The 119665-nt window shown below is 41.2% G+C and overlaps 1 protein-coding gene across 1 annotated transcript; it reads right to left on the bottom strand.

Moving 5' to 3' along the window:
* Positions 1 to 23321: 23321 nt before the first annotated feature.
* On the bottom strand, positions 23322 to 119465 carry LOC126267056 (trypsin-2-like). The gene is made up of 7 exons (XM_049971895.1): positions 119423 to 119465; positions 103848 to 103921; positions 99075 to 99163; positions 64343 to 64484; positions 45830 to 45943; positions 34396 to 34542; positions 23322 to 23617 (listed from the first exon to the last, which is right to left on the bottom strand). The coding sequence occupies exons 2-7, from the start codon at positions 103887 to 103889 to the stop codon at positions 23471 to 23473; spliced, it is 681 nt and encodes a 226-aa protein (XP_049827852.1). The 5' UTR covers positions 103890 to 103921; positions 119423 to 119465; the 3' UTR covers positions 23322 to 23470.
* Positions 119466 to 119665: the final 200 nt, after the last annotated feature.

Genomic DNA, 119665 nt, shown 5'->3' with positions numbered 1-119665 from the left:
TGCAACACTAAGCGCTGTTCACATCCAACTGCCCAACAGAACAATTGCAAATATGTCAACAATGCAAATCAGCCACAGACTGCACACAGCACAGTCAGTGATTGTCATACAGAGCGCTACGTGGTGTTACCAACATAAAAACCTAAACAGCCTACTTACAAGCTATTGGACATAGACGTTATAACATTTTTCGGGGATATGTCTGATAATAAAATCTGATCGTACTGGGTCTATTATTTGTGAACCACAGTAGCAGTCTCCTAGATACTTTTCTACATATATTCTGAGTCTCTCAGCCATGATCTTTCCTGATAGTACATACACTATACTGAACTGTGCAATTCCTCTACAATTCGCACACTCGGCTCTGATGTTTCTTATGCATAGAAAAGAGTATTGCTGTATTCCACTGCTCCGGTATATTTTCTTGCCGCCATTTTTGGACTATAATCTCATGCAAAACCCTAATTGTTTTTTTTCACCATATTTTATCATTTATGCTGTGTTCTCCCGGATCTTTATTGTTTTTAATAGTCTTTATACTAGATTTAATTTCTTCCCATTTCTGATATTCTGTCCGTGTCGAAGAACCAGAGAGAATGACAGCCAGTTGAGTTTCAGTTAACCCTCTTTGGATTCCTGGCACTCTATTTCTGGGATTACGTCCTGCTCCACCTTTTTCTACCGTAGCAGCATCAACCTGATCTTAGTTTTCCGATTCTGTATTCAGTAGTCCACTAAAGTACTCCACACATCTGCCTAAAATGTGAATTTTTCTTCGAACCTGATTTCTCTCCTTAACTTCACAGAAAACTGCTCAGGGTTGGAATCCTTTCTTTATATTTTTAAGCCTCATATAGAATTTCCTTGCTTCCTGGACAGTCTTTCTCTCTTTCAGTTCATCTGTCCACCGTTTTTCAAATTCTCTCTTTTTCGGGCCACATGTCTTATCTACCTCCTTTCTCTTCTGCTGGTATTCTTCTACAGTAATTATTGTTATCCTTTGCAGCATTCCTTTTCTTGTCTCTTTCCTTTATTCTATCTTCCTCCTACAACCTTCATCAAAGCAGGCCCGGGTGCTGAATTGAAAATTTCTACCCAGTACAGTTTCAGCTGTCTCCTATATGACGCATTTGACCATTTACAATATTTTTTTCAATATCCTGTCCTGCCCGATCTTCGACTTGATTAAGTCCATTTGTCAAAATAGTTTTACACTCTTGTACTGTGTTTTGTTTTTCATTTCTTAACTTGGCATCATCAAACCTTGGCACAACAGTGTTCTTGGTTTGTCTATGATTGGCTATCCTCTGTAGCATTTGATTCTTACCAAGTAGCGATCACTGTCTCCATCTGTGACACGACAACTGTGCAATTCTAATATATCAGAAAAATACCCTCCGTCGATGAGTACATGATCAATCTGATTTTTTGTGAGACCATCTGGGGAGCAACAAGTAATTGCCCTTATATCCTTGCTTTGCATCAATGTGCTTTTAAAATCATGCTATTGCCCATGGCAAAATCAGTCTCACACAATTATTATTAGATGCTTCATGCACACTCTCCTTACCAACTGCATTCCCGTATGCAGTTTTTCTTCCTACTTGAGCATTGAAGTCCCCCGTAATCACCTTATTATCATGCTTTGCCACCCTTGTTATTTCCTGATCCAGTTTCTCATAGAATATATCTCTTGCTACCGGTTCTGCATCTACCATTTTAGCATACGTACGTATGAAGGATATATTAAAGAAGCGGGCTCTGATTCGTAATACACAGATTCTTTCGGCAACAAGCTTAAATTTGAATATGGCAGCCTTATGAGCATTATCAACCAGAAAATATGTGCCTCCATATCCCCTACCTCCACAGCTGTAAAAGAATGTGTGTGTCCCAGATGTTAACATTCTAATTCCTTTCCATTTCACCTTTTGTATTGCCGCCATCATGACATTATATTTCGGCATTTCCTTTTTCAGATTCCGTAGTACTCCAGTCTTGTTCAGTGTTCTCACATTCCATATCGCTAAATACAGATTCATGTGCCGTTTCTGTTGCCAAATGTTTATCCGTTACATCCGCCCGGCTTCCATTGTCCTTTAGTTGTGTATCGAACTGTTTTTTCCAGGGTTGGGTTGTTAGCCTCACGCCTTGCCCTCCTCCTTTATCTAGGCGTGGGAATGGCAGTGGGAATTCCATGGTATCTCCCACGAGTGAAGTTTCACAACTATTAATGTATGCACTTTAAAGCCCACCTTTATTGCATTTTTTGCCTTGTTTTAGTCCATTTCATTTTTAACACACTGTATTCTTCTCTTCAGTTATGACCAATTTATTTATTCTTTGTCATGGTTTTATGTATCATATGTGTACAGTAGCGAGAGTAAACAAATGTGACAAAATTTTCATACAAAATAGATGACAGGGGAAGTTAGTATTGCACAGTGTACTAGAAGGAAAGGTCTAGCGGATATTGTAACTGTGGATATAATCGGATGCAGAAATGAGAGGTGAGTAACAAGTAAGAGAGGTCATGATTTTTTGTGCTTAGGAAGCAACTAAGAGCTGTTGAACATTTTCGTTATCACTGCATAGTTATGATGCATAAACGAATGTGTCACGGTAGTATACTGTATATTCTTGGTTATCATACGAACGCAGAAAATGTAAATCCACTTCCAACTATTTCCAACTGGGAGCCCCTCTGTCTCCCTCTCAGTTTACTGCTATATTTGGCTGCGACATCCCGCACAACTTTCAGGAGCAGGGAATAAACTATGTTCCAAAAAATTCTGACCTGCCGATAAGTTTTTGCGTGCCAGTGCCCTCGCATTAAGCGAGAATAAAGTTTCAAATGCCTGTCGAATCAAGTTAAGGTATCAGGTTTTACGTAAATGAAGAATCCTCAATTCTACGGCAAAGCAATAGGTTTATTGCGATTTTCATGAAGGTGTATAGTTTTCTTTTGTAGCCAATTGTAAAGGGTGATCGTGCTATTACATAGATATCATAGTAGTGTTGGTATAGTTTTCCGTAGTGATTTGTAGCCAAATTTCACTAACATTCACTAGCAAAATCTTCACCCGAACATTTATAAATACGTTTGATCAGTTTATGTGCGAATTTTGTACACCCATAGGTTGTTTAGGACTTGTTGGATGCTATTGTTGATGGATTAGAAGATTGCTATCATCTCTCCTATCCTATGTAAGTCATTTGTCTATAGTAGATGCAGACACACCTGCAAGTTATGTATTGTGATCTGATGTAAGAGGGCTGACACAATTGGAAGATCTGATCTACAGTATTACCTGTTCCCTGCTTATCTCACTGTATAATACACTCTCTGAATATTTTACTAATTTGTTTGAGGATTTTTCTTCGTACGTTGTTGGTAATAATTTCGCAACCCTAGTGCCCTATTGATACACCGAGTGGTGATCTAGAGAACACGCTTTGTCCAGATATTCGACACTGCCAGGGAAATATTTGTCTCGCTTAATTCACAAATGTCCGCAGGATCGCATCCATATGCTTCAGTTAGGGTAGTAATGTTCCACAGCAGAAACAATTTTGTTAAATTTCTACCAGGCAAGCTCGGAACGGAGTAGGGTAGCACTTGGCTGGAGTGCCAGTCTTTATATTAACAAGGCATACCGCTAATGGAACAGATCTCGGAACGAGGCAGACAGAAATACAAGCACTGTTGTGCCAATTAACAAGGCATTGCGAGGTAACACCGCGTAACTTCGTCTCCCGAGCGCCACCGCAAAATCAAACGTAGACAGGAAGTACCGAGTTCAGCGACTCGAAATCTTTACTGAAATGGCCACAGCGAATCAAGGAGCGGTGGCATGATAAATGAGGAGAAATTCGTTCATACATCCGAAGCCACTACGTCATACGCGCTGGCTTGACCCATTATATAGAGCGTCTTTCGGATCTCATACACACGTTCTGTCGTGCTGCCGTTCTGCACGTGTCGAAGAACCAGGGAGAATGACAGTGAATCCACGACACGCTGACCGATGATCGCCGGCCTGGTACTTGCTGACTTCGACACCATGAGCCAGCCAATCTGATGCATATCAAAGCTGTGCTCTGTTGCCTACTGCGTCATCGCATATGGAAAGACTGGTGAGCCGACAGCCCTCTTCCACTACTGGGTCACTACGGATGATCTGAAAGCTACCATCTTCGCACCGTCCAGTCAGGGTACGTCCGCACATCCTCCTGGATCATTCATGACTTTCTGCTGTAGTCTGTTCTATCAGTGGTTGGTGACCACGTCTTAGTCTTCACAACAACTGGCATCCTTGAACGCAGTCGACAGTCTGCACTTGAGTGCATGATGAGCTATCTGCGAAAGCAGTGAAGTGGCAGCAGTATTGGGTTATCGCAAAATGTCTGGGCCGACAGCGCCTTCCTCGTCTCACCATCGACGCCAGCGCCGCACACAACTGTGGCACTGACCTTTGGCGTTATGACTCAGTGGCGAGTGCGCTTGTGTCCAGCCACCGACTGTAGCTCTGAAAACAATTACATATTTGTAAACTCTGCTCGAACAATAAATGTTATGACAGATATCGTTGAATATCCGAAGTCTCTGAACGTGCACTGGATCACTCATCCATAATATACGCTAGACCTCCTGATTACAACGTGAGCTCAGCACTCTGATGCCACAACACTGGTGCCAGGTAGTGGCTGTGTCGTGACAGTATGTGTGCTTTAAGACAATATAACGTTTGTAATCTATCAAGAATCTTAAATGCTATTTTGATTGATTGCACATTCTCCTTCAAGCTGAGCTCTAACTTGTAAGCGTGGTCCAGCGAGAGGACCACGTCCAAATGATATTTGTTACCCACTGTATGCAAATGTGACTCCAATGTTAATAAAAACAGATTTATTCAGATTAATGCTGACTTCACTGCATACTTGTCTTTCGTTATGGGAGTTGCGCTAACCTAATCCCTTAAAATGAAATTTGAAGTCCTCTTCCTAAATGTTTGCTATGATCTTCATTCCATAAGTGCAGCAATGGCTCATTACTGTATGTAGTCTCTGGAGTGATAGTTCTGCTGTGTGTGTGTGTGTGTGTGTGTGTGTGTGTGTGTGTGTGTGTGTGTGTGTGTGTGTGGGTGGGTGGGTGGGTGGGTGTTCGTTTATATACATAGGTGACAGACAGCTCTGATTGAAAGCCATCTTTAAATGCTCTGAAGGATTTTGGTTAATCTTGTGTGAAGTGGCTGGCAAGCGCGAACCACTGCTGCCGTTAACTTTGTTGATTGCATCAAGCAGTTGATGCAGCATTTGGCCATCACGCCTAGACCCAGGACACCAGTTTGACCACCTGGCCGGACTCACACATTCGCGATGCATTTTCACCATTGAAACAGAGGAACAGACGATTTCCGTGGAATCTGCATGTCAAAAAACCTGGCTGTGGCGGGAATAAATACACCATGTGTTCAAAAGTATCCGGACATATACGCTTTTCATATTAGGTGCGTTGTGCTGCCACATACTGCCAGGTACTCCATATCAGCGACCTCAGTAGTCATTGGACATCGTGAGAGAGCAGAATGGGGGGGCTCCGCAGAACTCGTGGACTTCGAACGTGGTCTGGTGATTGGGTGTCACTTGTGTCATATATCTGTACGCGAGATTCTCACACTTCTAAACATCCCAAGGTGCACTGTTTCCGATGTGATAGTGAAGTGGAAACGCGAAGGGACACGTACAGCACAAAAGCGCACCTTCTTGCTTCCCACTGTTGAAGAGCAATTCGGGGATGGCGATTGCATCTTTCAACACGACCTAGCACCTGTTCATAATGCATGGTGTGTCGCATCTACATCTACGTCCACATCATATTCCGCAAGCCATCTAATGGCGTGTGGCGGAGGGTACTTTCGGTATCACTATCTGATCCCCCCCATCCCTGTTACACTCGCGAATAGTGAGTGGGATGTCGGTTAGCCTCTGTTTTGGTTCTAATTTATTGTATTTTCTCTTTGTGGTCAATTCGAAAGATGTATGTGGGCGGGGGGAAGGGGGGGGGAGGAAGTAATGTGTTGTCTGACTCCTCCTGGAAAGTGCTGTCCCGAAATTTCAATAGTAAATTTCTCCGTGGTGCACAACGTCTCTCTTGTAACGTCTGCCAGTGGAGTTGGTTTAGCATCTCCGTAGCGCTCTCTTGACAGCTAAACGATCCAATCTAGTGCTTACTCGGCAATAACATCCCTGTAACGGACTGGCCTGAACAGAGTGGTGACCTGAATCCTACCGAACACCTTAGGATTGTTTTGGAGCGCTTACATCGTGCCAGGCCTCACTGACCGATATCGATATCTATCATCAGTGCAGCACTCCGTGAAGAATGGGCTGTCATGCCCCAAGAAACCTTTCAGTATCTGATTGAATGTGTGTCTGCGAGAGTGGAAGCTGTCATCAAGGCTAAGGGTGTGCCAACACCATACTGAATTCCAGAATTAGCGATGGAGGCGTCACGAACTTGTAAGTCATTTTCAGCCAGGTGTCCGGATACTTTTGATAACATAGTGTACATTATCAAACGAATTTGGACACCTACTAGTGGACATTAATATGAGGCGTGTTTACCCTTTGCCTTTATGACTGCTTCAACTCTTCTGAGGACACCTTCAAGGAGGTGTCCGTATGTTTGTGGAGGAATGACAACCCATTCTTCTTCAAGGCCTGAAATCAGACGTGATATAGGACAATGGGATCTGGAGAGAAGTCGACATTTTAACTTATCCAAGGGGGTTACGCTGGGACATGTCAGTAATTTGAGAAGGCCGGTCCATTTCAGAAACGTTATTTTCTACAAACGGTTCCCTTATAGATACTACTTTATGACAGGGTGCATTGTCATCCTGAAGTAAGATATCATCCTATCCGAAATGTTTCTCTAGTATGTGCAGAACAATATGCAGTAAAATGTGTTCATATCCTTCCATACCACACCCTAGCCAAAAAAGTCACTCCACAATGTATCATCATCTTATCTGTATTTCACTGTTTGCACTACCCATGATGGCAAGTAACGTTCTCCATACTTTCGCCAGACCCAAGCCCTGTCATCGGATTGCAACGGGATATAATGTGGTTCACCACTCCAAATGACTTGTTTCGAGTCATCCTCTGTCCTTTGGTGTCATCTTCACAGTGTCTGAAACATCATTTAGAACTAAAATGTTTGGCTTATGTGACTGCTCGACTTTTGTACTCTGTTCCTTTTAATTCTTACGTATACTCATTGTACTAAGTTAACTGATGCTGGTAGAACTTTACATCACACGATGGATTTCTTCCGCTGAATTCATGTTATTTTTACAACCACTCTCCGTAATACTCGACGATTCCTGTCCGTCAGTGTACTGCCTGGTCTTGGTTTATCTATATTTCTTCCCTCATGTTTCCACTTCGCAATCTCATTGCAAACAGTCAAGTTGAGCAGCTTTAAACATGTTGAAATGTCCCTACTGGGTTTTTTTCTAACGTGACATTCAATCGCTCGTCCACGCTCGAAGTCACTGACCTCTCTTGACTGATTCAGTCTGCTGTTCCTGCTTCTCTACTGTCAAATACAATATTCCTCCCGTCATTTTATTCTCGCGGGTCCGATTCTCGTGAAATATCGTCGTCAGTTCCGAATACGTTTGATGAGCTAATGTTAATATTGGTAACCAATTCGGGGTGATGCAATGAGACTGTGTGCGACTGCTGTGGATTGTGCTGGCTGGCACCCTGTGGCCCCAAGAAGCATTGTCACTCTGACGCTGTCCTCCAGTTTAGTCACGAATGTCAGTCAAACTACGGGACCACCCAGATTACGGTTCAGAATCAACTCCGATGGACTGAGGGTCGAACTAGGTAGGAATCGCTTAGCTTCTACTGTTACCACACATCACCAGCCAGATGTCATTGGGGCGGAGTTTGGAAACTGGATGACATCGCCTTCGTCGCTTAGGCCACTTTTGGGTTGGCCAGCAACATCACCCTTTGCATTTCGGCAGTGAGGGAGATCTGTTTGCCCAGAAGTGACTCTCTAGCGGCGTCGGGTACCTGCCTAGCTGCCGCGCCATTCTGCAAGCCACGCTACAGTGGTTAAAGTTGAGGCTTAGAGCCTGAGAGCGCACCGTCGTCGAGGACCATAGGCTCGAAAACCACTCCTCACCTGCTGACCGTGGGCATTCAATCACTGTTGTACGCTGTACAAGAGAAATGAATCAACCAGCTATACCCGAGAGAAGATGCACTTACTCTTGCTTTCCCCGTGCCTGGGTGAAGGGGCGGTCACTGAAGCTCTAACTGGGTCGACGTTCCCCAGAACTGTCAACGCCGTTACTCTTGATTTTGTAGCACACAGTGAGTGAATACACACTGATGACATCGAGAAATTTCCTGTATAAACCCATATTACCCATGACTCTATCAAGGTAATCTAATCCGACAATATCATACGTCTTTTAGAAATCGACAAATGAAGCATACTGAGCTACAGACCAATCCCAAACGAGAAAGACAGGGTGTCACTGGTGTGCGTCCTAGAGAATGACTTCTTGATTTCGTCGTAAGACTCCTAGAATTTCAATTTTTGTTCGGATGTTCATCACCCGCCCGGGAAAGCTGGCACTTAATATTATCGGACGGAGTGTATCCGGTTTTCTTTGTGATTAGAACCGTTAGAGAATTCGCGAATTTTGCTAGTGATCGCATGCCACGCAGTATTTCATAGGAGATTTCCCCTAGCTTGGCCCGAGTAAAGGTCGGAAATTTAGAGAACGCCACATGTACGCTTTAGAGACGGACTCATTCCAGCATTGCAGTCATCCATAGTTATTGAAACCAGTAGATTTCTCTTCTGCTACTCAGTAATCTGAGATAATGCTTGAACATAATGTAGTCTTCAGTAATGTCAGCCACTACACCTTCTGCAGAATAAAAGTGGGCAAAACTTACCATTAACCCGTTTAATGCACTACTGGATGTTACAGACACTTCCATCAAATGCTAAAGCACCAATGTTTTTATAAGGTGGTGATTTGTGATTCATAATCGTTAAAATATTTCACTTTCATCCCTTTCTCTAATGTCATAACCTGACTTAAAAATCTTTTTCGAGCTAATAACTTTGCTAATTATTTGCTCGTTCCGGCCCCATACAGGTTTCGAAATCTCAGGAAGTAATATTCTTGCCTCATTTTTTGTTAGGCCTGCAATGTACTCTTTCAATCTATCCCCTTTCTCATCTGCATTTAACAGTGAAATTCCCTTTGCACTCTTAATGTCAGCATCCTTGCTTGTAATTTCAGCGAATGTTGTTTTGACTTTCCTATATACTGAATCAGTCCTCCCGACAATCACTTCTTCTTTGATTTCTTCACATTTTTAATGCAGCCCTTTCGTCTTAGCTCCCCTGCGCTTCGTATTTATTTCATTCCTCAGAAACTTGTATTTCTTGGTTTCTTCGCAGTTATCTTCTTTGTACCTATGTTTTTTTCTCCAACTTCTGTGATTGCCCTTTTTGGGAATATCCATTCCTCTTCACCTGTACTGCCTACTGAGATTTTCCTTATTGCTGTATCGATATCATTAGAGAACTTCAAGCATATCTCGTCACTTTTTAGTACTTCTGTGTCCCACTTAATTGTGTGTTAGTTATTCATGACTAATCTTTTAAATTTCAGCCTACTCTTTATCAGAACTACATTGTGATCGGAGTCTATATCTGGTTCTGAGTATGCCTTGCGATCCAATGTCTGATTTCGGAATCTCTGTCTGACCATGATGTAATCTAATTGAAATCTCCTCATATCAACCGGCTTTTCCAAGTGTATCTCCTCCTCTTGTGATTATCGAACAGAGTATTCCTTATTACTAGCTGAAATCGGCCCTCAGCGTTTTACTGAATGCACTTTTCAGCATAGTTTATTAATCTAGGCTAGCTTTCCCTATAAATCATTGGATCTGAGACAGGAGCTACTATATCATTCTTGCCATTCTATTCCAAGTCTGTGTTAGTTTTTAGAATAATCCTGGATCATGGCGTTAACTACAACTAAATATTCTCCTCCTGAACATTGATAGAAGCGTGTTGTGTGTGAGCGGTACAAACGTGGTAGTGCGGAATGATATGAAAAGGTCCTATATAATTTATTAATCAGTTGCTGCGATACATAAGTGCGGTCTATACGACTTGTGGCGTCAGCTTCGACACACTAGTAAGCTGCCCTGTTCATGTATTTTCTGTTACAGATGTCGGGTAAACGAATTCCATTAAATTAAACTCCTTAATTCAATTGCAAAATTAATCTAAGGTGTTTGACTGATATGACTGAGTACACAATTAAAATCTTCCAGTTCGATCATTGGTGCGCGTATGATATTTATACTTGATGGAACTATATCGAATTCGTAGTTGTTTGGGTTTATGAGTTTCGAGGTTTACGGTACTGATAATATCATAAATAAAAGGTTGCCCGTGTTCTTGCTTTTGTTGTGTAATGTGATATTATCTTCCAACAGGTTTTATTCTGTACCTGTTTTGTGACTATGTTTATATTTCTGCAAAGCTATCACTTCCAAAGTCGTCGAAAATCTTTCTTGCATATTCTGATCCTCAAGTATCAATGCAGTTTTCCTACTATTGCTCTTAGTACAACTTAGAGTTCATTACTCTTACAAATTCCTACAATTAGCAATGTCTCACCGTACTGTTACTACGACAATTTTGTGTATCAATTAGAAAATAATCTCTTTCTTACCGTAGCACTGAGTAAGTGAAAGCAGGGATAACAATATCACAAGCAAAGAAAACATTGTGAATGTCTGAAAAGGTTCTTTACATGCAGAACTTTTATAAATAGAGGTAAATGCTAATACATTTTCATGCGATAAAATATTTATCTTATCCAGTATGAAGTTATCTCAGTTAGTTATACCCTCGATCGCATCATTAAACACATAATGCCTCCATTAACCTTGACTGAACAAATATGCTTGAAGAGGTACTTGAGTCTTTGTATGGCACATGATGAATAATACTCAACTGAACAATAAGAGGTTTGATTACCTACAAATGAGTGTTAAAGATATTCTGTTACATCTTGATTACACAGTAATGGCACAATTTTTCAAGATTGTCCATTCAATTAAATACATATGAACAACAATTACAAACAACTGAAACAACGGAAATCGGAGTCAACACACAGAAAATATTGTGGGGAAGACGAACGTCAAACTGCGTATTAGTTGAGGAATACCTAGAAGGTGCAACAAATCTACTAAGCTAACACCATGCCGTCCGTCCTCTTCTGCAGTGTTGTTACGCGAGATGGGCAAGTCGTTTTGTATTTTCACGAAAAAGGGGAGGGAGTGTTACCGATATGACGAGCAATTTGGGGTGGCGATCATTGAAACAAAGGGGTCGTATTGTTTTATGGAGAAGTTAGTTTCATACACTCCTGGAAATGGAAAAAAGAACACATTGATACCGGTGTGTCAGACCCACCATACTTGCTCCGGACACTGCGAGAGGGCTATACAAGCAATGATCACACGCACGGCACAGCGGACACACCAGGAACCGCGGTGTTGGCCGTCGAATGGCGCTAGCTGCGCAGCGTTTGTGCACCGCCGCCGTCAGTGTCAGCCAGTTTGCCGTGGCATACAGAGCTCCATCGCAGTCTTTAACACTGGTAGCATGCCGCGACAGCGTGGACGTGAACCGTATGTGCAGTTGACGGACTTTGAGCGAGGGCGTATAGTGGGCATGTGGGAGGCTGGGTGGACGTACTGCCGAATTGCTCAACACGTGGGGCGTGAGGTCTCCACAGTACATCGATGTTGTCGCCAGTGGTCGGCGGAAAGTGCACGTGCCCGTCGACCTGGGACCGGACCGCAGCGACGTACGGATGCACGCCAAGACCGTAGGATCCTACGCAGTGACGTAGGGGACCGCACCGCCACTTCCGAGCAAATTAGGGACACTGCTGCTCCTGGGGTATCGGCGAGGACCATTCGCAACCGTCTCCATGAAGCTGGGCTACGGTCCCGCACACCGTTAGGCCGTCTTCCGCTCAAGCCCCAACATCGTGCAGCCCGCCTCCAGCGGTGTCGCGACAGGCGTGAATGGAGGGACGAATGGAGACGTGTCGTCTTCAGCGATGAGGGTCGCTTCTGCCTTGGTGTCAATGATGGACGTATGCGTGTTTGGCGCCGTGCAGGTGAGCGCCACAATCAGGACTGCATACAACCGAGGCACACAGGGCCAACACCCGGCATCATGGTGTGGGGAGCGATCTCCTACACTGACCGTACACCTCTGGTGATCGTCGAGGGGACACTGAATAGTGCACGGTACATCCAAACCGTCATCGAACCCATCGTTCTACCATTCCTAGACCGGTAAGGGAACTTGCTGTTCCAACAGGACAATGCACGTCCGCATGTATCCCGTGCCACCCAACGTGCTCTAGAAGGTGTAAGTCAACTACCCTGGCCAGCAACATCTCCGGATCTGTCCCCCATTGAGCATGTTTGGGACTGGATGAAGCGTCGTCTCACGCGGTTTGTACGTCCAGCACGAATGCTGGTCCAACTGAGGCGCCAGGTGGAAATGGCATGGCAAGCCGTTAGACAGGACTACGTCCAGCATCTCTACGATCGTCTCCATGGGAGAATAGCAGCCTGCATTGCTGCGAAAGATGGATATACACTGTACTAGTGCCGACATTGTGCATGCTCTGTTGCCTGTGTCTATGTGCCTGTGGTTCTGTCAGTGTGATCATGTGATGAATCTCACCCCAGGAATGTGTCAATAAAGTTTCCCCTTCCAGGGACAATGAATTCACGGTGTTCTTATTTCAATTTCCAGGATTGTATAAGGGGTAAATCAGTGTAGTACTACCCCAAAAATTGAAATTGCAGTAGAGCGAGTTCCCATTTTAACAAGCACAACTAAATACATCATATACCTGGATCTTATTCCAATCAACTCCCGTTACGTAAATCTAAAGTTAGTTTAACTTCCTATTTTAATTGGCCGGCCGCAGTGGCCGTGCGGTTCTGGCGCTGCAGTCCGGAGCCGCAGGGCTGCTACGGTCGCAGTTTCGAATCCTGCCTCGGGCATGGGTGTGTGTGATGTCCTTAGGTTAGTTATGTTTAAGTAGTTCTAAGTTCTAGGGGACTTATGACCTAAGATGTGGAGTCCCATAGTGCTTAGAGCCATTTGAACGATTTTTCCTATTTAGGCGCTCAGTTTCTGAGACTGCGATAAGGAACCGGAAATAAGGGCTTTCGGCCATGATTCATTTTAGCACCACGAAAGTCAAGACGTCATGAACACACACAGCAACAGTAACAACACCAATAACAATAACACCACCACCCACGCAACAACAACATTAACAACAACAACACTTCATGTGATGCCACGATATACCAGATCGAGGCGTGACTTTGTCGACTTGCTATAAACTAATTTATTTGTAATTATTTTACTGCCTCCTGTAACTGAGTAATCAGTATTAGATTATAGCCACTGAAATAATTCATTCCAATAGCATAAGCGACGAATAAAGTCTACACAAAACAAAACGTAGATCAAAAAATGATTCAGTAGTAGGTCTACGGAAACAACCAGAATATTACGAACATAAGGCATTTAAATTTTTCGATCCAGTACTAACGGAATGATGTAAAATATTTTACATTCAGTAAGATCGGCATTACAATGTCATATTTCTATGACAAAGAAAGATTATGAAATATTCTAGAAATATCTTTGACGTGGCGTCAAACAGGGTATTGCGTTGTCATGATATTTGTCACCAAATTTCAAGATAGCCGACAGCGACAACTTGTTATTAAGCGTTGCAGTTGCTAGAAGCACAATTGCGTTGTGTGTGCATTTGAAACAGAAGTGTCGGAAAAAAGGGAACATACTCAGGTGAAGCAGTGGGTTTTACGCCTAGATAATATAGCAAAATTTGATACGAGAGCTGTAAGTGGAGGACGTCACGTCTTATATAAGTAACCTACGAATGGATAAGAGTGGATTTCAGTGTTTCCTCAGTAAAGTGGCTATTAAAAAGCAGAATAGTCATCTGAGGAAACTGATATGTGCAGAAGACAGGTCACCATAAAATTGCGATTTCTTACTGCAAGAGAGTGTTTCTCTGGCTAACAATACAGCAATCGAATACAACAGTGTACGTTAACTAAATGATTTCCATAAACGTGTGAAGCGTTTTGTGAAGTACTGGAGGACAAATAAATGAAGATAAATAAACGTTTAGTACACTATATGCGTATTAAGAACTATTGCAGCGAAAAGGAGACGAACGACGTTTGTGATCAAATCCACAATGAACCCATAGATTTAATCATATTTCTTTGACAAGAGGTAGGATTTGACAAAATTCCCCATTATAGTATCAAATTCCTTTGACATACCAACTTTGATAAACAAAAATGACAGTGTAATACAGGCCTAAGAGAGTAAGCCCTGAATTTTTATCTCTTTGATTATTTCCCAGTTAGCTCACTAGCCAATTTACGTAATGTAGGTAAAATAGTCCCCCATTCGGATCTCCGGGCGGGGACTACTCAAGAGGATGTCGTTATCAGGAGAAAGAAAACTGGCGTTCTACGGATCGGAGCGTGCAAGGTCAGATCCCGTAATCGGGCAGGTAGGTTAGAAAATGTTAAAAGGGAAATGGATAGGTTAAAGTCAGATGTAGTGGGAATTAGTGAAGTTCGGTGGCAGGAGGAACAAGACTTCTGGTCAGGTGACTACAGGGCTATAAACACAAAATCAAATAGGTGTAATGCAGGAGTAGGTTTAATAATGAATAGGAAAATAGGAATGCGGCTACGCTACTACAAACAGCATAGTGAACGCATTATTGTGGCCAAGATAGATACGAAGCCCACACCTACTACAGTAGTACAAGTTTATATGCCAACTAGCTCTGCAGATGACGAAGAAATTGAAGAAATGTATGATGAAATAAAAGAAATTATTCAGATAGTGAAGGAAGACGAAAATTCGATAGTCATGGGTGACTGGAATTCGAGTGTAGGAAAAAGGAGAGAAGGAAACGTAGTAGGTGAGTCTGGATTGGGACTAGGAAATGAAAGAGGAAGCCGCCTGGTAGAATTTTGCACAGAGCACAACTTAATCATAGTTAACACTTGGTTTAAGAATCATGAAAGAAGGTTGTATACATGAAAGAACCCTGGAGATACTAAAAGGTATCAGATAGATTATATAACGGTAAGACAGAGATTTAGGAAACACGTTTTAAATTGTAAGACATTTCCAGAGGCAGATGTGGACTTTGACCACAATCTATTGGTTATGATCTGTAGATTAAAACTGAAGAAACTGCAAAAAGGTGGCAATTTATGGAGATGGGACCTGGATAAACTGAAAGAACCAGAGGTTGTACAGAGTTTCAGGGAGAGAATAAGGAAAAAATTGACAGGAATTGGGGAAAGAAATACAGTAGAAGAAGAATGGATAGCTTTGAGGGATGAAGTAGTGAAGGTAGCAGAGGATCAAGTAGGTAAAAAGACGAGGACTAGTAGAAATCCTTGGGTAACAGAAGAAATATTGAATTTAATTGATGAATAGAGAAAATTTAAAAAGGCAGTAAATGAAGCAGGCAAAAAGGAATACAAACGTCTGAAAAATGAGATCGACAGGAAATGCAAAATGGCTAAGCAGGGGTGGCTAGAGGACAAATGTAAGGATGTTGAGGTATGATAGATACTGCCTACAGGAAAATTAAAGAGACCTTTGGAGAAAAGAGAACCACTTGTATGAACATCAAGAGCTCGGATGGAAACCCAGTTCTAAGCAAAGAAGGGAAAGCACAAAGGTGGAAGGAGTATATAGAGGGTCTATACAAGGGCGATGTACTTGAGGACAATATTATGGAAATTGAAGAGCATGTAGATGAAGATGAAATGGGAGATACGATACTGCGTGAAGAATTTGACAGAGCACTGAAAGGCCTGAGTCGAAACAAGACCACCGGAGTAGCCAACATTCCATTGGAACTACTGACGGCCTTGGGAGAGCCAGTCCTGGCAAGACTCTACCATCTGGTAAGCAAGATGTATAAAACAGGCGAAATACCCTCAGACTTCAAGAAGAATAGAATAATTCCAATTCCAAAGAAAGCCGGTGTTGACAGATGTGAAAATTATCGAACAATCAGTTTAATAAGCCACAGCTGCAAAATACTAACACGAATTCCTTACAGACGAAAGGAAAAACTAGTAGAAGCCGACTTCGGGGAAGATCAGTTTGCATTCCGTAGAAATACTGGAACACGTGAGGCAATATTGACCTTACGACTTATCTTAGAAGAAAGATGAAGGTAAGGTAAGCCTACGTTTCTAGCATTTGTAGACTTAGAGAAAGCTTTTGACAATTTTGACTGGAATACTCTCTTTCAAATTCTAAAGGTGGCAGGGGTAAAATACAGGGAGCGAAAGGCTATTTACAATTCTACAGAAACCAGATGGCAGTTATAAGAGTCGAGGGGCATGAAAGGGAGGCAGTGGTTGGGAAGGGAGTGAGACAGGGTTGTAGCCTGTCCCCGATGTTATTCAATCTGTATATTTAGCAAGCAGTAAAGGAAAGAAAAGAAAATTTCGGAGTAGGTATTAAAGTCCATGGAGAAGAAATAAAAACTTTGAGGTTCGCCGATGACATTGTAATTCTGTCAGAGGCAGCAAAGGATTTGGAAGAGCAGTTGAATGGAATGGACAGTATCTTGAAAGGAGGATATAAGATGAACATTAACAAAAGCAAAACGAGGATAATGGAATGTAGTCGAATTACGTCGGATGATGCTGAGGGAATTAGATTAGAAAATGAGATACTTAAAGTTGTAAAGGAGTTTGACTATTTGGGGAGCAAAATAACTGATGACGGTCGAAGTAGAGAGGTTATAAAATGTAGACTGCCAATGGCAAGGAAAGCGTTTCTGAAGAAGAGAAATTTGTTAACATTGTGTATAGATTTAAGTGTGAGGAAGTCATTTCTGAAAGTATTTGTATGGAGTGTAGCCATGTATGGGAGTGAAACATGGCCGATGAATAGTTTGGACAAGAAGACAATAGAAGCTACAGAAGAATGCTGAAGATTAGATGGGTAGATCACATAACTAATGAGGAGGTACTGAATAGGATTGGGGAGAAGAGAAGTTTGTAGCACAACTTGATGAGAAGAAGGGATCGGTTGGTAGGACATGTCCTGAGGCATCAAGGGATCACCAATTTAGTATTGGAGGGCAGCGTGGAGGGTAAAAATCGTAGAGGGAGACCAAGAGATGAATACACTAAACAGATTCAGAAGGATGTAGGTTGCAGTAGGTACTGGGAGATGAAGAAGGTTGCACAGGATAGAGTAGCATGGAGAGCTGCATCAAACCAGTCTCAGGACTGAAGACCATAACAACAACAACAGTTTATGTTACTCCATAGCCTACAGGTGTGTGTATCTAGGGCCTCCTGCCGGATAGACCGTTCACCTGGTGATTGTCATTTTAGCTGACGCCACTCTGGCGACTTGCCTGTCAATGAGGATGAAATGATGAAGACATCACAACACCCAGTGTGGTACCCCTCTTTCAGAATTAGTTGCAGTATCGGCTATTCTTTCTATAGAATAACGCAACGTTCTAATCTATGAAACAAATAGCGAAAGATTTTGTCCCCTTCGCAGTTGAGATTTCCATCTTCATCTGTCTTGTGGTAGGCGCACGCTGTAATTAGGAGGCGCGGTATTTCTTTTGCTTTTACATTTTGTGACAATATATACGTTAAAATATTTACTAAAATATTTACATTTACCTTGTCTTAATCCATTTCTACTTATTTCAAAATTTGTAAGACGGGACGACATGCAAGTGTTGATACGGTGGTGCGATTGATCTGCCGCCATTATAGACGCTTATATGAAAATTTTTATGACAATTCATAGAACCTCTCTATATTATCTTTTCATGATTGACGAAGTACGATTACGATTTCTTGGATGCATCTTTTGCACGCCAGTATTGGCGATTCAGTCGCTTATTACTGTTATAGTTCTAGCATCACCCTGTTAATGACTGTCCGTGAAAGCCAGCTACTCCGATAACTTCATTTATTATTCCAAAGTATAGTTGTTATAATAGTTCCTCAAAAATGGTTCAAATGGCTGTGAGCACTATGGGACTTACCATCTCTGGTCATCAGTCCCCTAGAACTTAGAACTACTTAAACCTACCTAACCTACGGTTAGCATCCATGTTCGAGGCAGGATTAGAACCCGCGACCGTAGCGGTCGCGCGGTTCCGGACTGAAGTGCCTAGAACCGCTCGGCCACATCGGCCGGCAATAGTTCTTCTTTCCCTGAGACAAACTTGAAAAAACCTTTATTATAAACCAGAGAAAGGTTATTATAAATGGTCATATTAACACAAGACTTGTAATATTGTAATTATTTTCTTTTACGTTTCATGAATTTCGCCTCATTTGTGTGGCACGAAATCACTGTTATTTTGAAACTGAAGGTATAGATATTTTCCGAACTAAATTGGACGCAGATGCATAAAGGAACGTAAAATGAGGAATCCATTGCTGAAGAAGACGTGACAACATCGCAATTTCAGGTACAGACATTAAATATAGCAAGTTCTGTGCTCCAGTGCGTGCAAATCGTTGATGAGCTGTGTCGCAATATGGTAGCTCTTTGCTTAACTTTCAGATAACAGCGAATGTCCAGTTCCATAGTTTGCGCTCTGAAGTAAATTGCTTACGTTACACACTGTTTAGTCTCAGCCTAACTCTGTAGATACGTTTCAAATGTTAGCCTTATAATTTTTTTTCCATTGTGCCCAATCTATTACTGAACAGACTGTCACATTTATGTTTACTAAAGAAAAACACAGTTCGGTTTTGGTCTCACAGCTGTCAAACTAAGTTTTTCCTATTAAAGGTACACTTGTGGATACCCATACCCTCTGTCACCCTGACATGAAAGTAGACTTTTGTACGGCCAGTGAGGCATCCTTTACAGGAATCTGAGTTTTTCTGTTTGAGATGCCAAAGAGAAATGGTAAAGTGGAGATCGACGTGATCAATTCTGCAAGTAGGACATTGTTTGTATGTGTACGTGGATATTCACCGAACTTCATTAATGGTAAACATATCGATATGTACTGCGATCACCAAGCAATCAGGTTTCTATTAACAAGTAAATTATGGCACCCTTGAACTGCAAGAAGGACAGAATTTCTTGAGAAGTATTACTTTGAAAGAATGCATATACAAGGCAAGGATAATGTCATCACTGATGCTTTACCGCATCTGTCACAAAGAGTAAATTAACATCCTGATCTCACTGAACAAATCATAGACTACAGAGTACTTTGGACAAGAGACACCCCCGGCATTCAATACCATTTAGACATGTGCAATAGCATAGCAAATTGCGGTATTCCGATCCTAGGGGACATAGGTAAGAACACGTCTATCAGCCAATCTGTCTCATAGAATTCTGCAACATTACCTGATTCAAATGACATACTGTTCTAACGACGTAATGTCAATAGTAATAACTTGTGTGTTTGTATCTTTAGTATATATGGAGAATCTTTAGCTTGGCATACTCACTATGTTTTAGGTCACTACGGTGCTACTAAATGCTTGAGGAGATTGAATTTATACTGATACTTTCTAAACAAGCACAAATACACTGAACAGCCTTTAAACACCTGGCTGATGTGCTAGAAGGCTGAGCCAAGTGCTGTAATAGTGAACTATACCCAATACTACCAACACAACCAGTGCATTTAATATCTTCCGATGCTCATGGGCCTGCGACGAGGTGACGTCAAATAATTACTAGCTTTCTATGATCTTTTCTCCGAGTATGTTAAGCTATATGCCTTAAAGTCAACAGCAGCATTTGCTATAGTAAGAAGGATTTATATACAGTACGTACTCACAGTTGGCAATCCTGCTTAATTAACAGACAATGCATCGAACTTTATATGTAGAAAATGGAAATATTTTCTGGAAGACACGACATCAAACATGTTTCGACATCCCGCTTTAACCCGTCAAGTAGCGCCGTTGAACGTAGTTTTAGGGAATTTAACCAATTTGTGAGAACATATGCAACACACATGCTTTGTCGAGCTCGTAGAACCTTTCGACGAATAGTAAGTAACTTTCCCGTTTACACCACTTCCTACACAGCGGCTGAATTACTGAGCGACAACAAAGAAGCAAACGAAGGGATAAATTTCTTGGCACATCAGCAAAAAGAAGAAATCGCTTTACAAGAAAAGGTAAGAGACACACTAATCGTTGTGACAAAACACGCCAGATATCGAAAGAAAACACAGACTAAAAACAAAGTTTGGACGAATTCAAAAATATATTCTTGGAGAAACAGTTCTGCTACAATCACTTCCGAATTCTTATGCTCTTCATAAACGCAATAGCAAATTTCTATTACCTTATACGAGCCCATATCAAGTCATTAGCGTACCTAATCCTGCAGTTATCATTTGGCTTTTCCGAAATCAGAGAAAATTAAAGATTTATATCTCCACCAGGATCTGAAGAGATATTTACATAGTTAGTCATCAAATTCTGAAGCTGAGAATCACCATAAGGTTCGTCTAAACTGTATCTGGTGAGTATTTGGTCTTTTTTTTTTTTTGTCTATGGTGTGAGATGCTGCGACTCTTCGCTGCAGCATCAACTTGCATTTCTCACTCGAGAACATGTTACGCACTCCGCAGCTACATTCATCCCACTGCTTCGCCGTGTATGCACATCAGGCGACAATCCTAGCTGCATACCATACCACAGACTTCAGTTGTCGAACTGACTGGAGCGCAACTAACGTCATTGCAGAATTACAAATACCGCAAAGTGTCAATTAATTTAAAGAGAATGAGTGACATGAACGCTAGATCATAGTGCGTGTTATGAACATTTATAATGAAGTAAGACGATAGAGACTGCGTTGTGTTGTACAGTAAGCGCAAAACTTGCGTGGTTGAACTGCAATGAAAGTAGTAAACAAAATAAAGCAAATAAACTTTAAGAAAGGTCAGGTCCCTTGGCAAGAATCTTAACAGTTATCGTAAATAGTGCTGTATCCCTAAACTAGATGTCGGGGAGGGCCAATTCTATATTTTTCTGTCTAATGTTTTTCTTTCAGCACAAACATCATGCATTGTCCTGAGGAATCATTTATTCTACTGTGTGATTATTCCATGACTGACTGAACCGGTTGAGCACCTAAAGCCTACCTAAATGACGGCCTGGTCATTCTTCAGCATCATGAGCCAATCTTGATAGACAAATACTTGCTTGGTTCTTACTTCCTGCGCTGGTACTACACGTCATCCTGTGTCGTCATTCGCCACACATGTGCTCTATGCTCACTACGGTTCTACGTCTAGGCACATAATACACTATAATACAGAATCAATAAAAGGTTTAAAACTGCAACCTTTGTTTTGTATATAAACATTTCTTTTGATAATAATGAAATAACTATGTGCTGACAACGCTAAAATCGAGCTGAATGGAGACCGATTATTCACAAACACCCCAGTCGGCTCGCTGCAAGGATACTAAGAAGACGATGATGATGATGAGCTTCCTTTCTCTTGGTGTAGTCCATTGTTTTAGACTATCTGATTACATTCTTCAGTACTTTACAGTATTGTCTGTGGTGAATTTCTGTAATTTGCCTGTGACTGTTCTTCATATTATGATTTAGGTGGTATTCCTTCCTTCACGATATTGTAATGATAATATTTATGCAAACTATAGACGATTATTTACTACATAATTGATAAGCATGCGTATATGGTCTGTGACACTGAAGATGCTGTATTCTGCTCCATAAGCATCCGTCTACCAAATGATGAGAGGTGGGCACAGTGTGTACTCTGTGTGCTATTCAGGTTCTTAAAGATGGCTTAAACAGAATAATATTCCTCTGGAACCTCTCAAATAGAAACTAATAGGTTACGTTGATTCATCAGTTTCTCTCTCTTCGAGACGTGCTGTTATATGACAGACGAAACGTCTTTATAAGGATTTTTTCGTCGGGTTTAAATCTTCATAAAATCTTTACCCTAAGCATCTAAGCATCTGAGAGATCCTGTCTGGTCTATTTACTAGCTCCTTTTGCTTTAAATGTTTAAATAACTTTGTATTCTCTTACGTTCGGAACGGAATACCTTACCTTTTATCGGATGAGGTGGGACCATTTGGGAGAAAAAGGAAATAATTCTTCTAAGCATATTAATTACAATGGCTTTCGCTATCTTACTTTCTTCTGCTCTACTAGTCAGTGAAGACGAGCTTAACTATTCCTTCGCTCAGTCGACATACCTGCTAGAAATCTGTAATCAAATCATTGATATGAGAGTCTTCTAACAACTGGTTCAGCTAAATATTTGCTTACATGTAATACAAAGTCGCTGTAACAGAGAAGGAGACCCTCGAGATGCTGAAGAGGCTTGCATAACTGGCACGACTATGATCTCGGGCTAGACCTGAGAATCGAAATCGAGAAAGGAGGAATCGTGGTGAGGTTTTGAAATAATACTTGGAACATCTACCAGGAAATTTTTATTCAGAACCAACACATTACATCCATTAATAAGTACTATGTATACAAAATACTACGTCAGTGTAAATGAGATGGAAGATAGTTTTATCACCGTTTGTAATCACATGTACCGCATTTGCTCTCAACTGTGCTAGAGGAATGGGACACGTCTAGACGTTGACAATGTAGTGAAAAAGTTAATCTCAGGTAATTGTCACTTGGATTCTTGGCTACTACATTAATTTTGTCTCGTGATTGTCCCTTATGGAAATGAGAGATGGCATAAGCTTCGTTGTTCTAGAAAATGTGAAAGGCATTTTCACAGCGTTGTCTTGCAGTTATACAGCCTTCTATTTGGAGTTTACATCATTGTGTAACGGATTAGTGTTTTACTGGGTATCTGAAAGTAAATAATTTTTATACGTTCGAGGCGCTGACTGAAGTAAACGTGCCACTGGATGACGAATGAGATTTTATTTTTGGTGAGTGAAGTAGTGTGGTAACGCTTGTTTACAGCATGGAAAAAAATCAGGTACATCTGTCCTCGTCACAATGCGTTCTGATTGATCCAGTCGACGAAGTAGGAAACTTCAGTATAGACTCCCGGTGAGTCTGCAGTGGCAGTGTTTTACTGGGTATCTGAAAGTAAATAATTTTTATACGTTCGAGGCGCTGACTGAAGTAAACGTGCCACTGGATGACGAATGAGATTTTATTTTTGGTGAGTGAAGTAGTGTGGTAACGCTTGTTTACAGCATGGAAAAAAATCAGGTACATCTGTCCTCGTCACAATGCGTTCTGATTGATCCAGTCGACGAAGTAGGAAACTTCAGTATAGACTCCCGGTGAGTCTGCAGTGGCACACTCGTAACCATCCCAGGAGGCGATTCCCACCAGCTGCCCGTTCACCAATAGAGGATCTCCCGAATCCAGCTGGAAAATAAAGAAATATTCGTAGCATTATCCAGATATTACAATGAGGTGACAAACGCCACGAAATAGCGATGTGCACCTGTACAGATGGCGGTAGTATCGTCTACACAAGGTATAAAACGACAGTACTTTGGTGGAGCAATCATTTGTACTCAGGTGATTCGGCTGAGAAGTTTTCCGATGTGATTATGGCCGCACGACGAGTACTGACATACTTTCAAAGCGAAATAGTAGTTTCTGCTAGAAGCTTGGCACATTTCATATCCAAAATAGTTTGGGAAAAAATTATTCCGAGATTCACATTGTCAAAAGTGTTTCGACAACACCAAATTTCACGCATTACCTTTCATGGCGGACTACGCAGTGGTCTAAGGTCTTTACTTAACGACCGAGTGCAGCAACATTTACTTAGAGCTGTCAGACAAGCAACACTGCTTGAAATATCTGCAGAAATCAATGTGGGACGTACGATGAAAATATCCGTTAGGACAGGACGGCGAAATTTAGCATTAATGCGCCATAGCAACAGACGTCCGATGCGACTGCCTTTGCTAACAGCATGACGTCACCCGCAGCGCCTCTCTCGGGGTCAGGACCATATCGGTTCGATCTTAGACGACTAGAAAACTGTGTCATCGCCAGATGAGGCCCGGTTTCAGTTCGTACGAGCTGTTGGTATGTTTCGAGTGTGGCGCCGACCCCACGAAACCATGGACCCAAGTAATTACCAAGGTATTGTGTGAGCTGCGCGAAGGTGTGGGCTGTGTTTACATGGAATGGACTGGGTACGCTGCTCTAACTGAAAATGGTTATGTCTGGCTACTTGGAGACTATTTACAACCACTCATTGACTTCATGTTCCGAAACAATGATTGAATTTTTATAGACGACAGTGAGCCACGTCACTTGGTCACAATTGTTTGCGACTGGTTTGAAAAGCATTCTAGACAGTTCCAGCGAATTATTCGGCGAACCAGATCGCCTGATGTGAAACACATAATCGGCAGGTCAGCTCGTCCACAAAATCCTGCACCGGAAACATTTTCACAATTATGGGTGGCTATAGAAACAGCATGTCTCAATGTTTCTTCAGGGAACTTCCAACGACTCGTTGAGCCCACGTCATGTAAAATTGCCGCACGACGCCGTGAGAAGGGCGATCGACACAATATTACGAGATATCCCATGACTTTTGTTATCTCAGAGTATATAATACTCGAATTCGTCTGAACCGATATAAATGAACCTAGTACTAACTTTTGAAGGCTTCACGCCAGCAACTGATCCAAAGGAACAAATAAGCCTATATAAAATTGCTGATAAATTAGTGTCAATTGTCGTAGCCTTTATCTTCTTTAACAGTTTATTAGTTTGGCTTGTTTCAAACCGCAAATACTATTTCATCTCAATCGCAACCTGTAACTGTACAAAAAATAACAATGTCTCATACGTATTCTACATCGTTTGTGTTAGCTTTAGGGATGAAGTACTGCACATGGAACAGAAAGCTCAATTTCTGGCAACAGTTAGAAAAACCTGAAGCGTACCCGAGAAACATTTGCCTCAATGATGATAAATAGGCCCATTACTATCGTCCAAAAACATTTATGAAGTTTGCATACATGTCACATATTTGGCATGAGTGAGGCCAAATTCCTCGTTGGCCATCCACGGTTAGAATTTCCGTAGTTTCCGTAAACCACGTTGGGTGAGTGGTAGAACAGTCCCTTTCAGCAGATTGCTTCAGTATTCCTTTCTCACTCCAGTCCACACGAGCTTAAGGTTCGTCACTGACGATCATTCTCCCAAAATAACTCTAAATTATCCTCCTCCTTTTCTTATACTTCTTCTTATAGTTCCACTTTACTGCATTCCTGTGTCCTTTACCCACACGTTATACTTCTTCTTATAGTTACACTTTACTGCATTCCTGTGTCCTTTACCCACACGATGTCACATTTTAGATTACCTTTCATAGTATTTCGCAAAACACATATAGTCCACTCAATCATTCCTTATTCCTGCAAATGGAGAGACGTGTGATTTGCAGTTGTCAAGTAATTAGTATGAATATTTGTATTGAATGGTATGTTATTGTTTTACTTATGTTGTAGTTAGAGGGCCTGTTACAACCAAAACACAAGGTGGGCTGCCGACCTCTTTGCAGGAGCGCAGGCAGGAACATCACCAGGGGATATAAACAATAGCAGGCTTTCCAAATAAATATGGCACTCCTCGTACTTCGCCAGACAACATGTGACAGTGTTCCACCAATCGGAACTCATACAGCTCATATAGCAATCCGCCGACCCCTCATTATAAGCACGCTCGGACAGTCAGACCAGTAGTGGTTACCTACCGCTAGGAACAGCTTCGTCCAGTACCTACGCCGGCTCTAGCATTGTGTACACTCACTGTAGCATTCTAGTAGCACTTTGTATTTTGTAATTAGTAGAGTAGATTTTGTTCAGTGTTTTCTTCTATTATCTTGTTTCCTTATCTGGTTTGCCACCACAAGAGTTGTGGGGTTTGCTTGTTGTTCTTACGTTTAAAACTTAGTGTCTGCTAAGAAGTCGTTTTCATTTAATTATAACGAAGTGTCTTGAAATTGACTGCTAGTTCTTTCCTGCTGACCGCTGGACACTACATGCTTTCTTTATTTTAGCCTGAATATCATAAATTACGGTAGTTACCTGTAGTGTAACTGTATTTCGTGACTTCTCTGGGAGACGTTTGGAGACCTAGGGCGATTCTTAATGTACTTACAAGAAGTTCCCAGTTACACTCCTGGAAATGGAAAAAAGAACACATTGACACCGGTGTGTCAGACCCACCATACTTGCTCCGGACACTGCGAGAGGGCTGTACAAGCAATGATCACACGCACGGCACAGTGGACACACCAGGAACCGCGGTGTTGGCCGTCGAATGGCGCTAGCTGCGCAGCATTTGTGCACCGCCGCCGTCAGTGTCAGCCAGTTTGCCGTGGCATACGGAGCTCCATCGCAGTCTTTAACACTGGAAGCATGCCGCGACAGCGTGGACGTGAACCGTATGTGCAGTTGACGGACTTTGAGCGAGGGCGTATAGTGGGCGTGCGGGAGGCCGGATGGACGTACCGCCGAATTGCTCAACACGTGGGGCGTGAGGTCTCCACAGTACATCAATGTTGTCGCCAGTGGTCGGCGGAAGGTGCACGTGCCCGTCGACCTGGGACCGGACAACAGCGACGCACGGATGCACGCCAAGACCGTAGGATCCTACGCAGTGCCGTAGGGGACCGCACCGCCATTTCCCAGCAAATTAGGGACACTGTTGCTCCTGGGGTATCGGCGAGGACCATTCGCAACCGTCTCCATGAAGCTGGGCTACGGTCCCGCACACCGTTAGGCCGTCTTCCGCTCACGCCCCAACACCGTGCAGCCCGCCTCCAGTGGTGTCGCGACAGGCGTGAATGGAGGGACGAATGGAGACGTGTCGTCTTCAGCGATGAGAGTCGCTTCTGCCTTGGTGCCAATGATGATCGTATGCGTGTTTGGCGCCGTGCAGGTGAGCGCCACAATCAGGACTGCATACGACCGAGGCACACAGGGCCAACACCCGGCATCATGGTGTGGGGAGCCATCTCCTACACTGGCCGTACACCTCTGGTGATCGTCGAGGGGACACTGAATAGTGCACGGTACATCGAAACCGTCATCGAACCCATCGTTCTACCATTCCAAGACCGGCAAGGGAACTTGCTGTTCCAACAGGACAATGCACGTCCGCATGTATCCCGTGCCACCCAACGTGCTCTAGAAGGTGTAAGTCAACTACCCTGGCCAGCAAGCTCTCCGGATCTGTCCCCCATTGAGCATGTTTGGGACTGGATGAAGCGTCGTCTCACGAGGTCTGCACGTCCAGCACGAACGCTGGTCCAACTGAGGCGCCAGGTGGAAATGGCATGGCAAGCCGTTCCACAGGACTACATCCAGCATCTCTACGATCGTCTCCATGGGAGAATAGCAGCCTGCATTGCTGCGAAAGGTGGATATACACTGTACTAGTGCCGACATTGTGCATGCTCTGTTGCCTGTGTGTATGTGCCTGTGGTTCTGTCAGTGTGATCATGTGATGTATCTGACCCCAGGAATGTGTTAATAAGGTTTCCCCTTCCTGGGACAATGAATTTACGGTGTTCTTATTTCAATTTCCTGGAGTGTATTTGTAGACATTGCACAAACATGTACCTTTGAGAGGGTATCAGTTCACAACATAATCAGAAAAGAACTTCTACAGTGTGCCATATTGTATTTGGTTTGAGAACACACCACTTCTTAAATACTAAATTAAAGATCTGCGTGATAAATTATATCCGTTTTAATTTTTAACTGTCAGGAAATTCTTGTTAAAAGTAATTATTATGTAATAAATTTGTAGGAATTTCTAAAAAGAATCCTGCAGATAAGGAGAAGTCTTTATGTGGACTTATCAGACATGCATTCACGTCTTTCATATTAAGTATATGACTTTACAAAGAAATCAAAAATATGAAGTTACCTTGCAAAGGCATTTTGTCCCTACAGTAGCGTACTGACCACATACAGGCATATTATTGTGAGTTTGAGTGGTGTATTGCAGTAGTAGTGACAGCAGGTGAGCGGGGGATGTTGCCACTGTAATAACTGAAAAAGGCCTACACAAGCTTTCTATGCAAGTTAGCTTGTTGAAACAGCAAGCTCAACTGTACTGCACTCTCGTTATGCAGTCGTGATGCAGTCGGCAAGGCAGATTTCCATTCTGACCGTGGCAGTGATGTTTTAGCATATGTGGCTGGTAGTGGCGCACATGCACAACAAGCGTGTCGCTGCAGACTATAAAAAAATGGACATTTTGAAACTCAGTTATGCTTTCTGTCGCAGCACTACCAGGCTGACGGTGCTCTGTTGTATGGAGTCAAGACATGGACCTGCCAGCGGAAGTCACTGCTTCACGGCCATGGCAGGGGACTAGTTCTATGCGCTAAATCCTTCCTGAGGTCAGATCAACGGTGCAGCAGCCAGGCCAGTTAACTCCAAAAGCACAGCCAACTTCTGTCCAGTGGCAATGGGCTGTCCCCTATGCACACTATCCAACTTCCGCCAATGCAGACGGGCATCTCCTCGTGGTGGTCATCCACCATCAAGATGAAGCCAGCATCCACCAAAGGCAGTAGGAGATACATCATCATCGAGTACATGCTGCAGGCTGGTAATGGTAAACAATACGTAACATGTTGACAGCGCTTGGTGAGGAGACTGTATGAGCATTGCGGGCGGCCAGCCCTGCAGAATTCAGGAGCCAGTCGGTCACTGATGCTGTGTTCTGTAGAATTTGTCACAATTGAAGCTACCTTTGTCTGTAGACTCTTGGTCTCTCACCTCAACTCCACCACCCATTGTCACCATCCCTTCCTGCGCTGGAGAGCGCTACAGTTTATTGTCAGAATGTGTGGCGTCGTCTTTACTCAGCGTGGGGCCTGGACCACGACGTATGGTGTCAACACAGTCTGGTAAGTGATGAACCATTCGTTAACGTTTTGGAAGGTGTAATAGATACGGAAGTGAAGAGTAACTGACATGGTAACTTGAGGGTAACCTTGTTTAGGCCAGCTGAGTTAACTGACTTATTTGAGCTTAAGGGTAGTTGTAGAGAGCAGAATTGGATATCTATAATCGTAACTCTTTCGGGTCTACTGCCCCTTCCCAAAAGTCAGAGACCCTGAACTCCTGTACATGACGTCTATATCGTCATATTGGAAGGCAGTGCACAGAATCCAGGTGGCTCATAATATAATGTTAAGTCTAACTTCGTGACGAATTTTTGGTGTTGTGGTTTCTTGTGTTATTACGTGTTATGGATGGTAAGAGCGACGCAGTGGCAGAGCCAGAGACGAAAGGTATGTTGGTTGTGGAAGCAGTATCAGTATGAGTTAAAAAAAGTAATGCAGTTGACAGCGGATAATACGCAGTCAACTGCATTACTTTTTTTAACTCATACTGATACTGCTTCCACAACCAACATACCTTTCGTCTCTGGCTCTGCCATTGCGTCGCTCTTACTATCCATAACACGTAATAACACAGCATGGGCTGTTGCTAGATGGGGACTAACAGTTAGCATAGCTTCAGGTACCACAGCATGAAGTGGAATTATTTGCTTCCTTTTCTCAGGATGTAAGGTAGTTCTCAGAGAACGTCGGCGGAGGTGGGTGACTGGACTGTCAGTTGTTATGTGTAGCAAAACTGCGACTAGTAGGAAAAGCGAATATTTATGGCAGGAGTATGGAGGAATTAAACAATGCAACAAGCTTTGAACAGTTGGATAGCGGATTTTGGTAAATGAACAAAAAAATACACAATAGTGCAAGGTATTTTTGAGAGCAGTCGAGTACTATTTTGAAGAGGCAAGGGGAAACTGTGGAAGATTTCGCTGACTGGATGAAATGAACACATGTACGAGTCGGGGCAGAGTGAGTCAGCAAACACAGTTTTGATGTAATAAGCTGGGCAGAGGGCGCTCTATACTGTTATGAAGGGATCTGTCGACGCACATGTCAAGAAGGATGTGTACAAATGCATCAAGGTTTCTGTATTCTTCTATTAGGTTAGCGATGGAAAGCGAAGAAACTGACATATCAACACAGGGCTGAGAGAGACGTGGGTATTCTCTGCGAACATTCAGTGTTGCAGGTATGGACAAAAAGGTATATAGAGACGTAGTTTCGCCAGCCACAGGGAAATACAGAAAATGGAAGGTGCCTGTAGCAGAATTTTGGTAATGGAGTAGGGGTGGCTGAGTAGGTGGCAAGGAGGCATTAAGCACAGCGAGAACCCGAAGTCTTCCTAAAGTCGATCCTGTTAAAATTAGATGCAATAGAGTTACATGCAGACATGGAATGTGCATTAGTCAGTGTTCGGAGAGGTAGTGAGTACAAGTTTCTCTTGGACACAGGGGCACGTGTATATGTTGCCACTAGAGACTCAGTATGTCGAAGGCAATAGAATGCGCCATGCTATAGGTGTAAGTAGGCTATTTAGATTTTTATGTTGGTAACGCCACTTAGCGCTCTGTATGAAAATCGCTGACTGCGCTGTTTGCAGTCTATGGATGGTTGGACCCATTGTTGGAATATTTTCTAGTGTAGTGCTGGGCAGTTGGATGTGAACAGACAATAGCGTTGGGCAGTTGGAGGTGAGCCGCCAGCAGTCATGGATGCGGGGAGAGAGACGCCAGAGCTATGAGAGGTTACTATGAGCGGACGATCTGTACGTGTGTCCGTCATAAAAACGAAATTTGTTTAATCGGATGTCACTATATATATAATGACTTTTGAATGCTATTAAGGTAAATACATTGTTTGTTCTCTATCAAAATCTTTCATTTGCTAACTATACGCATCAGTAGTTAGTGCCTTCAGTAGTTAGAAACTTTTATTTAGCTGGCAGTAGTGGCGCTCGCTGTATTGCAGTAGTTCGAGTCATGAATATTTTTGTGGGGTAAGTGATTCATGAAAGGTAAAGGTTATTGTTAGTCAGCGCAATTCTTTTGTAGGGATTATTGAAAGTCAGATCGCATTGCGCTGCAAATATTGTGTGTCAGTTTAGTAATGACCAGAATAAGTAAGAGAAAACTGAGTAGGTTGAATTTTGCTCAGCTGTTTGAAAATCAGATAACGTACGAATTTTTCCAGCACTGTCATTCTTTACATACAAACGGGACATTTCAGAGGTTACGTGGGGTTTAGTGGAGTCATTAGGGTCGGCGGACACAGATTTTCGTTTGGGGGCTGCACGATTTATGCAGTGTGAAGAGGTAGCAAAGCATGTACGCGAAGGCTGCAGCATCATCCTGGAGTTAGAAATTTGTATCAAAATTGTGCTGTCCGCCCCCGGTAGCTGAGTGGTCAGCGCGACGGACTGTCAATCATAAGGGACCGGGTTCGATTCCCGGCTGGGTCGGAGGTTTTCTCCGTTGAGGGACTGCGTGTTGTGTTGTCCTATTCATAATCATTTCATCCCCATCGACGCGCACGTCGCCGCAGTGGCGTCAAATCGAAAGACTTGCACCAGGCGAACGGTCTCCCCGACGGGAGGCCCTAGCCACACGACATTTCATCAAAATTGCGGTAAAACTGGCCTTTGGCAAGGTTCAATAGCACTCAGTGTAATGACATTCGGTCGAGGGAAAACTGTTGCCAGCGCAGAACAGTCCCAGGGGGCGTCCAGAACTGCTTGAACGATGTACATTCAGACTCTCAAAAGATGTGGAGCAGCGTAAACAAAATCAGAGAGCCATATTACATTAAAAGGTAAGGTATTTAGGTCACATAGTAAAGATAGCATAAGGACAGACCTGAGGGTGGTGCAAGTTGTATGAGAGTTTTCAGTTGAAAAACGCCTATTGGGAGTTTGTGATTTGCATTTCTGGAATTTATACAAACTCTGGATGTCTCAAATGCTAAGAAACAATTCTGTATGTCTTGTTACTAGCGTTCAGTCTTTGGTTACTGTAACTATGTTGTCATCGCTGCTTTGAGGAGCGCGAGTTCTGTCGGGAAACAGTGATAAGATAAGCGGGGAGTAGAGGACTCGTGGCAGTGTAGACGTATAGTGCGTATGTGTTAAGTAAAACAGTTTGTGTTTGAACATTGCGAAACAGAAGGGAAAGATTCGAGTAGTGATTAAAATGAAATGAGAGGTAAAGAGATTACAAGAGCATACGAAGAGGAACAAAGGTAATATTTTGTGTTTAGTTGCATTGCAGTCGCGCATAGTTTGCAACCATTGTTAAATGAGACATCCATAGCAGGGAATGTTAAATTTTTTTGATTAAAGATTGTAGAAGTTTCACTGTAAGGTAATCTTTATATTTATCAATTATTTTACTAACATTTATGACAGTAATAGTTTGATATCAATGTTGCGCTTTGTCACTGTTAATAAGAGTTTTAACATGAATTTCATACAGTTAATAATATATCAGCTAATATAAAAACAGTTTTTTAAAGATATACTTCGCCTAAGTTCAAAATAAAAGACAACATATTTTAAAGGAATTTGAAATCTATTAAGGCATAAGAATGTCAGGGTGCGGTTGAAGAATTTGACAGAGTTTAGCCGTGCAGCTCAGTTGTAGCATTTACATACCTTCAGAAGGAGTTTACCTTTCATGTGCCAAATCTAATAGTGCTTTGGGAGGAGCTTTATCCCAACTAGCCATGAAAGTTAAAATAGCCAGAAGGACAAGTAATCAAGTCACAATAAGTAGCATAATGAGCAAGATGGAATGCAATCTCTAAACCATGAGACCAAGCCGCCAGTTGATTTATTTGAATATGAAACTGATTTTCAGGTAGACCTGAAGGACCGGGTCTTGTTTATAGAGGGGTGGGGGGGGGATGTCGTGTTTATGTATGGGCGTAATAGTATGAGCGTGCCCCTGGCCCTAGTATATGCGCCATCGTAGAGTACATGTGGATGCAGAAACTGCATGACCACAGTATATAACGGGGCGACTAGTGTTCGATGGAGACAACTCATCTTCATCCTCGTGGTTTACTCAGTCATACAGCCCAGAAGAGTTCAGTGGCCAGCGTGACACTGAGCCAGTGTAGTAATCTGTACAGATGCATCAATAAGGAACGTGATACATTTGCAGCAAACTATTTTTGGAACCTTGTAGGCTACCATCCTGACCCATAGCCACCACTCCCTGCACTGGAGGCGCCATAATACGCAACTTAAAGCGTAAGTGTAATCAACCAGATAAATAGAAATAAGCATGATCATTTGATTGCAAGTCACTTAAATTCAGCATTGAGTTCCTGAAATTCGCGAACTTTGTTATTTTCCTTATGTGCAACTACTCGTGTATTTACTTTCAGTTAAATATTATAAACAGTGACTAATCCATTTTTATCCATTAATATTTAATTAAATGAATTTAATAGCATATTATTATATTTTAGAGTTTATTAGGGGTGGCTGAAGGTAAAAATGACTGGAAATGGTGGATTGAGATGACGAAAGGGGGGGGGGGATTCTCGCAGGAGAGCTTCTGTGAAGTTTGGAAGGTAGGAGACGAGGTACTGTCAGAAGTAAAGCTGTGAGGACGGGGCAGGACTCGTGCTTGGATACCTCAGCTGGTAGAGCACTTGCCCGCGAAAGGCAAAGGTCCCAAATTCGAGTCTCGGTCCGGCACACAGTTTTAATCTGTCACGGAGTTCATTTCTATTCGTGTTTGACACTACTAGGAGAATGACATCATACTATCCCAGCAGACTTTTATCATGACTTTGTCAGCAGGCGGAGCTGTTGTCGTAGCCTGTCAGACTCGTGTTTATAATATTCGAATCACTCTTATGTTGCATGCTCTCTGTAAAACTTCGCAGAGAACTTATGGTGCTATTTAGCAGATGTTTAGTGCCACATGATATGGATTTGTGCGACAAAAAGTATTAATAAAAACGCCAAGTCATGTTGTATCGCAGTGCTTCTATTTTCAATTGAAATAACTGATATTACAAGTCTTCTTGCTGAGGCTCCCTTTGAAAGTTGTTCTACGTGTTTTGGAGGCAAGAGGATCTTACAGACTACTGTACTAAAACACGTACTAGCCGTCCTAGCCGGCAATGTTAAATTTAATTTAATACACAGTAAACGATTGCAGCTGATTGAGTTTTATGACTAGAAATGGTGCTTCGTTCAAGTGAAATGCGACTGGAAGGCAAAGGTAAAGGGAATGCTACGACTCACCCCACACTTTCCTTTGCCCTCTTCTCCAGCACAGATGTTGTTCTCCCTCACAAGGTAGACATAGTAGTCGTAGGTCGCCTGGCAATCCTCGTCTGACCACACGGGGACGTCAACTTTATGCAGGTCACTGACGACGACCGAGGTATACTGAAACAAGGAGTATGTATGCATCACTGTCGTGTGCCAGCACTGGGTATCATCCTCTTCCTTCACCACTATCGTCATCATAACTACCAACACCATCAACTACACAAATACGACACCGTACATGCACCCCTCATAGGTGTCTGCCCAGAGTCAGTTACACTTCCTGCATCTAACTGGAAGACCTACTGCCTGTCAACTAGAAACCTTCATCAAGACAAAAGATACAAAGGTGACTAAAAACAGATTTCTGTTCATAAGCATTGACTAACACAAAAAAACAACGCTACGAGCTTCCGGCATGCTGGAATAGCTATGGGCCAGCAACTTCTGTTAATCAGTACAAGGAAAAACAAGCTCAAAGTTGCCACTTTTACTTCGTTATTCATTCGATGAGTAGTTTCGGGCCGAGACCCGTTTTCAAATCATCCTACAGGTAGAAACCACATTGGCACTCGTGTGCAACACAGGTGTTACCAACTCCTTTTTTAAGCACATGCCAGAAATACAAAACATATCATTTCAAGACTTACGTAACATAGTCGAAAATGGTATTTCCAAAGACGTGAAAAACATGTAAAAAGGTGCATCGAACAGTTGCAGCGCATACTGGTAATTGGAAGTCTACTCGTTCCGCTGCCGTAAGGAAACCTTAAAAATGGGGCGTCTTATCAGGATATAGGAAGCCATTTGTATTGATTAAATGTTCTCCAACCGTCAAGAATACAACAACTAATACAATAGCCTTAAAAGTCAACAACAAAATTAATACGTTTAAAACCCTTAACAAGAACAGTCAAAATTTTAAAATCACTTAACAGTAACACACAACAGTGCCACATACGGTGTGTATTACAAATTTGTATACCATTTTGGAACGAAAAATCGTTAAACGTGAACAACATTACTATTAAATGTAATCAAAATTATAGAATATTACTAAATCTTCGTCACTTCCGACTCTTTACAACCATAAAAATTTTACCCTAACAAACTTTACAAATTACGTGCAGATAAAACAACGTTCACTAACATGTCCCAAGTAAAAATAGACATTGAACCACAAAGTTGTCTTTTACAAATCATCGAAAATGTACTTGCCGTTCTGAGGGAAAACCTGGCATAACAACACTCATAGAGGTGTAGTGTGGCAGTGTGGTTGTAGGGTGCAGGGGAGGGGAGAGGTGAGGGAGGATGGAAAGCTGGGAAACGGGGAGGGGGTGGGTATGGAGCAAAAAAAGGGGGAATGGCCAGGTGAACAACATTACAAGAATGTATATACATTATCAGTAGTAATAGAAGAAAATTACTGAAATTTGACGGGAAAACACTGTCCATAATCGTTTATAATCAAATACATAAGAACTATATGCTAACAAAAAGAAACCCAAGTAATTTTTGAAAATAATTCAGTGGCGAAGACCACATTATCAAGAAGTAAAGGCGGCTGTAGTGGCCAAGCGGCTCTAGGTGCTTCAGTCTGGAACCGCGCGACCACTACGGTCGCAGGTTCGAATCCTGCCTCGGGCATGGATGTGTGTGATGTCCTTAGGTTAGTTAGGTTAAGTAGTTCTAAGATCTAGGAGACTGATGACCTCAGATGTTAAGTCCCATAGTGCTCAGCCATTTGAACCATTTGAAGCCAACCAGTAAGCCGAGATTAATAATCTGTCACACACTTCGTACCAAATATGTAGCGTAAGGCACAGCAAACACAGGAACCTTGTCATCCAAGCAGGAGCAACCTATAGGCACCACAAACAATAGTGAATTACTTGAATTGTACTTTCTTTTGTAAAAAAGGAGGGCGGAGTAGATGAAGGTGATGGAAAAAATAAAGGTGGCGATGGTCAGGTGGCCAACATGGCAAGAATGTAGATACATTATCAGAATATTACTGGAATTGGACGAGAGAAGACTGTTCATCATTGTTTATGATAAAAAAATAAGGAGTACCATGCTCAACAGAGGAACCAAAATTTACCCAGGAGTAACAGTACAGATAATCTAAGGTAACAAAAAGGAACCCAAGGAAATGTTTAAAATAATTTAGTGGTGAAGACTGTTACAGCGTGAAGTCAGAGCCAGCACACCAGTCGGGAACGACAGAGAAGAGATGGCTATGAGAAGTGGTCAGCCAATCGCAAGCTGACCGACCTTCCTACAGAACGACAATGCGACAGCAGCGGCCCTTAGGTGAAGAGGTGCGGCTGGTAGTGGCGGCGGTTCGAGTCCTCCCTCGGGCATGGGTTTGTGTGTTTGTCCTTAGGACAATTTAGGTTAAGTAGTGTGTAAGCTTAGGGACTGATGACCTTAGCAGTTAAGTCCCATAAGATTTCACACACATTTGAACATTTTTTTAGGTGAAGAGCACATAATCGCCACGCCCGTCTGGTGGCAGCGCACTTCGATAGCAGCTTCAACGTTAGTCACTTCGTGAGCGACACATCGTAGCCTCTATAATTAACAATCACAACTCGTCCGGTGTGGCCGAGCGGTTCTAGGCGCTTCAGTCTGGAAACGCGCGACCGCTACGGTCGCAGGTTCGAGTCCTGCCTCGGGTGTGGATGTGTGTGATGTCCTTAGGTTAGTTAGGTTTAAGTAGTTATAAGTTCTAGGGGACTGATGACCTCAGATGTTAAGTGTCGTAGTGCTCAGAGCCAGCCAACAATCACAACCTAGCATAGACTCGTGTTTGTCTATTCCGTAGAAGACTGATTATTTTGTATTTCGCCCTTTGCTTGCAGCACGTCCATCAAAGTCAAGTATCTGTATTCACTTGTTGTGATAGAACTCATTAATAGAATTGTTTGGTTGTTTGTCTAGCGAACCAAGTTTGCAGGATTCCTAGACACAACAACGTGACGACGAAGATGTCCAAATAACATGGTGTCGATGATGAGGAGCAATAACGTAGCGACAGCCCGGAGCCACCACGTACCACAGATTGTCTCTGTTTTGTTCTGTCGTGGGCTTTTGTGCTTTTGCTGGTGCCTTAAATTAGCCTTATCTTTTCTGTGCTGGGGAGTGGTTACATGTTTTAAAAGTGTCTCTTATAATGTCTTTTGTGTTTCGTGTTTACAGGTGGAGGCTGCAGAAATTTTCTTTGATTGTGTGCTTGGTTTTATTGTTTGCATTGTCTATTTGTCGCATTTGCCTATTCCTAAATGAGAAACCCATCTCCCATACCCTGCTGAGGTACCTTAGCTGAAACCGATAGATGCAATTCAGCCAACACAGATGTTTAAGTTTCAGAAGCAGCAGACTGCAACTATTCTAAGGTGCCTTAGCTGAAAGCGATAGATGCAATTCAGCTAACACAGATGTTTAAGGTTCAGAAGCAGCAGACTGCAACAATTCTAAACACAGTACAACAGTTACTCGCCAATCAAGCGACAAATGCAGCGCGCCCAACCGACCACCGCGCACCTGTAGCTCCGAGTGGCATACCGCCTATAGCTAGATTAACGAACAAGAACAGGAATGGCGGTATGAAAGTCACATCATTGCTCACGAAGTATCAGGTACTGTTAAACTACATTACTTTTTGCCAACGGTAGGAAGGGCAGTCTTTCGCCTCGTTCTGAAATTGTTCCCTAACGCCACTCCTAGTGGACTTTCCTATAATTATGACCATGAAATGAATGTGGTGGCAGCTAAGTACCAATTCTGTCATTGCAAGGAAAGGTCAGAACAAACTTATCGCGAGTGGGTAACAGATTTGCAGGGTATGACGAGGAAATGCAAATTCAAATGTGCTTATGGAACTTTATAGTCAGATGTTATGTTGCATGATGCGATGGTGTACGATGTAACTGATGACAAACTTAGAGAGCAGATTTTATAGCAGTCAGATCCATCATTTCATCACGTAGTGCAAATTCTACATCAGTGTGGCTCAGGTGCCATAGCGGCTGATACGTTTGAGCAGCCATCAAGTTGTCGGGTTGAGTTGTATCTTGCTCACGACCGGCCGAGTAGACAGCAGCAGCATGAGCACGTCAAGCCATGTAAACAGTTCTGTGAACAGGCGGCTACTGCAGTGAGAAGAGTTAAGTCACGCCCGCGGTGTTACTCACGGTGGAAACGCCGAGACTGCCCGTCATGACAAGCACAGTGTTAACCTTGTGGCCACAAAGGTTACGTACAATTCGTATGTTTGCGACGTATCAAACATAAGGATTCCGCCCACTCACAAAAAGCTAGTCACAAGGCCCATATAATCAATGCAATGTGGTCAAACCCTGCTACAGGATTAGAAAAACAAGCAAACAAAGAGCTTTTTCAGTGCTACGCCAGTCCAACAAACTTTTTGTTCATTTGTATCTTAGTGGAAAAGTGTGAAATGTCAGTTGGACACGGGTTCATATGTTACATAGCTCAGTCGTAACGCATATGAACTGTTAGGCTCCCAACATCTGTCTAAGACTAGCGCTCACCTGACGGCTTATAATGGACAAGACATTCCCGTTCTGCCACGTGTCGCTCGCATACGCGAAATGTGACTTTCAGTGTGCTACAATCACGCTTTTGGGAGAACGTATTTGGCCTTCATTCGTTTGATTCGCTTACCTGTCAAATTCAGGACAACGTGTAGAGTGCCTGCATTCACTACCAACAACAATGCATCTCGCTACCTAAAAGAACGTACTGATATCAAGGCAAGGCTAACAATTTTGTTGCACATATTACTCTGAAAGACATTGCTCAGCGGAAATTTTGCCAAACCAGAACTGTTCCCATTACCTTACGGGACAAAGTCGTGGCTGAAATTAAAAAAAAAAAAATGCAAGATAGCGGAGTTATTGCGCCCATACAAGCTAGTCAGTGTGCAAGTCCACTGGTCTTGATCCCAAAACCTCAGTTCGCATTCGCCTCTGTGTTGACTTTAAATCTACAGTCAACCCACAAACTGTAAACGATACTTATTCATTGCCAGTCCCAGAGGACCTCATGGACAGATTAGGCGCTGGTCGCTACATTTCAAAAATTGATTTGCGTGACGCATATCTTCAAATACTACTAGATGAAGTATCTCAAACCGTGTGTGTTGTGAACACTCATTTGGGCTTGTGTAAATATTAGCGTTTGTCTTTTGTCAGCGCTTCCACAGCCACTATTTGCCAACGGCATTTGAAACAGCTGATTCCTCAAGTACCAAACTGTTCAAACTATTTCGACGATATTGTCTCGTGGCAGATCGTATACCTGAACAAGTTGAAGATATGTGTGCTTTGTTTTGTGTATTATCCGATGTAGGACTAAAGTGCAGACTGGACAAGTGTGACTTTTTAAAACTTGACTTGCAGTATCTTGGTCATGTCATAAACAGTCAAGCTGTACGTCCTATTCAGTCACATTTGTTAGCTATACCTGACCTGCCAGTTCCTCGCAATATCACAGAACTGGAGTTGGTCTTAGAGAAAGTTAACTATCATATTCGCTTCATACAGAATGCTGCACAAATCGCAGCTCCATTGCATTGCTTCAATCGCAAAACGTCCCCTTTCTTTGGACAGTTGAGTGCCAAGAAACTTTTCAAAAACTTAAAGATTCATTGCTCAGTGATCGATGCTTGGTTGACTTTGATCCTGACAAACCAGTTGTGTTGCAAGTTGACGCTTATTCTTACGAAATCGGTACAGTGGTTTCACACAGAATTGGTGATAAAGATAGGCCTATTGTTTTCCATTCAAAAGTGTTGTCCAAAGTTCAGTGTAACGATTTACAAACAGAGAAATAGGCACTGGCTATTGTGTATGGTGTCACCAATTTAGGGAACTATTTGTATGGCAGAAAAGTCTACTTAGTAACGGATCACATGCCACTGCAGTTATTGTTTCATCCGAGGAAGCCGGTTCTCACATCTTGGCCTCGCTCATTGCATAGCATAAAGAGCTTTGTACTTTGCACGTCGGCATAGGCTCGCTAACAGCAAGGTGTGATACTTGTCAAAATGACAATGGACAGTCATGTGTGTTGATCCCCAGATCTCTGCAATAAGAAGTATTGCAGTTACTTCACCAAGCACACTGGGGGATTGTTTGTACGAAACAGTTAGCGCGTCGACACTGTAATTGGCAGGATATGGACATCCAAATAGAACAATAACGCCTCAAATGGCTCCGAGCACTACGGGACTTTACATCTGAGGTCATCAGTCCCCTAGAACTTAGGAATACTGAAACCTAACTAACCTAAGGACATCACACACATCCATGCCCGAGGCAGGTTTCGAACCTGCGACCTTAGCGTTCGCGCGGTTGCAGACTGAAGCGCCTAGAAACGCTCTGCCACACTGGCCGGCTAGAACACATACGTCATAGTGTCACATATGTGAGGAAAATCAGTCCGCTTCGCCACAAAAATTCTATCCTTAGCATAAGTCGCAATCCCTATGGAAACGTGTGCTCATAGACTTTGCGTGTCCTTTTTAGTACATTCGTTGGTTGTTTGTGGTAGACTCTAACAGTAAGTTACCTTTTGTTGTGCAAATGAAATCGACAATGTCACCTATCACAGTTCAGGCGTTGTCCTCTAATTTTTGCCTGAAGTAATAGTGTCGGACAACGGCCCTCAGCTCACGCCTAATGAATCTGAAACGTTCTATGAACGCAATGGCATACAGCATCTAACTAGTGCAACGATCCATCCACAGTCCAACGTCGAAGCGGAAAGTTTTGTCAGAACGTTCAAGCAGAAGATGGCCAAACTTCGCACCGCACACAGCAGGAAAGAAGCATTACAGATATTTCTTGCTTGCTATCGTTCGCATCCACCAGATGGACTATCGCCGGCGCCATCGGACGCTGCTCCACTTGCTACACCTCCTCAGCATCCGTCGCCGAAGGAAGGCCGCAAGTATAGTTTCGCCCGCATGATATTATGTTTTTTGGGATTTTTTGCAGCAGCAGATGGTGGATGCGAGACGATATCCTTCGTCGACTTGGCGCATACATGTACCCATTTCAGGCCCAGACGGACTGCGGAGCCTACATCACAATCAAATTCTCCACTATCATGTGCTCGGTGATCCTTCTGTATCTCTTCCCTCGGATTAACGGATCCCGAGGACAGCGCAGCCACAGCAGCCACCAGAGCGTGTCATCACGACACCGCGGGGCGACCCCATGGAGACGGAGCCTTCGCTTTCACTGCCTCCTCTCGTTCTACCGAAAGAGTTGGATCCGCCCACCCCACAACGGCCGACGCCTTCTACATACCAGAGCGACCAGATGGAGTGGTACGACTGGAAGTCTGACGCCCCCTGCAGCCACAGCTCCCGGTCCATCAGAGCGTCGACGCTCTTTCCTCGAAACCCCCATCCCCGTTTTCGTGCTCCATGTAAAACTGAAGAAAATGCAAAAACGTGGGAATTTAAGGAGATGGGACCTGGATAAACTGACTAAACGAGAGGTTGTACAGAGTTTCAAGGAGATCATAAGGGAACAATCGACCAGAATGGGGGACAGAAATACAGTAGAAGAAGAATGAGTAGCTTTGAGGGATGAAGTAGTGAATGCAGCAGGGGATCAAGTAGGTAAAAAGACAAGGGCTACAAAAATGCTTGGGTAACAGAAGAAATATAGAATTTAATTGATGAAAGGAGAAAATATAAAAATGCAGTAAATGAAGCAGGCAAAAAGGAATACAAACGTCTCAAAAATGAGATAGACAGGAAGTGCAAAATGGCTAAGCAGGAATGGCTGGAGGTCAAATGTAAGGATGTATAGGCTTATCTCACTAGGGGTAAGATAGGTACTGCCTACAGGAAAATTAAAGAGACCTTCTGAGAAAAGAGAACCACTTGTATGAATGTCAAGAGCTCAGATGGAAACCCAGTTCTAAGCAAAGAAGGGAAAGCGGAAAGGTGGAAGGAGTATATAGAGCGTCTATACAAGGACGATGTACTTGAGGACAATATTATGGAAATGGAAGAGGATGTAGATGAAGGTGAAATGGGAGATATGATCTAGTGAGCAAGATGTATGAGACAGTCGAAATACTCTCAGAGTACAAAAAGAATATAATAATTCCAATCCCAAAGAAAGCAGGTGTTGACAGATGTGAAAATTGGCGAACTATCAGTTTAATAAGCCACAGCTGCAAAATACTAACGCCAATTGTTTACAGACGAATGGAAAAAGAAGATCAGTTTCAATTCAGTAGAAATATCGGAACACGTGAGGCAATAGTGACCCTACGACTTAACTTGAAGCTAGATTAAGGAACGGCAAACCTACGTTCCTGGCATTTGTAGACTTAGAGAAAGCTTTTGACAATGTTGACTGGAATACTCTCTCTCAAATTCTGAAGGTGTCAGAGGTAAAACAGAGGGAGCGAAAGGCTATTTACAGTTTGTACAGAAACCAGATGGCAGTTATAAGAATCGAGGGGCGTGAAAGGGAAGCAGTGGTTGGGAAGGGAGTAAGATAGGGTTGTAGCCTCTCCCCGATGTTACTCAATCTGTGTATTGAGCAACCAGTGAAGGAAACGAAAGAAAAATTTGGAGTAGGTATTAAAATGCATGGAGAAGAAATAAAAACTTTAATGTTCACCGATGCCATTGAAATTCTGTCAGAGACAGCAAAGGACTTGGAAGAGCAGTTGAACAGAATGGATAATGTCTTGAAGGGAGGATATAAGATGAACATCAACAAAAGGAAAACGAGGATAATGGAATGTAGTTGGATTAAGTCGGGTGATGCTGAGGGAATTAGATTAGAAAATTAGAAACGTAAAGTAGTAAATGAGTTTTGCTATTTGGGGAGCAAAATAACTGATGATGGTCGAAGTAGAGATGATATAAAATGTAGACTGGGAACGGCAAGAAAAGGGTATCTGAAGAAGAGAAATTTGTTAACACCGAGTATAGATTTAAGTGTCAGGATGTCGTTTCTGAAAGTATTTGTATGGAGTGTAGCCATGTATGGAGGTGAAACATGGACGATAAATATTTTGGACAAGAAGAGAATAGAAGCTTGCGAAATGTGGTGCTACAGAAGAATGCTGAAGATTAGATGAGTAGATCACATAACTAATTAGGAAGTATTGAATAGGCTGGGGGAGAAGAGAAGTTTGTGGCTCAACTTGACTAGAAGAAGGGATCGCTTGGTAGGACATGTTCTGAGGCATCAAGGGATCACAAGTTTAGCACTGAAGGGCAGGGTGGAGGGTAAAAATCGTAGAGGGAGACCAAGAGATGAATACACTTAACAGATTCAGAAGGATGTATGCTGCAGTAGGTACCGAGCGATGAAGGAGCTTGCACAGGATAGAGTAGCATGGAGATGTGCATCAAACCAGTCTCAGGACTGAAAACCACAACAACGTGGAACGATGATCCGTCGCTCTACGGGGGGAGGAATGTTACCGCGTAAAGTCAGCGCCAGCACGCCAGTCGGGAACGACAAAGAAGAGACGGCACGCTGACCGACCTCCCTCCAGAACAACAACGAGACAGCAGCGGCCCCTAGGTGAATGAGGACACAGGCACCGAGACCGACTGGTGGGAGCCCACTTCGATTGGTGGTTCAACGTTATTACTTCGTTTGAGACGCTTCGTGGCCTATTTCGTTAACAATCGCTACGTAGCACATACTTGTGTTTGTCTATTCCGAAGTAGATTGATTATTTTGTATTTCGCCCTGTGCTTGCCGCACATCTATCAAAGTTAAGTGTTTTATTGACTTGTAATAAATCTCATTAATGCGAGTTGTTTGGCTGTTTGTGCAGCAAACCGAGTGTGTAAGATTCGTAGACACAACAAAGACCACAGTGTCAACTTGTAACCCGAGTTTCATAATCTGCAGTAATCATCGTACCACGTATGCAGGGTAAAAGCACAACAAACACAAGAACCTTGTCATCGAACCAGCAGCAGCCTACAATCACTACAGATAATAATGAGTACTGAAATAAAAGTTCGTACGGAGTGTACGGCATATCAGTACTAATTGCTAGAACCGTACTATATACGGTAAAATATGCAATGCATATCAACGAAATAGGAAAGGGAGGTGAAAGGGTCGAAGGGGAGGACAAAAGCACGAGTTGCGGGCTGCCTATTCAGATTGATAAAAGAGGCGGAAACGGAACTCGGTACATGACCTTGGACCCAGGGAGCAACATGTCACTACAACGATATTAGCAAATGAGAAGTGGGGGAGGGGGAGAGAAAATAGGGGAGGGAAGGGCAGAGACGGAGTATATAGGAGATTGTGGGCTAGAGGCTGGCGCAAGTAATGCCGGAGTTACTGATTGGGAAAGAGAATACAAATTATACATTATATCGGAAGAGAGCGACGAGCCAACCTAACCGATAATCGATATCTTCGTTCAACATGTCAATCGGCTTCTTTATTTTGCTCTTCAAAGTCTCAAGTTAATCCAGAATATCCAAATGTACACCTTTTGATGCATGATGCAAAACCTTAAGTGTGTTATCTATAGTACCAACATGATGGTCCTCGTTCTTTAAATGCTATCCAAATGCGGCCTATTAGAAGGAGCTACATGTTCTTTAAAACGGGTTTGTGCAATATAAAATCATTCACAACATCACCATTGCAACTCATATACGCCTCATGAATAATATTTACCACAACCCTCACCCACTCCCCACTTTACAGCGTGTTCTGAACATTCGCATGCCTCTCCCTGCTGAGATGAGATATTCCAGCAACCTTTAGAGGTGGATGCAGGAGAGAAGATTCAAATGGCTCTAAGTACAATGAGACTTAACATCTGAGGTCATTAGTCCCCTATAGTTAGAACTATTTAAACTTAACTAACCTAAGGACGTCACACACATCCATGCCCTAGGCAGGATTCGAACCTGTGACCATAGCAGCAGCGCGGTTTGCGGTTCCAGACTGAAGCGCGTAGAACCCCGCAGCCACAGCGGCCGGCCATGAGGGAAGGGACCGACATAAAAATAGTAGACATATCCATAAAACTCAAGGTTATCGAAGAGATTTAGAATGACTACACTTAATAATTTCGCCTTTAAAACGTGTAAATAAACTAACTGTTTTGTTAAATTACTATTATAATGAGTTGGCAGTAGATTTCACTTCCGTATTTGTGCACGTTATTTACATTTTTAAAGAAAGAGAATTTTTTTTTGTTTACTAGACAAAGATTTTATTCCTTTTGCTGTCAACCATAAGACTGTGGCAGGCAAGTGACTCGTCAGCACAGAATAAGAGGCTAATTTACAGGTATATCGACACTCTCGGGTGTTCCGACACTCACTCCTTCCTCACATTCGTAACATTAATGAACTCACATCGACGGCTCCCCAGCCGACCACGGTTGCTATGGTGCCGGCGGCTGTCTGCTGTCCCGGAGCCGGAAGGGAGACCGGCTGTATGGTCGACGAGAAGGTCAGCGGCTGCGTCAACTGCAAGAAATAAGACCACACTGCAAGCTAATAGCCAGCGGGTGAATTATACCGAACGTCAGTAAAAATTATTCTACTTCAGTCTAGTTTAGTACATGATATAAACTACTGGCCATTAAACTTGCTACACCACGAAGGTGACGTTTTACAGACGCGAAATTTAACCGACAGGAAGATGATGCTGTGATATGAAAATGATTAGCTTTTCAGAACATTCACACAAGGTAGGCGCCGGTGGCGACATCTACAACGTGCTGACATGAGGAAAGTTTCCAAACGATTTCTCATACACAAACAGCAGTTGACCGGCGTTGCCTGGTGAAACGTTGTTGTGATGCCTCGTGTAAGGAGGAGAAATGCGTACCATCACGTTTCCGACTTTGATAAATGTCGGATTGCAGCCTATCGCACTTGCGGTTTATCGTATGGCGACATTGCTGCTCGCGTTGGTCGAGATCCAGTGACTGTTACCAGAATATGGAATCTGTGGGTTCAGGAGGGTAATACGGAACGCCGTGCTGGATCCCAACGGCATCGTATCACTAGCAGTCTAGGTAACAGGCATCTTATTCGCATGGCTGTAACGGATCGGGCAGCCACGTCTAGATCCATGAGTCGACAGACGGCGACGTTTGCAAGGCAACAACCATCTACACGATCAGTTCGACGACGTTTGCAACAGCATGGACTATCAGCTCGGAGACCATGGCTGCCGTTACCCTTAACGCTGCATCACAGACAGGAGCGCCTGCGATGGTGTACTCAACGACGAACATAGGTTGATGAACCCAGGTTCTGTTTACAGCATCATGATGGTCGCATCCGTGTTTGGAGACATTGCGGTGAACGCACATTGGAAGCATCTATTCGTCATCGCCATACTGGTGTATCAGCCGGCGTGATGGTATGGGGTGCCATTGGTTACACGTCCCGGTCACCTCTTCTTCATATTGGCGGCAATTTCAACAGTGGACGTTACATTTCAGATGGCTCCACCCCTCATTCGACCCCTGCGAAACCCTGCATTTCAGCAGGATAATTCACGACCGCATGTTGCAAGTCATGTACGGGCCTTTCTGGATACAGAAAATGTTCGACTGCTGCCCTGGCCAGCACATTCTCCAGATCTCTCACCAATTGAAAACATCTGGTCAATGGTGGCCGAGCAACTGGTTCGTCACAATACGCCAGTCACTACTCTTAATGAACCGTAGTATCGTGTTGAAGCTGCATGGGCAGCTGTACCTTTACACGCCATCTATACTCTGACTCAATGAACAGGTGTATCAAGGCCTTTATTACGACGAGAGGTGGTTATTCTGGGTACTAATTTCTCAGGATATATGCATCCAAACTGCATGAAAATGTAGTCACATGTCAGTTCTAGTGTAATATATTAGTCCAATGAATACCCGTTTATCATGTGCATTTCTTCTTGGTGTAGCAATTTTAATGGCCAGTAGTGTAAAAAGAGACAGGCAGAGTTTCAACTAAAATGGATGTTTACGTAGTCGGTGATGGGTATCGGGCTACGCTCATTTTCAATAAATAACAGTAGGTATACTCTGCACTAATATGAGTGGAACAGATGTCGCTCTATCTCCTGCGAGAGTTATGCAGTGTTGAAGAGCTCTGTTCTATTGTGTTGCCTCCATTTTTGTCCTGAAATTCTGACAGTTTTCTGATTTCCGAGGATCACACGAAAAAGAAGGAACTAAAACAAAAATACATTAAATACATTGTTTTCTCTTATTAATTATGCAACGTTAAAGCATTTTGTAGTTTTATTTTGTGAACTTAGATATGATCTCTTTTTGTACCTTCTGATCTGTCAACAATATTATCAGCATTCTTCAAACATCACCGCCGTCTGAAAAAACTTCCCTGATTAGCTCTTCCAAGTCAATTGCGAACGAAATGATTGTCATAATTCTTGGCCATGGAACTGACATTTTTACTATGTGTGTGTGTGTGTGTGTGTGTGTGTGTGCGTGTATTTGGGATGATCAGTGGATGAGATCATTACGTCCATTATGATTCGATTGACTTGTCTCTCTTTTCAGCTACATTCTGGGAAAATCGTTAAATTAGATTCAGGTTTTATTTCGATCCCTGTCCTTACTGGCTCACAATAAGAATAGAGAGGCAAAAGTGTCCACCCAAAAATTTAATATTAGAATGTACCTTACTAGAAGTACCCTCAAAACATGAAAATTCATTGTTTTAACGACATTGCTTTATGTGAAGCTGTTGTGTACAGCTTTTACTGAGCAAAATCGACGTGGGAATGTTCGCTTATTTGTCACATATTGTTAACGTGGGTATAGGAATATAGTATATGAGTCTGTGTTGATGTGAGGAATGTGAATGATAAATAAGATACCCGAACTTTTTATCACTACTTTTAAGTGAAACTCAGTCCGTCATCTGTGATAGTACAATATTAGACGTTCACTCCATTGTATAAAGAATATTCCGTTACGTTTAAGACCTTAAGTCCTTTAAATTGAACCCCCTGACCCCACCTGTGTTTGAAACGGATGGGAATGGTGGCCAGTAAAACTATAAACGGTTTATTGATGTGTAACACGACTATTATTCTGACTAATTACTACGAGGATCGTTCAGTAACTAATCCAACACATTTTCATCTGGAAGCAGGTAGGTTTTATTCAGGGTTCCTACACCCCATACTTTTTCCCTCTCTTTTGGCTACTAAATAATATTTCTCAACATTATCTCCGCTCAGTGCGACGCCTTACACCACCTTACTGGGAACCCTGTATGCTCTCATGGTACCACTCTAATGCCGCATTAGTAACGTCCCCGCCATCCTCCTACAGCTTCTCGTGGTGTCCATGCTTCATTGGGCCAAACGGATGGACTGTCGGAAGGAGTGAGATCCAGGTTGTGTGGATCCTAGGAGTACACCTCTCAGAGCACCACAAATGATAGTCGAGTGTGTTAGCAGAGACGTCCAGCTTTGTGGTGAGGCGTCTGACTGAGATCCGTCGGTCACTTCCAATGAAAGTGTCCGCACGTTCCAACATTGCAGGGATCACGGCTGTGTGGTGGCGGTCGGCACCTGGGAGATCGGACAAGTTCGTGTGGTTTCGTAGCAATGATGACAGACATCCTGCCCAACGGCTCGCTGTGCTTTTGTTCACTGACAGATCTTCGTAAACCCTCTGCAAGCGCCCACGAATATCTGCAACACTCTGGTTTTCCGCCAAAAGAAACTCAATGACAACTCTTTGCTTGAAACTCCGTTACAGGCGCTATTTTGAAGGCTATGCATAGAGCCACCAGTTACGAGAACTTCATGAAGCCGTATTGTGCCTGAAGCGGGAATACTCCACCATGTCCATCAACAAATCTGGAGTAAAAAGTGTTGTATTGCTTACTGAGCGACCCTCGTAGATATTAAGTAAAATTCAAGTTGTGAAGAAAATCTGTACATTGCACATTAACAACAGCATAAAGTCCTTTGTTGCCGGCCGCGGTGGTCTAGCGGTTCTAGGCGCGCAGTCCGGAACCGCGCGACTGCTACGGTCGCAGGTTCGAATCCTGCCTCGGGCATGGATGTGTGTGGTGTCCTTAGGTTAGTTAGGTTTAAGTACTTCTAAGTTCTAGGGGACTGATGACCACAGTAGTTAAGTCCCAAAGTGCTCAGAGCCATTTGAACCATTTTTTAAAGTCCTTTGTTACTGGTAACTATGAGGTTAGAAATAATTTAGCTGGAATATGCGAATAGTATCTTAATTTTCTTGCTGAATGTCTCTCTCTCACGCATAACTTTCTCTATTTGAGCAACTGCTTTAGATGGTGAATTGATTTGAACTAAAGGTAATTGCTACAGTGTTATCAACAAAACTAAGATGTATTTCTTAAAGTATTCTAGGCGAACTAGTTGGAGGAATGGTTATTGGATGAAACTTCGGATGCCATTGTGAAATCCTCGTAATAATGCATCCGTGCAACTGATTAACATCTTCAGGCTCGACGAACAAACTTCTGGGCTGTGACTGCAACCTCCTGCTAATGCCAGACTATAAGGAACAAGCGGAGGCCTAAAGGCGTCAAGGTAGTTTGTCTGTGACAGAAAATTATTGGTCGGTAGCGGATGGAACTACTGTGCTACTTACAAGACAATGAACCGTGGACGTCAGCGCATCTTGAAACTTACCATGGACACTGCTGGGGATATCAGGCGGTAAACCAAGCGTGCTCTCACGCGGGTATGAACACGCAAGAACAATATCTCTGGTGCAGTGAGGTCAGTGCTTCGATCCCTACTAGAGGACACATATCGTGTGCTAAGGCTCCCATAGGCAAAATACATCTCATGAGAATCACGGTCTCCAATGTCGTGGTCAAGAAATCACGTGCAAAGGCAACCGCCCCTGCCAAACTACACGTATTTCCTAAAATTCAGAAGGACAGCGTGCCACTTCCCCGTTCATTGTTGGGGTGCCAACATACATCTTGAAAAAACACCTGGCACAGCCGCTGACTCCTTTAAGTAGGAAAATGTGAGTAGGAAAATGTGAGCACCATGTACGTATTTCAGAGGAATTCTTCCATGGGTCAATAACTTCTGACTCACACCACCTGAGATCCGCGCAAGTTTCGATGTGGTCTTACTTTGCACTTTAGTACTGTTGCAGCAATCATAGTTGATTGGTAAGAAACTACAGGAGAAATCAGTACATTTGCTTAAGCTCGTGCTCACATCGATGTATTTTCTATGCGGTTACCAATACTTTTAACAAAATGATGACGTCGCAATCGGCAGTCGTCTTTCCATACAAAGAAATTTAAAGATAAAAATTCCGTCCGTCTACGAAACTTCAGGTTAGTGTAGGCTCGGTTAAGGATAGTACTGGCTTGAGAAAGCTTCGTCTTTATAAGATTACATGCGCCTGGAGGAAGCCACTGATCAGACAAATTTGTGGCACTATGGAAGACTGATGTGTCGAACATCGACGACACACGATTGGGCCCACCAGAGAAATCTGCAATGGCCCAGCCCTATTTTAGGAAAGATCAGAAAATGGGTCAGAAAGCTGCCAAAATTCTCTGGGCGATGTGTCGCACTGAGACACGTAATGAAAGAATCGGTCAAAATTAACAACTCAACAAATCTTGTGAACGTAGATATGGCTTTACTGTATGTGATCCAGCGTTGGCAATACTAAAGTTACTGCAACAACAAGAGTAAACCCAACGGATGACGCTTAGGTGGCGAGTTTTTTTATCAGATAACAATGGCCATTATAGTCGAGCGATGTCGTCAGCCTAACGGAAGTCATTCACAAGCTGCATGATGAGGGCGCGAATTGTCACCCATGAAGACGAATGCCTCGCCAATATGCTGCCGATATGATTGCACTATCGTTCGGAGGATGCCATTCACGTGTCGCATAGCCATTACGGCGTCTTCCATGACATCCAGCGGCGTACTTCGGCCCCACAAAATGCCACCCCAAAGCAGCAATGAACCTCCACCTTGCTGAACTCGCTGATTTCATCTGAGTATCATCTGAGAAGACCACCTGTCAACACTCAGTGAACGGCCGGTTGTGCTACTGACATAGATTCCTGCCTTCCTTGCCAACGAACACCAGTCAGCCTGGGTGACTGAACGAAGCGCCTGCTGCACAGCCCATACGCAGCAACTTTCGCTGAGCAGTCGTTGAGGAGACACAGCAGATAGTCCCTTGTTTCACTTGGGTGGTCAGTTGCTCAACATTTCCATATTTATTTTACTGTACACATTTCTGTAGCTGGCGTTCACCCGTGTCGTCTATAGCGTGTGGTGCATCACAGTTGCCTCCACAGCGATTTTGGATATCGCAGTTTTGCCATGCATGGTATACTGTAACCACTGAGGCAAACGATCAATTTACAAACTTTGCCCTTGGCCTGAAAGCCAACGATCATGTCCTTTTGAACGTCACATAAAGAGCTCCGTCTCCGCAGTACGGCAACGATTGCGCTGTTTTTTGCACCCCTAGCACGATCTATATATATTCCACTGCTAGTGCTGTCACCTGCCGTTTTGCCGGCCGGGGTGGCCGAGCGGTTCTAGGCGCCACAATCTGGAACCGCGAGACTGCTACGACCGCAGGTTAGAATCCTGCCTCGCGCATGGATGTGTGTGATGTCCTTAGGTTAGTTAGGTTTAAGTAGTTCTAAGTTCTAGGTGGCTGATGACCTCAGAAGTTAAGTCCCATAGTGCTCAGATCCATTTGAAACATTTGAACCTGCCGTTTGTGAGTGGTTATTGCCGACTGACGTAGAATAAAGACGGTGGTCACATTAATGTGACTGGACTGCGTCTGATGTCACTGTCTCGTTAAAGTAAGTGTCAGAGAGAAACAGAAGAAGTTTACTGTGGTGTAAAAATCTTAGAGTTATAATTTACTGATTATGATGATGAAGTGGCCGATGTGGAGCTACTGGACGCAACTGTACTGCTGAGTCTGCAAGTGGTAGGTAGGGAATTTCCCAGAATTTCTTATCTCTTTTGTGAATTACTGCTGAATTAAGACGTGGAGGAGGAGGGGATTTCTGATGTCTTGTGAAACGTCTAGTTCCCAGTATCTTCAAGGCGTGTTCCAACAGGAAAAAAAGACGTAAGTCCTCCTGTTGCATTATCTCTCTCATTTTCAAGCAGCATGATCTCGAAATCATGGGTTCCCTCACACTGTCTCCACAATGTCTCCGCAATGAGACGCAAAGATTCTTTGCTTTGTCATGAGTGAGGCACCCAACGCTACACAAAAAATTCCAGAGGCAATGATTCCATAAAAGTGATGGACCATATGTTGTGACATCATGACACCGAAAAAAGTATCTTCGAATAAAAGTATACTAATAGCATGTTTGGAAAAAATAAATATTTAACGATATTATTTTCTGGGTACTCTTTCTCACTCCTTCAAGTGACCACAACTTGCGATGATGGACACAACGCAGCAGCAAGCAGCCTTCTAAATTTAAGAGGTATGATGCCGGTTTTTGTTTGGCTCTTTAGTGAGTAAGAGTGTTATTGCCATAGTCTGTTTCACGTCTTCTGCTGATATGCTATTCATTATGCAGTCAGTCTGTCAACTGTCCGTTACTGTTCCACCGTGCCTCACAATTTTCCACTGACCATTCTTTTACTCTATCTGTCACCAGTAACTATCATTCTACACCGACAATCACACTCCTTGAGCATTCTTTTCCACTGCTCTTCATTCTTCATGGATCATTATTTGCCACTGTACCATTATTTGAAGTCATTAAATCTGTAGTTCATAGTATACAGTCTAGGTGTCTCATTCATGTTGCAGTAAAGGAATTTCGCAACAAATTGCAGTTTGTAAGTAATATATTTCCAATTATATTTGAGTTCCTAGAATCAGCATATCTGTTTTCGTTACTTGAAATATTGAAGAGAAAGATGAAGCAAGAGGAGGACTTACTGCTTTGTTACCTGTTGGAATACACCCAGGAACTATTCGTGAAACACGAGATCAGAAATTCTGGGTAATCCACTCCCCCACCATTTGCTGATTCAGCAGTAATTCACACACGTGATAAGCAGTTCTGGGTAATCCCTTTCCCACCATTAGCTGACTCATCTTTTGAATAGTTATGGATACTACTATGCGCAATGTTTCCACATCTGCTCCATCATCATCATCATAATCAGTAAATTTCATCTCTCACATTTATGCACCAAATAACTTGCTTCTACTTCTCCGAAATGCGCACGTTAATAATATCACAGAGAGAATGAAGTGGCTGACACACACTCCAATTAGGTATAAATTCGGCTTAATAAGTTCCAGCTAGCTGACTAATCACTTTCGCTTATTGTAAACAGTCTCAGCTTGGCTGAACAAGTATGAAGTTGCTTAGTCGATGTCACAATATTAGTGACGTCTCTGCATACGTATTGAAGCAATCTCCAAGAACTTCCATTGTCCCAATTCAAGGCAAATACACATGTGAGGCAATGAAAGTCACTTCGTCGATTGAGTATTATTGCCCCCTCTCCACCCAATAGTACGAGAGTTTTCTTGGCAGTAATCTTTTCACCTGGCGATTTCCAACCCCATAGAATAGCTTCTGTGGGTAGTGAAAGTCATCGACAATTTTGTTGTAACATGTCAACGCGAGTTATTGGACCTAGTCAGAAGCAGTAATGACTCAGAGATATGAAGAGCTTCCTGAGTGATGTAAGGAAGCCTGTGCTACGATGTAAATGTATAAAATCTGTCTAGAGTTAATGGTATTACTCTGTAGAATGATGTTTCAGTTTGCAATGCCTATTTCTTTCGTCAACTATCACTGCCTTACCTGCATAGCATTATCAGCATAAAATGACAAAAATTTGTCCTGCAAGATGTAATTAATATCATAGAACAGGGTCTCTATAATGTTTGGTGACTTTGAAATGGCAGAAACCCTCGTTTCGTACCTATGAAAAAAGATTATTCCTACTGTTCAAAATGCCATTTTATTGAAGTGTCATGTAGTTCCCATTGTTTAACTGCAAACCAGGAGAAACGTTTGGAATAGTAAGATGAAACTGAAACCCAAGAATTGGGTTGCTACAAGGTCTTACTGACTTTGATATTAGACGACTGTTTGATGAGGGAGTGACATCGTTTACTTTGATAATTCTCGTTGACAAGAGAACGTTAAGCTGTAATTCAGATCAGCATTAATTCTTGTGTGCGTCTTGCGGTGGTCTAGAGCCATATTTAAATGGATGTAATGTGACTGAATTAAGCTCTTCCAGTAATGTATAATTTATTTCAGTAGTCTGAACAAGCGAGGGTGTATTTCATTCAGTTACACAGAAAATTTAGATGTGAAAGCGCATAATGTGAAGATCACTTCTGCTTGAAAAGTATGTTTCGTGCATTATCAGAGATAGTACGAGTACGATTTTATTTTCTTGCAAAGTCGAAGAATAGAGACCTGTAATTATACTTGCCTTAGTACCTTGATGTATTGGGACAAGTGGTTTTATTTCTGGAGAAAGATTTCGCTTTCGATGATGCTGGCTCTGTCTTATTGCCTCATCGTCTTTGGCAATGTTTAAGTCTTTTTTTCTGCCAGTACAGTCTTTGGTCTGCTGTATTATATAAACATTGTAGAAATTCTCGTTCTGTATTCCGAAAATGTGCAGTTTGACTGATATGTCACAGAAAAATCGTCAGAGCACATAATTCTTACCATCCTAAAATGATGTTTTGCCATTTCGTTTGTTTTTTGGCTACGCTTTTTGTGTGTGAGCATGCTGCTTTCAAATAGCATATACTAATTAGCTGTTGATGAGCTTTAGTAGTTGATTATGAGATATACGGTTTAGAGTTCCTTGGCATCATAGTCCTCATTTATAAATATTGCGGACTTCTTCGAAAGTTCATTTTTTACTTAACCGCTACCATGCTTAAATGAAATTGAAGCGAAAATCAATATTCTGCTGTTAAGAATATCAAGTACAATTTCTAGTGTTGCATAGAAAGCATTTTTATCGCTACCCCGCAAAATGGTACTTGATAAGATGAAACTTTAAAGAAAAACGAAGGGTGATGAGTACATTCTGCAATACTGCTTGAGATTGAAATGACAACACCCTCTGCGTATTTTAGATGTGCAGATAACAATGCAAAATATGAAAAGCATCATACAAGAATAGAGATGTGGAAATGTTTGGTTTAATTACTGTACAAACGCAAAACAGTAATCGAAATTCAATATATTATTTGAAAACTTCCATTTTTTCAAAAACAAATATCACACATTCCAAAAAGAATAGCTAATATCCAGACCTCCTCTTACACGGTGCATTTCAAATGTCATTCGTTTTCAAAGAAAAATAAAGTCAACACATAAAAGAACTATTTACAGAGCTGTAGGCTATGAACATAATTATAACCGTACATCATCACTCCCTCACTGTCTAAGTCTGTTACTTCTATTTTTCGGGTTATTTCACAACTCGACCAAATCGCGTAACTTTCTTTGGTGAGACTCTGGGACGTGTGCGTAGCTCATTCCCAGGTGAAGTGTCTGTAGGTTGTCCTGTAGGTAATAGGTGTCTGAGTTCACAAGGATATAGGCTCAGTTCTCAGTCTGTCACATGTTAGCTGCAACATACTTGATTTTTAGAGTGAAATGTTTTATTTTTCGCTGCAGGACTTCTCAGGGGTCTTCGTAGGGAGGCACTCGTTTTGCTTTCTCACTAATATATGAGTTGCGTTATGAAGATCTTTACTAAGGAATGGTGTTTCTTTTACCTTGTGAGAACATTCTGAAGTGTGTAGTTTACTTTGACCTCACTGTAAGTTAATACTAGCAGATCTACTTCTTCACTGTTTTCTAATCTTACATTACATTTAAGACGTCTTGGAGCTGTGTAAAATACTGGATCCTAGAATGAAAGACGAAGATAAGGTTGCACCTCTCATGAAGGGTGTTGCTGAGAACTCCTGAAGGAGGTTTCGAGAGCAGACGATTTCATAAAATGGTGCCAGTATAAGGAGACAATGCCTCAAAAAGAATTACACGTAAGAAGTTTGAACAGATCCAAATGTCATATCGATGTCTGTGATGGAGGAAGCAGCTGATTTCACAATGTTCTTCGTCAGACAGTGAGAGAGAAAGTTCAGAAGTCATTCGGATTGCATGGCGAGCAAAAAACCGAGACGCCTCAAGAGGTCACAAGGGAGGAAGTGGAACAGACATTGAACCCAATCTCTCGTCCCTTTGAACCGGTGAAAAAGTCGAGACCCAGGCTGAGTTACGTTCCTCCAATGCCGCATGAGGAACTTGTTCAGGCACCAAGGAAGACTGACGTCTGGAGGACAGAGGATAACTAACGAATATGTTTCCACTGTGGACGACCGGGGCGTGTGCTGCAGTATTATCGTGGAAGGCGGCGGATGTTTGATGACGCCAGCGCCAGAAGACAGCAGACCGATCTTAGCCGACGCCAACTCCGAGACGACGAAGATGAACAAGAAGATGTGGGTGCAGGAAGACGTAGGTTACCATCACCGCAAGATCCTTCCAAGACTCATGTGCGTAGAAAACGCTGAACCATTAATTAAAGAACAGCTGAACGTCATAGAAACCTCCCATGCCGAGTCTGTGGGCGAAATTACAAATCGACGGTCTTAAGAGTCCAACAGGACGACTCGTCAGGTGGGCACTACATCTTCAAGAGCATGACATTACCATAGTGTACAAAAGTGGAAGAAAACACCAAGATACCGACTGTCTCTCAAGAATCCCTGTGCAAGACCATCAAGACTCTGATGAAGATAGTGACTGTCCGCTGCACTCCAGGATCTGTCTGCTGAGCAGAAGAAGGACGCCAAGATACCTCACATTATGCTTGCCTTAAATCGATCAGAGAATGTGAAAGGACAATTTAAGATAGTTAATGGATTACTTTGAAGAAAAAAATTGATCCGTTTGGAAATAGTTGGCTACCAGTGATTCCTAAACATATGCGCTTAGATGTTACACAGAAATTCCATGACACACCTGAGGCCTGACATTTAGGATTTATTAAGACATACGATAGAAGCCGCAAGAGATTTTTCTGGTCAGGTTTATTTATGAGTGTTCGTCACTATGTGTCTCACTGTCGAGAGTGCCAGAGGAGGAACGCAGTTCCTCAGAAACCACCTGGCCTACTCATACCAATTCCACCAGCCGAAACGCCTTTCCAGCGTGTTGGGATTGACCTCCTCGGACGATTTCCAATGTCTAGTAGTGGCAATAGAGGGATTATTGTTTGCACTGATTATCTGACACGCTATGCCATTACAAAAGCCGTGAAAACAGCCGAAGCGTCCGAGGTAGCCAAATTCGTCGTGGAAGACATTGTTTTAAAACACGGTGTCCCAAGGTCGTTAATTACGGATCAAGCGAAAGTTTTTTTCAATTGATTCTTGTGATAGAGATAAACCGTCGCTACAACATTACTCATTACATGACGACTGCCTACCATCCACAAACTAACGGGCTTACTGAACGCCTCAAAAAGACCTTGACCGAGATGCTATCAATGCTCGTGAATGTTGTGCAGAGCAACTGCGATGGGTTTCTACCTTTCGTGACGTTTGCCTACGACACCGCCAAACAAGACAGCACAGGATTTACGCCACTTTTCTTGGTGCGTGAGGCGACGACGACGATGGGCACTGTGTTTCCGTTACATCCTGATGACGTGGACGACGACTACATAGGCCAGGTGTTGACCAGAGCTGAGGGAGCTCGGCAGTTAGCTCGACTCCACACGCTGCAGATTCAAGAAAACGATCGCCGAAGGTATGACGCGAGCCACCGCCCTGTTGTCTACCAGCCTGGTGACCTCGTCTGGATCTTCACTCCTGTTCAGGAGGTTGGTCTCTCTGAGAAGCTCCTCAGGCGCTACTTTGGACCTTATAAGGTTGTAAGACAGTTGTCTGATGTTACTATTAAAGTTGAAGATTTCGACCCCGATACAAGACGACGAAAGATCAGAGATACGGTCCACGTCCTTCGAATGAAGCCCTTAAAGGATCCTGCACCCCAGGGTAAATTTGAAGCTCCTGCCACAGGCAACAAGCGAAAGGTGACGATGAGCATAGAGGCAAAAGAAGTTCTATCACCACCAGGGCGAGAATCAGTCAGCAGTAGCCGGAGTATACAGGACCGATGGCTCGTTCCTGGACTAGGACGACGTAACACCGAGACGCTGTTCTCTTAAGGAGGGAGCAATGTCGCAGAAGAAGCTGAGTAGCACCGTGGTGTAGTGGTTGTGATACTAAACTGTGGCATGGAGGGTAATGAGTTCAAAACTCACCTGGACTTTACAAATTTAATTTCTATATTCAGTTCGAGTACATTCTAGAAGAATCCACCAGGAAGAATGACCAGGCAGTGTTAGAGTAGTGCAATGCAGCATCTCAGCAGTTGTAGACTTATTTTCTTGCCCCACGCTCTAACGTAGTCCGAGGAGAAATGATTGAATGATGTTACTCGACTTATTTTTACCATGTGCTCTGATGGCTGCTTTCAAAGTTCGGCTGAATCTCTTTGTTGTTCTATCTGATTGTGAGCAATATGCCATTGTTCGTGTTAATTTAGAACATCGAATCTAGCTCATGCTCGCAACATGCTCCGACCGGAACTGTGTTCCTTGGTCAGTCACTCTTCCGTTAGGTGCTCCAAATCCAGTGATCGATGAGTTTTAAAACGCTGGTGCCACTTCTTCTCAAACATCACTTAGTGGAATGACCTTCGTCTAGTTACTGAATTGTTCAAGGAATGTTAAACAGTATATCAGTTCATCTGAGGGACACAGTGAGCCGATGCAGACGATGTGAACCACATTAAATCGTCCAACTGTAGCAAGGTGATTGCAGACGAGGTAAACGGGAACGATAGATAACGTGAATTCACCTGAACAGGAAATGGAAAAAAGGTTCTGACAGAGCTGTCAGACGACGTACATATCCCACCGTTGCATGAAAACACAATGGGCCCAAATTCAAGTATGCCTGTTACTGGAATGCATTATAGAATTATACATTTCTGCGACGGAATGGAAGATCTTGTAAATCGAATTGGTTTGTGCTACATTACGAAGAAAAAATGACGTTGCTCCCTTCTATGACTTAATTACGTCTGTCCACATATTGAAATAAGACCACAGATAGAAACGATTTTTCTTAAAGAAGATTTCTGTAGCTCCGATTTCGCACACCTGCTGGAATATCAGGAGAAACGACGGATGATCAGCGTCGCGCCACTGACCATTCATCCTTCTTACCATGTGCAGAGAACTACCACTGTGGGATTTAGAGGGTTGAATTAGATTATTATTCATTAGTAACTGGATTTGTAGTGCAGCTAAATTTATTTTATGTGGATCAAACATGAGGGACTTCGAGGGCACGGGAGAACCGCTGCTGGTTGCAATGTAATGTTAGCATCATACTTACTTTCTCTCGGCGTAAGGAAGTGCCTTTTCATGATTTTTTAAAATTAGTTAATTGAATTTACAGTTAGTATGGAGTGAACTAACAGAATCAGACAGACCAACAGCACAGTGGGGTACAGCCACGTAACTGAATGTAATTTTATTTTCAGGTCTGTTAATAAGCCAAACTGATCAAAAACGTCTGCACCGATTACACATTTTGTTGCGACGTCTACCATAAAAGACCACTCAAAACCGCGTTTTAAACCTAAAACAGATTGGATAACTTTCATCCATAAGTTTTAACCTCAGATCCATTTGCAGTATGAAGTTTGTATTCTGCCTCTATTACCTTTCCTTAGAACATGCTGGTATAACGGAAACACGAGCACTGCTGTCAACCAGGAAGCATAGCCCTGAAGTTTTATCTTTAACGAATAATCGATAATGGTTGCGTGAAATAATCGTTGCGGCGGAAAACTCAGCCGCTACCATGACTGCCGAATGCAGTTTTTCTCACTTCTCCATTGCCAAGTTTGGACACACCTCTGATGTCTATAGTCTGAGTTACAACAAAATAAAAGTATCAGTACTTTCCTGTAGTACCTTATCTCCACTTGTTCTTGCCTCTTCTGCCAGAACTTCGGCGCATTAGGTACTGTCGCTTTCTCTAGGTCGATTTTCCGTCTTCATTTCTAACCTCTTAGAGCCTTACTACAAGATCTTTCACTACCACAGACGACTCAAAAATCACAGAGGACTCTACCGTAGAAGTTGACTGAAGTTCCTGAGTGCTTCGCCTTTCGATTATCCTGCTAGCCTTTTACTCTACTCCGCTCACACTTTCTTTGTAAATTATTAAAATATTCCGGGCGATACTAGGAAGTTTGTCTTACCCGAGAGTCTTTAAAATTTTATCTGAAACGTTTGTTCTTTCATAACAGTTGATTTTCCGTAGCAAATGAATGGGTTTCATATCAACAATTTCTATTTCGTTACGTAGTTTCTTAATTTGACGTTCTTCTTTCCCTTAAAGGCCATTAAAAGTTTCTCTTTAGTTAGCGATTATTTGTTGCTTTCGTCACTGTACACGAGATCCCATTTGCGAGGGCGAGCTGAAAAGTAATGCCTTCTCATTTCTCATGTAATCTCAAAGCATTTTAAATAAAACAAACGTTATTAACATTCTACGTCTTTATTCTTCACGTCTACAATTTACTTCTCTCAACGAGAGACCATGTTGTTGATGCCATCACCATAGAATGTTTCGGACTGTCACAGAGATCGCAGCACTCGTGTCTGGTTTGGAATTGTCATGCTGAAGGAGAAGGTGCTCCATGTGAGGACGAACACTTCGAATTTTACTCGATTTTACCTCGCTGTCCCTCACGCACCGACATACTTACGTTAGATACCGCAATGCTACAAGCTACAGTTCTGAACCCTCTGGCAGCAGAGGGCTGTAAATATTTAGACATGAATAATAAAGATGTAGAATGTTAATAACGATGTTTTATTTAAAAAGCTTAAAGAATTTTGATATTAAATCTTCGGAAACATTAGTTTTCAGCGCGTCCTCGTATTTTCTTCAAATCGGGGTCTCAGTGTGCTAATAAGTAATTGAATCTGGTTGCTTCAGTCTGTATTACCGCGATTCTGAATTGTGCTTGGGTCTGGTAAAACTATAGATCAGGCTTTCCAGTGCAGAATGGGGGACGTTTATACTACTTCGTACTTTTCCAGTTTTTATCATTGTTTGAGATATTATTGTTCATTTCTTCCAACATTTTGGTTTCTTGTTTAGATGGCGGCGATGGTCCGCACAATGAAGCAACAATTTTACGATTATAAATAATCAGCCTCGATTGCAAATAGAAACCAGATGTTTTGGCATGAATAACCTAGCCTTCTTAGGAACACATTAAAACTACAAACTGCCTAAAAAGGCGTGGTCCAACATTAATACAGAACTCCCGAAAGGGCAAAAGACTCACATAAAATGTAAAATAAACGACACGTGTGTACCATATCAATAGCTGTACTTAGCTCAAACGTCAGAAGCGGGCTTCCTCACCCCAGCCAACGTTCGGTGGGCCGTGGTCTCTCACGTAAACTCAGGTGGTGCCGGCAGCTAGGCTGTGAGAATGTCGGAAAGGAATGCGCACGCGCAAATTGAGAAATCGTCTTCATCCATGTGATTGGCAAAAATGTGTTACGTAGGTGGTCCAATGACGGAGTCGAGGGCGCAGGAAGTTAATGCGTCTGTGTGTATAATGTCACAACTCGAGGACGATTTTGTAGAACTATAGAACGTGGATACGCGGGATCTATATATGTGGGATAGCAAATTCCACGGATGGTCAAAACGCATGCACGCAGGACAGACGAAATACCATCAGCTAGAAGCAGGCTAAAAATATGAGGGATGGATAACCTATTTTCAGTTACTTGGAATCGGTGATAGTATTTGATGACTACGCTTGGATACGCGTTTAAAGATACTATACTAAATTCTAAGCGCTATTGACCAGAAAAGGGTCAAATTAGTATGACAGGCTTAATGTAATTGCGTGAAAGGACGTACGACGTTGCCCTCATCGCCCTTAATATCTAATGACCGACATAGTTCATTTTGAATAGTGCTATCGGATATGTACCAAAATAGTGTAAAAAGAACCTAGTTAGCATTAACTGTTAAATCTTCAGACCCTCTGTGCCTGTGGCTGCTCTTCGCTATGCCCGGGAATGCAGTTCATGATTTCAGAATTACTGACTAACTACGATATAATGCAGCTGATAGATAAACATCTTTTGGCCTTTTCTCTATATCCTTAATCTTAGTAATATTGCCCACAGCTCGTGGTCAAACGGTTAGCGTAGCTACCTCTGGATCACAGAGTCTGGGTTCGATTCCTGGCTGAATCGGAGAGTTCCTCCGCCCGGACACTGGTTGCTTGTGTTGTCATGATCATTCGGGAAAATGGCGAGACTGGACCGTGGAAAGATTGGGAATTTCTACGGGTGCCAGTAGTCGCGTTGCTGAGCGCCCCACAGACCAAATATCATTATCATCTCCATTAATATTGCTGAACAGTGTATTTCCTATTGCCAGTGAAATATATTTCAGGACCCAACATGTGTTCCTCCTCTTACAGCCTTATCGCTGAGCAATTTTTATCCCCTAACACTGTTGGCGTTGGATTGTTTGGGGAAGAGACCAAACAGCGAAGTCACCCGTGTCATCGGATTAGGGAAGGACGGGGCAGGAAGTCGGCCATGCCCTTACAAAGGAACGATCCCGACATTTGTCTGGAGCGATTTAGGGAAATCACGGAATGCCTAAATCAGGATGGCCGGAAGCGGGATTGAACTAGCGTCCTCCCGACTGCAAGTCCAGTAAGCTAAACACTGCACCACCTCACTCGGTCGCATAACTCTGTCTTCTAGTGCTTCAGCTACTGTAGGTTTCCAATCTCTCGTGGTTATTAGATTTCCGTCTCCCTTTACAATCTAAATTTCCCACTTAGATCGCTCATAACTTAGTCTGCCCAGCCATCTTCTCATCATGGCGTTAATACGTATACCTGTGTGATTCATAGCGTTAGTTTCGTTTCTATTATGAAGAGAGTAATTGTGTGACTAAATTGTTCGCAGATCCTCACTCTTTGCTCTGTCTCTATCTTAACGAGTCCTCCTCCTGCTATACCATTCTACTGTTACCCACTATTCGCCTGTGTTTTTACATTATTTCCATTTCGTTTCAACTGATGCCTACTATGTACGTCGAGAATCATTCTTTGAATGTACCTTTTTAGGTAGTCTGATATTCCTACCATTTAACGATTTTTGGTATTCCACTCTCCGACTCATAGCATGTTACCCTGCCTTGCTTTTCAACCTTGATCTCATGAGCATCATCTCCTTGGCGGTCCGTTTGTGGAGATCAGATTGCCAGGCTACTCTGGAATGGTTAGTCAATGGAGAGATATAACTTTTTCAATGGATACACATTTGACGTGTCTTTATACAGTGGCTTTTTTGCCATTTGCGTCCTCTTATGTTGTTCAATGTTTATTCTTCCGCCTCTCGGGTGAGTTCCCCAGTTGAAGCGCAAGATAGTGCTTTGCACATGAATCCGTTTCTCGCTCTCTTTCGATAAGCTTATTGGCAGCTGCGGCTAGCTCCCTATACCTGATCCCTTCGGCTGCCACAGTTGGCCACTATTCAGTGGCAGGAATGGAACAAAATACCTTGGAGTGACTAGTCAAACATACTGAAACCTCTGCTACATTGTCTGGGCAGTTTCTGTTCAACTTAAGCAGATCTAATTTACGATAAAACTGAAAGAGGAAAAGCGACAGCAGACGGTCTCATATGCCACAGAAACAAGACAAGGGTAACGCAAGTGACGATCATACCTTGAGCAGAGAGATGTCGTTCCAGTAGGACCATTCATCGAAGTTCTCGTGAAAGATGGTTGCGTTCACTCCCACAACCACACCTGTTTCGGCACCATACGTGGTGGAGCCTGCATGAACAAACAAGGTCTCCAGGTTGGTTCTGAAACAAAAAGAAACAGTCTGCATTTCTGAACAGCTACTGAAACGGTTGAGATGTATTCTGCTATACAGCAACGCGGTCGCTATTTGTCGTCTTAAGTGGTGCATCACACTAACCCCAGGAACGTAGAATAGTTTCTGGACTCTTCTCCACGCCTGTCACAGGAATTTAAACCCTACTTGGAACCAGTTTAGTATTTATATTATCCTGGAAAGTATCCTTTAAAAAGAGGACTGTTTAAGCATGACTCAAGAGACTGTTAAATCAGACATTAATATTGCTAATTATCTGATATATGGCGAAATCATTCTGGAAATATTTCTTCCACCTTCATTCCTTTTTCAGTTACGAAACTAATTTTCGTACTTAATTAAAGGATGATGATCGATTGCTGCAGAGTATTAGAAAGAATCAGCAATAACAATTTCCTCACCATCATAAGGCTATTTGTGCTAAACGTGTCCGAGCAATTCCCCACTCCAGCACATGTGAAGCTGCAGCATATTTGGAATACACGGGTTTCATAACTATTCACACAGGAAATTGAACTGGACGAATCAAGTGATTTGTTATAAAAACGCACGTGGCTTCCACCTAAACCTATTTCCAACGGGTATTCTGATTTTTATTGTTACAGGGATCTGATTTGACAATAGGTCTTCAATTATCAGAGACGTTACATCATGTCATGTTTATCTGAGCATAATAGGGCACGATTATGAACGTAAGCAGTCACACTCTCTTGAAAAAAAAAAGTTAAATTATGCTAGACGATTTCTCCGAGTCTCACCGACAGTTTTGTAGAGACTTCCTCTCCTGTGATACACATAGAAGACATACTACAGGATATAGATAATGAGACACATAAATCAGTCAAGAAAGAGACAGAAAAACTTAATGCCATTAAGGAAAATCAATGGATTCGAAGTTTTCAAAAGTGATTATGCATAAAGGATGAACATTTTGACAAGGGAAACGAATATGTGAGTATCGGCAGCATAACAGTGGATGAACTACAAAATATTGAAAATTGAAAATATGAAAACTGCAGGATTAGATGGAATAAATGCAGACATACTGAAATACGCTGGAAGATACTTTTATCAAAGAGTCTTCTACCTTATCAATCGGTGCTGGCAAAACTGCAAATTCTCATATTTGTGGAACACAGCGGACGTTATCTCCCTTTCCTAAATGGGCTATAGAACAGAATCTGGAAACTCTTCAAGAAGATCCTGAGTTAACACCTTAGTGGAAATAACATATTTGACTAAATTCTGTTACTCTAAGGTCTTAAGTTCCTGTCGAGCATTCCTTTTATAATTGTGAAAAATAAACGTAACTTTATTTACACGAAATTATTCTGTTTCGAAAGGTACATTTGCATAATTTGAAAGCGTAAAAGTTACTGCTAAAGTTCTGAAACTAATTCAAACACAGCGATGTGGCGTATTTGTGTAGTTTAATTGAGGTACATTTATGAACCATTTTGTATTGCCATTCTAACTGATAGCCCAGTCAAGGGCAACAAACCAGCAGCAGTTGGAAATGCAATCTTAAAAAAAAATGAAGGCACAGGAGAACAAAAGGTACAAATTGCTAACGATCGCTATTTGAATGTAATGATTCTTAAGCAGAAAGAAAAAATTCTGTGAGAGCAAGGACTTTGTATTTTATCATATTAATTTGCGTAAGATAACTAGTAATTTTGAATCGATAATTTTAATAGTCTGTTCTACTCAGTCGTTATTGGGTTTCCATGATGTGTGTAAACGTGTACTAATAAGTGTGTAAATCTGGCCCATTAATTCGGGCCATTAATGCACTGGACTTCAGCATCTGTAAAATCATTTTTCACTCGTAAATGTAATGTTGACTCAACCACGTTACACCTTAATAATATTGTTATAAGACAAAACAATTTCAAACACCGTAATATAATCAAATATGTAAAAACTTCCATAAAGGAAACCATGTAAATGTGATCCAGTCTCACCTACCTAACTAACAAGTAAGTGAAGAAGTGTCCAGTTTAAACATCTGGGCTGTCACACAAGCTATGATTGCGACCATGATGTAGTTTAAAATCGGCAAAAATTTCGAACTATTTGTGAAACGACAAAAACAACAGTTGTGTTGTGCCATAGACAATTAATTGGGTGCAAGCAGATATAATTTGGCATTTCTGGCGCAGTTTGAACGACTCATTGTATCTTTATTTACGAAAGCGCCTGTGCAGGACTCGTTAGAGCTTTTCAGCAGCCAATTTCAGAAAGACATGGTGGCATTGTTTAAGCAAATGCTTTTCTCAAATTATTTCGCATCAAATGACCAGTATTTTCAACAAGTGAACGGGGTCGCCATGGGAAGTCCTCTGTTTCCCTTGGTGGCCAATTATTTAGTTGAGGAAAAAGCGCTGCTGCCGTTCGGTCTCAAACCTTCCCACTTCTGGCGGTGTGTGGACGATGTATTTGTAGTGTGGACTCACGGAACAGAGACACTACTTGTGTTTCTCCTGCATCTGGACTCACTCCATCCAAATATATGGTTCACAATGGAAATGGAAAGCGACTGCGTTTTACCGTTCGTGGTTGTCATAGTCAGAAGGAAATCTGATGGCACACTGTGACATAGTGTTTATCACAGATCAACTCTTACAGAGCTATATTTGCAGGACTCTAATTGTCATCACTCTGAGCAACACAGGTGTTGTGGGGCGGCGAAGAAGTTGTCGAATGAGTTGTTTGAATGTTCATTTCACGTAACAGACTATTGCCGATGCAACATATGTGGGACGGCGAAGAAGTCGTTGTTTAATGTTGAATGAAAGTTGAACATTGCCACCTTAAATCACGCGAGCCTGGCAACTAATTTGGTGGCCAGTCAGAAAGCGAAGGGAAACTTACTGACCTTAGTTCCCAGTCTGCACGGCCACATTCCTGTACAGCCCAGCTAAACGAAAAAATATCCATAGTTCTTCACGGGATTAGGGCTGCTTCAATAAAATTTAAAGTTCCAAACAAGATTTTATTATCTTAAAGGCTCACACAAATTACTCGAAACTTCTGAAAATGCTAAAGACATTAAATATTGTTAATTCAGCCAATCGTATAATAGTTCAGAGGCGACTTCTACAGCAAGTTCCTCCCGAATAGTTCATTACTCTAACTAACGGTGCTCTATTAATAGTTCGCAATAATGTTAAAAAAAAAGATTAATGCTCGCCTTAAAAGTGGAGTTAGTCACCACTTGCCACGCGGAATTATACTTCACACGGACGGCACAATAACAGTTTGTTACCGAAGCCTAAACGATCCAGGACGGTGTACAGTCCTCGCGATTTTCAATGTCCGTTTACATTGCTAAGTACGCGCATGTCACAGCCCGCTATGACGTCACCCGAGGCGAGGCGCGATCGGACGTTAAGCTCGCGTGGACTAGGCGTTGGTCAAATGCGGAGTGAGCTTACTACTGCCTCTGCCGCTCTTTTTATATAGCTCCGGCGCGTACCGCCAAGAGAGCATCTGTTCTTTCCGTTCCTATGCAGATGCCTGCAGCCTACAAATGATCGCTATCTCAGGCACATAATCTTAAATATCACATTTAATAATAGCTTTACAAACTTCTCAATTTTTGTATACATACATCTGAGCAGTACAGAAGCACGTAGAAAATCTCAGCCCGCTAAAATTAAAACTTTACTCTCTAGAATTTTTACAATGGAACTAACGGTAGATTGTTACCTCTGAACCATAGCTTTATCAAGACTTGTATCAGCTGTTAATTATGCTACAAGACTAAAACTTGGTGTAGCTTTGTTAATTGTCCTATCTGATCATTGGTCTTAAAGAATTTGTTTTATCATTAAAATTTAAAGTACTTAATCTATAATGCTTATGTACATTTTACTCACAAAAGTAGTTTTTACTAAATTACTAAAAAACTAGAAGAGGTAACTGATTGTGGTATTTCCATTATTATTATTAGGGTGAACTGAAGCATCCTACCAATTTTCAATATTGTAGCTCTATTATTTCGCGCCTCTGATTTTTCCGAAAAACGCGGATTCTGGAGTCAATTTTAGTTTTATGGTTTTGGAAACCAGCACCACTCATTAATGACTTCTTACTGCACCTTCTCACCAAATTTTGGCTTCCTAGCGTCATTATTTAGCGCCTCCTATTTTTCTTTCAAAACGTGAATTTTACGTAAACTACTAATTTTATAACATTAAGATTTGTTACCTGAAACATTATTACATAGAACTATACTTTAACAAAGTTTTACACACAAATCTTAATTTTTACTTTTATGTAAAATGTGGTGCAATACTATATGCAGGCGCGTTACGATGACGTGACGCTACTAGCAGTGAACTAGGGTAAGTCCCGTGCACTCGCTCGCCTCTGTATCTTATACATGATACAGCGCTTGCTTTGCTTCATCACCCCCTTTTTAATTTTCGTGAAAATCTATTTTTGAACAAAATTAAATTTCTAAAAGAACAAACAAGCGATGGATTACTTTAGTATACCTCTTTCAACTTAAGTTGCTTCTTCTTAGGAAATTCCTTATTACTACATACACAAAATAACCATACTCATATACACATAGAAAACCTAGTACAGAAGACATTCACAAATTATTTACATACATTTACATGGAAATATAAATTTTTCAATGGTTACAAAATAGTTATTTTTTTTTCTTTAAAATCAGTCTCTTCCTGAAAAAGAAAATACACACGACTTTTATCACTGCAACGCACTCACATTTTTCTTTTACTATAATACTCGGCACTGTGGTGGGTGTCCTATTGTAACACTCATTTAATTTCACTGATTGACAAAATTGTGGGAGGAAATTGTATTCACTGTGGTTTGCGTCTCTACTTCCAATCTCCCTACCGCTTGTTGTCAGTCATTCATGCAGCCTGCATGTCCCTGAGAAACAGACAATACAGTCTAAGTTTCTGTTTTCAACTTATATCTAAGGTAGGACAAAGTACATTTTATAGTTTATATTCTGGCACTATTTTACTAATTGTGAAGTTGTCAGAAAGACATTTAGCACTAAGTCGTATCTGATACAATAGCTCCTACTTTCTTCTTTCATAAATAATCTTTTAGGTTCCTAAATAGTGAAAATTCTTTTAGCAAATTAATATATTAAGATCTTGCTTCAACTTAGAAAATTGAGTAACCTTTTAGTTTTAATGTACTCTGGCTTAATTATCGTATGGATTAGTTAATCAAAGAAGTCATTTGCTGACCAGCACTTTGCTTTATTGTATGAATTACTAAAGAAATTAGTTATTTTCAGTATACCGATTCCAAATTTCTGCATTTTCCAATATTTGTGTGTTTCTGTTGTCTGTTTAACTATTTATTTGCCTCAAGCAAGATTTAGCGTTTTTCACCATTTCACGAGACGTGAGGGAATTATTCTTTAATCCTACATCATTTACTTCAATTTACTAACTTCACTTCTTCACCTTATTCATTTTCTCCCTTTTCTTCCAGATTCAAAATACTTCATTTCTCCACTTCTTTCTCCCTTTTCCTTTTGTCAGCCTATTGACGTCCTGTTTCTATATATTTGGTGCGATCCTCACACCACTTCCACACATCTCCATTTATTTAATTCTAAAACGCCATTGCTTGCCTCTATGAGCATTACCTTCTTACGCTGTTTTCCTTCAGACAACCTTATTTCTAGCAACATACTACCTTCTGCATAATCTCATGGATTATTCATATTCATACCGTACTTCGTATACTGCAAAGTGTCTCTCTTAGTTGTAGTTTCTAACCCTTTACAATTACATGAAATATTTTAATTTATTTATTTTAGCCATGTTTGCCTCTTATTGGTACTCAGACTTTTGTTTTGCCATTCACTAGGTAGATCCTTACTAAGAATACTTAAAACCTAATAGCATATATACAACATGAAGACATATGTGATTCTTACCTGTTATGATAGACCAGAAGAAGGGAATGAAACTTGAAAAGGAAATAAAGTTTCACCCAGCTGGGACTGCACGGTACGCCAAACCGTGTATCCGCCAAAGAGTGGCAGACTCCCTACAGTAATTAATTACTGTTAATTTTACATTCCTTTTGATCCACAATATTTCTTAGACCTAGTTCTCTCTTACTCTTTTGATATTCCAAACGATAGGCATTTGCATGAGGTTTACTTACTATTCTAAAAGGTCCATGATATACATGCATAAACTTTTTAGTTTCTGCAGAAATTTTCTTTGATTTTTCTTTTAGGATGTGTCTCTCTTCAACCTTAGCACTTTCCTCATTCTCACTGAAAACCAAATTTTCCTGCAAGTATCCTTTATTCTTTATTACTCTAATAGGCAGTTCCCAAGTTTCATTACTACCGCCTATATGACTTCCTATAAAAGACTCTCTTATCACTTTAGAGTCAGGTAAAGTTAAAATTAAGTTGTTCTGATCAAAATTGATCTTTCCCTGGCACTTTGATAAGAAATCAGTACCAATCAACATATCAACACTTAAGCCTAGCACAATCAAACAAGGATGATCTATTACTACGTCATTTATACCAATGGGTATCAAAGCTTCGTGTTGAACTGGTCTAGAGACTTTTCCAGTAGCACCTATAATCTTTAAGCCACTTACTTTCATAACTGTTAACTTCTCTTTATTGGGTATGGTGTCAAAAAATGTTTGTGATAAAGCACTTGCTTCACTGCCACTGTCAAGCAGACAACGCACAGTGACTCCTGATATGTTTACTTTGATAACAGGGTGAGTTATTTTACATTGAACAGGTTGCTCACACACCTCGTCTAATAAATCTCGTTCTATGTTCTTCCAGCTAAAGTAATTCTGATCAGTTGCAATTACATTTACATTTACATCCTGGGGCTCATCATGCTCTATAATCTTAGCTGCTTTCTCTAATCTGTCCACTAACTTTAAATCGAAGCATCTGACGACTTTTTCTACTTTTGTTTGCTGCACATCAGCCAAACTATCCTCTACCTCTGAGCAACTGCGTCGCTGCGCAATATTGCTGTTCATAAGAATGTCGTCACCTTCAACCATTTGTGGCACGTTTACACAGCTACTAGATTCTTTCACCTCGTTACTATTTCTACCCCCTTCATTCATCATTTCCTCCTCTCTAAAGTTTTGCAGTACTGATTCTACTTCTGCTTCTTCTACTTCAGCTTTTAGATTGCCATTTTCATCGAAGATGTAAGCTTTTACTTCATCATTATTCCCATCAGACTCAAACCCATTATCTATTTCTTCCCCATTATCTACCTTGAGTTCCTGTTCTTCCTTGACCCATTTTTCTAGTGTATCCAAAATACTATCCACTATTTTGTGAGAGTGGCTTAACACATCACTGGTATTATCTGTATTTATCTCGTCATCCATGTTGTCTGTCTGTGTATGTTGGCTGATTGTCTGTGTTTCCGTTACTGGCTGTGTTACTGTTACCGCCTGGTGAGCGCCAGTTTCCTCATAGACGGGATTTAGTTTCCCACACGCGGCCTGTTGTGTTCATCTGTGACACCACTAGATATAGTAGCATCATGACTCCCTTCTTGTCTTAATGGCATAGTATTTACTTCTCCACTTTCGTCATAGTAGTTGTTACGAAAGCGTGGTGAGTATCTACCCCCTCTTCCTCTGCCACGGCTTTGGTTTCGATAGTTTGTTTTGGTGTGCCTAACTTCCATATTTCTAACGTTCACGTTTCCATTATTTTGTACGTGATTGTTAGAAGATTTGTTATTCTGCTGCACCTGCTCCTCAGCAGCAGTTACTCTTTCCACTCTTTCCAGATATTCAATAAATTTGTCTATATTATCTCTAGGGGCGGAAATGATCCTCTTCTGCCAGTACCACGGCAGCTTACCTTCTAAACCCATAATGATCATATCTGGCTTCATCTTTTCTGTCAAATGTGACAGTCTTGAAACCCACTTCCTAGCGAAATCCTTTACTGATTCACGCCCTGGGAAAAACTTCTTACCACTCCAGAATTCCCTTAACACATCATTTTGTTTGTTATGTGACCAGTATTCGTTGAGAAATGCAGACTTAAATTCAGATAAAGTTTTACATTTGATCATTACATCCGCTGACCATCGCAAAGCATCACCTGACAAATGACTTCTTATAAATGAAATTTTTTCTCTTTCTGACCAAGTGTTGGGGAGAACATCCTCAAAGTCATTCCAAAATTCAAGAGGGTGAATGTACTTATCAGGATCAAAGCGCAAAAACTGTCGACACCCTATAAAAGCGGCGTCAACTGAAGTCACATGCTGTACAGTAGAATGACTAGAATTAACAGAGGTTACTCTATTTTCTAGGTTAGCAATGTTAGTATTTAATTCCTCTACTTGTGACTCTACTGCTTCTATCCTGGCAGAACATCTTTGTTCCACTGCACCACGAATTTCGGTACAGGTTTCTTTTACTTTCTCAATGTTTTTCTGACAAGTATCTACTTTAATTTGTACCTCTTTAACTTTGTCAGAGCAAAGTTTGGACTCGTTGCTCAATCTTTCGGACAACCTCACTTCCAAAAGTTCATCTGCCTCTTGATAATTTTTTTGAATTTGATCTATTTCACATTTGAAAGTACTATGCATTTTAGTTAACTGTTGCCCTACTTTTACTTGAATGTCATGATGAATAGCATCTATCTTATAATTCAAACTATTCCATTTTGATTGCAGCTCTTCTTTTAGTTCTTTATTACTATCCTCAATTTTAACCTCAATTTTATTCTCCAACTCTTTATTACTATTTTCAATTTTAGCCTCAATTTTATTTTGGTTTGATTCGAGTTTGGCAAACAGTATTTGCATCCAATCCGGAGCTTCTACCTTGATACTTTGTATCTCTTGACTTGACTGAGCTGGAGATATATTGAGCTCAGTTTCACTACCTGACAAAGTTAGCAACTCTACTGGCTCCCTTTTGACTTCTATTTCACTTATTGATTGCATCCCTGCACTCTCATTTAAATTAAAGTCATAATTTACTGGTGACAAATTACGTTCTAGTTCAATATTTGAGGGATTAATGGAACCATCCTCATTAAACTCAATTCCTGATCCTGAGGATTCTTGGTCAGAGACCGGTTCCCTTCTGAAATGTACACTACTTTCCATATCTTTTAGTTTGTTAGCAGGAGTTAATAAATATTTTAAAAGTCTTTGACATAACTTAAATGCTTGATTTCGACGAATGATGTCGTCGCGGTGTACCAGCAATCGTGATGCGACGCGTCGCGACGTATTGAAGGCAGCAGCAGCAGCTGTAGCGTCGAGTACCGCCACAGGAATCGCCTACTGCAATAGCTCCGGGGGGGGGGGGGGGGGGGGGCAGCAAGGCACCGTTGACCGCTCGGCGCAGCCGGCAGCTGTCTCGCAGATCAGCGCAGCTCCGCGATGACGCACCGTCTTCCTTTAGTCTCAGCGCCGTCGGCAGCCGCGATCCAGCATCGTCGCCTTCCTCACCATCGTCACTAACCAACGTACAGCGGTAGACACTTATTGTTTATACACTACACCCGCCTTTACTGGTAACACTGTTCCCACACTAGTTCAATTCAGTGTCCTGTTATTGCCTACCGAGTTCGTTAATTTATACCAATCGCTTTCACACATCGAGCACTTTTATTTGCTTTTAATTCAGTTTTCCCGGCCGATAAGCACCATATGTGGGGCGGCGAAGAAGTTGTCGAATGAGTTGTTTGAATGTTCATTTCACGTAACAGACTATTGCCGATGCAACATATGTGGGACGGCGAAGAAGTCGTTGTTTAATGTTGAATGAAAGTTGAACATTGCCACCTTAAATCACGCGAGCCTGGCAACTAATTTGGTGGCCAGTCAGAAAGCGAAGGGAAACTTACTGACCTTAGTTCCCAGTCTGCACGGCCACATTCCTGTACAGCCCAGCTAAACGAAAAAATATCCATAGTTCTTCACGGGATTAGGGCTGCTTCAATAAAATTTAAAGTTCCAAACAAGATTTTATTATCTTAAAGGCTCACACAAATTACTCGAAACTTCTGAAAATGCTAAAGACATTAAATATTGTTAATTCAGCCAATCGTTTAATAGTTCAGAGGCGACTTCTACAGCAAGTTCCTCCCGAATAGTTCATTACTCTAACTAACAGTGCTCTATTAATAGTTCGCAATAATGTTAAAAAAAAAGATTAATGCTCGCCTTAAAAGTGGAGTTAGTCACCACTTGCCACGCGGAATTATACTTCACACGGACGGCACAATAACAGTTTGTTACCGAAGCCTAAACGATCCAGGACGGTGTACAGTCCTCGCGATTTTCAATGTCCGTTTACATTGCTAAGTACGCGCATGTCACAGCCCGCTATGACGTCACCCGAGGCGAGGCGCGATCGGACGTTAAGCTCGCGTGGACTAGGCGTTGGTCAAATGCGGAGTGAGCTTACTACTGCCTCTGCCGCTCTTTTTATATAGCTCCGGCGCGTACCGCCAAGAGAGCATCTGTTCTTTCCGTTCCTATGCAGATGCCTGCAGCCTACAAATGATCGCTATCTCAGGCACATAATCTTAAATATCACATTTAATAATAGCTTTACAAACTTCTCAATTTTTGTATACATACATCTGAGCAGTACAGAAGCACGTAGAAAATCTCAGCCCGCTAAAATTAAAACTTTACTCTCTAGAATTTTTACAATGGAACTAACGGTAGATTGTTACCTCTGAACCATAGCTTTATCAAGACTTGTATCAGCTGTTAATTATGCTACAAGACTAAAACTTGGTGTAGCTTTGTTAATTGTCCTATCTGATCATTGGTCTTAAAGAATTTGTTTTATCATTAAAATTTAAAGTACTTAATCTATAATGCTTATGTACATTTTACTCACAAAAGTAGTTTTTACTAAATTACTAAAAAACTAGAAGAGGTAACTGATTGTGGTATTTCCATTATTATTATTAGGGTGAACTGAAGCATCCTACCAATTTTCAATATTGTAGCTCTATTATTTCGCGCCTCTGATTTTTCCGAAAAACGCGGATTCTGGAGTCAATTTTAGTTTTATGGTTTTGGAAACCAGCACCACTCATTAATGACTTCTTACTGCACCTTCTCACCAAATTTTGGCTTCCTAGCGTCATTATTTAGCGCCTCCTATTTTTCTCTCAAAACGTGAATTTTACGTAAACTACTAATTTTATAACATTAAGATTTGTTACCTGAAACATTATTACATAGAACTATACTTTAACAAAGTTTTACACACAAATCTTAATTTTTACTTTTATGTTAAATGTGGTGCAATACTATATGCAGGCGCGTTACGATGACGTGACGCTACTAGCAGTGAACTAGGGTAAGTCCCGTGCACTCGCTCGCCTCTGTATCTTATACATGATACAGCGCTTGCTTTGCTTCAGTGTCTTACGCTCTTTGGTGCATAGAGCACATGTTGTCATTGGTGCCGACAGTCCACCTGGTGGACTACAACAAGAAAAACGGTGTCAAACAGAATGACTATTCCGAACGACGATACGCCATGCATTACGTTCTAAGCAAATTCAATGGGGGGATGTAAATGATGATGCGAAGACATCCGCTGCAACGACATTCTTACCCTATTTTAGCTGCATGTCTTCAAGAATAAAAGAATCTTCAAAAGGCACGACATCACGTGTGTTTTCGGTCACAAGCAAAACTGAGAGATTTCTTGTGGTCGGTCAAAGACAACCTTGGCCTTCGGAAACGTGGCGTGTTTCAGATCCCATGCCAGAGTGGAAAATTTATTATTTGGCAGACATGCCGAAACGGTCAAGAACATTGTGTCTAACACCGTCGTCATACATGCCTTGTGCAACCTGATTACTCAGCGCCATACATATCGGTACTGTGCACAGTGTTTCAACAAAGCTGCAGGTTTTCAATTAACTGCCTTCTGGAATTCAGCACTGGCTGCTATTAAATCAAAACAGGGTAAACAAGAACTCCCTATTGAAGACGCGGCGCAGCGCATTGCTGAATTTAATTTAGCTTTTAACCACAGGAGCGTCCGGCAGCACGTTCAATGCCCATAAACAAGGCCGGAATGTCTGTCTGCGTCTCCAGCAGGAAGCACTAGGAGCGCCATTTTCCTCCAGCTGCGAGCGTCATCCCCCGCACACATAATGCCTGCTCCTGGCCTCACAAATTTCGACGCCGATGCGCGATTATCATCCGTCGCGCATTGCAGCAGTGTCAGCAGCAGCTACAATCACCTGTCAAGCAGTTACATACATGAAGTATTGTGCATTTTACACAATACAATCTGAGGTAAAGCCGAAAAGTGTATTTGCAAGAGACCAGTCGGGAAAGTCTGAGAGGTCACCTATTTTATATTTGGGTTTAGTATGTAGAAAAATTGTTACATAAACAGTTTTCATAAAGATTTTTTCATCTTCTTTGTTTACATCTCTTGATTTCACTTTTAATGTTGAATGTTTTTTGTTATTATACTCATCAAGTAGATTTTTAACTAAATTGATCCACTTATAATTTTCTTGTAAGTCGAATTTCTTCCACATCTTTTCTTTTAGTGCACCATTAAATCTTTCAACAATGGACGCTTTTTATTCAGAAACCATTATTAATCTTATATTTTTCACTAAATCTTGAAACTCTTTATTATAAATTTCTTTGCTGTTTACTTGATTTTATCGACCTGGCTATTTTTGCGAAGAAATCGATTATATTCATACTTGCTTTACGTTTAACTTGGGAAAACCAAGTAAATTTAAAGAAATGATGATATCAGTTAATAAATACTTACATCATTTATTTTTGATATTCCTTTCAAATTACCTGAACCCATTTCGACTAGATCTGGTTGTATAAATCATCAATAATAAGAGAAATTACAATGCTTCTTTCAAATTATTTCTCGTCACTTTATGTAACTCATTTACAATTTCTCTATGAATATTAACAGTTTTCAGTCTATCACCTAAAAAGCTTTTGTAGCAAGTTTTCCATTTTTAGTTTTAGAGATTCAAGAAAGACCTTGAATTATGTTTGTAGTTGTTACCCTTTGAGGATTATTTGTTTCAGTAAACTTTTTACACTTCAAACAGAAGATGTGATAATTGTGAAGGATCGAATGATTGTCCATTTGCATGGATGAAAAATTAGATAATTATTACCCTAATCTATCATCTTCATTTGATTCTAACAATAGTTCACCGAATACATTTTTTTTAATCTATACATACAGAATCTGTTAATCTAATGTCTCGAAATCCTGAATTATGTAATAATTTTATTGATTGGTTGCAATTGGTTTGTTTGTTAAGACTATGAAGTAATATTAAAAACGTTAGAACGTAACATTTTATTTATATTTTCATCAATAATAACTTCTTCAGTAATAAAATAATACTCATTGACAGGGAGCTTTTTTCCTTCATTTCTGGCCGTAATCTTCATTTACACAATAAATCAGTCAAATCTAAAGGCTGTTTTTTCAATTAAACGAATTCAAACTAAATACCTGGGGAATTACAACTATGAACAAATTAAATTAGAAGGAAATTATAGAAAATGTTGTAGGGGAGGCTAACCAAGGACTGCATATTTTTGGCAGGACACTTAGAAAATGTAACAGATTTATTAAAGAGACTGTCTATACTAAGGTTGTCCATTCTCCTTTTGAATACTGCTTTGCAGTGTGGCATCCTTACCAGATAGGATCCATGGACTACACCAAAAAGTTCAAAGAAGAGTAGCACATTTTGTATTATGGAGAAATAGGAGAGAGTGTGTCAGCCAAATGATACAGGATTTGGGTTGGACATCATAAAAACATAGGCATTTTTCGTTGTTGCAGAATCTTCTCACAACATTTAAATCACTAAGTTTCTCCTCCAAAGCCGAAAACATATTGCTGGCGCTGATGTACATAGAGAGAAACCAATCATCATAATAAAGAAAGGAAAATTCGAGCTCGCATTGAGAGGTATTGGATGTTTATTTTTCCTTAGCGCTCTGTGAGATTGAATATTAGAAAATCGTTAGGAAGGTGATTTGATGAACCCTCTTCCAGGCACATAAAACATTATTTCAAAGACTGCTTATATGACTTATGTACAGTGGTAAATCAGTTTCTGTAAAGTAATTCTTCAAATTTTTTTTAAAATTATCTTTTGTGTAAACTAATTATTAAAATACTTTTATGAACTTGATTAATGTTTTCATTATAATCTCTTTTCACGAGGGTAATTATTGAATTTTATTAAAATATTTGAATATTCATTACTTGAAATGACATTTTAAATTTGTTTTTATTGGCAATTTTTGAACTGACTGAAAATAAGAACCTTCAACATCGCAGACTCGGCCCATCAGAATGAACATAAGATGGCCTTTTTTCATTCTAATATTCATTGAGTTACAGCTATCCCTCTTGCAGCAGATGCGGTAGAAACTGAACTTGTCACACTTGAGAGTATTGCTATAAATAATGGCTCTAGGCCCTCAGTTGGTAAGACAAACGTAGAACAAGAAAATAAATAAAAATAATATTACGTCTTCCACCCTAGGGGATGCATTAGATTACAAACAAGTGGCAAAGATATCTATCCCTTACATATACAATATAAGTTACAAATTGGGGCGTCTACCCACAGCCCATAATTTCATGGTCGCCTATTCTACTAATAATAGTTTACATAAGAATTTAATCCACTCCTTGCATAATAAGAGCGATAAAGTTTCCTAATCAGGAGTATATAAAATTACATGCGGGGATTGTTCAAAATTTTACATCGGGCAAACAGGATGAGCTCAGGGTCTCAGGTACAAAGAGCATATTCGTACTAGAAGCGGTGACGGTACGAAGGGCTCTACTCATGCGGAACACCTTGTGCAAATGGCTCATGCGCCGAGCCTTCAAGTTAATATCGAGTTACTTCATGGCGAGGTTAAGGGCGTAAAACTGGATGTTTTGGAAGAAATGCAGATCTTTAAGCATCTGCAACATGCTGAAGACAATATCCTTAACGACCAACTCCTACTAAGAAACAGAAAATTTTTTGAAGCTTTCCCACCTTTAATTTGTTCTTCATACTTCTAAATCTGATGATCTGGGTATTTTCACATGTGTGCTCTGATTGGCGAGCGCAGTTGTCCAAGCTGTTCATTTTGTTTCTTTTTATCCTCATTTTTCTCTTACGATGAAGGTGATTTTAGCCCATTGAACACCTCACGTTTTATCCCTCTATCTTTATTACCACGACGTCTTTAGATTACGTCCCCTCACCACTACTGGCTTTAAGTATAGTTTTTAAGAGTTCCACCTGTTGTCATAGGTAGCTTCATTTATGTTTCTTTCCTAGTATAAGCAACCGTGTGTGGTTATTTTTGGGTTTCATCTCCTATTTAGTTCGTCACTTATTCTATCCATTCCATTTTTGATATACTATGATCGACAGTTGACAATATATGGGCTATTTATCCCTGACCCATGTATAAACTTTCTCGTATTCGTATGTGCATGCGCATTCAAGTAACTTCCCTTATCTTGCGCATGTGCATAGGTAGCGGGTTGGGCTTGTAAGTGAGCGCCCGTTTGTAGCTGCAGTTTATGGCAGGTCATGACCCATCGAACATAGGCAGGTGTGAGGTGGAGTGCACACTATTAAGTTCAGTAGTGGTTTTGCCTTTGTACATATGTACTGTTTGTGTTTTCCTTTTCTTTTTCGTTATTAAATGAATAGCTATGGTGTTCTTTTAATCAATGACAAAGGTCTTCTTAGGGACTTGTGAGTTTTATTGTTGTTCAGAAGAAGGTGTAGTTACCTATGGTGAAACCTGGGATAACACTGGGTGCTTTTTTCGCAGTCAAGGCGGGTTTTTAGTTTTTTAATGAGTGAAAATACTTATATATTCAGGTTTGTCACAGGATTTTTTAATTATTTTTCTTAATGCTGACTATAAACATCTGTTTCATCTATTGGATCTTTTACACTTACTATTATTCTACTAAGAAACCTAATGCAGTTTTAGTTCAATTAAAAATACTACTTACTTCTTTATGAAACTGATTTGTTAAATTATCTAATTCTTTGTAAAATTCATTTGTTAATTTTTCTAATTCTTTACAAAAAGTGATTTTAATTCTGGTTTTATTTTTTATTTCTTTATGAAGCTGATTATCTAAATTATTTATTTTTGAATTAATATTACCTAATTCATTAAATATGTTGTGTATTTTAATTTTTGTGTATTTAGCAGTTCTCTTACTTCTTTAAATGTCTATTTAAAACATTTGGAATTTCATTGAACCTGTAACCACTTGATAATAGTTCTAAGACAAATAGACGCTAATGACTACAAATAAATTCGTTAAATCTGTGCAGTCTTTCAACTTTATAACATAGGTCATTTTTTCTCAATAATTTTATTAAGTGTTTGGTATATTACCACCAAATTAATCAAAAAAGAATTGCAAATTTTTCGATTTATAGTGACAATCCCAGTGAGTACAATCATATTGGATGTATCTAAGTCGACTATCCCACAGTCAAGATTTTTGGATTACTGGGTAATTTCTCAGTCATGAATACATCTCTAAAACATTTCATTTGTAATTGTTTAACTAATTCTTCTACAGCAATATTAGATGAAGGATTATTTGATTACTTCTTCGATATTTCTTTTACTTTTCTCATCCCTGTTCCTTTCTTTCCCATGGTTAAATTATGTCTTTTTTAGCCTTCTAAGTCTTTAGAAATTTTCGGTTTATTATGAACAGATGAAACAACAGAAGAAGTACCACCAATTAATGAACCAATCTCAGCTTGGCTTGCCAATAAAATGGGCTAAAATCATCCTTTGTGTTTTGTTTAGCTAGAATATTCTTTCTTTTCCTTGAGATATTCAACATTTTTTTCACTACAGGAATACCAAAGGTAATAAATAAATTCCCATCAGTTTTTTTATCTCTCTTTCTTTTTTGAGTATTAGCTAAAAATTATCTGCACTACTTAGTTGTTCATTGTTTAATTTAACTTCAAATGATTTTGGTTTAGTTTCACCACTTGGAAGTAAAGTTTAAACTATAGTAAAGTTATTCACTTATACAGATGAAAATGAATAAAGAACTTTATATACCCTATCCTTTGCCACAATTTCAGCAACCATTACTATCTTTCTTTTCCCTCACATTATTCCTCTAACAGTGGTTGCCACCATTTTTTCACCATATGAAGCATCTACAGAACACAGTGCGCTCCCTGCCGCCATTGGATAACCAGCTGCCAGCAGCAAGTCGTATACTCTTAGCTCACTTATTTGTTACATAGTTTAATTCTTAATCTCTTTGCGTGTTTTTGGGTACTTGCATTGTGTATTTCATAAATTTCGGGTGTATTATAGTATTTGAGAGTTGCAGCATCGCGTTTTAGTACCTGAATAGTGTAAAATCGCGTAGTCTCCTTCTGCCGCCAAGCAGTGAGTCAGCAGTGTACAAGTAGCAGCATTACTGCATTTTCTAGGCAATCTTGTATTTTAATAACCGTTTAAATTTTGTGTCGAATTGTTTGTGCTTTCTGCAGATTAGTTCTGACGTTCTTTGCACAAGTTTTTAGCATGGATAGGGACTGCGAGTTCTGTGTTCTGATGCGGACTGAGTTGGCATCCCTTCGCTGCCAGCTTCAGGCAGTGTTGGCCTCGGTCACACAGAGTGAGGCTGTTGCCAATGGGCATCATTGTGGGGGTCCAGATGGGGGTTTGTCAGGGACAGCCAGCTCGTCCCACGCATCCCTCGATCAGACTACTGCTTTGGCTGCCCGGGATACTGCTCACATTGAGGCTGACCCCTCACCTGCTGTAGAGTGGGAGGTCGTCTCGAGGTGTGGCAGGGGCGAAAGATATTCCGGAGGGCTGATCGGAAGGCCTTTCCAGTTTGTCTGACGAACCGGTTTCAGTCTCTGTCTCAGGCTGATACTGATCTTCGGCTGGACATGGCTGTTTATCCTGTTCCAGAGGTTGCCCCTCAGTCTGCAAGATCCGGGCTGTTGCAGAGGGTGCTCTTACAGGTAGTTGGGAGATCCAACGTCAGGCGCATAATGGGGCCCCTTGGGGATAAGGCAGCAAAAGATAGGAAGAAAACCAATGTGCACTCCGTGTGCATACCGGGGAGGGAGTCATTCCAGATGTGAAAAGGGTCCTTCCGGATGCCATGAAGGGGACAGGGTGCACCAATCTGCAGGTGGTCGCTCATGTCAGCACCAATGATGAGTGTCGCTATGGATTGGAGGAAATCTTCTGGCTTCTGGCGGCTATCTGATTTGGTGAAGACTGCCAGTCTCGCTAGTGGGATGAAAGCAGAGGCCACCATCTGCAGCATCGTCGACAGGACTGACTGCGGACCTTTGGTACAGAGCCGAGTGGAGGGTCTGAATCAGAGGCTGAGACGGTTCTGCGACCGTGTGGGCTGCAGATTCCTCGACTTGCGCCATAGGGTGGTGGGGTTTCGGGTTCCGCTGGATAGGTCAGGAGTCTACTACACACAGCAGGCGGCTACACAGGTAGCAGTGGTTGTGTGACGTGTACTGAGCGGTTTTTTAGGTTAGATGGCCTCGGGCAAGTACAGAAAGGGCAACAGCCTCAAAGGGTGCGGGGCAAAGTCAGGACATGAGGAGACCAAGCAGCAATCGGTATTGTAATTGTAAACTATCTAAGCTGCATTGGTAAAGTAGCGGAACTTCAAGCGTTGATAGAAAGCACCGAAGCTGAAATAGTTATAGGTACGGAAAGCTGGCTGAAGCCAGAGATAAATTCTGCCGAAATTTTTACAAAGGCACAGGCAGATAGATTGCATGCAACCGGTGGTGGCGTGTTTGTCGCTGTTAGTAGTAGTTTATCCTGTAGTGAAATAGAAGTGGATAGTTCCTGTGAATTAATGTGGGTGGAGGTTACACTTAATAATTGGCTCCTTTTACCCACCTCCCGACTCAGCAGCATTAGTTCCAGAGCAACTGAGAGAAAATCTGGAATACATTTCACTTAAATTTTCCCAGCAAGTTATAGTCTTAGGTGGAGATTTCAATTTACCAAATATAGACTGTGACACTCAGATGTTTAGGATGGGTGGTAGGGTCAGCGCATCTAGTAAAACTATACTGAGTGCACTATCCGAAAATTACCTAGAGCAATTAAACAAATAACCGACTCGTGGAGATAACACCTTGGACCTACTGATAACAAACAGACCTGAAATTTTCGACTCTGTATGTGCAGAACAGGGAATCAGTGATCATATGGCCATTGCAGCATCCCTGAATATGGAAGTTAATAGGAATATAAAAAAAGGGAGGAAGGTTTATCTGTTTAGCAAGAGTAATAGAAGGCAGATTTCAGACTACCTAACAGATCAAAACGAAAATTTCTGTTCCGGCACAGACAATGTTGAGTGTTTCTGGAAAAAGTTCAAGGCAATTGTAAAATTCGTTTTAGACTGGTACGTGCCAAGTAAACCTGTGAGGGACAGGAAAAGCCCCCCGTGGTTCAACAACAAAGTTAGGAAACTATTGCGAAAGCAAAGAGAGATTGACTGCAACTTTAAACGCAGCCAAAATCTCTCAGACAAACAGCAGCTAAATGATGTAAAGGTAGGGTAAAAAGGGCTATGCGTGAAGCTTTCAGTGAATTCGAAAGTAAAATTCTATGTACCGATTTCACAGCAAATCCTAGGACGTTCTGGTCTTACGTTAAATCAGTAAGTGGCTCGAAACAACATATCCAGACACTCCGATATGATGATGGCATTGAAACAGAGGATGACACGCGTAAAGCTAAAATACTAAACACCTTTTTCCAAAGCTGTTTCACAGAGGAAGACCGCGCTGCAGTTCCTTCTCTAAATCTTCGCACAAACGAAAAAATCGATGATATCGAAATAAGTGTCCAAGGAATAGAAAAGCAACTGAAATCACTTAACTGAGGAAAGTCAAATTCGATTCTACACAGAGTACGCGAAAGAACTTGCCCCCCTTCTAACAGCTGTGTACCGCAAGTCTCTAGAGGAACGGAAGGTTCCAAATGATTGGAAAAGAGCGCAGTTAGCCCCAGTCTTCAAGAAGGGTCGTCAATCAGATGCGCAAAACTGTAGACCTGTATCTCTAACATCGATTTGTTGTAGAACTTTAGAACGTTTTTTTTGCTCGCGGATGATGTCGTTTCTGGAAACCCAGAATCTACTCTACAGGAATCAACAAGGGTTCCGCAAACAGCGATCGTGTGAGATCCAACTCGCTTAATTTGTTCATGAGACCGAGAAAGTATTAGATACAGACTCCCAGGTAGATGCCATTTTCCTTGAATTCTGGAAGGCGTTCGATACAGTTCCGCACTGTCGCCTGATAAACAAAGTAAGAGCCTACGGAATATCAGACTAGCTGTGTGGCTGAATTGAAGAGGTTTTAGCAAACAGAACACAGCATTTTGTTCTCAATGGAGTGACGTCTACAGACCTTAAAGTAACCTCTGGCGTGCCACAGAGGAGTGTTATGGGACCATTGACTTTCACAATATATATAAATGACCTAGTAGATAGTGTCGGATGTTCCATGCGGCTTTTCGCGGATGATGCTGTAGTATACAGAGAAGTTGCCGCATTACAAAATTGCAGCGAAATGCAGGAAGATCTGCAGCGGATAGGCACTTGGTGCAAGGAGTGGCAGCTGACCCTTAACATAGACAAATGTAATGTGTTGCGCATACATAGAAACAAGGATCCTTCATTGTGTGATTATATGATAGCGGAACAAACACTGGTAGCAGTTACTTCTGTAAAATATCTGGGAGTATGCTTGCGGAACGATTTGAAGTGGAATGATCATATAAAATTAATTGTTGGTAAGGCGGGCACCAGGTTGAGTTTCATTGGGAGACTCCCTAGGAAATGTAGTCCATCAACAAGGGAGGTGGCTTACAAAACACTTCTTCGACCTATACTTGAGTTTGCTCAACAGTGTGGGATCCATACCAGGTCGGGTTGTCAGAGGAGATACAGAAGATCCAAAGAAGAGCGGCGCGTTTCGTCACAGGGTTATTTGGTAAACGTGACAGCGTTACGGAGATGTTTAGCAAACTCAAGTGGAGACTCTGCAAGAGAGGCGCTCTGCATCGCGGTGTAGCTTGCTGTCCAGGTTTCGAGGGGCTGCATTTCTGGATAAGGTATCGAATATATTGCTTCCCGCTGCTTATACCTCCCGAGGAGATCACGAATGTAAAATTAGAGAGATTCGAGCGCGCATGGAGGCTTTTTGGCAGTCGTTCCTCCTGTGAACCATACGCGACTGGAACAGGAAAGGGAGGTAATGACACTGGCACGTAAAATGCCCTCCACCACACACCTTTGGGTGGCTTGCGGAGTATAAATGTAGTTGTAGATGTAGAATGCATTCTTTCTTCTGCAGTTAACTGAAGTTGTTTATTACCTCTGTGTGCTTTTTCAAATTTTTATTTTCTCTATAAGAATGTCGTGTTTATTACACGCTTTGTCCAAAGGATTAATTTCTTTATATCCTCTAGATAATCTTTCTTCTCATCTAGTTTGAGGGCCAATAACTACGACCATTACATAAATTTAAAAGGCAATTTATTAATTAAAGCATTAACTAATCGTTTTCTATATTTTAGCGATTTCCAGAACATTTGAGGAAGGTTCTTCACAAATCTACTTATTTATTAACATTTGAGGTATTCCAGTTTTTTCATTGTGTTAACCCTTATTTCCAGCTGATTCTGATTGATGAATAGCAGGTAATCAACAATTAATTGACTAACATCATTCATCCAAACATTTTCAATGGGTTTTTGTGTAAATTTTCTAGTTAACCCTTCACCAATTTTTCTAATGTATCATCAAGGTCTATTTCTGAAAAACCAGGAAAATGTTCTTCAACAAGTCTTTTCATCGACTTATCATATTTAGTTCCTTTGCTGATTTTATTTTATTTCGATTATTTTCATAATATACTGCACAGGAATGGAATGATATAGTAGCATAATTTTGTAAATCAAAGTAATAAAATTTTATATCTGAACCATTTGTAGGAGTCTTTTATTAGTTACAAGATTCATTAATCCATTAGTAACTTCACACATTCCTTTCCCAACTACCAATTTATCACCATTAAATTTGACTGGTAATTTTGTAATTTATCTAAGTCTTTCAACAGTTATTGATACAAAAACCATACTTCAATATTGTTAATAAACCCTAACATTATACCATTTGTATTTCTCTTTTGATTATTCTATGACTGTAAAATATCGCAATTTTCTAGATTGAATGTATCTGACTTCCTTTCAGATACATTTATTAGAATAATTTTTTCACTATTTCATAATTTTTTATATTTAGATTGACGCAAGCTTCTGGAACTTGTAATAATTGATTAATTAAAAAAAACTAACATATACATATAAGAATTTTAAATAGTTACAATTGAAAGTAATTTTAAATTGTTTATAGATAAATAAGACAGACTTGTATAAAGATTAGATTTCAATGTTCAAGTTAAAATAATGCCATTCGAATTAATAAATACAAATTTTAATGATGGCATTGGAATGTTTGTAAAACTTACTGGCGATTTTCAGTGAGATACTAATATTGATTTCTTCATTTAAACCAAATGATGAATTCTAAGGCAAATAATTTATGAATGAAATCATACACTAAATATTCCAATTTCTGATACTACTCAGAATTTAAAAATAATTTTAGCTGGAGAAAATGACAATTTGATTAACTTCAACTTTCCAACAGTTATAGTTGTTTTAAAAAGTTTTAATAAATCTTTTCCTTTAGAAATTTATAAGACTGAAAGTTACCAGTTTTACTAGTTTCCCATTAATGAAAAACTAAGAATAATTCAAATATTCCAAACAATGGAACAACATTTTGTATTAATAGTGAAGACTGATTGATTCATCACAATCATTCTAACTAAATATGTATATTAGTGTAATTCAAACCAACAGAACAGATTATCCAATGTATGACAGAAAATGTGATATAAAAATTCGATAGTGGTCTGGTAGAACAGTTCTATGTTTCTCACAGTTAACAAAGTAAACAATATTATGTGTAGAATAGGACATCTATTTATTTCCTCATCAGTTATTATTTGATTAACTTTGTCTTTAGCAATAATTCACAATTTGAGGACATACTCTTAATAATAAGAAAATAAAAAGTAAAAAAAAGGAGTACTTATCTGTTAGAATTACATGGCAGATTTCTGAAGATTAAAAGGAAAATGTGTGAAGTAGATTTAACAGTAATTTTTACTTGGAGTTCAAACTCTGGAGATTCTATTCTTGTATGGGCTGATCATAATGGAAACTGGAGTGGCGATAGTGGATACACTTCCAAAGGATGGTAATATTGGCGTAGAATCAATGGGAATTCGTGTTCCAGTGGTAAAATATGAACTGGAATATTAACTTGAACCATAAGGAGAAAGACTGAAAACTCAGAAAATTCCCATTTGTCTGTTTGAAGCACATACCATTGAAATTACAAGATAAAGTGAAAAAAGAAATTTTGAACTTTGATAGTACTAATTATTATAATTATGCAGAATGGGTTATGCTTTACTTTACTGTTGTTGTTATTCTACCTAGTAGAAAAATAGTTAATTGGTTCTTCTTAATTCGATCATGTTAAATTACAAAATATCTATATAAAGAACAGAAGAAAATAAGATTTTGGTCAAGAAATAATGAATTTTGATACACTGAATAACTTTTTAAAAGCTTACAAAGCTTCTCATAATTTCAAAAAATAACACAATTACATAAGAACATTAATAGAAATCGCTTACTTTTATAGAAAATGACCTTGTCTATGCAAAATTGTGACTAGGAAAATGAATGGTTTGACTACACAAAAAGAAACAAGGTAGTTACATGCCACTTTTCATAAAAACATAGTGAATTATATATATGTATATGTAATTATGTATGGTAAAAAGAATTTAACTTATGATTCACAACATAGAATATTAATAGAAAATTGTAAAACTGAAAGACTTACTATTTTATTTACTAAATGATGAGTATTTTGAAAACACTTGTAAGTTACTTCCTACAGTATGTAAATTTTATTTCTGTGTTTGAATTATAGAATGGTTTTCAAAAAACAGTCTATAAAATATTAAATTTTAAAAAAGAAATTGAACTGGTCTGAAAAAAATGAAAAATGGTTTTATACTGAAAAACACATTTGATTTTCGTTTGAACTGGTACAGAAACACCAAATTAGCTCTACTGGCACAACTGTGATCGCTAACACTACAGGCTGTATTAGTGAGTCAGACCACAGCTAAGTGAATTGCATTCTATCAGGAAGTGCTGCTGATACGAAAAAAGCTGCACAACGACGCCAGTCAGTCACTACACCACAGGATGCATGCAGAGTGCAAAACTCAACAATGGAGCAGGAAGGCAAAGACATTGCAGTGTATTTGGCCCAGTTACTTCACATCTGAGCTACAGACATGTAGTGGCTTACACGATTAAATCTGACACTGTAAGAAAGCAAGGGTGGGCCAAGACAAGGTATATACACATCATTGTTAGTCAAAGGTATAAAATTCTGCTGGCGGTCAGTCCTGAGGATGGACCTATGTCAGCCCAAAAATGTACTGGCCTACATAGCCTACATAGCCACTGTCTGTACTCCACTTCTGCTACATACTGCCCTGCTGCTGGTACCAATTCTAATATTGTAGGCTTGGTGTCCTCTAACCAGCACGTCACACACCTGCTGCCAACCTGCCACCCTGGAGGTCTCGTGCAGGGCCATGCACATATATCGTAAACTCGTACCTGCCTGTCTCTACACTGGGCAGACATTCCCTTTCTATAGGAAGTCCACATCATGATCTAAAGGACCATAGTGCACTTCATATGGGGCTACATGGTCACTTGTACACAGTGGGGCAAGTCCCTCGCTGCACTACACACCGTAGTGCCCAACCTGACTGCCGCTGTAGTTATTTACAAAATCTGAAAAAAAGTGTATTGGAACATTTGCTTGTTTGTCGATATAGGTATATGTTTTTAGTTTTTCTATCTATCTGTATCCATTCACTTGGCTAATTACTTTGCAGGAAAGATTAAAACTCAATATGCCCACAGAAATCAAGACTGTAGAGCTAGTGAGAAAAGATGAAGAAGATTAATCTTCTTGTCTTTGTACAAACTCCCATCAGATGTTTCATCAAGATTGTACTGTTTGTCTTTTCCCATCTATAATAGAGAGAGGACTTTAGTTTCTGCTTTATTTCGCCAATAATTTGAAATACGTTAATTCTTGTTGTACAATATCAACTTCATTTACTAGTTCCTTGTTTCACCTGGTCTATCTATCTACGTTATCAGTATCTGTGATACTTCAGAGAAGCAAGAAATTTAGGCAGAGGTAGCTGGACGCCGCAACATTGTCCTCAAAGAAGAAGAGAAGGTAAATAACTTCAACGCTCGAAACACCATCATGTAATAATTCAAAATTATACAGATTTTTGGTGTGTACGAAAATCATAAGCCTGACTGTCTGCAATGTGCGTCGCTGTGCGTAAATTAGCTGGGACACACGCTCCTGAGCGAACTCACTATTGTTGCCCCTCTTGTGCGGCGCCCGTAAATTTCCATCGCACTTATTATTCTTAAAACTAATTATGAAACAGTAAAGCAAAAAATTAAATTTTACAAAACTGTCATCAACATAACCGTACGACACCATTACTACATGGAAATGTGAGTCACATAAATATGAAGAAAAACGACAGCATAATCCAAGCAGGAGATTTGAGATTCTTGAGTAGAGTAAAGGACTGGGCAATTAGAGATTGAATAAAGATTGAATACGCTCGAAAAGCGCTGAATGTACACGCTATTATGGAGAAAACAACCGAAAGAAACTCCAGAATTACAACTCTATGGAAAGGAGAGTCGTAGGTGGACCAAAGAAATTATGGACACGAACTCTAAGAAGACAGAACAGGAAGATGTCTAATGTCTGTTTGTAGGATGACGTCCATGAGCCTATCCAACTATCACATTTTTTGTTTAGTCACACACATTTGAGAGTCGTGTATCGACTCGTGCTACACCTTGTATTTAGATTGTATTGGGTTTCCTTTTCCTCCCCTGACATGTTTGTTTGATATGTTGTGTGTCATTAGCTGGCTGCTTGGTTGTCTTTCCCTCTACTATCGATATCTGCGTTTGCTTCCGGGAAAGTACTGTGGAGGAAGTGAGGTCTTTGACCGGTTGTAACCTTGTGTGGTGGTGGCGCGGAAGAAGGGGCGTTGTGTGCTCAAGAGAGTCAGGGGGACACGGGAGGGCAGAGTGGCTCGCAGCGAGGACCAGGCGTGGTCGGTTGCACCGAGTCGCCACGTGATGTGTGTCGGTTGTGTGTAACGAGCGGGTGGAGTTGACGGAAGAGCTCCCCAAGGGTTGGTTGTATACAGAATCGCCCCACGAGTAGTTGCTGTTCATTCCACCTTGGTGGGACGTTAACAAGCTTCTTTAAGTCATCTGCTTCAACACGGAAGTTTAAAAAGGAGACACCTAACATGAAGGAGCGGTCACTACCCGTCAACGTTGCAGAGAAGACGTGAACTCCGGTGACAGAGAGAGTTGTCGCGTGACTGTGGCGTGTTGGGTACACTGGCGACGCGTGCGCGGTCAGATGTGCAAATCCTTGGCATCGGAAGTCGTGTACTGCCTGTTCGAGCATAGCTGTAAGTTACGTTAGTGGAAGGTTTAATCATTAAGTAATAAGTTTGCGTAACCAGTGTCTCTTCTGCCTTGTGGTCCCCGGCGATCGGGTTTCCTGTCCCCGGCACCGGTCTAATTGAAGACAGTGATCTTTCCTCCTCCTCTCGTTGCTGCCCGATGGGAGGTGTAGTTTTGGCAGTTAAATTGTTTCGCTATTCTGTCGTGTGTTATCAGTAAATTCATGCTTCTTGTTGGTTGATCATGTGGTCGCTCATTCAGGACTGTGTGGTGTAATGTTTCCTTGCACGAGGTTAGCTCTAATTCTGTCAGCAAGTTAAGCCATCTTATTACAAATTTTCGCTGGCTAAAAGTCGGTGCAGTGACCAGCCTGAGAGTGGCAATCGTGTTTGCGGGCGTATTTAAATTGGTCAGTATTGCCTGCCCTGAGCATCCCTGAGTGTGTGATCTGTGGCCGCCTTACACGGGTCCGTCATATCTGTTATGTTCTAATGATATTCCAGGACACGTTTGTTTAAAAACTTTTTTAAATTCCCCCATTCCTTTATTGCCATTAATCGTGTGTTTGCTGAGACCTTTGATTTTTTTTCTTTTTTAATGGCGGTGTTGGTAGATTCACTACCTCACCGTACTTTATTAACAAATTTCTGTATTTACTTTACTAGCCTGTTTACTAATGTCCTTTAAATTTTTTAAACTGTTGTATTGCCATAAATTACTTGATTGCCGTTAGTGGTGTGTTTTGAAAGGCTGTTATTGCCGTACTGCTAGCTTGTGTGTTTTGTTTTTTAAATTTAACTGTTTTATTTTGATGAATTATTTGATTTGCGTTAGCGGCGTGTTTTGCAAGGTTGTTTTTTGCCACGCTGTTCCGTCTATTTTTTGAAAAAAGAATTTTTTAATTGTTGTATTGGTATAAATTACTTGATTGCCGTTAGCGGCGTGTTTAAAAGGCTGTTTATTGCCGTACTGCTAGTTTATGTAAGATATGAATAAAACATTTCTATATGAAAATCTTAACTAGACAGTAAACTACTAGCAATTTGGCCCAGTTTCCCAACTTGTGGTGTGGCTTGTAGTAACCGTAACCACTGTGTGTGTCAATTAGTTCTTTATACAAATGTTTGTATTATGAAATTTAGTTACTAAGTCACTCCTCTAGAAATAGTTCATAAATTCTTTCTGAATACGAAATTCAATCACAATCACGTTTAAAACACGTAATTTTTCTTGTACATGAATGTATCTTCTCGCAGTCTGTACTGACGAGGACTCATACTTCACTAATAACATCACAATGACCAACGCATGATCAGCGGCATGGTGATATAGAAAGAAATGGAAACCACTGCGTTAATAATGTCTCCTCATAGGACATGTTGTGGCCTGTAATAGAATAAGTGTCATGATGACCGCTGCATTGGCAAATGTTTTCAGAAAAGTCACCCTTCGGATCCCTGGGAGAGAACTGCCAATGGGAAGGTGACCATGAGAAAAAGATTCGATAACCAACGAAAGGGTAAAGTTCTACAAGTCGGTGAATGGTATGTCAGAAGTTTTAAGAGATTTTCTTATAATTCTAGTATAACTATTGTCATCATGGATGAGACTTCGTGTAGTAAACAAGCCAATCAAAAGCTGTGGAGAGAAGTTTCTGGAGGAAATTTTGCAGCATGAAAACAAAGTCTTCTCATTATATGTTTTCAGTAGAAGATTATGCAGACTTGGTTAAACAAGTAGAAAACGCGGAGAAGTTGGAAAAAAGAACATCATTACAAAAAAGAACACTAAAGCGATTTGTTGTTTTGAAAACTGGTGATGTGAAAAACCTCATTGCACTGTGTGAAGGCAATATAAAATATTTTATTCCAGCTTCATGGTGTAATTTATGCAGCTCATGTAGCTGTGGGTCATGGTGGTCACGATGGGATGTTATCCGAGGCATCAAAAAATATGCCAATATTACAGAGGAAATGACAATCCTCTATTTATCAATGTGTGACGTTTGTCAACAAGACAATAAAGACAAGAGGGCCAATTTCAAAGCCAATTCTCCATTCGCAAATGAACAGCAGATGCCAAGTCGATCTGATTGATTTCCAAACACAACCAGACAGGAATTTAAAATTCATTCTAGTTTACCAAGACCACCTCACAAAATTTGTCCTCCTTTGTTCGTTAGCAACAAAGAGCGCTGAAAAAGTGACTTATCATTTGAATGACGTATTCGTAACTGTAGGGGCGCGGTGCGTTCTTCAATCTGATAATGGCAGATAATTTGTCAATAATGTTACAAGTGAAGGCACAGCTAAAGTCAGGGTTCTGTTGAACGTGCCAACCAAGAAATTGAAAATATAAGTACTTGGTTAAAGGACAACGATTAGATGAAGTGGTCGGAAGCATTAAGGTATGTGCAATTTATGAAACATCGAGTTTACCACTCTGCTATAAAACAGTCACCGTACAAAGCATTGTTCGGAATTGGACCTAGGGTAGGACTTTCCACTTCCTCGTTGCCTCGAGAAATCATGAATGTTATTCAGGATGAAGATGACCTAAAGAAGGCAATCGAAGATGGCAGCAATACTTTATAATAGTACAAAGACAGTGATGATGATAACATTGTGAAAACTGACACAAGCGACATTTAAACACTAGGCAAATTGCGACAAAAAATTTAAAAAGCAAGCTGAAAACATGAAAGCTTCGTCTGACAAATCCAATCCACCAGTTGACCTTGGATATAATATAACCATACCTATTTCAGCTGTAGATAAAGGTAAAGGTGACCTTCAAAACTTAATTGGAGTAATACTTCAAAAGATTGATGAGAACCTCTACACAGTTGGCACCAGACGAGGCTACCTCAAAAACATTATTGCAGATACAATTTTATTCAAATTTTCTGTAATTTTTGTAATAAAATATTAATAATATTTTTAACATCGTTTTTATTTTTTTGGGACTGATTTAGACATCTGCATTCAGAAAGTTTTTAGATGTGGGAGATATTAACAAGGGTATTGAAAGATCTTAATCGACAACAGCTACAAAACATTATCATATCAGGGCAAGGCTTTGTGAAATTTCAGTTTCATGAAAAACTTTACAACAAACAAATGCAATTGTAGGAAAAAAAGTACTCTGCAGTTCTAAGTGCCACCAAAATAAACCAGCCAAAAATAAGTAGACAAGCAAATGGCAGATAAGATCATTTGTGTGGATGGATATATGTAAGTTGGTATAGTAAAAGATGTCAAATTACTGATTAGTTAATAAATAACTAAAATATTGACTATTTTTTCTATTCCATTATTCAGTTTACTTTGAAAAGCTTAGAGAAGATACAAACTAGGTGAAATTAGTTCAGACTAGGATGTACCTGTTTATCCTAAAGCATATTAATTCCAACAAGGATAAACTGATTCAGCCTGGACTAAACTGTTTTATCCTTTTGGTAACAGGATGAACGAGTTTGACCTAGGCGAAACTAGTTCATCCTAAAATTGGGTTTAGCCAGTAACACATTCACAAATTAATACTTGTTCCATGGGTCATGCATACCACATTTCATTATGATGTTGAACATGTTATTTTAACAAGTTTTCTTTACACAAAATAATTAATTTTTTTGCAGTTGCTACTTTATACCTAAAAATTAATCTGTTGAGTGGAAGGAGTAGTCATTCAGAAATTATTTTAATTTACTTTTAAATGTTAGTTATCTATCTGTCAGACTTTTAATACTATCTGGCAAAAGTCGAAATATTTTTGTAGCATCATAGTTCACTATTTTCTGAGTACCAGTGAAATTTAATCCACAATAGTGAATATCATCCTTTCTTCTATTTTTGTACCTGTGCACTTTGTTGTTATTTTTTAATTGGGATGGTTTATTAATAACAAACTTCATAAGTGAATATGTGTATTGCGAACGTACTGTGAATATCCTGGGTTCCTTAAATAAATGTCTGAATGGTGATCTTGGGTGGGCTCCAGCTATTATTCTGATTACACTCTTTTGTTCAATGAACACTTTCTGTGTGAATGAGTAATTGCTCTAAAATTTGACGCCATATGAAAGTAGTGAATGAAAATAGGTATAGTAGGCTAATTTACCGGTAACTTTATCATGAAAATTTGCAGCAACCCTAAGAGCATAAGTAGCTGTTCTTAACCATTTCAGCAGATCATTGATGTATTTCTACTAATTCAATTTCTCATCAATACACACACCCATGAATTTTGAATAATCTACCTTAGAAACAGACTTCTGTTCATAGCCTATATTTATCAATGGTGTGATGCCATTTACTGTACAAAATGGCATAAACTGTATCTCTCAAAATTTTGTGAGAGTCCATTTGCAGACCACAATTTTCTGAAAGACATTATTTACAACTTCCTCAGCTGAGTTTTGTTGGGTGTCATTACTATACTAGTATCATCAACAAAAAGAATGAGCTTTACATCTTCATGAATACAGAGTGGCAAGTCATTAACATATATTAAGAGCAATATGGGGCCCAAGACTGACTCTGTGGGACACCATTCTTGATACCTCCCCATTTTGAGGACTCTGCTAAATTTTGCGGACTATCTGTACTGTTAATTTCCACCATCTGCTTCCTTCCATATGAATTAAAGCGTAGCATTTTCAGTTGAAAAGCCTATCTGAAATCTAAAATTGACATTGTGTTGGTATTTCTTTTTTCCTAATATGTGATGCTACTCTTGAATACATTACTTTTTCAAGAATTTTTAATAAAGCTTTCAGAAGTGGGATTGGGCAGTAGTTGTCAGCATAAGACCTATCCCCTCCTTCATGCAATGGCTTAACAATAGCTCATTTCAGTCTATCTGACAAAATTCCTGTTTCAGTGAGCTAGTATATATGTGACTGAGAATACTACTAATTTGTTGCGAACAAGGTTTAGTACACTGTTGGAAATGCCATCAACTCGATGAGAGTTTTTATTTCTGAGTGAATTTATCATTTTCCTTATTTCATTAGGAGAGGTAGGTTAAATTTCATTTTTTTTTTCAAATTGCATAGATATTGCATCTTCCATATAGTGCCTTGCCTTTTCTAATGAATAGTTGGATCCTGTTTTCTCTATAATACTTCAAAATGATCATTACAAATATTGTTAACAAACATTTCATTGATCTTGATAGAAATTGTTTTAATTTTATTATCAGATGTGGTAATCTGAGACATAATGCACATACTTATGCACTTTTTAATAACTTTTCTTAATACAGGGCAGTAGTTTTTATAATGTTTCACTGTTTTGGGATCATTGTTATAAAGTACATTGCCCTTTTCTGTTTACAAGGTATTTTTATCCATTTAGTAAGCCACAGCTTTTTACATGGTTCTTACAACTATATTTCAGTGCTTTCTTTGGGAAACTGTTTTCAAATATACTCACAAAGGTATCATAATTGGTTAAATTTTAAATTCTCTGTACACTTTGACCCAGTCTAACTGTTGCAAGCTTTACCTACAATTTTGAATTGTTATATTGCCAGTTGGATGCACTATTTTGGAGGACTGTTTTGCATTACTGTATGGAGCTATGTCATATAGTGTAAATAACTGTGCATCATGATAAAACATACATTCTTAACAGAGAAAGTTTTTATTTGATCAAATTTATCTTGAGCTATTAAAACATTATGTATCAGTGTGCTGCTTTCCTGTACCACACGAGCAATAAATCGATAACTGATGTCAAACTGAAAGAACCAAGTAATACTTCAAGGTCAAGCTTTCTACCAGACTCTTTCAGAAAATCTGCACTGAAATCCTCACAAACAATAATTTTCTTCCCTCTGTTTGACAGATAGCACAACATAGCTACCTAGTAGTTAATTCCACATAACTAATTTATGTGATGTAAAACATTACAGCACAACGAAACAAACGTATGACAGTTTATTTCTTGTCTAGTTCTCTGACACAAACAAGTGAAAGGAAAAGTATTATGGGTGCCCTTGCTAACTGTACACGATAGCACATTTATCCTCTTTTACAAAAAAATCGGCTATGAAAATAGACTGCTGTAGTTCTAATGCTTTATAATACTTATGGAACGTAAGTACTTAGGGGAATGTGTGGCGGATATGAGGATAGAGGATGATATGTAGACTCACTTTTCAGAAATATCTTGTAGTTATCTGTAGTGGAGGAGAGGAAGAGAACTCCCACTTAACACCATCACATTACATAGTCCAATACAACGGAAGGCACACTTCAATCGCTGTGTTTAACTAAACACAGAAATTCCTCCCCATTCAAATCTCGAGTTTCTCCGCTGTATACTTTACCTCCCTTCAATTTATAATGTCTGATAGAACGAAGTATCTTTATAATAAGATAAACTTGTAATTCATTCAGTAGCGATATTATGCCAGTGGAAAATGAAAACAGAGCACTTCGACGCAAGTGATTAAGGCATGCCATACTTGCACGTGACACTACGAGAGGACAGTTAATGCGATCATCAAACGTGCAGTGCTGCAGACAAACTAGGACCCGCGTTATGAGCCAAACGATGTTGCAAGGTTCGCAGCAGTTGTTCATCTTCAGAACCAGTAGCATCCAGCTCGCCCTGATATATGGAACTATGTCTGCGTCTGCAAACATTATTAACATGCCGCGACATCTTGCACGTGAACGTTTGTGGAACTGACTGACTGAGCGAACGGGCGTAGTGATCCTGCGGGAGCTTGGATGGTCTCACCGCGGAACTGCCCTACACTGGGGCGAGATGTCTCCACAGCGCGTCGATGTCGTTGCCAGTGGTCAGCAAAACGTTCACATTCACGTCAGCCTGGCTCAGGACAGCGGAGACGCACAGATGCACGCCAAGTCTGTCGCACCTTACGAGGTTCCGTATCGGAACACACCTAGACTTCACAGCAATTGATGGACGCTGTTGCCCAGCGAGGCCCATCCGCAACGAGCACAACGATCTTGCGCACCTTTAGGGCGTCTTCTGCTCACGCCTTAACATCTTGGGGTCCTGCGGTATCGCGATAGGTCATTATGGAAGGGCGAATGGACGCGTATCTTCAGCGATGACAGTTGCTTCCGCTTTGTGTGGCGTCGTGAGGTGAGCGCCAAAGTCTGGAATGTGCACGACAAGGCACACAGGGCTAACATCCGTCTTTGTTATTTGGGAAACGTATGTTACAATGGCCGTTCTCCTTTGGTGATCGTAGAGGAAACACTGAACGGCGCACGGTACACCCGCAACATCATTCTACTCGTAATGATACCGTTACTGCACCAACAAGGCGATGTGTTTTCCAACATGAAATTGCACGTCCTCACCTCTCTGCAAGGTGTACGTCGACTATCCTGACCAGCACGATCCCTAGATCTGTCCGCCATTGAGCATGCTAGCGCCTAGATGAAAAGTCATCTTGCACGGTCCTCAAGACAGGTAGGAAATCTGGCCCAGATGAGGCACCAGGTGAAAACTGCATGATCATTCCGCAAGACTTGGTTCATTACCTCTGTCTACATCTCCCTGGGAAAACTGCAGCTTGCAGTGATGCAAACAGAGGGTATACAGGGCACTAGCGCTGACATTTCGCACGCCCTGTCGATTGCCCTCAGTAGAGTACGGCTCTCTCGGACTGTGTTCGATCTGAACGGTATGTCAGTAAAGTTTCCCTCTGCTGGGTCGAGGAACTCATGATGTTCTTATTTCCAGTAATGTGTTTCTAAAACATTGAGGCTTTACCCGGTTGTACAGAGACCAGATGACAGCGCCCAGTTTTCACTCAGGATGGATCCACCACACATAAAATTACCGTAGTATAGGAGGTTCATCTGAAAAGAAAAAAGAAATGCAAGTTACTTAGGTTTCCAGTATGTTCCGAGTAGTTTTATTCTGTATTACCGAGTTTACACGTAAGAATATCTTTCATCTGCTCTTTTATTATCTAATTTGCTTATAGCGTTTAGAGGTGAGAAATTTACCATCATTAGTTTACATCTAAGTAATAGTCCAACTGAGGATTTATTCTTCAAAGCAAGTATTTAACTGGAATGAGATTTTCACTCTCCAGCGGAGTGTGCGCTGATATGAAACTTCCTGGCAGAATAAAACTATGTGCCCGACCGAGACTCGAACTCGTGACCTTTGTCTCTCGCGGGCAAGTGCTCTACCATCTGAGCTTCCGAAGCACGACTTACGCTCGGTACTCACAGCTGTACTTCTGCCACTATCCGTCTCCTACCTTCCAAACTTTACAGAAGCCAGTAAGTTTCATATCAGCGCACACTCCGCTGCAGAATGAAAATCTCATTCTGGGGACATCCCCCAGACTGGCTAAGCCATGTCTCCGAAAAATCCTTTCTTTCAGGAGTGCTAGTTCTGCAAGGTTCGCAGGATAGATTCTGTAAAGTTTGGAAGGTAGGAGACGGATACTGGCAGAAGTAAAGCTGTGAGTACCGGGCGTGAGTCGTGCTTCGGTAGCTCAAATGGTAAAGCACTTGCCCGCGAAAGGCAAAGGTCCCGAGTTCGAGTCTCGGTCGGGCACACGGTTTTAATCTGCCAGGAAGTTTCAAGTATTTAACTATTTTATGTGAAATTTAACAGGGATTGGAACATTTGGCTTGTAAAAGGTATATTACAAGAAAGAACTAAAGCATGAGTTATTTTCTTACGATAAAGCAACGACCAAATGGTCATCAGAGAAGTTCAGTTATACATTTGGGCTGCAGGATTCATTCTAGTTGTTATGTACTCACCTGAAGATAACAATGAGATACTCATGACGTAAAACGACAGCGGGCATGCTGATCAAAAAGAACGCTAATCTACATCTCTGTTTTTGGGCTGTATGTACACTTGATCCTGCTGTGGGCAAGTGACGCACTACGAATAACTATTTAATATTTGTTTGAAGGCAAGGAGATACTGGATAATCGGCCACATGTTTAAAGAATGGATGGAGCTGCCAATTTAACTATGTTACAACAACACCGACGATGAGATAGTCGGATGGCTAGGAGAGATGACAAGTTGTGGCGCAGTCTACATTGCTTTCGCGGGTTCTAGCGCAAAATGGACAGTCCATATGGTTTCTGTGTGGTGCTGCGTTGTAAAGTTCACTGAGTGACTGCGTTCTGCTCACAACTGCAGTGTAAATCCAACGATAACATCATGAATTCAGTGATTACTGTGCATTATTTCATCGCATGCTTATACAGCCAGCATAATTCTAGTTACTAGGAAAATGATGAAGTTTATTGCTTTTTTTTCTCTTTTCATTTCACCGTCTCCCACTTAGCGTTTTTACTGTTGCTATAGTTTGGAGTCGGAAGACGACATTGATGCAGCTCCCTATGCTTGACCATCCCGTGCTTTTCCGCGCGGTTACTGAAACCTACATCCACTTCATACTCCTTACTGTAGTCATGACTTGCTTCTACCTCAGCTAACAAATTAACTATTCTTTAATGTCTCAAGATATGTCCAGTCTCTCTGTCCTGTCTTGTGGTTCAGTTGTGCCATCAGGCTATCTTTTCCTCGATTCCATTCAGTACCATTCTCTTAGTTACTTTATCTACCCATCTTAGCAGGTTTACTCTATGCCGTGACGTTACAAAAGCCTATATTCTGTTACTACTGTGCTGATTATGTTCCACAGTTCACAGCCTTACCAAGCTGTACAATAATGTCAGAAGAGCCTATGAAGGTTAACTCTATGCTGCCAAATTACAAAAACCTATATTCTCTTACTACTGTGCTGATTACATTCCACTGTTCACAGCCTTACCAAGCTATAAAATAATTTCAGGAGAGCCTGTAAATCACTTAAACTTATATTCGATGTTCAATTTATCTTTTTAAAAACCGATTTTCTTGCTCTTAAAGGGTCTGCCTTTTGTATCATTTTTCCTGCTACTGCACAAATATCAGAACTCATCTAGCACTTACAGAATGGAATTCTTTCAGCCTTATTAATGGAGTTTACATTTGGTGGTGTTCATTTATGTTTCACGATACTATCATTTCTGTAAGCGTGATCTTCCAAGACATTTCCTGTCTTTAATAGAATTACTGTATCATGAGCAAACTTTAAAAATGTTTAATAATCTCTTTCTGAACTTGAATTTCTTTTCCATATCCCTCTGTGGTTTCGTCTACATTCATGGTCTAAGTAATGTCTTTAACACTGTCTCACACTCTTCGGAATTTCTGCTCCTCTTTCGTGCCCATCGATTCTAAGAACTGCACTCTAGTATCTATACAAATTCTACGTAACTTCAATACCACTGAAAGTTAATTCCAATTAGCATTACTAAACCCTTTTTTTCCAAATCTGAATGGCCTACAAATGTGTTTTTGCCTTCCTTTAATCTATCTTTTGAGATTCGTGGTGAGGTCAGTATTGACTCGGGCACTTCTACATTTGTCTGGAACCTAAATAAATCTTTCCTGAGACCGCTTGTCATACTATTGTGCGCACTATTCATATTGGTGTTTTACAGCCATGACTTATTAATGTGTGTACTTAAATTTTGGAAATGATTACAGAGAGCCACGATATGGCGTATCTCCATAGGCACATTCGCTAGTCGTAATTGCACTTCACTATTATGTAAAAGAGAAAAGAAGAATTTTTTTAAAGTTCATTTGTGCACTACTGAAGTAATTTATTATATTGTGAGGTGTCGGTTGAGCCGTTTATCATACCACTCAGATGCTACAGATCAAATCGCCGGCTACAAAAAGGGAAGGGAAGCTCTCTCTATCATAAAGAAAATTTAAAAGATACAAAGTTGCACAGTGGATGAGGTATTATTGGAGGACAGTTACGAGGAGCCGCCCAATTAAGCATGAAAGTAAGGATACTGCTCCTCACATGAAGATGTTAATGAAGGACTCAATAGAACGATGAAAGGACACTACTAGTAACTATAATAATATGATTTGTTGCTACAAGATATCAAACATAATGATTCACTTACTTTATCAGCAACAGAAAGATTTATTACTGGATAATGGCCTTCATATTCGAGCTACAACCGTGGCACAGGTTGGTAATTACACGAAAGAATGATTTGGAAGTAGGTCATCAACATAGCCAATGATTACGAGAAAGGTTAGGGTTTAAGAAAAGATCCCGCAAAAAGCATGAACGAGCACCAATACCTTGGCCTAAGCACATGGTGCGTGCAACCAGCTGGCTGCGAAAATCAGATCTGCAAAATGTAATCCTGGTGCAAATTAATCATCCCACTCACGTTGGTGGCTGTATCGCCGGTTTACCACTCTTACACTATGCTAGAGTGGAAGACGGCTGTACTGGGGGCTGGAAATCCTCACTTCAGCTCTACCTCTATACTTTGCTCTAAGACGGGAACAAGTGTCGCATGTACCCCCCCCCCCCCCCCCCCCCGCCCCTCACCAAAGCAAGTGTGTTCTCTTTATTCACCGTGACAGAGGTGTGCTCTGACATAATTCTGCTAAATTTAGCTGGTTCTGCTCTCGAATCTCACAGAACTACTGCAGCAGACCTTGACAATTCCTATCAATAATATCTTTATAAACAAGTTTACAAATTTCCTATTCTCGTGGGTTTTGTCACAGTTCACAAAGAAGGAAGAACATATTTCACACTATATAACACATTTCCAGCCTTAGCGACACCTAAAGCTCTCTGTACACATGAATTCATAGGGACTCGCCACTTCTACCGAAACAATTACTGTGAACCGTCTGGCAGCAACTGAATAAAACACAATTTTAGTGCCATACGCGTTTCGCCATTATTTTCTGTAATGAATCATCAGTGGCCTGGAATATGTATATATGCTTGCTATTTAATTTACATTTTGGTCACTATACCTATAGGTTATAAACAGTTCTGGTGGTTGGTATTTCCTATTAAGTAGTAATGTTTTGAACTCTACGTACAGGTTGCGTTGACGATTTCCTACATATTACGCTCCTGTTGCATTAATGGTGTTGTTCTTCTTCTTACGAATGCCAAGCCAGCCGCGGTGGTCTAGCGGTTCTAGGCGCTCAGTCCGGATCCGCGCGATTGCTACTGTCGCAGGTTCGAATCCTGCCTTGGGCATGGATGTGTGTGATGCCCTTAGGTTAGTTAGGTTTAAGTAGTTCTAAGTTCTAGGGGACTGATTACCACAGATATTAAGTCCTATAGTGCTCAGAGCCATTTGAACCATTTTTGAACGAATGCCAATTTGCGGTTTTTTCCCACATTCCACAGCACTATGAACTGAACACTTGTTTCAATGCAATGTTTTGGTTTGTGTTGTCGACCATCAAATGTTTTTGCCGATGATCGAATGTTATTGACAAACTTTCGACTGTAATTATTGAAGTATCTGTGATCTGTTCATGTGTGCATTTGTGTGTGTGTGTGTGTGTGTGTGTGTGTGTGGGTGGGTGGTTGGGTGGGTGGGTGGGTGTGTGTGTGGGTGTTTCAGTGTGGGAAAAAGCTAAAAATAATTATTACAGAATATATGATAATATTACCATAAAAGGGAATTCGCCCTCTGCAGCTAGCGAACCTCCCATAATTCTTGAAGTGCGAGCCCTGCCTGGTGCACCTGAAAAATTGAATGCATACGTGAGTTAATCATTATACAGGTTCTTATTGACCGTTCTTACGGTTCCCAAACGTCCCGAATTTTCCACAACAGTCCTTGTGTAATTTTTTCCCTATCTCCCCCTGTATTAGTACACAGTCTTTCCTCTCAGGATAATGTCCCGTGCTTTCCTTCTGATTTCGAAAACAATTAGCTGAGCTCATCAGATGCTTAAAATATGTTATATCAAGAGTTTAGTATCGAGTGTTTTGGAAGCTAGAGGAGGTCGCATCAGCAATTGACGCTGCTGCTTCGTTGCCATAAAGTCTTCATTACGTCATACGTTACAGTCTGATACATAGTTGGCTCCAGTCCTTGCAGCAATATAAAATACATTGCCTGAATGAAGAAAAGTTTTCAGAAGACATGTTAAAATGTCATTATAACTTTACACATATAGGGGATATTGTACCAGGGAAAAAGATGTTTGTTGGTCGGCATTTTAGTCTAGTGACTGACTTTAGAATCATCTAAAGGAACGCTCGCTAGTGACCGCCACAGGTAGTTTCCCCCATTCTCCACAGTTTTTGTTGTTGCTAGACAAGAGGCTGTGTTTTGTGCAGCATTTGTAAATATTTCGAGTTCTACATAATAAGTGCTAAACAATATATAAAATGTAATTTGAATATATTGTTAATCATTCAGTTTCATAATTTTGTGGCAAGTAAAATTCAATACATTTTTAAACCTACTTGTACAAATTGTGGAAGATTACTCCACGCTACCCTGATTGTAGTTTGCTTGGACCTTAAAACAGAAGAAGGTGTATTACAATGGAACGTCTCATATTTGCAAATGAACTGAGTTTCATTAATGTCTTAACAATTTTATCCGCCTTGAAAATGGAAAATAGTGTTAGTTCCCAACAGTTTCTCTTTCAGACTGTTGCGCCACAAATAGGAACAGGTGTGAGCAATGTTAATATTTAGTAAAAGATTTTGCGAAATAAGTTTATGACATCGCTCCCAGGGGAGAAGGCACGGACCAGCGGGCTCTGTTCACAAGTGTGAAGTAATCAGAGCAGCACAGGGCACTGATTACTATGAAGAACCCATACGTTGCAGTTACAACAACGCCTAGTGACCTGTGTGTTGAGGCCAAGTGTTTGAGGAAAGCTGGCATTGTAATTATAGAAGAGCACTCCACTTTTTTCCTCTAGAGGAATTTCATCAGAGGCTAAGCGAAAAGTATAAACAAGCGAGCCCTGAGGCTCAAATGGGGTGGGGGGACAGTTGAATCGGCATTCTGGCCACGTCTAGAACCGGAGAGAATGACGAATCTTAAGTTGCAGGCCAACCACACAACGTTCTGGTGATGCAGAGCGGTGGCTAACCGTGCCACTGAAACTACTCGTACCATCAACCTGTGCTGCACAGATTGTGCTGCGACGGCGCGGGGCGCACCTTGGAGGAGTGTGAGGGCTGCTAGTCTTCGCTACCTGTGTGACACTGTCCGGAGGACTGCAAGCTGCCGTCCACAGAGCGGGGCTGGATCACGAACTCGTGGTTTCCCAGGTGCGGCGCTGCCTGGCCTCACTGACCGTTCTGCCCTGGGCAGACGCCCAGAGCTGCTAAGGCTGAGCCGGCCGAGGTGGCCGAGCGGTTCTAGGCGCTACAGTCTGAAACCGCGAGACCGCTACGATCGCAGGTTCGGATCCTGCCTCGGGCATGGATGTGTGTGATATCCTTAGGTTAGTTAGGTTTAAGTAGTTCTAAGTTCTAGGGGAGTGATGAACTCAGACGTTAAATCCCATGGAGCTCAGAGCCATTTGAAACATTTTTGCTAAGGTTCAATACAACGAAGGAGGTCGGTTATTTCTCTTTGGCGTTTTACAAGTACTCCTGAGGCACAGCCAGCCGTAATCCTGGCTATCGGAGCAGCCAGCATAAGCGGCGGGCACTTAGTCGTGGCGTGACTATTATCGCTGACACTACAAGGCTGGGAGAACAGACGCTGACTCAGAAGATTTCAGCACTGGCACTGGTGCTGAGCAACGCATGCACTCCGCGCGACACCATCGCTGTGATTAGTGGAAGCCTCGTTGTGTGTCTTCGATGCAACAAAATCAGTAACACCCTGTCGGATGTTTCTCTGCACGCTTTGGCACGAGTCAACTCTCTCTTCCACATCTTGCTTCCCAGTCGTTCTGAGATATTACAACCCCTGACCTTGTAAATCGTTTATGATAATACTTCTGGTTCATTTGATTTCACTTAATACTTATTGATGTGTGGCAGAGTAATAATGTAACATATAAACTATTAAATAGAGTACTAAGTATCCTAAATTGCAGCAATTACACGTTTGAATAGTACATTTGCTCCTAACACAGGGAAGTCACGATATGCTCTCACTCGAATTATATTCATACATAGCGCAGTTGATGGAGCAATAAAATTTACATACACCTTAATAATTGTAGCTGCTATAGACTGTTAGAAAAGGTAATATCAGTTGGCAAAGTTACAATGAGAATACAGCACGTACAAATGATTTGTTACAAAAATGGATTACTTGACTACACTACCACAGGCAAGAAGTATACAGATCAACAACAACATCATGGTCAATGCATGGACATTTCTCGCAGTGTGACCATTTGATGAAAACATCTTGGTCACTGTTGTCATGGAAACACTCTTCATTAATCCTTCTTCGAAGCTGTAGGCAAAGGATATTTGAAAAACACCATTAAAGTGTGTGGTGTAGCTGCGCTGAAAAAATTCAAATTTGATGATGTTGGAGAATTGTGCCACCGAGAACTAGAAATCACAAACGACTGAAGGCTTAAAACGTGGTGTCTATGGCGTATGTTAATGACATTATCAGAAGGTACCATAATTGTATCTCTGATAAATTTCACAAAATTTTTGTATGGACGGGATAAGGAAACGTTGGCTGGCTACACAGTGTCTGTTTGCTTTGCTGGAATCAGTTTCTTCATCAATTCAACGCCTTCAAGAACTGTAGAGTTGCACAGTTCTACTCTATTGGCTGTTCAGGAGTCAAGCAGACGAAGGCTTTAGCTTCTTGTCTATCTGACCACATTACTTGATTTACAAAGGCTTTTAAATTCCTCTTCGTTATATAGGCAGATTTCTAGCGAACGCTCTGATGTTCGGTAAATTTAAATTGAAATTTGCAGAAAAATGATCAGTTCGTTCCGATACAAGGACATACATATGGGGTAGCAGCGTTCCATCCATTAGTCTCAGCCATTAACACAAAGTCATAATAGTGTATTGTTGCAGCTTTGGACCCAACTGCACCAGACATATTTATTTTCCTTCACATTGTCAAATATTGAACTGATGTCAGAGGTTTCTCGTCAGTGAGGCACCTGATATCTCTCACTAATTGGTAAACTATTGTTGAATATCGCCATCCCTTTCAACCAATCGCTTGCTAACTTCGTAGACTGTTTTCCGACAGACCATCTTATTCCTCCGTTTAAATACACTACTGGCCATTAAAATTGCTACCCCAAGAAGAAATGCAGATGATGAACGGGTATTCAATGGACAAATATATTATACTAGAACTGACATGTTATTATATTTTCATACAATTTGGGTGCATATATCCTGAGAAATTAGTACCTAGAAAAACCACCTCTGACCGTAATAATGGCCTTGATACGCCTAAGCATTGAGTCAAACTGAGCTTGGATGGCGTGTGCAGCTACAGCTGCCTATGCAGATTCAACACGATACTACAGTTCATCAAGAGTAGTGACTGGCGTATTGTGACGAGCCAGTTGCTCGGCCTCCATTGACCAGACGTTTTCAATTGGTGAGAGCTCTGGAGAATGTGCTGGCCAGGGCAGCAGTCGAACATTTTCTGTATCCAGAAAGACCCGTACAGGACCTGCAACACGCGGTCGTGCATTATCCTGCTGAAATGTGGGGTGTCGCAAGGATTGAATGAAGGGTAGAGCCACGGGTTGTAACACATCTGAAATGTAACTAACGTCCACTGTTCAAAGTGCCGTCAATGCGAACAAGAGGTGACCGAGACGTATAACCAATGGCACCTCATACCATCACGCCTGGTGATACACCAGTATGGCGATAACGAACACAAGCTTTCAGTGCGCGTTCACCGCTATGTCGACAAACACGACTGCGACCATCATGATGCTGTAAACACAACCTGGATTCATCCGAAAAAATGGCGTTTTGTCATTCGTGCGCCCAGGTTCGTCGTTCAGTACACCATCGCAGGCGCTCCTGTCTGTGATGCAGCGGCAATGGTCTCCGAGCTGATAGTCAATGCTGCTGCATACGTCGTCGAACTGATCGTGCAGATGGTTGTTGTCTTGCAAACGTCCCTATCTGTTGACTCAGGGATCGAGACGTGGCTGCACGATGCGTTAGAGCCATGCGGAAAAGATGCCTGTCATCTCGACTGCTAGTGATACGAGGCCGTTGGGATCCAGCACGGCGTTTCGTATTACACTAATGAACCCACCGATTCCATATCCTGCTAACAGTAATGGGATCTCGACCAACGCGAGCAGCAATGTCGCGATTCGATAACGGCAATAGCGATAGGCTACAATCCGACCTTTATCAAAGTCGGAAACGTGATGGTACGCATTCCTCCTCCTTACAAGAGGCACCACAACAACATTTCACCAGGCAATGTCGGTCAACTGCTGTTTGTGTATCAGAAATCGGTTGGAAACTTTCCTTATGCCAGCACGTTGTAGGTGTCTCCACCAAAGCCAACCTTGTGTGAATGCTCTGAAAAGCTAAGCATTTGCATTTCACAGCATCTTCTTTCTGTCTAATAAATGTCCCGTCTGTAGCACGTCATCTTCGTGGTGTAGCAATTTTAATGGCCAGTAGTGTATCTTTACCCGTGAACTGGAAGCTTTGAACTGCTGTGAGCTGTGAGGGTCAACTCTATGTTTTCAGTGCCAAATGTCTCAATGTGCCGGCATTATTATTAAGGGTTTTCCTGTCCCTTTGCTATAAAATGATCTCTTAATCCACAGTTTACCAGATCCCGCAAAATTTTTAGGTTTGACGAATTACGGTCTTTCAGCCTGTTTCCAAAGTTTTTTAAGACAGTCTTGCTCCTTATTTTCCTTTTCTTTAGCGACAGTGCTGCAATTTTTAAATTCAAATGGCTCTGAGTAGTATGGGACATAGCTTCTGAGGTCATCAGTCACCTACAACTTAGAACTACTTACACCTAACTAACCTAAGGACGTCACACACATCAAAGCCCGAGGCAGGATTAGAACCTGCGACCGTGGAGGTCGCGCGGCTCCAGACTGTAGCGCCTACTCGGCCACCCCGGCCGGCTGCAGTTTTCAGCCACCGCATCATGTCAGTTTCTAATCCAGGACGACGTAAACACTGTGCATCAACATTTCCTTCTTTTCTCCTTGGCTGATTTGTCCATATCTTGTATTGATCAGATAATCTTCTGGGAATGCCGTTCGTTTTCTTGGAGTGATGGCTGGTAAGACGAACCGCTGCTTCCCTAAAATTCCACACCTGGCTGCCATGGAACTGTTATTACGTTCAACTAAAGTCTGTTCATCTGATGATTCTTCATCCATTAAAGGTGTAGTAACCTCTGTTATTACCTCTGCTTTATTTGTTCGTAGATAGCAACCCCTCCCCTGTAGTTCCATCTTACGCAATACCAAAGCAATCCATTAACTGTTTCACAATTATTGCAATTCTCATTATGCAAGGTGAAACACTTACTCTGTAAACACACTTCCGCAGTGCGAAGATAATCTGCTCTACTGTAACGACGAACACAAACTCATTTGACGTATTGTGACCACTGTGCTGCTTGCAGAACAATACATAAATTGGGGATTTTAGAAGAGAGGGGAAACATATTACCACCCCACATATTCCTCCCTCTCCTGTCAATATCGTTGCTGTATAGGAGCTTCAGTCGGCAGAGAGGTTTGGTTTATAGGCAGTAACAAAGAAAATCTGTTCAGTTCTCCTCGATAACTAGCCTGGCCTCCCTTGTAAGTACATAACTGTGTTGTGCTTCAGGACTTGTAATCATATATGGAAAAACCTTTTCTTTCCAGAATGATTTCTGTAAATTCAAAAAAAGACCGCGATACATAAAAAGTGAATGGAGCTATTTTAAAATGAAATGAAAAAGTGCACTGAAGAGCCAAAAAAACTTATACATCTGCCTAACATCGTGTGGAGCCACCGCGAGCCCACAGAACTGACGTAACACGATGTGGAATGTACTCGACTAATGTCTGAAGTAGTGGTGGAGGGGAGTCACACATAGAGCTTGCAGAGCCGCCCATAAATCCGTTAGAGTACGAGGAGGTGGAGATAGGCTCAATAATGTTCATTTCTGGGGAGTTTGGTGGCCAGCTGAAGTGTTTAAACTCAGGACTTTCTGGGGCCACTCTGTAGCAAATTCTGGACGTATGTGGTGTCGCATTATCCTGCTGGAATTGCCCAAGGTAATCGGAATGGACAATGGACATGAATGTAAGTAGGTAATCAGACAAGATCTGTGAGAGTCGTATCTACACTTGTCAGGAGACTCACATCACTCCAGCTGCACACACCCCACACCATTACAGAGCCTTCATCAGCTTGAGCAGTCCGCTGCCGACATGCAGGTTTCATCGATTGATGAGATTGTCTTCATACCCGTACACGTCTATCCGCTCTATACAATGTGAAACTAGACTCTTCCGACCAGGCAACATGTTTCCAGTCATCAACAGTTCATTGTCGGCCTTGTCGGGTTCAGGCGAGGAGTAAAGCTTTGTGTCGCGTAGTTATTAAGGGTACACGAGTGGGTCTTCAGCTCCGAATGCCCATATGGATGACGTTTCGTTGAATGTTTTCTCACGCTGGATCTTGCTGATGGCTCAACATTGGAATCTGCAGCCATTTGCGGAAGGGTTGCACTTCTGTCACGTTGGACGATTTCTTCCGTCGTCGTTGGTCCCGTTCTTGCAGGATCTTTTCCGGTTGCAGCAGTCTCGGAGATCTGATGTTTTACCGGATTCCTGATATTCACATTACAATTGTGAAATGGTCGTGCAGGAAAATCACTGTTTCATCGCCTCCTCGAAGATGCTGTGTCCCATCGCTCATGCGCCGGCTATATCACTATGTTCAAACTGACTTAAAAATCTTGATAACCTGACATTGTAGCAACAGTAACGGATCAAACAGGTGTCTTATATAGTCTTTGCCAAGGGCAGCGCCGTATTCTGCGTGTTAACATACCTCTGTATTTTTATACGCTTGCCTGTACCAGTTTCTTTGGCACTATAGTTTATATTAAACCTCTATTGCAGGGATGACTAGAATTATAAGTCCCAAAAGTGTTCCAAAGTACAACCCTCTGCCCTACACTACATCGGCAGGTACGTAAATGAACAGTAGCAATTCTCTGTGCCTGTAGAAAGTCCATCAGAGTGCATTAGTGTTGTTCGTGTTCTGTATCGTTACCAGGCCTATTATTGTATGCGAGGGGCTTGAACAGAGGCATACACGTACGTCGAGTGCTCAGTGTCATGGACACGGAGATGCCACGTACGGCACGAACCAGCGTCATAAGCACCTAACAGAGTTTAAAAGAGACCCCATACGGGATATACCTTTACCAGGCCGGTTTAATCGTGCACTTTTGCTGGTCTGTGAGTTATTCCAATGTGGCAGTAGCTGGACGTCGGGTTGAATGGTAACGTGAGGGCAGCAAAACTCGCCGTCGTTGTTCCAGTCGACCATGTCTCAACACAACAAGAGAGGATAGCTGTAATCTGCACCAGGCACATTGTAACCCCTCCACATCAGAGCCTGGCACTTGGGAACATTTTGTATCATCTTGCAGCATTTCTAAGAGGCTATCAGCAGCCAAAGCAGACAGTTACCGACCCGTCCCCAGGCTGCTGCTGACACGTCTTCACAAATGGGTGCGTTTATTTGTAGGTGTGCAAAGTTATGAGTGATGGAAAAGACACACCGCGGTTCAACTACCGTGTTACAAGGTTGTGCTGAAAAATAATGGCTCCAAAGTTTTTATATTTAAACCCATAAAGATTTTTAACTAAAACGAACTTTGTTAACATGTCTACATATTTATTCCTCAACATAGTCACCCTGGCGACGAACACATGTGTACCAACGGGAGACCAGTTAGCTGATACCGTCACTGAGGAATGTTTGACATTTTTGACAACCTCACCTTTGCTTGTACCGCTTCATCCCTATCAAAACTAAGTCCTAGAAGATGTGTTTTAATTTTAGAAAAACGATGAAAATCGCATGGGGCCATTTATGCAGGTTGATCGATGACGGTGAAAGCACAGGCAGATGTCACAGCGCTCCTACGTGGCCTGGCATTGTCGTGCTGGCCGAGAGGACGCCCACTTATGCACGAACTCTTCAAATTCGTAATTTCAGTTTCTCACTCACCGCCGAAGCTACATTACACACCGGCTTGTTACACGATAAAATTCGGAGCCTTCTACCGGTGGAGGGTTGCAATTTGCGTCAGCGAATCAGGGAAAATCGAGCGAGTTACATGCACGACAGATGATCCTCAATCGATATTGAGAACAGAATAAGGAATTCGGAGGCATTATTTTTCAGCACGCGCTCTTAGAAAGGAAAGAGCTAAGGAAGTTTCACCGTAAATTTAAACGTAGCAAAAGTCTCAGTCAAACAAAAACCAAACAAATCCAAACTTAGAGTAAGGAGGGCAATACGTGAGGCATTCTATGAATCAGAAAGTAAAATTCTATCTATCGGCCTGACATAAAATTGTAGAAAAATTTGGTCTCGCATTAAACCAGTGAACGCACCGAAGCCATCTGCCCAGACGCACTGTGACCTTCGTAGCATTGAAACGAAGAACGAAAAGACTGAAATAAGCTTTTCCAGAACTGTTTCACACAGGGTGATCGCAATGTAGTTTTTTCTTTGTATGGTCGCAAGAAAGGCAAAATAACAGACATCGATATAAATGGCCACGAGATACGAAATGTACTGAAATCGCTCAACATAAGAAATGTCGCTGGACCTGATATAATACCAGTACGATTTTAAACAGAGTATGAGAAGTAACTTGGCCTTCCTTTAGCATCTGTATACAAGGTGGTCCATTGATAGTGGCCTGGCCAAATATCTCTCGAAATAAGCATCAAACGAAAAAACTACAAAGAACGAAACTCGTCTAGCTTGAAGGGAGAAACGAGACGCCGCTGTGGTTGGCCCGCTAGATGGCACTGCCATAGGTCAAACGGATATCAACAGCGCTTTTTTTTTTAATAGGACCTTCCAGTTTTATTACAAATTCTTGTAGTACGCAAGGAAATATGAATGTTTTAGTAGGATCAATTTTTTCGCTTTGTGATAGATGGCATTGTAATAGCCACAAACGTATAAGTACGCGGTATCATGTAACATTCCGCCAGTACGGACAGAATTTGTTTCGTCATACATTACCCGTGTTAAAATTGACCGTTTACTAATTGCGGAAATGGTCGATATCGTGTTGATGTATTGCGATTGTGGTCCAAATGCCCAACGGGCGTGTGCTATGTATGCTGCTCGGTTTCCTGCACATCATCCAAGTGACCGGACCGTTCGCCGGTTAGTTACGTTATTTAAGGAAACAGGCAGTTTCCAGCCATATGTGAAACGTCAACCACGACCTCCAACAAATGATGATGCTCAAGTAGGTGTTTTAGATGCTGTCGCGGCTAATATTAACATCAGTAGCAGACAAATTGCGCGAGAATCGGGAATCTCAACAACGTCGGTGTTGAAAATGCTACATCAACATCGATTGCACCCGCACCATACTTCTATGCACCAGGAATTGCAAGGCGACGACTTTGAACATCGTGTACAGTTCTGACACTGGGCACAAGAGAAATTACGGGACGATGACAGATTTTTTGCACGTGTTCTATTTAGCGACGAAGCGTCAGTCACCAACAGCGGTAACGTAAACCGGCATAATATGTACTATTGGGCAACGGAAAATCCACGATGTCTACGACAAGTGGAACATCAGCGACCTTGGCGGTTTGATGTATGGTGCGGCATTATGGAAGGAAGGATAATCGACCCCCATTTTATCGATGCCGATGTAATGGTGCAATATATGCTGATTTCCTACGTAATGTTCTACCGATGTTACTACAAGATGTTTCACTGCACGACAGAATGGCGATGTACTTGATAGATGTCCAGCACATGGGTCGCGTGCGGTTGAAGTGGTATTGAATAGCATATTTCTTGACAGGTGGATTGGTCGTCGAAGCACCATACCACGGTCCGCACGTTCACCGGATCTGACGTCCCGGATTTCTTTCTGAGGGGAAAGTTGAAGGATATTTGCTATCGTGATCCACCGACAACGCCTGACAACATGCGTCAGCGCATTGTCAATGCATGTGCGAGGTACTCACTGTTGAGAGGAATGTCGTTACACGTATTGCCAAATGCATTAAGGTTGACGGACATCATTCTGAGCATTTATTGCATTAATTTACAGACAATCACGCTGTAACAGCATGCGTTCTCAGAAATGATAAGTTCACAAAGGTACATCTATCACATTGGAACAAACGAAATAAAATGTTCAAACGTCCCTACGTTCTCTATTTTAATTTAAAAAACCTACCTGTTACCAACTGTTTCTCTAAAATTATGAGCCATATGTTTGTGACTATTACAGCGCCATCTATCACAAAGCGGAAAAAGTGGTCCTACTAAACTTTCATATTTCTTTGCGTACTACACGAATATGTAATAAAAATGGGCGTTCCTATTTAAAATACGCAGTTGATATCCGTTTGACCCATGGCAGTGCCATCTAGCGGGCCAACCGTAGCGCCATTTGGTTTCTCTCTTCAAGCTAGACAAGTTTCGTTCTTTGTAGTTTTTTCGTTTGACGCTTATTTCGTGACATATTTGTCCCGGTCTCGATCAATAGACCACCCTGTATAGTAGGTCTCTGTATGAACGAAGTGTTCGTGGTGATTGCAGAAATGCTCAGGTCATCCATGTTTTCAAAAAGAATCATCTAACAGACGGTCAGTACCGAAGCTCTATATCACTGACATCAGCATACTGTCGAATTTTGAATTATATTTTAAGCTTGGTTATTATGACATTTCTGGAGACCGAGGATCTCCCCCGCAGTAATCAACACAGGCTTCAAAAACAACGATCGTGTGAAACCCAACTCGCTCTGTTCGTCCAAGAGACCCAGAGAGCGGTAGACACAGGCACCAAGTTTGATGCCGAGTTCCTTGACTTCGGGAAAGCGTCCGATACAATTCCACAATGCCGCCTAATGAGCGTACGAAATACCAGAACAGCTGTGAGACCGGACTTAAGACTTTCAAGTAAACAGATGACTTCCCGTCATTGTCATCGTTAAAGTAACTTCGAACGAACCCCAACGGAGTGCTACGGGAGCATTACTTCTTACAATATACGGTATCTAACTGACCTAGCGCATAACGTCAGAACTTCCATCAGGAGCGGATATTGGTATTGTTTACAAAGGAGTTGCAACGCTGGAACTTTGTAGCGAAGTGCAGGAGGCATGGACTGACGTTTGGTGGAAGCAGTAGCACAACGAAAAATGGAAAGTTCTGAGTACACACAAAAAGGAAGACTCTGTATCATGGAGCTACACGAACGCAGATCAGTCACTGGAAGCAGCTACCCCCGCAGAAGACCTAGGAGTATGCATACGGAACGACCACATAACATTAACCACGGGTAAGGCAGACGCCAGTCTGAGATTCTTTGGAAGATTCCTCAGGAAACGTAATTCATCAACAGAGAAGACTGCAGAGTCAGTCCCCGGCCGCTGTGGCCGAGCGGTTCTAGTCACTTCAGTACGGAACCGCGCTGCTGCTGCTGCGGTCGCAGGTTCGAATCCTGCCCAGGCCTGGATGTGTGTGATGTCCTTAGGTTGGTTAGGTTTAAGTAGTTCTAGTCTAGGGGACTGATGACCTCAGATATTAAGTCCCATAGTGATTAGAGCCATTTGAATCATTGCAGAGTCAGTACTGGATCCGCACCTGTGGGGTCACTTCGAGAAAACCCAGTAAAAGATCAGCACGTTTCGTTACAGTTTCACTTGTTAAGACTAAAAGCGTTGCAGAGGTCCTCAGACAATTCCAGTGGGAGACACGTCAAGACAGGCTTTCTGTATTACGAGTGGTTTACTGTTAAAGTTTCTAGAGCGTACGTTCCTGGAAGAGTCGACTAATATATTGCATCCCCCTACGTATATCTCGCGTAAATACCTTGACATTAGCGGTATTCGACCACACGCAGAGCGGTACCAGCCATCTTTCTGTCCACTAACAATGCGCGACTGGAACAGCAACAGAACAAGTGGCACAGTTACACAGGGCACCCGCCACCAAAAGTATTTGCGGAGTGTAAATGTAGATGTAGGTAAGAAAAAGGTAAGGTTCACAGACAAGATGGAAGGAAGAAACCTTAAATAGATCAAGAAGATGAACCGACATTATAACTTTTATGAAAAGATGCTGTTCAGTATACATAATCGAGAACTAAAATTGATAACAACCTATCGGTAAAAACATAATGCAAGGCAAGTGTGTTTGGTTGATGGAATGCACTAGTGATACACTAAAGAAGCTTTTCTGATGTAGTATTGGACATTAGGCAGCGGTTGAACGCATGTTGCTGTTCCTAGCTAATGGTCTCCTAAAGCGGGAGACGTCATCAGACGATATGAAGAATCAGACAGCGGTTCCAGAGTCAACGGTAGGAGACAAGGTGCTAGGCACGGAAACAAGCATTAGACAACGGCCTAATGTCTACAAAGCAAACATTACTAAAGACGAAAAAGCTTGCAATACAAACCCCCATTGTATGAGCAGCTAATGAATAACCCTAAATAAACATAATTTATTTAACAATCCTTGATTCTTCCAGCAACGAGAATTTGAAGCTAGGTCCTTTACTTCTTATTACTTCAGGTAAGCGTATTACAGTTGTTCTCACGAATTCATTCCGTTAACTTCTACTCCAAACCTGCAATGTTGGTTTGGTATGTAATCTCAATAACCAATAATGTTATTGACCAAATCAGTTATTAGTAAGTTCTCAGGACTGAAAATTAAATCATCTTCTGTTTCTTACACAGTTGTTGCGGTTTTTTGTGAATTATTGTAGTACGTCGTAATTTTAATTAAAATTAATGTGTCTTTTGTGCGTTGTGTTCCATATTCTTCACATGTGGAAAAATGAAATGTAATTGTTACTTAACTTACTATGAAACAATGCAAGATGCTCAAAGCCGTGTGGCAAAATAATCAACATAGTAAAAGAAAATGAAACTGAAACCGCTTTCGTTAAATGTTTTTCGACTTGCTGTGGATTACAAAGCTGTTGAGTTTTATTAAAATGAAATTCACATTTCTTCCCCTTAGTCATCGGATGTCTTTCTTGGTCGCTGGAAGTATTTTTACGTTAAATTAACTTCCGTAGATTTAAAGTTTGTAAAAAAATTTTACCCCGCCAAAAATCATGTAGTACAGACTGGATTCGACTGTCGTGAAAACTAAACTTGCCTTCACAGTTGGACTGTGAACGTACCAGCTATATTTTGCATCATATGAATTTCCTACTGTCAAACCAAATACAGGTTAAGTATTATTCGTTACCCGTATTCGGGGATGGTATTAGCTCCAAACTATGCAGTTTTTCATATGAATCACTTACGTCTAACGTAGCTTTGTCCGATAAAACTGTAATAATTTCTGGCAGATACTTTCAAAATATCGTGCTAACGTAAGGACTGGCAACTAGCTGTTACTGGAGAGAAATTTAAAGTTATGACGTCATCAAAGGTAGTAATGCAACAGCCGTCGACTGCGGAAGTATTGAGTCACAACTAGTCATCCATGTCTACAGGTGCCAGTAAGTAACTGGAGGTTGATGTGTATTTTTGAACTGTGACAATGGATATGTTCGAAAAAGAACGAATGGCTGATTTAGATTGACTAGTAGAATACTAGAAGATGGTAATTCGTGTTCCACAGACTCTGCTAATGGATCCTTGTACGACGCATACGGGGTACCGTAGGGCAACGTCAACAGTTACATCGGATTCCTTGGGACTGAATGAGATGATGATGTAACATAAATTATTAAAACTCTTTTTGAATAAAGGTACGATGCATTTCCTTTGTAGCAAATATAAAGACAAAGCTTCCAGAAGGGAGTCAACGAATAATCACGGATCTCCCATACACAGCGTGAAGATAGAATTAGACTAACAGCACCCAGTGAGAACTAAGAGCTATCATTCTTCCAACATTCCAGCTGTAAAACAAAAGGAAAGAAACTTTAGTGCCACCCTTTGCCACGCAGAGTACAGTCGAGAAATAGCTTCCAAAAATCACTTAAATTTAAAATATTTTCATGAATAATGACATTTATAAACGAAAGAGATGAAATATTCCCGGCTGCGCAGCTATACTTAACAAAATTATTCCAAGCGAAAGGAGAGAAGAAATATCCTGTATGAGACGCGTGTATAAAAATTTGTGGAAACACGGCTTTGGAATCTTTTAGCTCATTAGTCGGAGAACAGCACTGTGCGTTGACACAAAACTGACAAGAACTAATTAAGAACTGAAAAATACTCGCAGTGCTTTGCGTAGTACATGGCATCAGCAAATAAACGGCACATGCGTGAAAACTTATTGTTTACAATAGAGGGCAGTACAAATTGACCGTGGGAGTTTCTGTGCTTAAAGATCGTTGATTAATGGATTAGTAATAGATTCTTCGGAAGGAACCTCCAAAAAAGTTAGTCTATCTTGATAGAACAGCATTACATGATAATTTTAACGAATACTGTGATTCATCTGAGTTGGTGCTTAGCACCATGAAACAAGTTTTGCTTATGAATAAGCCAGCATGCAATGACTTCGTTGATTCCAGACAAAAAAGATTTGGGACACGGCGCTTAAATTTCTCACATGAGCAAGCTTGAAGTATAAAGCGAATAAATCCTAATGTGATCTGACATAACTGTAACAAGAGTCTATCAACAATAAGTTTGTATTAAGTTTCGTTCCAAATTTCGAAGGAAAGAGACGTGTAATACTTTATTCCCCTTAATCCTGAGTTTTTTTAGTGGAATATACCATTTAAAAACCGAAAATATCACTATGGAAATGCCATGGAAAGAACACTGTAGTTATAAAGCACAGTTGCAATAAAGACATACAACATATCTGTTTTCATTGTCTGTATCGACATTATGGAGACGAAGACTTATAAATGAAAATTAACTCAAGCTTCAGTTAATTTTGATGTATATTTTATTAATCTGCCTGTATTAACAAAATGATGAGATACAACTGTCTTGCGACATTTGTGAAGTGCAATATCGTTGTTACACAAAATTCACTGCTGTTTCAGCTCTTACCGTAGCACTGGCTGGCGGAAAGCAAGAACAAGCAGAAAATCAAGGAAATCATGGTGAATACTTGGAATGCTACCTGATGTGGCTATCATTTATACAAAGCTCAACAATGACCTTGTGACGAGGGCCGTTTCTCCCTCAATAACACCTTTATCTAATCTGATATAATGTTCTTCGTTGTTATTCTGCTCTTCAAGTGCTAAAAAGTACATTGTGAGTGATCTCGAGGTAGATTAGCATATGATA

This window comes from Schistocerca gregaria, chromosome 4, assembly GCF_023897955.1.
Source record: "Schistocerca gregaria isolate iqSchGreg1 chromosome 4, iqSchGreg1.2, whole genome shotgun sequence".
Lineage (NCBI taxonomy): Eukaryota > Metazoa > Arthropoda > Insecta > Orthoptera > Acrididae > Schistocerca > Schistocerca gregaria.
This window is presented reverse-complemented; position numbering and strand designations above follow the sequence as displayed.

What these genes read in the sequence shown, in the direction of transcription:
- LOC126267056 (XM_049971895.1), bottom strand. Translation starts at nt 103,889, where the DNA reads ATGGGAGGTTCGCTAGCTGCAGAGGGCGAATTCCCTTTTATG. An exon ending in AGGGCGAATTCCCTTTTATG is followed by an intron (nt 99,164 to 103,847) that starts GTAATATTATCA and finishes TTTTCTTTTCAG; the next exon opens with ATGAACCTCCTATACTACGG. An exon ending in TCTGGTCTCTGTACAACCGG is followed by an intron (nt 64,485 to 99,074) that starts GTAAAGCCTCAA and finishes TTTTTGTTTCAG; the next exon opens with AACCAACCTGGAGACCTTGT.